General features: G+C 37.5%; 4 protein-coding genes and 1 pseudogene across 22 annotated transcripts in view; 2 read left to right on the plus strand and 3 right to left on the minus strand.

Moving 5' to 3' along the window:
• Positions 1-1,423: 1,423 nt before the first annotated feature.
• LOC126727684 (uncharacterized) lies at positions 1,424-1,888 on the minus strand. Its single transcript, XM_050433611.1, has one exon. It carries the CDS (start codon positions 1,886-1,888, stop codon positions 1,424-1,426), a length of 465 nt encoding a protein of 154 aa, XP_050289568.1.
• A 4,665-nt stretch (positions 1,889-6,553) lies between these two features.
• Positions 6,554-110,756, plus strand: LOC126724841 (peroxisomal (S)-2-hydroxyacid oxidase GLO4-like). 13 transcript variants are annotated; one of them, XM_050429255.1, is made up of 12 exons: positions 6,554-6,819; positions 34,879-35,025; positions 107,281-107,405; positions 107,489-107,535; positions 107,607-107,684; positions 107,837-107,961; positions 108,122-108,188; positions 108,354-108,416; positions 108,723-108,792; positions 109,235-109,335; positions 109,673-109,777; positions 110,299-110,756. In XM_050429255.1, exons 2-12 carry the CDS (start codon positions 34,883-34,885, stop codon positions 110,476-110,478), a joined length of 1,104 nt encoding a protein of 367 aa, XP_050285212.1. In that variant the 5' UTR covers positions 6,554-6,819; positions 34,879-34,882; the 3' UTR covers positions 110,479-110,756. The 13 variants fall into 13 exon arrangements, with proteins under 13 accessions (XP_050285212.1, XP_050285207.1, XP_050285203.1 ...); XM_050429250.1 differs by lacking the exons at positions 34,879-35,025; positions 107,281-107,405; positions 107,489-107,535; ... (6 more) ...; positions 109,673-109,777; positions 110,299-110,756 and adding exons at positions 7,464-7,610; positions 7,693-7,817; positions 7,901-7,947; ... (6 more) ...; positions 10,103-10,207; positions 10,729-11,155 and having other exon boundaries at positions 6,609-6,819; XM_050429246.1 differs by lacking the exons at positions 6,554-6,819; positions 34,879-35,025; positions 107,281-107,405; positions 107,489-107,535 and adding exons at positions 6,828-6,969; positions 7,464-7,610; positions 7,693-7,817; positions 35,311-35,357.
• Positions 40,505-47,419, plus strand: LOC126724845 (peroxisomal (S)-2-hydroxyacid oxidase GLO4-like; annotated as a pseudogene).
• Positions 110,757-119,961: 9,205 nt separating the features above from the next.
• On the minus strand, positions 119,962-131,269 carry LOC126724847 (protein PHYTOCHROME-DEPENDENT LATE-FLOWERING). 2 transcript variants are annotated; one of them, XM_050429261.1, is made up of 12 exons: positions 130,929-131,268; positions 129,306-129,387; positions 129,161-129,225; positions 128,954-129,037; positions 128,402-128,482; positions 125,703-125,864; positions 125,510-125,608; positions 124,039-125,426; positions 123,237-123,451; positions 123,007-123,146; positions 122,229-122,267; positions 119,962-122,116 (listed from the first exon to the last, which is right to left on the minus strand). In XM_050429261.1, exons 1-12 carry the CDS (start codon positions 131,055-131,057, stop codon positions 120,365-120,367), a joined length of 4,236 nt encoding a protein of 1,411 aa, XP_050285218.1. In that variant the 5' UTR covers positions 131,058-131,268; the 3' UTR covers positions 119,962-120,364. The 2 variants fall into 2 exon arrangements, with proteins under 2 accessions (XP_050285218.1, XP_050285220.1); XM_050429263.1 differs by lacking the exon at positions 128,402-128,482 and having other exon boundaries at positions 130,929-131,269.
• A 5,102-nt stretch (positions 131,270-136,371) lies between these two features.
• Positions 136,372-144,179, minus strand: part of LOC126724848 (nuclear pore complex protein NUP107) — a 22,818-nt gene continuing 15,010 nt past the window's right edge. For all 6 annotated transcript variants that reach the window (XM_050429265.1, XM_050429268.1, XM_050429264.1 and 3 more), the window contains 10 exons: positions 142,870-142,992; positions 140,686-140,784; positions 140,375-140,563; positions 139,800-139,974; positions 139,533-139,689; positions 139,171-139,373; positions 138,082-138,223; positions 137,578-137,738; positions 137,304-137,420; positions 136,372-136,589 (listed from right to left, as the gene is read on the minus strand). In XM_050429265.1, the coding sequence (XP_050285222.1) occupies positions 136,521-136,589; positions 137,304-137,420; positions 137,578-137,738; positions 138,082-138,223; positions 139,171-139,373; positions 139,533-139,689; positions 139,800-139,974; positions 140,375-140,563; positions 140,686-140,784; positions 142,870-142,992 (1,435 nt within the window). In that variant the 3' untranslated portion in view covers positions 136,372-136,520. The remainder of the gene's footprint in view (positions 136,590-137,303; positions 137,421-137,577; positions 137,739-138,081; positions 138,224-139,170; positions 139,374-139,532; positions 139,690-139,799; positions 139,975-140,374; positions 140,564-140,685; positions 140,785-142,869; positions 142,993-144,179) is intronic.

Below are 144,179 nucleotides of genomic sequence, written 5' to 3' on the forward strand. Positions count from 1 at the left end.
CTCCTTGCCTGGAAGCTACCTCGTTTTCTCCTACGGGCTCAGAGGCCGTAGGTGGCACATTAGTTCCTTTGCTGTTTCTTTGTCTTGGAGGCATTCTCTGTGAAGGGGTTGCTTCTTCCTTCTTCTTTGCCCAGTCCCCAGTGAAGTCGCCAAAATGTGAGAGTGCCCTTTTTTCGTGACACTCAGGCCCAAGGATCCTAGGCCTAAATGAAAAGGAGGATTTGGTGGACCGGGCCTTGACTCACCGCAGCTAACGAGCTGTTTAAGAATCAAGTGAAATGCAGAGAATACTCCTGACAATACAAACAAAATGACAAACAAGGATATCGTAGAATGCCAAAAATTAACAAGGTAAATTTAGGAGGAAAGAAACAGGATTAACTAAGCGATAAAAATTAGTGCTGTGGGGATCCTGGGAAATATGAAGCAAAGTTTCATTAATGCATTGTTTGTTTGATTACAAAAAGCTCACTAGGACGTGCTACAAGGTTCAATCAAGCTCAAAAATTGCAGTCTTGAATGACTATTTCAGCCTTCAAAACTTGCAAAGTTTGATTCTCGTTGAATCCGAGTATGTGCAATAGTGGCTTTTACAGGATACCGGGAAGCAATATTTTGTTTTCCCTTAATATTTTCTCTTCACTCTTGATTTTCTCTGATAGTTCTTTCTCTAGAGAATTTCTTCTTTCTTTCTCACTTTTTTCGCTGCCCCCTTCTTCGCAACCCATCCCCTCCTTTTATAATGGAGTTTTCTGGGCTTCCCGGGGAACCATTGGTTCCCCTGTTTTGTTCTTTTGCGAACAGAGTATGTCTTGTCCCTGTTGTCTCGGTAAGTCCCTTTTTCCGTTTCTTCTCATTCTTTCCTTCTCTCAGTTCTGATTCTTTTGAAAGCTTCTGGTTGGCCATCTTCTTTGGGAGTGCTGAGGTATGCCCTTCTCGGCATCCTCACTTCTAGCGCCTTCTATCTTTCCTATTTGGGCGGAATCCTGTTCTGCCTTTTTAAAAATCATTTGTTATCATTCTTCTTCCCTGTCTTGGTTCCCCGAGGCTTCTTCTGTCTGTGCCATGAGAGGTCGCTCGCGCTCTTTTTTACTTTTGTTTTCTTGTTTTCTTTTTTTCTGTCTTCTTTCTATCGAGCTGTCCCAGTCTTCCTTTTTTCTTTGTGCCTGAAGGGATCCGCGCCTATTGATGGTTCCTGAGGATCCTTGCTTCTTATACTTTGCCGTGGTCTTCTCTCTTTTTTTTCTTTGGATGCTTCTCTTTTCTGGGCTTCGGGATCCTCTGGGCCTTTCTTTTATTCCCTCATGGGTCTCCTGTATAATCCCTTTGGACTTAGCTTGAGTTTTCCTTCTGGGCTTAACTCACTCTTTTTGGGCTTAACTTATTCTTCTTGGGCTTATTTTACTATGATCTTTTTCAGACCTCAACAAGCATTATAGGCCGATTTCACAGAAAATTCACCTGAGGGATTCAAGCACCAAAAAACTTGATCATTGACTGATTGTTGAGAGAGGTGAATGTTGAGGATTCTATTGACTGTTGCTGGCTCAAAAAGATCTGAAAGTAAACCCCTATCCCATTGTCTTGAGTCCTGATCCACCAAATCAACCACTAAATAAGCTTCTCGGGTAGCACCATTTTGAACGTGAGGGGTTAAGCTAGGATCATTTGGAATCCATGGGTCTTCCCATATCCAAGTGTTCAAACCATTACCTATCCTGTGGCATAGTCCCTTTTTAATCACTTCTCTACCACCGAAAATACTTTGACAAGACCATGACGCTGCTTTTGGCACAGACATTCTCATAAACTTTTTACTTCTTACATATTTCTTATTGAACACTCTGACCCACATCTTATCAACATTGCTTGCAACCTCCCAAGTCATTTTAGCTACTAAGGCTTTGTTCATATCTTCTGTTTTCTTGATGCCAAGCCCACCAACACATTTTGGGGTGCAAAAAAAATCCTAACTCTTGAGGCAGCAACCCTTTTTATTTTCCTCTTTAAAACCCCACCAGAAATTTCTATTCATGGCATCCAATTTCTTACAAGCTTGTTTTGGAAGGAGTAGTGATGAAGCTTGATAGGATGGAACAGAGGAAGCCACAGAAGAAATTAGAGTAGTTCTACCTGCTTGAGATAGAGTCTTCATCTTCCAACCCTGCAACCTTTGCCTCACTTTATTAATAATCTCCTCAAAAGCAGCTCTCTTGTCTTTACCTGAAGCCATAGGAATGCCCAGGTATTTTTCTTTTCTATTGGACCACTGTATTCCAATATAATTTGCCAACTGAATTCTTACTCCTTGGTTCACATTTTTGTTGAAAATTATCACTGACTTCCAAAAATTCACCTTTTGACCAGACCAATCAGAATAAGTGCCTATACATGCTTTGATACTCCTCATGTTCTCCACATCTGCTTGAGCAAATATAAACAAATCATCTGCAAATTGGAGATGGGTAATTGGCATTAGATCAGGAGCTAATTTATATCCAATAATTTTGTTATTTACTGCTTCTCTCTCAATAAGTCTAGCAAGGAAATCACCTTGTCTCAACCCTCTCTTAGGCTTGAAGAAGCTAAAAGGGCTACCATTAAGAAGAATTGAAAATGATGTTGTAGTAACACACTGCATTACACACTGAATCCATATACTTGGAAACCCAAAACCATGAAGAACTTTCTCGAGGAAACACCACTCCAATCGATCATACGCTTTCTCCATATCAATTTTTAAACCCATCCAACCTTTATTCCCCCTTTTCTTCTTCATGTCATGGATAATTTCTTGAGCCAAAAAGGTATTCCCTTGAATTTTCCTTCCTGGAATAAAGGCTGTTTGCCATGGAGAAATTAGCTTAGGAAGAACCAGCTTTAATCTATTGGCCAACAACTTGGATATGATCTTATACAAAACATTACATAAACTTATTGGTCTGAATTGGGAAACCATTGCAGCATTATTCCCTTTAGGAATGAGAACAATGAAGGAATGGTTTATTTCTCTCAACATGTACCCCCTTTGAAAAAAGATAGAAATAGCTTCAATAACATCACCTCCTATTATATTCCAGTAAAACTTGTAGAAGTGGGCTGACATTCCATCTGGGCCTGGTGCCTTATTAGAATTCATGCTGAAGACAACATCTTTAATCTCCTTTGGAGTTGGGATTTTTGTAAGCATCTGAATATCCTCCTCAGATAAGCTTGGACATAGCAAATTTTCCATGTTATCAGGGATTGAGGGGTTAGACGTTTCAAATAGATTTCTAAAAACACTTTCAAAGCATCTTCCAATCTCCTCTCTCCCCGAGACCCAAGAACCTTGCTGGTTTTTGATAAAATCAATTGCATTCTTGCGCCTTTTGATTATGGTGGTGAGATGGAAGAATTTGGTATTTAGATCAGCTGCTGACAGCCACTTTATTCTAGCCTTTTGCCTCCATAAAGTTTCCTCCCTTTGGAGCCATTCTTGAAGCTCCATATTAATGCCCGCTTCTTTACTTAAATTTTCTTGAGTTGGATCTTCACCTTGAATACATCTCAGATTCTCCCAACATTTCTTAATGTTTTGATGAATATTCCCAAACCACTCCCTATTCCATATTCTGAATTCTTTTTTCGCCTCTTTGAGGTTTTGGCAAACTTTAAACAACGGGGAACCTTGAAAATAACATTCCAAGCTTTCTCAACTACAAACCAACTAGACTCATCCCTGGTCCACACCTCTTCAAATTTAAAAGGCCGTTTAACCGATCGCTGCTCTCCTTCAGTAAATAAAACTATGGGGGAATGATCAGAGCTTGAAGAAGGTAAATTAAGTATAACAGCTCTTGGAAAAATCAACCTCCATCTATCATTCGCAAATGCTCTATCCAACCTTTCTTTAATATTTGCTAATCCCTCCCTCCCATTAGACCAAGTATAAGGATTGCCCGAGAAATTAATGTCAATGAGCCCATTTTTTTCAATTACCTCATTTGGGCCACCACTAGATGAGCTAGCCACCGGTTTATCCCCTTTTTTATCCGTCTGGGAGAAAACATGATTGAAATCTCCAATACATAACCAACCTCCCCCAAAAGCCTCACCAACCTTTTCTATTGCTTTCCAAAAGGGACCTCTATTATTCCTATTTGGAGGGCCATACACAAAAGAAATAAGCCATGGCTCATTCAAAGGGTCTGAGAAAACCAAACCATTAATCATATTACAACATTTGAAAGTAATTTCTATATCAACACCATTTTTCCAACCCACCACAAGCCCACCTTTCTTTCCTCTAGGATCAACAGAATCTATATTATAGAAACCCAAAGACTTCAAAAAACTACTGCATTTACTAATGGGAATTTTTGTTTCAGATAAGAAAATCACATCAGACCCAATATCCCTTATTAAGGCTCGGAGAGTCCTTTTTGTCGTGGCCCGAGCCGAGCCAAGCCACGACAATTCCAAGATAGAGTAATCATGGCTACATTGGGGGCATGTGTAGGCCCGCCTCCTCAGCCATTTTGGATTTAAGGGATTCATCATCAATCACAGAAACAGGATCAACAAAATTTACCTCAAGGGAAGAATTACAGGGCACAAGAGCTGCATGTTCTCTGGCAAGTTCCTTAATCTTCTTCTTTCTGTGAGCCTTGAGAGCCTTGACCCTCCCCGTGGTTTTCATTTGGCTTATTTGATTAAAAACATTGGGCTGTGACTCTAATTTGAGAAGGCCGGAGCCCACTTTGGTCAGTTTAAGAGCTCTCAAATTAGCTGGACTCTCCTCTTCCTCCAATTTCCTTTTCCCACAATTAAATACCTCTATTTGACTTAACTCCATGTTACTTTGGGCCTTAGATGACTCCAGAACTGATTTCTCACCTTCATTGTAATATGTTGTCCATGACAGCACATTATTTTGGGCCTTAAAAAGCCCAATAAGCAAAGAAGGGTCACTAGGACCCGAATCACCCAATGGAGGTTGATATTATTTGGATGGGGATAATTCTTGTTGTATTCTAGAGCCTTTAGAATTTGTACTGGACATTGATTGAGTTGATAGGATTGGTTTTGTTACAACTGGACAGTCAGTTTCCATGGGGGAAAGTGGGATTTTATTTGTGGGTTCAGAGCTATTTGGATGAGTATCTGGTTGGGATGTGGTGGGATAGTTAGGGACGTTGCTTAGAAAGATGTGTTTTGAAGCGATAGAATCAGCCACATTTCCGAATCTTGCCAAATTGTACCTCGAACTCACTGCCTGAGATTCCTTGATTCCCACATCTTGCAGTGCGTGAACTCTACTCTCTTCTTGCTCTTGGGTACCTGCCTCCTTCCTTCTCACATCATCCTCTTCACTAGCTTGATTACTATCAGCTATGAACTCCACCCACCTTGAACCTCTATTACTAGCTGCTTTTGCCTTTAGCCATGGCCCAAATCCAAATGGTTCCTTGGAATTTGATTTCACCTCTGCATCTGCCCAAAGGCATCTTGCTTTTAAATGACCCAACCTTCCACATCTGAAACAAAATTCTGCAATTCTCTCATATTTAAACCGAATCCACAGATTCGGTTGTGTGTTTTTGTCCAGAAAAAAACCACTCAACAGAGGATCCTCCACCTTTAGCTCAACCTTCACCCTTAAAAATTTGCTCATACACACACCCCCACTACTAGTAAAATCCACCTCTAACACTTCTCCCACTAGAGCACCAATCTCCTCAGCATTTTCCTTCGACATATACTCAATGGGGAGACCGTGTATTTGAACCCATAAAAGGATACTTGAAAAATCCAAATCATCAACTGCCATATTTTGATGCCATTGTTTAAGGATAAGAGGAAACTCTTCAATATTCCAAGGCCCCAGCTCTAGGATCCTCTTCTTATCACCTTCACAAGCAAACTTGAACACAAAAATATTTTCCTTTAGATCTACAATCTGCACACCCTTGGAAGTCCTCCATACTTTCAAAATAATAGCCTTCACTGCATTTTTGTTGATGTTTCTGTCTGCGAGGAGCTTTCCTACCAGGCCTGTACTGAATAGTTCTTCAACAGCCTTTTCACTAGCTTTTAACTTCACAGCTTTAGCCGTGCATCTGAGTTTCTTTGTTTTATCTGTTAAAACTTCCACCGACATTGACTGGTCTTCCATAGAGATAATAAAGTGGTTAACGGGTGGAGCCCCTTGCCCACTAGCACAATAGACTTTTTGCAAGAAAAAGGGAATAAATTTAGGGATGGAAAAGGGTTTTGCCGATTAGGTAACGGTAATAACTATGGTCAGAAATTAGCACCAAGGACCTTGATGGTCAACGTAGTAGGTGGAGAAAGAAAAAAGGGGGATTGTTTGATAAGATATAATAAAGAAGAGAAGAAGCTAGTAGGAGATGATGAAAAAGGGGATGGCTACAGATGAAGAAAAGTAACAGATGAGAAAAGAGAACAGAAAACCTTAGTTGCCCTTGCAACTAGCCACTGCAGATAACCCCTACATAATAACATAAATAATTTAGAAATTATCATTGAGATTATTATTCAATACTCAAATATGGGATGAACAGAACTTGGCCGAGGTGGCCTAATTTCAGAGTCTGGTTTTAACACGACTTTGTTCATCACAATGACAATTATAACCTTGCCCATTTGTGCAAGTTACACCACTCCTAGTAGCTCTCTAGAGTCTGGCCCACTGACATATTTAACTCAATTGAGATTTTAACTCTTTTGAGTCGGAAGTCAAACTTAATACGCTTTTCCTTCAGTGGCTGCTCAGATTGTAAAAACTCTAGGGACTTTCAATCTCAGCTCTTGTAGGTATGTGCTGCTTATATTTTGATCATGATCTACTTTACCATCTTTTGAGTAGTAATGAATGTTAATACTTTAATGGGTCATCATGCTTTTTATTGGTGTTGATTGCTTTGAAGTGATTTCAGGCATTTACCTGGTTTTGATTCTGCTTATGTAAGTACCATGTTGAATCTTATGCTCTGCAGTACTTTGTAGACCATGAAATAAACACGGAAAAGAAGAAGAAAAAAAAAAAAGTTTTCTGGGATATCTTACCAATCCATATGAATATGTATATGTGAATATTTTCAATATTGTAGATTGACTTGCTTAAAATGGTGGTGACTGGTGAGGAATGGCCAATAGCCAGTACATAGTATGTGAATGGCTTTGATTATGATTCATCAAAGTCATACTACTTTGTGCAAGAAATTTAGAGTTGCTTGGGAACCCAACTTTGTCCCAAGCTGGCCTGTGGCTATATCATAATATAAGCAAGGCCAAGCAAAATTTTTAAGGCCTAAAACCGGAGTATCACGTTTTTTAAGAAATTCTTGCCATTGTTGATACTATCATAATCAATGTCTTTATACGGTGTAGTCTATTCAGAATGCATCTAGTATTAAATCACTGGAAAGTAATCCATCTATTAATGCTCATGTATCCAGGATAATGGAGGGTGAACCCGTTAATGTTAACGAGTTTCAAGAATTGGCTAGGCAAGCTCTTCCAAAAATGTATTATGACTTCTTTTCTGGGGGAGCTGAGGATCAATACACCCTAAAAGAGAATGTGGAAGCATTTCGCAGAATAACGTATGCTGCTGCTAATTCAGTTGGTGATTTTTGCTGTAAACTGGCTACAATAATTTCCTGATCACTTTCCACTGCTTCTCAGGTTCCGGCCTAGAATTCTTGTAGATGTAAGCAGAATAAATTTGTCAACTACTGTACTAGGTTACAAAATCTCAGCACCAATCATGGTAGCTCCAACTGGAATGCATAAGTTAGCACATCCAGAAGGTCCAAATCTTCTTGGAAGAGTTCTCAGTCTCAGTTGAAATTTGTTTGGATTCTTATTTACTTGCTCATTGTGATTATTCTAGGGGAGATCGCCACAGCCAGAGCAGCAGCTGCATCTAATACTATAATGGTATTAATTTTTAAATATGGAGCTAATTTTCTTGCTCAGTTTCATGAATTGTAAGTTATTTTTCATTGCAGGTTCTGTCCTCCGTGTCTTCCTGCACTATAGAGGAGGTTGCTTCCAGCTGCAATGCCATTCGGTTTTTTCAATTATATGTATTCAATCCTTCTTTAGCTCTTATAATTTCATTTATGAAATGTATATTTCTTTAGCAGCAACACTTTCTTTTGGTTGCTTTCTTTGTCTGTGTATTGGTGATCCTGTTGTTAGCAAGTCACACCGTAATCTGATATTCGTCTGGGAATAGGTACATAAGAACCGAGATGTAGCAGCTCAGCTAGTTCAGAGAGCTGAAAGAAATGGATACAAGGCTATTGTGCTGACAGTTGATGTTCCCATGCTTGGTCGAAGGGAGGCAGACATAAAGAACAAGTAGATATTATCTCCTTTTTTTTTTTTCCAACACTAATCATTTTATTCCCTTCACAGTTGGGTATAAAGTTCTCCATGAAATGGTATTTATGTTCATTTCATGCTAACAGAATAGGCTTGATCTTATATCTTATTTGAAATATGACTGTAATAAGTTCTGCAGGATGATTGTACCGCCGTTACCGCTGTTAAAGAATATTGAGGGCATTGTATCAACTGAAGTGGACAATGTGAGTGAAATTGTGTAACTCCCAATTGCCACATTGAAATGTGCCAGATGCATTGAATTTAAAAAAATGGACACATGTATGCATGTTAACTGAAGTTTTCATCTTATTTTTAAAATTTTAAACCTAAAGCTTTTATTGTTACTCACTGAATCAATTTTTCTGCAGGATGAAGGTTCAATTTTAGAAGGTTTTGTCAAAGGGGCCCTTGATGCTTCTTTGTGTTGGAGGGTATAAACAAGTAACCTATTCTGCTTACCTTTTAATGTGCTGTTGCAAAAATGTTTGAAAGATTTTACTTGGAAAATAGTTTCTTTTCCCCTTCTGCATAAATTTTCAAAACTAGTTGTTTTACTCATTATAACACTTATTTTAGCATTATGTGTTTTAGTTGGTGCTTTTATAATGTAAAGGTTGAGGCATAAGATACCATTGGAAGTGCCTATATGGTTTCACTTTTTATTTTGCTTGCTGAGGGTGTGTGCAAGGGCCATGGTTTCTTACATTCTTATGAGTTTAACTATAGCATCACAACATACACAGGACATAGGATGGTTAAGATCTATAACAAACTTGCCAATTCTAATCAAGGGAGTACTCACTCGGGAAGATGGTAGGATCTCTATCTTATGATATTTGCATCTCATCATTATTATACTGTCACTATTATTACTCATGAAGATGGCAAAGACAAGCTTTATTACTGATTTTCACATCTCTATTTTGCATCTTCCCTATTTTTTCCTTCCCTTAGTAACAGGAAGAACGTTCTCTGCCTTTGAAACTTTAAACTTTCAATGAAAATTTCAGTTAATCATCCTTTTTATCTTTGGAATTTCAAGTATAGGAGGCCTGTTAATCATCCCAATTGTGTATTTTTTTCTCACAATTACCTCCTCTATCTGCTCTGTCAAACATTTTTATGTAAATCACTTTAAATTCTGCATCTTTTCACGCTCTTGATAATTTACTCAAATCCTTAAATGTGATGGTTGCTTTACTTTCTGTTCAACATTCAAATATCCTAAACATTTGATGTACTGCCATGGGCAGCAATAAAGGCGACAGAAGTAGGTGTTGCTGGGATTGTTGTCTCTAATCATGGGGCTCGCCAGCTTGATTACACTCCTGCTACTATTACTGTTCTGGAAGAGGTGAGGTTTTATCTCTACGGCTTAGCATAAGAATATTATTCTCATTGGGTGTGTAGGCGTAAACACAGATTCTACATTTTGCATCTCTGTGCTCCTCCTTTAATATAGATGTTAATAGTATTAGGGTTTAGTGAAGTTTTGTACTTCTGTACGAGGTAATGTCGTAGCTAGACATCCTTAACATTCAAATTTGTATGAAATTTTAGCAATTTAATACAAGACACATACATGGCCATGCATTCCTGCACAGGACTTTTCTGTCTGGATTTGTGTAGAGTTACACTATGCTCTTTGGCATGCCAAAGTTCAATCATCAATTGTGGATATTTAGGCATCTTGTGGTTACAGGTGGTTCATGCTGTTGGAGGGAAAGTTCCTGTGTTCCTTGATGGAGGAGTGCGGCGAGGAACAGATGTCTTCAAGGCATTAGCCCTTGGTGCACGAGCCGTCCTTGTAAGCTCTCCACTCCAAACTATTGAATTCATGTAACTAACTTATGAATCTTCTCTTACACCATTTCTTCACATGCAATGTCCGCCATGTGGTTGCTATATAAAGAGAACAAGTAGTATTTTTTGGTCATGCGCTTTTGTAATTGTTTTTATGTGAGTTTCAACTGTCAATGAATGTCAGTGAATCCAACTGATGCCTTTTTGGGAAGTAGCTCTATCGTACTCTGCTTCTAGATTGCCATTTTTTTTTCAACTTATTGTCTAATTTCCATCTAACTTGCATGTGCAAATAAAAAACTTTTAAGTTGCTCAAGATAAATACCTAGATCATTGAAACACTTTGAGAGTGCTGGATATAATTGTAGGAGTGACACGCCTTGGCAGTGTTAATCCTCAACACTCAATTTTTGCTTCTCTCTCCATCCCAAAGTCAATGCTGATATTTAAAAACCTCTTAAAATATTATGATTCTTGGTCAAAGCTCTCTAAACTCTATTGTAATCTATATATTTATTATTGCAGATTGGAAGGCCTGTTGTCTATGGGTTGGCAGCAAAGGGGGAATATGGGGTGAGAAAAGTCATGCATATGCTGAAGGATGAGCTTGAGCTCACCATGGCACTGTCTGGCTGTCCTAGTGTGAAAGATATTACTAGAAGCCATGTGAGGACAGAGCATGAAAAAATCCATTCAATGCTCTAATAAAATATTTGTAGCATTAGGACAATGTCCTAATGAAAAATGATTCAGATCATCAATAATACCTTATACATTTGTAATTACATTGTTAACAATAAGTCACCGTGAATAGGTGTGGAATATGTTGAAATTTCCTCAATGATCAAGTTGGCATGTAGATAGTGGAATGGGACCATGACTACTATCTTCTGCCATATGTATGTCTTTTGTATAAATAAATGTGGTTCTATATGTGGAACCTTGAAGTCCATGTTAATGATATGGGTTCAGAACCCATTGTATTCTCCTACTCTTAAATTGTACTAGGAGTTTAAGGAACGATATTTTCTACTTTTCTATCAGTAGATCTTTGTAAGTTCTACAGAATAAAACAAAAAAAATGCAAGCTCAAGCTCATACCCTGAGAAATTTTTCCATAAACCCGGGTAGAAGGATATGAGTCTCAAAGTTATTGATTGAAAAATACATTTTGAAATGGGGGACTTTTTTTTTTCCTTAAATTCTAATAAGTGGTAAAGACAAATCATGGTAGATTGGTAGCATGGTAGTGAGAGAATTTCAGTGGCAATGCTGAATTCACTTCTGGCTTGGAGCTTTTAATGCTGTTTAATGTGATGGAGCCAAGCTTGATGAGAAGAGAGATGGGCTCATTGATGCATGAGTGTTGCCAAAAAATAGAGCAGGCATTAGAAAAAAGAAACCTCAAGTACCTGTTTATAACTATCAAATTATCAACAACAACAACAAAAACTGATTGAAAGTGGAGAATTATTGCCAAAGTCAGCAACTACTTCCACCACATATCTTTAACTTGGAAAGCCTTGAATTAGTATTGTTGTGATAAGTAAGATGGCCCACGGTTCTTTGTTTCCTTTTGCAGTCTTTTAGTCTTTACCAATAAATGTAAAATATAGAAACAATCCATAGCATGGATCAATAATAGTGACTGCTCCGGAAAGAGAGAATGATGAAACAAGGGGTTTCATGGAGGAGATCTTGCAACTTTTGAGTCTGGGATTCTATCTTCAACTCTCATCTGGTGTCAATTAATAAATGTTGAGGGTCCTTTTTTTCACGTTTTACGCCTAGCCATGTGTCTTGCATCTATTAGACATCTTTTAGTCTAGGCTTTTTCTAAGGAAGTCAGGTCTGACATCTTCGTGGCATAGGCTTTAGGGTCCCATTTTTCCATTGCCAGTATGTGCACAAGCATTAAATCTGGTCCAAGAAGCTCTGCTGCAAAATGAGCTTATTCTCCTCTTCTACTACCGCATAAGGGGCTGTTCTCCACTTTCGGCAGAAGGAACATTATTGTGCTGTTAAAGTGAACTTTTCACTGCTTTCTGCAAAGGGAATGTTACATTTTCTACTGAGGCTTTCTCCACTTTCTGCAAAAGGAACAGTACTCTGCTTTCCATTGAGGCTCTCCACTTTCTGCTTCTTTACTATTGCCAGTCTACACAAAAAGACACTATAGCCTAAAGAAAGTTCTCATCCAACAAATGTTAGTTCGCAACATGTTAGCATACATACTCATAAATATACAAATACATATATATTTATATATATACTTCGTAAAATGGGTTAGCACAAATATAAACATAATGCTTTCTTCAGAATGACAAAGGCCAAAAAGGTCTTAGCTCCAACTCCCATAACCTTATTGCTTAAGATTAGCTCAAAGCTTTGGAGTTTGGAACAGGAGTCAGATTGGCTGTGAAGCTCAAAAGAGGAGTGTCTTTTTTGGTAGAGAGGAAGTACTTTAGTGGTGCATGCAAAACTATTTTGCTAAGGGGTTTTTTCTACTATTTCAAAACTACTTTGCTGCTATTTTTCTCTACTAATGCCTATGACTTTCTTTGTTGTTGTTGTTGTTGTTTTCTTTGTTCTGAAGGGACCACGGCCGAATACCAAAAACCAAATACTCTCTTTCCAGTCCTGGGATGCGAAGGAGTAGGACTCATCATTTTCTTCACACTGCTCAATGTCCGAAATTACGGAATGGTTTTACTTACCTTTGTGTTCTGCGACTCTATTTGTTCTCCCTTCTTTTTTTCACAAGAGTGCTCAGAGCCTCCAATTCTCCTATATAAATAATTTGGGCTTCCTAGGCTTATTTCAATTTTTTGGGTTGTTCTGCAGCAAACCCTTTTTCTTTGGTTACTTAGCTAGCCTGGTTAGGATGTGGATCTAATAGCAAGTCCTTTAGGTCCTTTCTTCCTTGCTTTTCATGGGCTTTTCCCCAGTGGGCTTGGGGCTTTATTTGCTGACGCATGTTAAAAATGGGCACTAACAAAAAGAAACAAATAAAGAAAGAAATGCTTTTTCCATCATGATTGCATTGCCAGTTGCCACTAATTATAAGCAATCATGCTACGTGAATGAAAATGTACAGGCCACCACAAAGCTCTTGTTTTGAAAATATACAGGCCAAATAAGGCACTGTACTTTAACACAGGCTGTCCTGTGTTCCTTAATGGAGGAGTGCGGCGAGGAACAGATGTCTTCAAGGCATTAGCCCTTGGTGCACAAGCCGTCCTTGTAAGCTCTCCACCCCAAACTAACTTATGAATCTTCTCTTACATTATTTCTTCACATGAAATGTCAACCATGTATTTTCTATTTAAAGTGAACAAGTAGTATTTTTCAATCATGTACTTGTGTAATTGCTGTTATGTGAGTTTCAAATGTCAGTAGATGCATGGGCGGCTCCACATTAAGCCTAGGGGGTTCAAATGAACCCCCTGAGCTAGCCCAAAAAATATATATTATAATGTAATTTTTTTTTTTTTTACCTCTTAAATAAAAAGTTGAACACCTTAGCTCTAAAAATTTGTTAAACACAATTGAAATAAGTTTGAATATGATGCCCTTACCAATATCTTGCCTTTTTAAACACACAAAAAAGTCCAATAACAAACTAATTTGATCTTTTTTTTTTTCCTTTTTTCTTTTATCTTTTTGCAAAAAAAGCCCAACAGCGAAAGTATAAATTTGTTAATCTTAATTCTTAAACGTTATAAAAAGCTCATAGATCTTAAAAAATTTGAAATCAATCAATCAAATGGGAGATTAGTGGATGAATAATTGTTTGGATGTGTACATTAAAAAAAATGTAACTGATAGAATTTATAATGAAGATATAATGCAACGATTTCAAAATATAAAATCTCATAGAAGGTAATTGTAAAACTTCTTGTATTTGGGTTTTTTTTTTTTGTAATGCCAATATATTCAAGTTTGTTTTTGTTTTAGATTTTATATAATTTATGTTTCTCATTGAACCCCCTAAAAAATAATCCTATAGCCACCATTGAGTAGATGTCTGTGAAGCCAACTAATGCCATGCAGCTCTATCCTACTCAGAAACTAGATTGTCATTTATTTTTCAACTTATTGTTTGATTTGAGTGGCACCTCAACTAATTTCCGTCTAATTGCATGTGAGTATAAAAAACTTGTAAGTTGCTCTAGATATATACATAGATCTCCATAAAAAAAGCCCAAACTCATTCACCCTATGGGCAAAATCCAAAAAGCCCAACAAAACCCTCTAAAAGCCCGTTGCTACACGGCACTCTAAAGCCCGTTGCTGCTCGGCACTCTAAGAGCCTGTTGCTACATGACACCTTTAAAACCTGTTACTACACGGCACCTCTAAAGCATGTTGCTATATGACACCCTAAAGCCCGTTACTACACGACACTCTTACTAAGTTCGTTGCTACACGGCAATATTTTTACAAAATCTCAAAAAGCACAAATAATATTTTGGCACCTATTCATAAAGCCCAAATAATATTTTGGCACCTATTTATAAAGTCCAAATAACATTTTGGCACCTATTCATAAAGCCTAAATAATATTTTGGCACCTATTTATAAAGCCCAAGTAATATTTTGGCACCTATTTATAAAAAAGCCCAATACTCTTTTGGCAACTATTTACCAAAAGCCCAAGTACTATTTCAGCACCTATTTATAAAAGCCCAATATTATTTTGGCATCTTTTACAAAAATCCAAGACTATTGGGAAAATAATTATTCTATTAAAGCCCAAATATCATTTGGCAAAAACAATTACATTATGCTCAAAACCCAAAACTATTCCTTGACAAAAAAATATTTTCATATATTAAGTGTGTGTTTGGATAGGGATGAAAAATGAAAATTATTTCACTATTCAGCTTATTTTTGCTACTATTCGTGGGCTCCACTACACTTTTTGGCACTAATCATGGGCCCCACTGTACTATTTCAATTAACTTTTATCTTTATGTACAATACTTTCAGTAATAATTTTTCAGTTTCAGCAAAATAAGCAATATCCAATCCAAACACACCCTAAAGCCCCTAACTTATGCAAAGCATAAAACTACTTATGATACATTACTACTTCTTCTACAAAAACTATGGAACTATACTTATTTTTCCATAAAAAAACTCTAATTATGAAAGCCCATGTATGTCACCCATGGCAAAACTATTTATTTTGTAGGGATGAACAAGCCCAAGAGAGTTCAGCAACAAGGGCCAACTGAGACAGCCAAGCCCTTGTGCTAATCCCAACAACCAAAGTCCCCTTGACCAACAAAAATAGTTAGACTAACCACCAGCCAAGTTTCAGCACAACTGAATTGACAACTGGGGCCCATCACATCATTTTCAGCATGTCATATCGGGGTAGAAGAGGACATGTGTCCAACTAAGCCTACACCTTCCTAGGCAAGTTGATTTTCATAATTACTGATGTGACATAAGGCTGGGATGACTAGACACAAGACTGAGGAGCTGATGCCAGCCATTCTCTCCCTCTTCTCCAACACAAACAGTCAAGGAATAGGGGGCAGCCATGAAAGCTTCTGGAATAGCTTGAAAACAATTCACTATTATGCCAAAAACGTGTACTTTCTGGTTCATGGACCAAGCACATGAATCCAAGTGGGAAAACTTAGGAAAATGTGGTTTGGAGGGCACTAAAGGGATCTCTAGCAGAGTTCCCAGCAAAGGGCTCCAAGATTGACACCTGGCTTAGGGTAACACAATTTTCCCTAGGGAGCTTTGATTCTAGCAGCAGATAACCAAGATCATTAGCCTAATACATGCTCTAATCCCATTAGCTGAGGACAATTAGCATTTAATACTAAGCCGGAGCTCCAGCTACTATTACCCAAAATAGCAAAGGACATTCTAAAGCTGAACTTACCATTCTTGGCCAAATCCTATGAATGATTTTCCAAGGATTTTCTAAAGATTGAGGTTGATTTGGCAGAGATTATTTGCTAATCACCCCCTAAAACTCAACTATAAATAGAAGCTCTCCACCAACACTCCAACACACACCAATAGAGAAGAACCCTCTCATAAACTTCTCTGAAAAATTATTAGGTACTCTCGGAATATCATAAATCCGTACTCCCTCCTCTCACAAGAATGGTAGGTCCCACCATGAATTTAATTAGTGAGACTCACCATTCATGTGAGAGGAGGGAGTATGCATTTATGGTACTCCGGGAGTATACAATAATTTCCCAACTTCTCTATTTTCCTCTCCCTCTAATTTTCTTTAAGCTCTTAGTGAGGTTCTGAGCCTCTAAGTTCTTAGTTTCAAACTTAGAAACTAAGCTCTTCAGCCCCTAGCTCACAAATATCCCTCACACCTCTACTTATAAGCTCTTATCCATCCCCATCATAAAGCCCCAGCAGCTTTACTAAACACACACTCTCTCTCACTATTCATAATGACCTTCACTACTCACTACATATACTATACCCATGAGCATACCCTAGTATCATAATGATCTTGTTGCGCTAGCTAGAATTTCTCTCTCTCCCTTCATCTCACTCCAAGTTTTCTCCATTGCTTGTTATAATGGAACCCACAGTGTTTGTTTATTCATTTACTATTGAAGGTTATGATGTAATTGTTATTATAGAGTTTTCCCCTCATATTGTTGTATTAGAGGACTTTTTCTCATTGGAACCTATGGATGATGATTTTGGAGATGTAGACACTCTCCTTAATTTGTGAAATAGTTAACGGCTGGAGGTTTATTTGGTACTGTCTCATTTTACCGTTGGAATACTTTACCGCTGGAATAGTTTATCCCTGGAATATTTTACTACTGGGATATTTTAATACTAGGCTATTTCTCTAGTGCAATATGTTTTTCTGTTGTGTTGACGTGTCTGTTGTAGGAAATATTTTTGGGCCATCTCATAATCCTTATCAGTCCCAACCTAGGCTTAAGGCATAAAACAAGGTGAATTCTTTAAATCTTCACCGACAGCCTTTGGGCCATGCTTCAAGCCCATCGTCGAGTTTCAGTTTAGGCCCCTAACCCAACACAAATCTCATTTGTCGAAAGGAAGACTTTTTCACCCCTGACAATGCACTAATAAAATATTGGAGCATTAAGACAATGTCCTGAAGAAAATTGATTCAAATTATTGACCATGAATAGGTGTGGAATATGTTGAGATTTCTTCAATGATCAAGTTGGCATGTAGATAGTGAAATGGTACCATGAATACTATCTTTTGCCTTATCTATTTCTGTTTTATAAATAAGTGAGGTTGTTATATATGTGGAACCTTTTGGTCCATGTTAGAGATAAAGGTTCAGAGCACAACCCCATTGTATTATCCTACTCTTAATTTAAACTAAAAATGCAAATTTCATTTAAACTAGAAATTTAATTTCTCAATTCTCATAGTTTTGTGCATTTTATTTTTTCTTAACCAAACACAAAAATAAGCTGGAGCTTCCTAAATCTCAGATTAAATCAAATTCTCTTCTCCTCTCTCTCTCTCTGAGCTAGTCCACAGCTACCATAAGCCACCACCAGCTATGGTTTTTCTCCGAACCTCTATCCTCACGATCTCACTCTCTCTAATTCATCGTGTCGAATCGATTTCTCCAACTCTCTCTCAGCGTCCTTCTTCGCTCCACTACTCCGGTCACTAGAGGTCCGATCTTGTCACCTCAGGATCAACATCACCGCACGCGGAGCTCTGTCGTTTGATCGGGACATATAGGTCACAGATCGGTTGGTGTTGGTCACAATCTCTCTGACTTGGGTTTGTTTTTCCATGTGAGTGTTGGCTTGTTTTAAATTTCTAGGTTTGTTTTTTTATGTGGGTTTGATGATTTTTCTGGGTTTATGGGTTTGATTTGTTGGAGGTTTTGATGGAGGATGGTGTTTGGATGGAAAATGGGAACATCACCGATGGTGGCCGTGGCATGCATCAAGAAGAGAATCCATTGCCTATGAGTGGGTATCTAGGTTTGTTTGAAACTTGCATGAGTGGGTATCTGGGTTTGTTTGAGACTTGTGTGACTAAGTTGGTTCAAATTTGGGTATCCTTGCTCTTGTTTTGGGTTTGTTTGTGTTTTTGTTTTTTTGGAGAGATCGTGGAGTTGTTTGTTTTTATGGGATTTTTTGTTTCATGTTTCTGAAGAAAAATTTTAGGTTTATGGGTTTGCTAGAGATTGAATTGGTTACTGGTTTATGAGTTTATTTCTTCAATTTATTTATGGTTTGGTTTGGTTTTTTGGATTTATTTCTTGTTTTTCTAGATTTAATGGAGTAGATTTGGTTGCTGGATTCGGATTTGAGGTTTGCTAGAGATTGATTTATTTCATAGATTTAGGAAGAACATAAAAAACAACTTCAATTCTTATGAAAAAATAATGAAAGTATAAATAAAAAAATAAATAAAAAATTTTTGTTTTTTAATTTATTTTCTTTTCTGGTTTAAATTTTCTAAAATGGCTTTAAAAAAAAATTAAAATGTGATGTGACATATAAAAATGCCAAATAAAATTTTTTAATAATATTTTAATCGCCACATTAGCGCCACATCAGCTAGTAGGGTGTTCCATATGTCACCTAGGACTTTGCCGTTAGGGCACTAACGGTTGGGACAAAAACGAGATCGCTTTTTTTTTTTTTTTTTTTTTTTTAGGGACTAAAAGTGGTGATAAAAGATAGGGACCAAAGTTGAAATCATGTGAAAATGTAGGAATGAAAATGTGGTTTTCGCCTTTTTTATTTTCAAAAAATTTTACAAGCATAAAAAATATAAGAAGAAAATATAATTACATGGTAAAATTGTTAAAATTCACGTGTAATAAAAAGATATTGAGGGAGTTGTAGCCTTAGGCTACAACCAAATTTGTAGCCAAACTTTGCCCTATTTTTTTTTTATTTCTTACAATATTATTAATTCTTACTTTTTAATATAACTAATTCATCCCAAGTGTGCTAGTGATACTACAAATTTTACCATATAAGTTGATGTTGCAAGATATTAGTGGGCTAATTATTCAAACCAAGATGCAAAGGAAGACTTGAAAATATGGAAGAAAGATACTATTGGAGTGCACCGATATAGTGCAGGCCAAGGACCCTTTGATGGTTAAGTCAGAAATTCTCTAAAGATCTCCAAGAACTCTAAAGGTATCAGAGTTAAGATTTTTCACTTGTACCTTAAAATTGAGCAAGTTTTGGCCTTTATATAGGAGACCTTGAGTGGGTCTCCTTGTTTTATGCCACTCTCCTCATGGGAGACATATTGGCTGAGTGGAGGTAGTGGGAGAGAATTACGGGAAATTTGCTCCCACTTTCTAAAGTAGTGGAATTGCGAGATAAATTCTATTTGTGACATACATGTGATTAAATTTATCTAAGAGTGTGTTTGTTTGGAGATGAAACAGGGTGGATGAAAAACTTTAAAGAGGAAATGGGAAGAAAAACATTTTTTGAGTGTGTTAGGTTAGGTAAAGAGGAAGGAAAATAAATGGTGGGTCCCAGATGTTTTCTCCTTGGGCCCACCAAAATATTTCCCCCCCAAAATAGAGAGAAAACTGAGTAGGGATGAATTTTTTCTTAATTTACAAAAATGCCCATGTGCACATCCTTCAAGTTGCCTTTATTTTTTTTTCTTCTCCACTGGGCCATATGTTGTCCTTTTCTTTTCTTTTTTTCTTTTTTTCACTGGGCAATACTGTTACCCTTTTTTTTTCTGGGTTGTTGCCTAGGGCCTAGCATACCTCTTTCTTTTTCTTTTTTTCACTGGGCATTACCGTTACCCTTCTTCTTCTTCGTCTTCTTCTTCCTTTTTTTTTTTTTTTTCCTAAGTAGTAACATTGCCTCTTTTTTTTTTCTTTGAGACATTATTTTTATTTTTTAATAAATTTGGGTGATTGCTTTTTTTATTTTTTTTTTGGTGTGGTTATTTGTTACTTTTTTGTTTTAATTAAGCATCATTCTTTAAAAATGGTATATGAGTAAATTTGTTCAAATTCATTTTTTCTATCCTTCCACTTTTCCACTCCCAACGAAACAAAAAAGAGAAAAAATAAAATATTTTATATTCTCCTACTTTCCATCCTCCCACCATTTTCTATCCTCCCACTTTTTCACTCCTTCAACCAAACGGTCCCTAAGTGTTGAATGGCAATTCTTGTGGACGAGTACTATAGATGGACAACTAGAACACCTTGGACAGTTTGCTATGGTCTTATAGTGGAAGTAGGTGACGTTCTTCTAGTATGGACAGTCTGACAAACGTTGGCAACCCCATAGACAAGTCATTTTATTCCACATCATACGTTTTGTAAACTTATTATGTGTCACCAATAACAAATATTCAAACATTCATTTATTATATTGATTAAGTGGCATCAATCATAATCTTGTCATATCAGTTTGTAAGTTTTTTATTATAAAATTTGCAGTAACTTTATCATTTTTCATCCATATAATGGTGATTGGGTTGGATTTTGTAAAGTTGTAATTCAACTATTTTGTGTTGGCTTTAATTCCCTGCCAAATTTGATTGTAATTTATTCAATCTTACTTCCCTGTATTTATGTGGGTTTTTAATTGTAAGAGTCAAGTGTGAGAAAGTATGAAGACTCAAGCTTAAAATGATGAACAAGTGGATTTCGCAAGTGCCTCACGAAAAGCTATCCCACAAAAAAGCCACTTGTACAGCACATGACTAGAAGGCGAAAAGTCATGTCAGCCTGGAGGATTTCGCGAGTGTCTCACAAGTAAGGCCTTCTCGCGAAATACTCGCAAAACATTCTTGTCGAACCATGAGCTATGCCATTCCACCTCAAAACCAATTGATAATGAGGAAGACACTTAAATCTTTTATGGCATTCGATATCACACCACACGGGTTTATTTTTAGAGTGGTTGTTGGGAGTCAAATTGTGGTCCCCTCAACAATCCCTCTCTCACAATGACACTCCTGTGACTTGAACCCATGACCTTGGCTTTGATACCATTTGTCGGACCATGAGCTAAGTCATTCTACCTCAAAACTAATTGGTGATAAGGAAGACACACTCAAATCTTTTATGACATTCGACACAACGCCACGTGGGCCTGTTTTTAAAGTGGTTGTAGGGAGTCAAATTGTGGCCCCCCCAACAATCTGTTTGGCAAAATGTCACGTTTTGTTTTACCAAGTCTTTACCCACATTATATATATCCTCATTACTCACAAATTGTAATGAGTGCTTTTCAGAAAGAAAACCCTAGAAACACACTTGAGAGTTAAAGATTGTCATACCTACAATCATCTACACATTTCCTTGTAGTTTTCCTCTACTCCTACCTCTCCATCTCTAAATCCTTGAGAGGTTGATAACTCAAACACTTACCACACCTAATCTGAGTGTTAAGTGAGGTTTTGGTGCTGCTAAAAAGCATTGATTCATTGGCAAATGCAATCGGGCTGAATTGCGGGATCCGGGAAAGCTAGAGAAGACAAGGTTCCAAGAAGCCAGTTGATAGTAGGAGCTTGGAAGGCTCAAGTACATTGGGTAGACTAGGCTTGGAGGGTCTTTTGTTATTTGTGTACTCCAACTTTATTCTCTAGTGGATCGATTTCGACTTGAAGGGTCGCGGAGAGATTTTTCGCCAAGTTCTTCGGTTTTCTCTTCAATAACACAACTCGGTGTTATCTTGTGCTTGCATCTCTCTTCCCTACTCTTTAAGCTTATCTTTTATTGTTGATATTGGATGAATATGGCTTACGGTAGTTTTATCAGTTGTTTGCGCTCAATTACTCTTATTCAGCACTTAGTTTAAGTTAGAGTAAAATCAATCTAGCCTTTTTTTTTATTGGGGATCTAAAAAAGCTCTTGTGTTTTTCACACAAATCCGAGTTTTCAAATTTCTATTAATTCATAATTTTTTTTTGGATAAAATGTTAAATTATTTCAAATTTTAATGCAAAAACTTACAAACTGATGGGACAATAAGGTGTCACTTCAAAAAGGAATAAATGAGTATTAAATTACTTCTTATAATTTGTGAACATATCAATTTATAAAACCTATGAAATAAAACTTGTAATATATTAGTATAATTCTAATATTTTGGGCTTTCTTAATTAGAGCATTCACACCCGAGTGTCTAAATATATACTCATTTTACCATCTAAAAAAACTATTTTATTTACTTTACCAACTCATTTTACAATTTACACTACATCCCAATTCTTATTTTTCACATCCAAAAAAAACTATTTATTTTATTATTCATTTATCTCTCTCCTCCTCTCTGACTCCTTCTATCCATCTCTCTATTTTCCTCTAAAGCAACCCTGCCATATCAAACCACATTAAACCACCACCACAATCCCAATCGACCGCCACAAACACAAATCAAAATAACCAACCACCACTAGATCAAAACCCAAAATAAATATAGACCATAGGAACAAGCCACACCAAATCAACCCAACCCAAACCCAAATCAAACTATCACCACTACCACTAGAACCCATTGCAAACCTACAACCAAAGCCACCAGCCATCCCTGAACAAACCACTAGAACCCCTGATCTCCTTTGTGTTTTGAAATTGTTATATTTTTTCTTTTATTTGATTTTATAAATGTTATTATTTTGCATTATAAAAATAGTATATACGAATATAGTTTTTTTTCTTTTTGATAATCATATAAACAAATATAGTATTCTATTACAAAGCATGACTGTGATAATTTGGCATTTGATACTATATCTTTTAACATTCTCTTGAAAAAATGGATACTCTCTCTCTCTCTCTCTCTCTCTCTCTCTCTCTTGATTTTTTATTATTTCTTGCCTCTACTTTAGGTTGATGAAACATGTGTTTTTTTTTTTAAACTCTATTTTAGGTTAATACGTTTTGGTGTTGTATTTTTGAGTTTTGCAACACAATTAGTCTCTCTCCCTCTTATAACTTTGGTTTGATTTTTGTTTGAGTTAATACTTAACTATTTGGAAGTGAGAATTTGAATTTCTATAAAAACACAATATTAGTTGTAGAAAAAATAATTGGAAAATCGTAGCACACTATAACATAATTTCAAAGAATATAGACCATCTCATAAAAGAATAATATCAATAAAAAAAACTACACTAAAGATAATAGAATGATATATTGGTAGAGATAGAAAGATGAAAAATAATTTTAGAAATTTTTTAATTTTTAGGAAAAATAAATTATCTTCATGAAATTTTAGAGAACAAATTATACATTACACCACAATTATAAAATAATTACATGTTTGATCTATTTAGACCCCTTTTAAATCATATTAGTATATGAATTAGCTAAGTAGTTACTTAGGTTAATTATGAGATCTAGGTTAAACACATGCAAACATATTACTTAGTACAGAAAATTAAAGAAGATAGTAATATGATGACCTAGGAAAACCAATGAAACCAACTGTTTCAAAATAAAAATTAAAAATTAAAAAAAAATAATAACTTGGGAATGACTTAACTTAGCTGTCCTCAAGGTAAACAGATCCACTATGATAGAATGAAAGTTGACAATAGATTTAAACCTTAAGTCTAAAGCTACATCTTGTAAAACTTACTCACATGACCACGTGCAGCTCAGACTCCACAAACTCTTCTATCTTGAATTTGCTGAACATAAACTCACATGTTTGTGACTTTGAGATCCCACTCAAAGTTTTAGCAACACAAACTCTCCAGTTTGTGACTCCAAGACCACCCTTGAAAGTTTAAATCATCAGTTATGTATGATCTTGTATGCGACAACTTTAAATCTACCGATTCTAATGGTATGAGAATGATTTTTGGTAATGACTTTGAAAGGAGAAGGCACAGTACCTTTTAGATCTCAAAAGAGCACCTCCAAAGTCATTACAAAACGTGTCTTAAGATTTCCTTTAAATAAGTGTGAAATAGATCTGAAACCCTAATCACTTAATGGGCTTGTGGGTTATTGGACTTTAATTAGAGTCTGCAGAACCCGTCTTTCGATAGGTCAAACTTGTTCTCTCGATCAGTCGAACTTGTCATGTTTCGAATTCCTGAACCTGCAACTTCCTTTTTCTTGTATTCTAACTTGTAGTACCTTGAGCATTGTCTAATAAATCTTATAGACTCTATGATTTATACCTAAACAACTTTGTGCTCATGGTTTGTCAATTGTTTTTAACTTTTAGAACCTAACATTATCTATTCCCACACATCGCGTGAGCCTGCGATTAGTTCATTATAAAACTCATTAGGTAGTATTATATTTGAGAATCGGTTATATTTAAACATAATTAAAAAGAGGGCCAAAATATAAAAACACCCTATGATGTTTAGGTGAGTTGCAAACTAACCTCCTAAGATTTCAATTTTTTTTTTTTAATAATTCCTAGAGATTTTCATATTTATAAATTAACCCTATGTTAAAAATTAAAATTTTTATTTTAAATAAAAATTATATAAAATTCAACTCCAGATTATCGTAGACATACACCAATCTCCACCATATCCAACCGTCGCTCCTCTCTCCCCACTTTTCATTAGGTATACAGAGTGAAAAAGCCAAAAAAAAAAAAAAAAAAAAAAAAAAAAAAAAAAAAAAAAACCAAACAAACAATGAGAGACCAAAGATAAAGCAAAGAACTTGGGGGCTCTTGCTTCTTAGCCCTACCATTATCAAAAATCAAGGAGACTATTCATGAGTATAAACTCACCTTAGTCCTCATATTGATCTTGAGTATTAACAAAGAGTAGTCTTTGGTTTGATTTAATGATAAAGGAAAGTTCAATACTTCACAAAGGACACAATTATTTGTAGTATTGAGACTTTAAGGTAAGAAAAAACTTAAATAAATTATGTTCAGGATTAATCAAATGATTTTTAAAAATATTTACTAGCTTAAACTTCAAATAGTGATGCTTCTTTGAGAGAAAGTTAAAGACAAAACCAATGCTTAGATAAAACATGTGAATAGTGATCATTGATCTAGGCCAATGGCCATCCATTTACTTGACTATTTATTTAATAAATCCTTATGAGTTATGATTTAAGAACGCAAGATAGTAGGAATTTTTTTTAGAACCTTCTAAAATTCCTTTTAATACCTCATAGCCAAATTTGATAGATCAGATACTTTGGTGACACTCCATCATTTATCCACTTTAAGATAGACTCTCTTATGCCAAGAGAAATGTACATAATTCAAATCTCCCTTCTTAAATTATCGAATTAAAAAAAAAAAAAAAAAAACTCTCTTTAATACCAAACAAAAACTCCTAAAAAAAAAGTATAGGGTTTTCTTGCACTAAAAACAAATTTCCCAACTGAACCCCACTGTTCTCAATTCAATAGTTAATACCAATTGGGTCTGACTGGTACTTATTGCTGCTTCTTAATTCTTATAGCTTTGATGTTCATTAAGAAATATAAAAATTAGTCTTGGTTGAAGAATTGAAAACCCACTCACGGTTCAAAGACCAAGGATTTTGCACCAGGCAATTCAGGATTGGCAAGTAAGGGAGGCCTCGTCAAGAACCTTTCTGACCAATAGGTTTGTTGTTTTGCTCAGACCATATGTTTTTCAACCACTAACTAGGGAGCATGCAACATCTTTCATGATTGCAAATCAATATTGAGGGACTTTATTCCATTAAAAAAAAAAATATTGAGGGACTTTAGAATAGTTGTGACTTGTAGTGCACTGTCCTTTTACTTAAATAAAAATAAAATAATGAAAGAGAATATATTTTCAGAAGAAAAATAATAGAATACTAGTCGCTAACCTGTGCAATGCACGGGAAAACTACTAAAACTAAAATTTAAAGATATATTGTGTTTTCTTTTTTTGTTTGTTTGAAGAATGTTATATAATACAGGAGTATATATAGAAGTTCAAATCCCTGTAAAAAGTTTAGATCTCTTAAAACATTACACCAATATGAGAAATTAGGGTGCTTTGTTCAACCCAAGTACAAAGTTAAAACCAACCTCTAACTTCATACCTTTAGGGCCTTGAGCTTTATGCACTAAGGTTATATTGTTATATATATAAATCGTAAGCTAAAGCTGACTTGATATGATATTCCTTTTTGTTACAAAAAGAATCAACGGAATAAATATGACAAAGTAAGAACAAACCTCAAAGATTCCATGCCATTGATGAGTAGTATAATTCCTCCGGTTCATGGCCAATCAAAAGCCATTTTTCTCCTATAAATTCATAAGCTACAACAAAGGAGTTGTTATACATTCTCTAAACCTTGCATATTATACTCTATTGTAAATTGGAAGAGATATATCATCCTAGAGATTCAAGATATGATGAAAGGGCAAACTGCTATCAAATTAAAAGAAAAAGAATATCATATCATCCTTCAAGTGAGAGCTTGAGTTCAATATGCTATTCAACAACTTCATTTCTTTAATTATTGTCTATGATTATGTAATTTATTTTTTTTTGTTTTTTATTCGAATTTCATAAAATAGAGTAGTCATTGGGAGAAACCATAGTCTTGTAGAGACAATGCAAAAAAAGAAAAAAAAATATTAAAAAAGGGAGTATTATACCTTTTTTATGCAAGGCATAGGTAAGTTTGAGTAAACATTGAGTGTATATGCCCACTTATTAAACCTGAAAAAAGGCAGTGGCGGCTCTAAGATTATTTTTAGGGGTTTCAATGAGAAACATAAATTATATAAAATCTAAAACAAAAATGAACTTGAATATATTGGCATTACAAAAAAAAAAAAAAACCCAAATACAAGAAGTTTTACAATTACCTTCTATGAGATTTTATATTTTGAAATCGTTGCATTATATCTTCATTATCAATTCTATCAGTTACATTTTTTTTAATGTACACAGCTAAACAATTATTCATCCACTAATCTCCCATTTGATTGATTGATTTCAAATTTTTTAAGATCTATGAGCTTTTTATAAGGTTTAAGAATTAAGATTAACAAATTTATACTTTCGTTGTTGGGCTTTTTTTGCAAAAAAAAAAGATCAAATTAGTTTGTTATTGGACTTTTTTGTATGTTTAAAAAGGCAAGATATTGGTAAGAGCTTCATATTCAAACTTATTTCATTTGTGTTTAACAAAATTTTAGAGCTAAGGTGTTCAAATTTTTATTTATGAGGTAAAAAAAAAATTACATTATAATATATATTTTTTGGGCTAGTTCAGGGGGTTCATTTGAACCCCCTAGGCTTAATGTGGAGCCGCCCATGAAAAAAGGACATTGTACAAAATCAAATTGTGGAAAAAGAACAATACACTTATGTATTTTATCAAACAATTTGCGTGCATGTAACAAAAATATTTGTTAGTTACATCCACAACAAAATAATAAAGCAAAAAAATTTGAGAAGGTGATTTTGGCATAATATAGGGAAAAAAAAATCAACCGAAAAGATTATTTTATTTTGATTTACATATAGGGCATGAATCAACAACAAATACAAACAAATTCAAACAAAAGACCCTTGTAGATGATGGAGATAAAATTGAGAATAATAACTAAACTATATATATAACTAAGCTATCAAAATTCGAATTTACCACTGCAATTCAACTACAACCTAAAAACATAAAAGAAAAAAAGTAAAAAAGTTACCCACATAGACCAACACCAAGAGAGGCTACTTACACACATTTTATCAAACACTTGGTGCATATGTTTTTTGGAATGCCAAATGATAATATCAGGGACGGAACTAGGATCAAAATTTATGGGGGGCCAAAACCTCAATAAAAAAAATTCTTTAAAATACAAATTAGCATATATTTAATGTTAAGAAAATATCAACAAAAGAGATGAAAAAAAAAATAATTGTTTATTAATACATTTTAAATTAATAATTTAAAAATAGAATTCAACATTCTTTTAAATAACAAAAATCATCTATAGTTGATTTTGTACTAAACTTTGCAACAATCTCCCTTTCAATCCTAATTTCTTTTGATTAATGATACATGAATTTATAAAATTTATATAATAAAAATTGTAATACTAATGATTGTACACTACACATTAGCACCAATTTATTAACGCAACTATTCAGTTCTATAATACCCCACATAAAATTAAACTAATTTACTAATAAACAAGCAACTAAGTTAAAATAAATAAATAAATAAATAAATAATAAATATTTTAGTTAAAAATTAATAGCCAAACACACCTGCCATCCCACCCTACACATTGATTAATGGCCACCCACGCACCCCACTCTCACTCACTACAAGTACATTAACTTGGTTTGTAATTTGTATTCATCTATCTTTCTTCTTCTTTTTCTTTGCGCAATTTTTTTTTCTTTTCAGCAAAAATAGTCATATCTTTTTCACGAAAATTCAAATAGTCAATCTTAACACTTATTAAAAAAATAGCTTGGATCTAAGAAGAAAGAGTAAGAAACAGCCAACACAGTAACACAGATGTTGTAGTATAGTTGTTTGCCAGTTGGGTTGTATCATTTTCATGGGCCAATTTGTAACTTATTGGGAGCAGGGGGGGCCAAAAATAATTATTTTGGGCTCAATCGTTAAACTATTCATTAAATGTGTATACCATTACTAGTTAAAAATAAAAAAATTAAAAAAAAAAATTACGGAGGGGGGGGGGGGCAATGGCCCCCCTCTGCCCTTTACTAGTTTCGTCTCTAGATAATATAATAGCAATGGAAAGAGAGTGCTTTTGAAGAGAGTCCAATCCCGATTTGCAAAAACATTAAGTCAGTTAAAATGCAGCAATTGTGATACGTTATTTCTTGCAGATAGTGAATGAGCTGTTATTGCTTCCTGACACTAATGTGAATGCGCTAACATGAGACCATAAAACAACCTTTGACATAGCTGATGGAATGCCTTGTAAAGCAGGTCTACTTTTAGCTTATAGGATCTAATAAGTCTTAACCAATTCTTTGATGATGAAACAACCACAACGAATAGAATGCAACTAAAAAAACAAATCTTATGAAATTCGCAGGTTTAGCTATGAACGATTTAGGTTTAAAAAATAAAAATAAAAATAAAAAATCTCACCAAACTTTCTCTAATAAGAGAATAAAAAACTCACCTTGTGTTAAATACACTGCCTTTGGTTTTTCAGAAACGGTATGTAACGACCCCACCTCAACTGTGTAAATATTGTCCACTTTGGGGTCCATACCCCTCATGGTTTTGTTCTTCCCCAGATTACACTGGGGAAAAGGCCTCTACACATTAGAGGGAGGTCATTCCTTATAAACACATTTCCATGTGCTTCCCTAGGCAATGTGGGATTCCGTGGAATGTAAGACCCCCCCTTTTTGGGTCACTACAATCCACCCCCATTACAAGCACACGCGTTCTCGCGTGTGGGGCCCACACTTCCGGCTAGGGCATGGCTCTACTCCACAAAATGGGCCCTAACGAGGACGATAGGGATTTAGTGGGGGAGATTGTGATTCCCCAATTTGATTGATTGTATGATGTGTGATGAGTCCCACATTGGGTATTTACTAGGTAGATCTGGGCTTTATTAACAACTACAAGGAGCTTAATTGTGACTAGTTTTTTTGAGGTATAACGCAGATGTGGCTAGTGCTTTTTCCTTGGATTGTTACACGGCAGCAACTGAAAGGATCTAAAAATCGAAGATAGCAGAACACACAAAAAAAACCTGTGATGAAAAATAAAACTAAAACTGAATAAAACTTTCCCAAGAAACAAACAAAGGCCTACACAGAACAAAACCCACAATTAAAAAATCAAAGGTTTAGCAAAACTGAGCTACTTACGTAGCTAATAAGAGGGTTCACGCCACTGTTGTGTTTGGGTGTGAAAGCAAGGCCAGAGAGATTGAAGGTTTAGGTCCATTGGTCATTGTTGCTGTTAGGAAAATCAACAAAGAATTTGAAAGAAAAATAAATAAATAAAAAGAGGTGGAAAATTGTGATGGGGCTGCGTGAAGAAGAAGAAGAAGATGGAAGAAAAATAGAGTTGATCGGCGTTGAGAGATCTTAGAGAAAGACAACCTGCGTGCTGAGTTTGTGTTTGTGTCTATTGGGTTTTTTTTTTTTTTTTTTTTTTTTTAAAGATAAAGTATCAGGTTTTATTCAAAAGAAGAAGAGATAAGTATCAGGTTTTATTTTGGAGAGAAAAATGGTGCTTTTAATTAAATTTTTTTTTTTTAAATATTGTGTTGTGCTGATATGAAAAATTATGGTGTCAGCAAAGACTTCGGTTTTATATATGAGAAATGATATGTCTACAACATTTTTACAACAAATCCTAAGTGGCAGGTTGTTACTGGTTGTTATTGTTAGGGCAAAAATGTAATCTTAGTGTTAGTTTCAAATTTGAACCAATAACAACTAACCACCTGTGATTTGTTGTAAAAATGTTGTAGACGTAGCATCTCTCTTTATATATATAATAACTAGTCGCTAACCTGTGCTATGTACAGGAAAGTTTGGCAATTTTATTTTAATTATTATACATATTTATTTTCTTTATTAAGTACTAATAAATTAAAAAATGTCAATTAATTTCATATTAACATGATATAATATTATATATGTTATCTCTAGAGTATATATGAACAAATAAATCAAGATTAATAGTAATTTGAGGGTTATCTCATAGGTTCATATAACAATTTCCACATTAAAATTGCAATGATATAACAACAAAAACTCACATACAAATAAATATGAAAATAATTTGTTTATGCTTGTATGCTTCCACTTCTCATGGATGGAAATCTCCATAACTGTATACGGTCGTATCTCTATATTGTTGTACATTCTACAAAAAGATTGTACTTTTGTATGATGTAGTCTCATTTTTCACCTCAAGGTAAAGTTAAACATGGCCCCAAACAACAACAAAAAGTTGTTTTTAGGCCCTTAGCAATGTTCTTTCTTTTCCATGGTACCCTAGATACTCCTAAAAGTGCAGCTTATATGTCTTGAAAAAGAAAATAACTTATTAACTTCCTTGACAATAACAAACAGTAAAAAAGACCTCCCTATGAAAATGTCCATTTAACAAAATAATAATCATATCCTTTAGTTTCACTAATCCATAGTTGAAGAAAAGTGAGGTTTTAATATTAGAAAAAAATACACTTTCCACCAGTTTCTTCCTTCACCCTTTTAACAAAATCCTCCATCTTATAATTGATGCAAACATTAGCTCCACAATCCTTGCAAACAGCTAATTTTTCATCATTCCTTGCTAAACACAATCTAAAATATATTATACATGGAAACTAAACTTATGCATGCATTAGAAGAAAAGTGATATTGTACTGTCAACAACAATACTGAATTGCAAATGTACCAATACTCCCATGAAAATCAAGTTTTAATATTCATCCGTTATGCATTGAAGGTACCATATATCATACATAGTTGTTAATACTATCATCAATCACATATATTGTCTAACTTCTCTTATCATAAATATTTCAGATTTTATGGGGGGAAAATTAAAAGAGAAAATGTGTTTTTTTTTTTTTTTTTTTTTGTTTTTTGTTTTTTTTGTTTTAGAAAGAGCTACAATGGCAACCTTCTAGGCTGGACCATGTTGTCCTTTACTTTATGGTTGTAGTCAATAAAATCAACATTAAGCAAGCAAGAATTTTAGTTCAAGTTGATCAAATGATGCGTGTGAAGAGTGGCAAAAAAACATCTTTGAATGTAAAATATGATTCCACTCATCATATCATAACTTAAAGATTACTTCCAAACAGCTTTGTTATGTTAATGAAGTCAGCAACAGAAAGCATAGATGTGAAGGTTTATTGACATATTAGAGACTTGCAGTAGAATTTAACTTGCATTTTCTTTATGCCTAACATCATAAAGAGAAAAACATGACTTAATGTACAAAGAAAACAAAAACTTGGGAAGAGAGCAACTTTTTGATAAAGTAGTATTAAAATTACTACAACTTGAATCCACCCAATAAATTACACCCATGACAAACTAAACACTTTACAATTGAACAGATATAGGATAGCCTCCTCTAATAATACTTTGCCACTAAATAATCTTGCATTTTTCTAAATCCAAATATATATATATATATATATATATATATATATGCAACCCAAGCCAACTTGAATAATGAGGAATTACATTTAGGATGTAACCAACTGAGATTTGAGGACTAATTTGTACATGAGTTTTGACATTTGACATGATTTATATCAATTTATAAACCAATAACCCACAAATTGGAAAAAAAATCTTAAAAATTATTAATTTCAAGAAAATTTCTAAAATTAGAACGTAGCATAAAACCAAGAATGCACAATCCAAACATAAATCAAAAGGTGTGGGAATGAACACATTAGATAGTCCAAATAATTATATTTCCACTATTCAAAACCAAGATAGCATATCCCCAGTTTGCATAATGCAAAAATGCACACCTCAGGTACAATGTCTAAGATATTTATGATTATTGCGATAAATAAAAGTAAATAAACATAAAAACAGAACTTAGTGGGTCATCATCAAATAGTTTATGACAGTTCATCTATACTATAGTTCCAACACCTGTTCAGGCTTGTAAACTAACGTAAGTGCAAAAATGTCAAGTAAAACCAATTGCTCTTAGAGGCCTTTTGTCAAACACTTAGCATATATAACCAAGAAATAGAACTTGGTTAATCTAGAGGTGCTGTAATAGAGGGAAGCAATATTTCCAGTACCTAAAGAATATTTAGAATAATGGAATATACAAATTAGAAACATATTGATGCCTCCTATTAGAAGCAATAAGATTTTGATCTTCACTATTTACATCAAAAGAAGAATTGCTAAGCATGAAAAGCCATAAAATGTTGGCTTCAAGGAGAATTAAATGCTTATACAATAGTGGCGGTGAACAACAGAAAAGGCTAACTGTTATAATAGTGCTTTTTTTTTTTGCTTTGTTTTTGCTTCTCTATTTCAAGTAATTCAGCCTCAACATTGCAAGTGACGGCTGTGGCCAACCTTAGGAGTATATTTCTGCAAGGAGTAATGGAATCAATTAAGATAGCCCATTCAGTTGCACACTCTATTGTCTTTGCATCTTTGTACTACATCAACCCCTCTAATTCACAAAGCTTGAAATTATCTTTCAAAATTATATACCAAATGGCTAGGACCAAGTCCAGGTTCAATGTCAATCCCACAACCAATACTCAAGCAAATCATGAAAAATCTCCAAGGTACGACCTTATATTCACATACTCACAGTTCATTTCCAAATTTACGCTCAAGAACACCAAGCCACCTCTAAATTAGACCCAAATTCATTCTCAATGAAAAATTTTTAATTTGCAGAGAAATTCCCAAAATCTAAAGTTAATGCACAAACCCACCATAAATGAATCATAAAAAAATCATACCTATTTCTTATTTTTCCCTAAACTTTCAAATACACTTGAAATCCCTAATGGAACCCAAAAAAAAAAATTATTATCTAAAACTTCCTATCAAATTTTGAATTTATCTGTAAATCAAAGGCTCACAAATCAGTGCCTACATAGAAACCTTAAAAAAAAAAAAAGAATCCAAATTTACAAAGGGAAGGAAACCACATTAAAATTGCAATAATATATATAGATTAAAAACTCATTAACTTTAGGACACCCGTTTAAAAATCAATATATTTAAATAAGCTACTATTTAATTCCACATAATAACATAAATAATTTAGAAATTATCATTGAGATTATTATTCAATACTCAAATATGGGATGAACAGAACTTGGGTTGAATCCAGCTGAGGCTGCCTAATTTCAGAGTCTGGTTTTAACACGACTTTGTTCATCACAATGACAATTATAACCTTGCCCATTTGTGCAAATTACACCACTCCTAGTAGCTCTCTAGAGTCTGGCCCACTGACATATCTAACTCAATTGAGATTTTAACTCTTTTGAGTAGGAAGTCCAACTCAATACACTTTTCCTTCAGTGGCTGCTCAGATTGTAATAACTCTAGGGACTTTCAATCTCAGCTCTTGTAGGTAAGTGCTGCTTATATTTTGATCATGGTCTGCTTGACCATCTTTTGATTAGTAATTAATGTTAATACTTTGATGGGTCATCATGCTTTTTATTGGTATTGATTGCTTTGAAGTGATTTCAGGCATTTAAATGGTTTTGATTCTGCTTATGTAAGTACCATGTTGAATCTTTATGCTCTGCAGTACTTTGTAGACCATGAAATAAACACAGAAAAGAAGGAAAAAAACAAAAACAAAAAAAAAAATGTTTTCTGGGATATCTTACCAATCCATATGAATATGTATATGTGAATATTTTCAATATTGTAGATTGACTTGCTTAAAATGGTGGTGACTGGTGAGGAATGGCCAATAGCCAGTACATAGTATGTGAATGGCTTTGATTATGATTCATCAAAGTCATACTACTTTGTGCAAGAAATTTAGATTTGCTTGGGAACCCAACTTTGCCTCAAGCTGGCCTGTGGCTATATCATAATAAAAGCAAGGCCAAGATAAAATTTTAAGGCCCTAAACAGGAGTATCACGTGTTTTAAGAAATTCTTGCCATTGTTGATACTATCATAATCGATGTCTTTATATGGTGCAGTCTCTTCAGAATGCATCTAGTATTAAATCACTGGAAACTAATCCATCTATTAATGCTCACGTATCCAGGATAATGGAGGGTGAACCCGTTAATGTTAACGAGTTTCAAGAATTGGCTAGGCAAGCTCTTCCAAAAATGTATTATGACTACTATTCTGGGGGAGCCGAGGATCAATACACCCTAAAAGAGAATGTGGAAGCATTTCGCAGAATAACGTATGCTGCTGCTAAGTCGGTGATTTTTGCTGTAAACTGGCTACAATAATTTCCTGATCATTTCCACTGCTTCTCAGGTTCCGGCCTAGAATTCTTGTAGATGTAAGCAGAATAAATTTGTCAACTACTGTACTGGGTTACAAAATCTCAGCGCCAATCATGGTAGCTCCATCTGCTATGCATAAGTTGGCACATCCAGAAGGTCCAAATCTTCTTGGAAGAGTTCTCAGTCTCAGTTGAAATTTATTTGGATTCTTATTTACTTGCTCGTTGTGATTATTCTAGGAGAGACCGCCACAGCCAGAGCAGCAGCTGCGTCTAATACTATAATGGTATTGATTTTTAAATATGGAGCTATTTTTCTTACTAAGTTTCGTGAATTTTAAGTTATTTTTCATTGCAGGTTTTGTCCTCCATGTCTTCCTGCACTATCGAGGAGGTTGCTTCCAGCTGCAATGCCATTCGGTTTTTTCAATTATATGTATTCAATCCTTCTTTAGCTCTTATAATTTCATTAATGAAATGTATATTTCTTTAGCAGCAACACTTTCTTTTGGTTGCCTTCTTTGTCTTTGTATTGGTGATCCTGCTGTTAGCAAGTCACACTGTAATCTGATATTCGTCTGGGAATAGGTATATAAGAACCGAGATGTAGCAACTCAGCTAGTTCAGAGTGCTGAAAGAAATGGATACAAGGCTATTGTGCTGACAGTTGATGCTCCCATGCTTGGTCGAAGGGAGGCAGACATAAAGAACAAGTAGATATTATCTCCTTTTTTTTTCCAACACTAATCATTATATTCCCTTCACAGTTGGGTATAAAGTTCTCCATGTAATGGTATTTATGTTCCTTTCATGCTAACAGAATAGGCTTGATCTCAAATCTTATTTGAAATATGACTGTAATAAGTTCTGCAGAATGATTCTACCGCCGTTAAAGAATATTGAAGGCCTTGTATCAACTGAAGTGAACAATGTGAGTGAAATAGTGTAACTCCCAGTTGCCACATTGAAATGTGCCAGATGCATTGAATTTAAAAAAATGGACACATGTATGCATGTTAACCGAAGTTTTAATCTTATTTTTAAAATTTTAAAACTAAATCTTTTATTGTTACTCACTGAATCAAATTTTCTGCAGCGTGTAGGGGCCCTTGATGCTTCTTTGTGTTGGAGGGTATAAACGAGTAACCTATTCTGCTTACCTCATAATGTGCTGTTACAAAAATGTTTGGAAGATTTTACTTGGAAAATAGTTTTTTTTCCCCTTCTGCATAAATTTTCAAAACTAGTTGTTTTACTCATTATAACACTGATTTTAGTGTTCTGTGTTTGGTGCTTTTATAATGTAAAGGTTGAGACATAAGATACCATTGGAAGTGCTTATATGGTTTCACTTTTTATTTTTGCTTGCTGAGGGTGTGTGCAAGGGCCATGGTTTCTTACATTCTTATGAGTTTAACTAAAGTGTCACAACATACACAGGACATAGGATGGTTAAGATCTATAACAAACTTGCCAATTCTAATCAAGGGAATACTCACTCGGGAAGATGGTAGGATCTCTATCTTATGATATTTGCATCTTACCATTATTATACTATCACTATTATTACTCGTGAAGATGGTAAGGTCAAGCTTTATTACTGATTTTCACATCTCTATTTTGCATCTTCCCTATTTTTTCCTTCCCTTAGTAACAGGAAGAACATTCTCTGCCTTTGAAACTTTAAACTTTCAATGAAAATTTCAGTTAATCATCCTTTTTATCCTTGGAATTTCAAGTATAGGAGGCCTGTTAATCATCCTGATTGTGTGATTTTTTTCTCACAATTGCCTCCTCTATCTGCTCTGTCAAACATTTTTATGTAAATCACTTTAAATTCTGCATCTTTTCACTCTCTTGATAATTTACTCAGATCCTTAAATGTGATGGTTGCTTTACTTTATGTTCAACATTCAAATATCCTAAACATTTGATGTACTGTCATGGGCAGCAATAAAGGCGACAGAAGTAGGTGTTGCTGGGATTGTTGTCTCTAATCATGGGGCTCGCCAGCTTGATTACACTCCTTCTACTATTACTGTTCTGGAAGAGGTGAGGTTTTATCTCTACTGCTTAGCATAAGAATATTATTCTCATTGGGTGTGTAGGCGTAAACACAGATTCTACATTTTGCATCTCTGTGCTCCTTCTTTAATATAGATGTTAAAAGCATTAGGGTTTAGTGAAGTTTTGTTTAGAGTTACACCATGCTCTTTGGCATGCCAAAGTTCAATCAGCAATTGTGGATATTTAGGCATCTTGTGGTTGCAGGTGGTTCATGCTGTTGGAGGGAAAGTTCCTGTGTTCCTTGATGGAGGAGTGCGGCGAGGAACAGATGTCTTCAAGGCATTAGCCCTTGGTGCACAAGCCGTCCTTGTAAGCTCTCTACCCCAAACTATTTAATTCATGTAACTAACTTATGAATCTTCTCTTACACCATTTCTTCACATGCAATGTCCGCCATGTGGTTGCTATATAAAGAGAACAAGTAGTATTTTTTGTTCATGCGCTTGTGTAATTCCTTTTATGTGAGTTTCAACTGTCAATGAATGTCAGTGAATCCAACTGATGCCTTTTTGGGAAGCAGCTCTATCGTACTCTGCTTCTAGATTGCCATTTTTTTTTTTTTACAACTTACTGTCTAATTTCCGTCTAACTTGCATGTGCAAATAAAAAACTTTTAAGTTGCTCAAGATAAATACCAAGATCATTGAAACACTTTGAGAGTGCTGGATATAATTGTAGGAGTGACACGCCTTGGCAGTGTTAATCCTCAACACTCAATTTTTGCTTCTCTCTCCATCCCAAAGTCAATATGCTGATATTTAAAAACCTCTTAAAATTTTATGATTCTTGGTCAAAGCTCTCTAAACTCTATTGTAATCTATATATTTATTATTGCAGATTGGAAGGCCTGTTGTCTATGGGTTGGCAGCAAAGGGGGAATATGGGGTGAGAAAAGTCATCCATATGCTGAAGGATGAGCTTGAGCTCACCATGGCACTGTCTGGCTGTCCTAGTGTGAAAGATATTACTAGAAGCCATGTGAGGACAGAGCATGAAAAAATCCATTCAATGCTCTAATAAAATATTTGTAGCATTAGGACAATGTCCTAAAGAAAAATGATTCAGATCATCAATAATACCTCATACATTTGTAATTACATTGTTAACAATAAGTCACCGTGAATAGGTGTGGAATATGTTGAAATTTCCTCAATGATCAAGTTGGCATGTAGATAGTGGAATGGGACCTTGACTACTATCTTCTGCCATATGCATGTCTGTTGTACAAATAAATGTAGTTCTATATGTAGAACCTTGAAGTCCATGTTAAAGATATGGGTTCAGAACCCATTGTATTCTCCTACTCTTATATTGTACTAGGAGTTTAAGGATTGATATTTTCTACTTTTCTATCGGTAGATCTTTGTAAGTTCTACAGAATAGAACAAAAAAATGCAAGCTCAAGCTCATACCCTGAGAAATTATTCCCTAAACCCGGGTAGAAGGATATGCATCTCAAAGTTATTGATTGAAAAATACATTTTGAAATGGGGGACATTTTTTTTCCTTAAATTCTTATAAGTGGTAAAGATAAATCATGGTAGATTGGTAGCATGGTAGTGAGAGAATTTCACAGTGGCAATGCTGAATTCACTTCTGGCTTGGAGATTTTAAGGCTGATTAATGTGATGGAGCCAAGCTTGATGAGAAGAGAGATGGGCTCATTGATGCATGGGTGTTGCCAAAAAAAAGAGCAGGTATTAGAAAAAAGAAACCTCAAGTACCTGTAACCCGTTTAAAACTATCAAATTATCAACAACAACAACAACAACAACAACAACAACAAACTGATTGAAAGTGGAGAATTTTTGCCAAAGTCAGCAACTACTTCCACCACATATCTTTAACTTGGAAAGCCTTGAATTAGTATTGTTGTGATAAGTAAGATGGCCCAAGGTTCTTTGTTTCCTTTTGCAGTCTTAGTCTTTACGAATAAATGTAAAATATAGAAACGATCCATAGCATGGATCAATAATAGTGCCTGCTCCGGAAAGAGAGAATGATGAAACAAGGGGTTTCATGGAGGAAATCTTGCAACTTTTGAGTCTGGGATTCTATCTTCAACTCTCATCTGGTGTCAATTAAAAATTGTTGAGGGTCGTTTTTTTCACGTTTTACACCTAGCCATGTGTCTTGCATCTATTAGACATCTTTTAGTCTAGGCTTTTTCTAAGGAAGTCAGGTCTGACATCTTCGTGGCATAGGCTTTAGGGTCCCACAAAGCTCTGCTGCAAAATGAGCTTATTCTCCTCTTCTACTACCGCATAAGGGGCTGTTCTCCACTTTCTGCAGAAGGAACATTATTATGCTGTTAAAGTGAACTTTTCGCTGCTTTCTGCAAAGGGAATGTTACTCTATTTTCTACTGAGGCTTTCTCCACTTTCTGCAACAGGAACAGTACTCTGCTTTCCATTGAGGCTCTCCACTTTCTGCTTCTTTACTATTGCAAGTCTACACAAAAAGACACTGAAGCCCAAAGAAAGTTCTCATCAAGCAAATGTTAGTTCACAACATGTTAGCATACGTACTCATAAATATACAAATACATATAAATATATATTTATATATATAAATACTTCGTAAAATGGGTTAGCACAAATATAAACATAATGCTTTCTTCAGCATGACAAAGGCCAAAAAGGTCTTAGCCCCAACTCCCATAACCTTATTGCTTAAGATTAGCTCAAAGCTGTGGAGTTTGGAACATGAGTCAGATTGGCCGTGAAGCTCAAAAGAGGAATGTCTTTTTTGGGAGAGAGGAAGTACTAATGCCTATGACTTTCTTTGTTGCTGTTGTTGTTTTCTTTGTTCTATTCTTATTTATACACAAATTCTGGGACTTTCCCACCCCTTTTCCTGCTGACTCTCTTCCTCCCTCTTGGACAATTCTGGGACCACGGCGGAATACCAAAAACCAAAGACTCCCTCCCCTCCGCTAAGCCACAACTCCCGAGCTTCAATCAGCTGTAAGTCCTCCTCTCTTTCCACGTCTGGGATGCGAAGGAGTAGGACCCATCATTTTCTTCACACTGCTCGATGTCTGAAATTACGGAATGGTTTTACTTACCTTCGTGTTCTGCAGCTCTCTTATAAATAGTCTGGGCTTCCTGGGCTTATTTCAATTCTTTGGGTTGTTCTGCAGCAAACCCATTTTCTTTGGTTACTTAGCTAGCTTGGCTAGGATGTGGATCTAGTAGCAAGTCCTTTAGGTCCTTTCTTCCTTGCTTGTCATGGGCTTTTCTCTAGTGGGCTTGGGGCTTTATTTGCTAACCCACGTTAAAAATGGGCACAAACAAAAAGAAACAAATAAAGAAAGAAATGCTTTTTATCCTGCTACGTGAATGAAAATGTACAGGCCACCACAAAGCTCTTGTTTTGAAAATATACCGGCCGAGTAAGGCATTGTAGTTTACAAACGGTTGACGTGGTACTCAGCTTTTACAAATATTTTATGTACTTTAATAATGTCAGCTTTTTAACTTCTAAAACCTCTCTCTGCGCCTCCTCTCTGCCTCAAACGTACGGCAGATGACATGGAGACACCATGCATGCTCATGGTGGCACTGGCAGCGATGGCATTGCAACACCGTTCTCAGCCATGGTTCCGGCGAGTTTTGTGGCGGCGGCGTTAGTGTGGAGAAATTACGGCGAGTTGTGCAAGGATTTGGGGTTAGAGACCGAAGAGCCGTCGTTCCGTCGCGAGGCAGAGGAGAAGCAGCGCCGTGAGTTATTCCAGAATTCTGATTTGGGGTCGCGAGGCAGAGAAGCAGAGAAGTTTGAGGCGAGCTGCAGCGAAGTTCCGTCATGAGGCAGAGAGGTTTGAGGCCAGGGTTTTAGAACTCTTGGTTTTCTTTTAGATGGTGTCCGATACGTTTGTTTAGGATTAATTCAATCATGGGCTTTTTTTTTGTTATTATAATTTTCTTTGTTAATATCTGATGTGGTATTTTAGTTTTAAAAAAAAGGCTGAGTTGGAGCTTATTACTCTTGTACTTTAATACAAGCTGTCTTATCTGGTATCAAAAAATAGAAACCACGCTAGCCCACCGACATATTTAACTCGATATGGATTTATATTTAAATTAACAGTAGCCACACATTATTTTGAACTAGATTTATAAACAGTTTACTAGGTACAATCATACACATTTCTCCTACATTAACATTAGTCAATGTTCCCATAAAAAAAACCATTAGTCAATATCATTGCCTGAAACCTTCATTGGCTGTTAAGATTATATTAACTCTTTAAGAGTTTCACGTTTCTTATAGGCATGTGCTGTTTTACTTTGATCATTATCAACTTTCTTAACCATAAACCCAAGGGTTAGCCTAGTTATCTCTAAGACCTCATGAGATTTATGAGGTCTTGGATTAAAGATCTTTAGCTAGTATCTTGGACTCACCCTCCAAGGAATTTCTCTAGTGAGTTGGACTAGAGATTACACACATATGGGGAAATAATCAGGTGCTCGAAGAGCTCTAGATCCTTCCTCATTAGCCCAAAAAAAAAAAAAAAAAAAAATCCTTGAACATCGTTTGAGTTGCAATGAATGTTACTTCATCTTTACCAAAAAAAAAAAAAAAAAAAAAAAGAATGTTACTTCATGGGTCATCATACTTTTTATTGGTTTTAATGGCTTTGATGCACTTTTAGGCATTTAGCTGGTTTGATGCTAGTTATGTAAGTGCCATGATGAATCTTTTAGCTCTTCACTACTTTGTAGACCATGAACTCAACACAGAGAAGAAAAAAGGATTTTAATGTTTTTGGGATATCTTACCAACCTCTATGAATGTGCTTATGTAGATATTTAGAATATTATTTTGCTTAATTGGTCACTGATCTAGAAATTGACTTGTTTAAAATTTAGTGGTGAGGAATGGCCAATATATAATTTGTCAATGGTTCATCATGTTAGAGATATATATTAAACATATATTAGCTCAATATAATAGGCCCAAGCCCAGTCCTACTTGTACTAGTAGTCTAGGGTTTAGTCGCCTATATATACTCATGTTAGGGTTCATTGTAACACAGGAGGTTATTGTACTACACTCTCATACAATAAAGATGTAGCTCTTAAGGGATTCCTCCATGGATGTAGGCCGTCAAGGCTGAACCACGTAACCCTCGTGTTCCCAGTACACAACATGGTATAACACATCGCGTTGCTAATATTTAACATAGTATCAGAGCCAAATTTCGTTCTTGGCATCAAACAAACATCTCTACACAACAAAGAAGATTCACACGTGCATACCATCATCTGAAGTCACACATATTTCTCTGCTGGATCTAGACTCCACGGCATCTCGCAGCCACCATGGCTCTATGCTATGTCAAAATCCAATAAATTCAAGCAAACCCGTGACATCAATCTTAGATCTGTGTAAATCCAAGATTCGCCTGATGAAACCAACCACACAGACGTTCCCCACGGCCTCCCGTGAGAAAAACCTAGAAGTCCGGTCTCCACTGAACACTGCACACGCCACCACGCACTAGCGCAGTTTCTAGCGACTTCTCCACGCGCCGCTGCCGATTTCACAGGGTCAAATCCTTCTATGGTTACACGCGCCGCCATGACGGCCTCGTAGCTCGCCGATCTGCCAAACCACCAAAGTCCGAGCATTAATCTACCTCGCACGCGCTTCCACGCGCCTTCGGAAGTTCCGGACACGCGCCGAAGAGCTGTTGCTAATGACGTGTGACGTCACCGGATGACGTCACCTATCCACGTTAGCATGCCACGCACGCCTTAGTCCACGTCATCAGCGACACGTCATCAGCCACATCAGCAGTGTCGTCTCCTCAGCACCACGTCACCTAGCTGATCGTTGACCCGGACCACCCGGATCTGACCCATGAGCACTTTGACTGTTGACTTTGACTCTGGACCAGTTGACTTTGACTTTTTACGTTGACCTTTGACCAAAAGTCAAAATTTCCAAAATGACCTATCTTGCTCAATTTTTCGCGCAGATTCCAATTTTGGGCTCCGTTTCTGCATTTGAGACTCTGAAATTGGTCAATTGGCACATTCTTCATTGTGGTTTCTTCAAAGGCATTCTTCAAGGCATCTCTAAGTGATCTTCTAATACTTATCCAACCTCAAGCCTTCATCGAGCTTCCGCCTTGAGTTTGAGGGAGGGTGTTAGAGATATATATTAAACATATATTAGCTCAATATAATAGGTCCAAGCCCAATCCTACTTGTACTAGTAGTCTAGGGTTTAGTCGCCTATATATACTCATGTTAGGGTTCATTGTAACACAGAAGGTTATTGTACTACACTCTCATACAATAAATATGTAGTCCTTAAGGGATTCCTCCATGGATGTAGGCCGTCAAGGCTGAACCACGTAACCCTCATGTTCCCAGTGTTCCTCTTTTATGCTTCATCTTCCGCATCCACTCTAGCATATACAACATGGTATAACACATCGCGTTGCTAATATTTAACACATCAATGTAGCATTATTTTGGGCAAGAAATTTAGAGTTGCTAGGAAACCAAACTTTGCCTCAAGCTGGTCTGCGCTTCTGCGGATATATTATAATATAAACAGGGTCAAGCAAAACTTTTTTGTCACAAAACAAGGAGCATCACCTATTTTAGGAAATTATTGCTATTATGGAAACTATCATAATCAATGTCTTTAAATGGAGTAGTCACTTGAGACTGCATCTAGTACTAGATCACTGGAAAGTAGTAATACATCGTTAATTCTCATGCTTCCAGGGTAATGGAGGGTGAACCTGTTAACGTGAACGAGTTTCAAGAGTTGGCGAGGCAAGCTCTTCCGACAATGAATTATGACTATTATACTGGAGGAGCTGAGGATCAATACACATTAGAAGAGAATGTGGAAGCATTTCGTAGAATTACGTATGCTGCTGCTAATTCTGTTGGTGATTTTTGTTGCAAACTGGTTACAATGATTTCCTGATCAATTTCTATTGCTTCTCAGATTCCGGCCTAGAATGCTTGTGGATGTAAGCAGAATAGACTTTTCAACTACTGAATTGGGTTACAACATGTCAGCGCCAATTATGATCGCTCCATCTGGTCTACACAAGTTGGCACATCCAGAAGGTCCAAATCTCCTTGGAAGGGTTCTAACTCTCAGTTGACATTTGTTTGGATTCTAATTTACTTACTCATTGTGATTATTCCAGGAGAGATTGCCACAACCAGAGCAGCAGCTGCGTCTAATACTATAATGGCATTGATTTAACAAATATAGAGCCAATTATCTTGCTGAGGTGCATGAATTGTAAGTTATTTTTCATTGCAGGTTTTGTCCTCCATGTCTTCCTGCACTATGGAGGAGGTTGCTTCCAGCTGCAATGCCGTTCGGTTTTTCAATTATATGTATTAATCCTTCTTTGGCGTTTAAAAGTTCATTCAATAAATTTATCCTTTTGGTTGCTGTTTTGTCTTTGTTTTGGTGATCAAATTGTTAGCAACTCACACATATTCGTCTGGGAATAGGTATACAAGAGCCGAGATGTATCAGCTCAGCTAGTTCAGAGAGCTGAAAGAAATGGATGCAAGGCCTGAAGGCCATTGTCCTGACAGTTGATGTTCCCAGGCTTGGTCGAAGGGAAGCAGACATAAAGAGCAAGTAGATTTCTTTTTTCTTTTTTTCCCAACACTAATCATTTTATTTTCTTCACAGTTGAGTATAAATTTCTTCATTTAATGGTATTTATTTTCCTTTCATACTAACACAATAAGCTTTATCTTAAATCTGATTTGAAATATGACTGCAATAAGTTCTGCAGAATGATTTTACTGCAGATAAAGAATTTTGAAGGCCTCTCATCAACCAAAGTTGACAATGTGAGTAGAATTTTTCATCTCCCAATTTTCACATTTAAGTGTGCCAGATGCATGGAATTTTACGTGAATGGATGCATGTTAACTGAAGTTCAATATTTAAATAAATTTTTTTTTCCAGTTACTCAATGATTCAACTTTTCTGCAGGATGATGGTTCAAAATTAGAAGCTTTTGCCAAAAGGACCTTTGATGATTCTTTGTGTTGGAGGGTATAAACCGGTTAATTATTCTGATTACCTTGTAATATGCTGTTGATAAAATTTTGGGAACTAGGAAAGAAGTTGATTTCCAAGAACGGAAATTTTCAAAACTAGTTATTTATAATAATAGAACTGATTTTAGCATTACGTAGTTTCGTTGGTGCTTTTATAACTTTACGTTGAGGTTATGGCTTCGAGATACCATTGGAAGTGCCTATATTTTTTCACTCTCTAATTTTTCTTGCTGAGGGGGTGCTCAAGGACCATGGTTTCTTACATTCTTATGAGTTTAACCAGTGCCTTACAACATACGCAGGACATAGGATGGTTAAGATCTATAAAAAAAGTTGCCAATTCTGATCAAGGGGGTACTCACTCGTGAAGATGGTAGGGCCTCCATTTTATGGTATTTGCATCTCATCATTTTTGCAAAAGTCAGTTAGTCATCCTTTTGACCTTCAAACTTTCTAGTAGAGGATCCCTGTCAATCATCCTGATTATGTGATCTTTATTTCTGATTATTACCTCCTCTGTCCACTCTACCAAACATTTGAATGTAAATCCCTTTAAGTTCTGTGTCTTTACATACTCTTGATAATTTACTCAGATCCTTGAATGTCGTGGTATTGCTTTACTTTCTGTTCAACAGTCAGATATCCTTAACATTTGATAATACTACTATTGGCAGCAATAAAGGTTGTAGAAGTAGGTGTTGCTGGGATTGTTGTCTCAAATCATGGAGCTCGCCAGCTTCATTATACTCCTGCCACGATTACTGTTCTGGAAGAGGTAAAGCTTTATCTCTACTGCTTAGTATAAGACTTTTTTACTCATTAAACGCGTAGGTGTAAACACAGATACTAGGTTTTACCTGTAGATACATTGCATCTCTGTGCCATTTTATTGTATAGAAGTTAAAAGTATTAGGGGTTAGGGAAACTGTGTAGGTGGTAATGCGGTAGCTAGGCATCCTTAACATAACAATCTGTAGGAATTTTTATCATTTTAATACAGGAAATGTACATGCTCATTAATTCCTGCTGAGGAATTTTCTGTTTGGACTTGAGCGGACTAGTATGCTCTTTGGCATGCTAAGGACGACAGCAATTGTGAATACTTAGGTACCTTGTGGTTGCAGGTGGTTCATGCTGTTGGAGGGAAAGTTCCTGTGTTCCTTGATGGAGGAGTGCGGCGAGGAACAGATGTCTTCAAGGCATTAGCCCTTGGTGCACAAGCCGTCCTTGTAAGCTCTCCACCCCAAACTAACTTATGAATCTTCTCTTACACTATTTATTCACATGAAATGTCAGTCGTGTAGTTGCTATTTAAAGCGAACAAGTAGTAATTTTCAGTCATGCACTTGTGTAATTGCTGTTATGTGAGTTTCAAGTGTCAATAGATGTCTGTGAAACCAACTGATGCCATGCAGCTTTATCATACTCGGCTGCTAGATTGCCTTTTTTTTTCAACTTATTGTTTGATTTGAGTGGCACCTCAACTAATTTGTGTCTAACTTGCATGTAAAAATAAAAAACTTGTAAGTTACTCAAGATAAATTCCTAGATCATTGAAACATTTTGAGAGTAGCGTATATAGTTGTGGGAGTGACATGCCTAGGCAGTTTTAAGCCTCAACACTCACACTTGCAATCAACACTCAATTTTTTCTTCTCTCTATCTCAAAGTGGATGCTGATATATAAGAACCTCTGAGAATTTTATGATTCATAGTCATAGCTTTCTAAACCCTATTGTAATCTATATATATTATTGCAGATTGGAAGGCCTGCTATCTATGGGTTGGCAGTAAAGGGGGAGTATGGGGTGAGAAAAGTCATCCAAATGCTGAAGGATGAGCTTGAGCTCACCCTGGCACTATCTGGCTGTCCTAGTGTGAAAGATATTACTAGAAGCCATGTGAGGATACAGCATGAAAAATTCCATTCAATGCTCTAATAAAATATTGAAGCATTAAGACTAAAGAAAAATGTTTCAGATTATCAACCATGAATAGGTGTGGAATATGTTGAGATTTCTTAAATGATCAAGTTGGCATGTAGATAGTGAAATGGTACCATGAATACTATCTTCTGCCTTATCTATTTCTGTTTCATAAATAAGTGTGGTTGTTATATATGTGGAACCTTTTGGTCCATGTTAGAGATAAAGGTTCAGAGCACAACCCCATTGTATTATCCTACTCTTAATTGCGAGTTTAAGGATCGTTATTTTCTATTTTCCTATTGGTAGATTTTTGTAAAGTTATATAGAATAAAAAAAAAAAAAAAAAATGCAAGCTCAAGCTAGTGCCTGGAGAAATTATTCCATAAGCCTGGACATAAGGGTATGCGTCTTGAAGTTATTGACTGAAAAATACATTTTAAAATGGGGGGTGGGGGGGACTTTTTTTTTCCCCTTAAATTCTTGTAAGTGGTAATGGCTAATCATGGTGGATTGGTAGTGTGGTGGTGTGAGAATTTGACTGTGTCAATGCTGAATTCACTTAAGGCATAGAGCTTTTAAGGCTGTTTGAGAAGGAGCCAAGTTTGGAAGAGGTGGAAGAAGCCTTTCATGTACATATTATTTTACATTTTAAAATCAACTAATCATATGTGAATTTGTAAAACTTATATAATAAAATTTGTAGTATTTTTTTTTACATTTTTTAACTTATGGTCTAAATGACCTAAACTAACTATTGGGGGACCACAATTTGATTCCCTACAACCACTCTGGCGTGATGTCGAATGTGATAAAAGATTTGAGTGTATCTTACTCATTACCAATTAGTTTTGAGATGGAACGGCATAACTCACGGTCTGAAAAATGGTATCAAAGTCAAGGTCATGGGTTTGAGTCACGGGAGTGTCATTGTGAGGGAGGGATTGTTGGGGGAGACCACAATTTGACTCCCTACAACTACTCTAAAAATAGGTTTGTGTGGTGTGATGTTGAATACCATAAAAAATTTGAGTGTGTCTTACTCATCACCAATTGATTTTGAGGTGGAATGGCATAGCTCATGGTCCGACACTAACCGTACACAGCCACCATGCAACTATCAATAGGGCTGTAAATGAGCCGAACTTTGCTAAGTATTGAACGTTCAAGCTCAGCTCAACAACAAATAAAAAACAATCAAGCTTGGCTTGAGCTTAAACCAAGCTTTCAAACAATGTTTGAGCTTGAACTCAACTTGGCTTGACTTGATTCATTAGTCAAACCAAGCTCAAGCTCAATACCAAGTTCAAACTCAATATCAAGCTCTTGAGATTAAGATCCAATACAAGGACATTATCAAGCCCATACTAAGTATATTGTCTAGCCTATTTGGTTTAGATGAGTAGTCTCAACACTCAATTAATTTAAGGCTTAGTAAGATATGGATTAATTGTTTAAGCCCATGTCGAACTTATTACAAAGCACATAAACTAACCTAAGCTTGATTTGTTTTTTATCAAGCCTTATCATTCACGAGCCTATTCATGAACAATATTTTTTGCTTGGACTCTGTTTATTTACTAAACAAACCTAAAATTAAGGCTTAAGTATGGTTTATTTATAAACAAATAAACATGAACGAGTATTTTATTGAAACAAGCTCAAAATGTTTATAAACGGCTTAGTTCATTTATAATATTGTGTGGTCTCAATTTGTCATCAAATTTCAGTTTTAGGGCTAAGATAATGATCCCAATCAAGACCTATGCAATTAAAATAAATAAACCACACACAATGATAGCCCATGGCTCAACAACGGAGTTCCCGTTGTGATTGCAACAAACCCACCCAGAAACCCATTCCAAATATCTAATGCATCCCAAAGGCCCACTAGTAATCGTTGGCTGAAAAGGGTTCATAGCTTGTGTAGTAGAGACTCCAGCCTAATTACCTTAGTGGGCAGTATTAGAAAAACATATGCTCTGTAGTATTATTTTTTGTATTTTGCTATAGGTTTCACCAATTATAGCATGTTTCTTTATATCAAGTTTTTTTTTTTTTTTTTTTTTTTTTTTTTTTTTTTTTTTTTTTTTTTTAACTTTGGTTATTTTATAAGAAAGTTAATTGAATATATGATAAGTTGTGGTGGAACACAAAAAATAGGATAAAGAATTTGTATTTGTAACGTTAGAGCACTTGCATCAACTATGGTAAAATGGCATAAGAGCTAAATTTTTCCTAACAAACTCCAAAAATCACCCGCATCAACTTTATACTTCCATTGTGCAAAATACATATTGCTACCATATTTGTGCAAATATATACAACCAGTGTGGTTGTGCATTTCAATCTTTTATTCTTTCTTTGCATTTCTCGATAATAAATGAAGAAAGTGAATGATAGTTGTAGTGTATAAAGAGATAGAAATTTTTTTTTTTTTTTTAAAAATGATATTTTAATGAAATAGAATTTAGAATAAAGAAACTGGTGTTAATGTTTTGAAAATTGGTCAAGTTAAAAAAGAAAATAAATAGGTTTTCTTTTTCACTAAAAATATATACATAAATTTTTGCACAAGCTATTGAACCAATTGAATGGGGCCTATAGATTCAACCCAATCTATTTAAACTACAACAAAAATGTCTCTAGTACTACAGAAAGGGTTACATTATGGCCTCCCATTTCTATGGGCTTCCTAAACGCATCAAACTGGTCCACCCTTGGGCCTTCAATGAAACAGCCCCAAAGCCCAGCAATCCCAAAAGAAAGTGGATAGGCTCCAACCTTTTATTCTGCATATGTAACGGCCCATCTAAACCCTAACAAAACACTGCTGCCACACTTCAACCATGCATGCTAGGCATATCCCCTACAATTGTCATTGGCCACTAACATTATCTTACACATTTTAGAGCAATGCCTGTGTACACAAAAAAATTTCAAAATAGTAAGTTGGCAAGTTTTTATTGGCTCTTATTTAAATCTTCTACTAATATCACGTTTTTACCAGTTGGGTGTGAAATTTTTTATCAATTTTTTTGTTGCAAACTTTTATCCACATTTTATCTTTTTACTTCTACTATTCTTCCAACTAAATAAATAGTGGTCATGGAAAAGCAAATCCTTTCTCAAATCTTTTTAGCTAGTAAGATTTGTGAGAAGCATTTTAACTTAAAATAAATGAATTCCAAAACTTCTATATTCTTAGGTTTTCTCTTTGCGGCTGTTCTTCTCATCTGTTCAACTGTGGTGGTGGCAAAGATACCCAACAATGAGAACATACGTTAGTATATTTTCACCTCATAAAATTACTACTTCACTTCATCTTTGTAACAAATATTAGAGAGGTTTCTTTTTCCTTCCTTTATTGTTTAGTTAAAATTCAATTTAGACCAATTTTTACTTCAGTTGTTAAATGAGTCTTTAAATTTTAGTTTTTTTTCAATTAAGTCTTCACTTTGTTAAAAGAAGTCAATTTTGGTCTTTCATCCAAATTTATTAGCATATATATGAAGCTATGTAAATAATTTTTTTATAAATTACATAACCCTCCTTTGAGGTTTATCGTTACACAACCCTCAAAAGTTTTGAGTCCCCATTGAAGTTTGAATAAAAGCAACAATTAAGTTTTTACTAATGAAATATTAAATTTTTTAAAAGAGATTTTAATTAATACATACATACTTTGAATAAAAGCAACAATTAAGTTTTTACAAATGAAATATTAAAATTTTTAAAACATACATACTTCAAGGGAAGTACTATTGTTCTATTTATACAAACCCCAAGAGGAAGATGTCATTTGTACTTACATTGAGGGAAGTTCTGTTTTCATAAATCTCAAGGGAGGGTAATGTAAATTTTTTTTTTTTAAACTATATTCATCAAACAATAAGATATATTAAATGACAATTTCATGAAGGTTTTGCATATAATTTTTTTTAATAAAAAAGAATGTTTAAACAACATTGTCTATTACAATGGCGGCCCCAAGTGTTAATCAGGGTGGTCACAGGACCACCCTGAAATTATTTATTTATTTTTTAATATAACTTTAAAAAAAAAAATTTGAGTTTTAAATTAATATGAGTCTTTTGACCACTCTAGAACCAAAATAAAATAAAAAAAAATAAAAATTAAGGAACTTGAGGAAAAAAAATTAAGATGGCAGGAGACCCCATGAAGCGCAACCAAAACTTGTATTGCGAATACCACCAAGAATCGAGGCACACCACCGAGGACTGTAGGAACTTGAGGAACCACTTGGACCAGTTGGTCCGAGAGGGAAAATTAAGGTATCTCTTACATCATTCCAGTGGTCAATAAGGACAGGTGAATCCTGAGGCCCAGAGAAACACCTCCTTAAGACCTCCTATAGGCACGATAAATGTCATTCTTGCTGTCCCGGAAAGGACTGGCTCTTGTCCTTCCAGAGTAATGTCTGTGGCTTGGCTATCCACCAAGGAGGATGATCGGGAGTTCAAAAAGGCCAAGAAGGAAGCCTCACCAGTGCTGGGATTCTTGGACGAAGAAATATATGTCTGTACAAATTTTTTTTATTTTTTACATAGTTTAATTTGTTAAACCTCTTAAATTATATGATTTTAATATACAAATTTTTTTTATTTTTTACATAGTTTAATTTGTTAAACCTCTTAAATTATATGATTTTAATATAATTTCTCTTTCTTTTAAGAGTACCATTGAAATGACTCAAAATTTGGGAGGGCCAACTTCAATTTTTACATGCTACATCTTTTAAAATGTAAATAATATAAATACTATAAAATAATTTTTTTAAATTTGGCCCCCCAACCCTTGTGTGTGGTTCTGCCACTGAGCCACACAACAAAAACCTAGGTTGGTCAAATTTGCCAAATAGCAAAATTTTAGGTAAAAAGCTTTATAACAAAATTATTTAGTTATATAGCACATTTTGGCATATAAAGTAGTGGAGCCTATATTAATTGGAATTCGAGTATACCAAACTTGAGTTTGAGTTGGAATTCAAGTTTGTCAGACTCAAGTTTCAAAAAATGTGTTATATAAAATAATTTTGTCCGAGTGCTTCTTTCGTAAAACTTTGCTAAAACTGTGTTATTTGGCAAATTTGGCCTAGCTTATAGGCTTATAGCATCCTTGTGAAATATAATATACTCAGCTTTCTAAAAATAACAAGATTGCCTGTGTTGTTTATCATCAACACACCAGACAAGTCTTTGATTGGGATGCTTCGATTTGCAACCCAAACAACAGTCGTAACCGGGATATTCTTGTACCATATTCCCAAGTAACGGTTGGTGGAATTACCTGGACTGCAGAAACCCAATTCAAAGCTTCCACCTGCAGAAACCAATGTCCTGCCCTCATTGACTGTCTGGGATTGAGTAATGCTATCTGTTGCATTGGTGCAAGAAGAGAATAGAGGAAGTAAAATGGTACCCTGAAACATAAAAAAATTCATCTCCATTGCTCTCTCTTATCTTTGATGTTATTGATGTTAAGTTAAACTTAGCCAATCCAGACTCATGATGAGCAATTGGAATGGAGTTCAGTATACTATGAATCACTTTGATGCTGACAAAAAAGGCTTGTAGTAGTCCATGAGAATTCTACATTTTGTGAATAAGTTAATAGTATTTCATGTATCAATAGATTCAAGTCCAGATGTACCGTGTTTTATTTATGTTGTTGAACTTGGTCTCTACTTTCTACCAAATGGCGTAGGATTTGAAAAATGGTGAAAGAGAAATGAAAATCAAAATATGCTACTTGTTAAAATTATTATTATGTGGTTGTCTTTCTTAGTTGACAAGAAATTAAAAGCATTTTCTTTTGAAATAGTGAAAGAGATGTGCCTTGTCTCACATATTAATGTGACTCAAAAATTTGTCTTCTGTTCCTTTCCAGAAAGAATTTCTAATCTTTTCCTTTTACTTCTTGGGTAGGCGGAAAATTTGACTTGGTATACAGGTTAGGCCTGCATGGCAAGAGTTAAAAGGAAAATAACAAAGCTAATTGGACAAAATTTATGCGCAAAGACCTCATCTCAGTCTCAACGCTTGTGAGGCTGTTTTAACATAAGTGTCATTATGGGACCACAACGTTTTTCACCGCAACTTTATCATCATTTTGATGTGGTAGATTGTGGGCGGTTGTTTATTACTTTTACATAACCTAATCATTTTCTTTTTTCTACCACTCACAATTAGTCATATCACAATTATGGCAAAGTTGTGGTAAAAAGATTTGTGGTCTCAGATTTTCTCTTTAACAAAAACTTGAGAGAGTTTATTGAACATACTGGTTGGCATTTTCATCATTTCATCATCATGAGTTTGATAGAACATTATGTTATACATAGAGGAGAGAGAGAGTTATTTAAGTATAGAAGAGATTAGTTTTGAAACACCATGAAGCATGAACACTGACAATGACATGAACACAATATGACAAGACATGATAACACCACAATTCTTGAAAAATTAGAGGATATGATACTACAATTAATTAAATGTATTTTTAGGTATATTTTATTTACTTATAGGCATATTTTTGCTGAATACTTATAGGCATATTTTAGTTTATACTCTTTTTAGACTTTAATTTAGTGACTTCCTTGTGTTCAATACCCACAGAAAATGGGAATAATTACAAGACCAAGCAAAATGGGTCATTTTCTTCTTTGACATTTATAAAAGTGCAAATTCCACCACTAAAATTATATTTTGTTTCGATACAGTTGATACAAATGAGCTTTATAATGTAGTGATGAATGTTAAATGCTTTGAAGTAGACATCTTTGCTGACACTTTTGATCATTTGGTTAATGGTGAAAAGGCAAGAAGGGCTTTTATGGCTAAAAAGGATAGGTTGAGAAATCTTTGGTCGAAGAAATTTTTCAACAAAACCTTCTAACTTGAAGTTGTTGGATATGTTTTGTGAAACATGTTAGTGGTATTATGATAGTCTTTGGGATTATTAATTATGGAACAATCCCATATTTTGAAAGATTATGTATTAATGTTAGCTATATTGTCGTAGTCTTTGGGTTTTGTTATTTTAAATGTCCTTATGGATGGTTATGCAACACTGATAGACATGGTATGGTTACGAAACAATATTATATTTGGATGATGGTAATATTAATAATATATGTTAATTGCCCTTTTTTTTTTTGGTTATGAATGATGTTTCTTATTCAATATATGTATTATAGCATATTCCTTCAATATATATTCCTTGAAGAAATATATCTATGTTATATGGGTGATTCTTTATCAATTTATTTTTTGGTATGGAGGCTTTTTTCGTTATTTAGATTATATATTTACAGGTGCCTTAAATATATTCCTTGAAGAAATATATCCATGTTATGGATGGTTTACCTTTATTCAATACTAGTTATAGACTCGTGTTGCGCGATTTTATGAAAAAACTTATAAATAAATGTATAAATAATTATATATTTTAATAGATTCAATAAATATAAAAGAAAAAATTATCAAGTGTAAATAATTATCTCACTAAAATAAAGGGTAAGATTTCTTCCTAAAACAAAATTAAATTAATAATTCCAAATTAAATTTTAAATTGATAATTATTTTTTTAAAAATGTACTAAATAATTGATAAATCTAAAATTAATATAATCTTGATAATATTATAAATTAAAATTAAAGTTGATAATTCAAGAATACACATGTAGAACATCTTGATAATTTGATGTAACATAAAAATCAATTAAGAAAATTGTTAAAATTAATCTATTCATTATAACCATATTTAATCATTAATTGTAAGACCCTAACCCTAAGCATATAAATTAGATCAAAGCTAAGAAAATTACTTTAAACAAAAGGCAACCAATACACAAAACCTAATCAATTTAATAAAAACAAAATACAAAAACAGAGAAGGAGCCTTTAGAAACTTGACAATGTTTTTGAATGCTTTGAATTCATTAATTAAAATCACATGAAGACAAAAAACCAATAATAACACTAAAGAAAATAAACAAAATGAAATTAATAATAATAAAAGAAGAAAGAATGTATACCTGCATTGTCATGGGATTTAGGCATTCACATATTGAAATAAGTTTCACTCTAAAAAGGATATATAAGGTTATATATATTGGTAGAGTTCCATTTGAAATATAATTCATTTAAATCTTATTGAAATTAAAGATATCTAATCATTGTGTTTGTTTTTATCCCACAAAAATTGGAATTAAAAAAAGGTCATATGAATAGAATGAAAAAAAAAAAAAAGAGTTGATTGAGAGAAAGAGAACACGGTTGATAACTATAAGGGATTTTGATATATATATATATATATATATATACACGTAGAAATTATCAAATTAATGGAGATATATACTGTTTTTTGGAATAAATATAGATTATCAAATTATTGGAGATATATACTGTTTCTTGGGATAGATTTATATTAATCACCTTTTGAAGAATTTGGATTGTGCTTATCCCTTAATAATCAAGTTTTGTAGCTTGATATTCTGATAAAATAATATTAATTTAATAATATTAAAATTTAGATGATAAATATTATCTAAATTAAATTTTTGTATGTTAAATATTATCCCCTAATTTAAGAAATATATCCTAACAAATAAAAAAATAATGTTAATCTAATTTTACTTAATGATAAGAATGAATTAGAGTCCTGGTAGTATACTATTCATTTTTAGTTCTTTAAAAATCTAAAAATTTAATAAAATTTCTACAATTTAGTGAAGTCACGTGGCGCAACCACAACGTCTAAGCCCAACTTTTATTTAAGTATGATGAAAGACAACCTGCAAAAACGAAAAATGACAAATTTAACAAAAAGAAAAACGTTATCCCTTAATTTAAGAAATATATCCTGTAAGGGCTGAATTTGAATTGGACCCAGTATAGAATTGGGTTTTAGCCCAAACAATGAATTTGTAGAGCGTGGATGAAAGAACTAGATCTACTCTAGAAGAAAAACAATAAAATTTGCTGATTTAAGACCTTTAAGGACAGAATTTGAATTGGACCCAGTATAGGATTGGGTTTTAGCCCAACAAGCCCAAACAATGAATTTGTAAAGAGCGTAGATAAAAGAACTAGATCTACTCTAGAAGAAAAACAATAAAATTTGCTGATTTAAGACCATTAAACACAAGTAAGATAAGAAAATCTGTCCTCGGCGTGGCTTGAGGAGCTTATATTATAATGTCTTGTTGATGAACAAAGTTACAAGAGTTCACAGTATTATTACAAAAATTTCTTTATTTTTCTCCGATCCCTTTCTTTAGGCCATCTTCTCATGCTATATACTACAATCTTAGTATCATCCCTACCATACACGTTTAGGTTAGATTCTGGGAACTCTTTCTTGTCCCATCCAACACCTCCTAAAACCATCAACTAATAACTGTAAGGCTGCTTGACCATTGTTCAAGTATCACCTCCACATTAATGCAGCCAGTAAGTTAGTTGGGAGGCATTTAATGTGGAGGTAGCAGTTTTTTGAAGATATTTGTTGCCCCCCCTTTTCTTACCCTTTGTCCAACGTCCAACTCCTAGTTGTGATGTAACTTTGAAGAAAGTCTAGGGTGATATGGCACTCTTACTGACCTCGGACCCTTGTTCCAGAGATGGCTTTTCTCCTTGGACATTCGTTGGACTTATCTCGTACTATCTTTACTTTTCTCTTTATACCGTTCCCCTTATAACCTCATTTGGCCATCCTCGGATTAGCTAATGTCCTCGGATTAGGCCATAGGCCCAATTCGTACAACCTTAATAGTACCTCCTGACTAACTGGCCCCCACAATAGCCCCTCAAAATCTTGCTTTTCGACTCCTCGGGACGAAATGATGATTTTGACGTCCTCAGTCCATCTTGTTTATGGTCCTATTCTGTATTCCTGATCTCCTAAATGCCTTTTTACTTACTCAAGGCACGCTCTTGACGCTTCGGCGTCCAAAGCGTGCCATCATTAAATTTTGGCGGCACCCTTGTCCCCCACGTTCAATGGTAGGATGTAAATCTAACGGTGGAGGATTTTTCTTGTTTTACGAGCGGGAAATTTCCCGCTTGTAATTTCTGCACTGCTATAAATAGCTTTTCAAATCAATTCATTTTCCTACTTTCAACAATCACACAGTCCTAGAGCTCATACACTGAACTTGTCTCTTTCTCTCATCTCCTTGTGCGTCTACAAATAATAGAAATTTGTCCGAGGACCCCTTTTTTAAACCTGTAAGTTTTCTTAAACCCTCTTAGTTTTCATTTTAAACTTGTTAATTTTTCTTCAAAACCTCTTAGAAAAAATGGGTAAGTTTAAACATTTAGTTGAGTCCAAGGAGGGTATGGAGAGTATTAAGGCTAAGTATAAGATCCCACCAACAGTAGGCATGAGGTACACTGCTTAGGGGGAGTAGGTAGATGCTAGAAAAACAGGAGAGGTGGTCATTCCCATGATCGCCTTTATAGAGGGAGGGATGACCATTCCTATGGGTACCATCACTAGAAATTACCTTAGGTTCTTTAGACTATCTCCCACGCAGTGCGCCCTAAATATGTTTAGGGTCCTGGGGAGTATAGAAGCTTTAAACGAGAAAATGAACCTAAATTTGACCGGCCACGATGTGAATCGGGTATACAGCTTGCACGACCTGAAGGGACAGGGGTATTACCTTAAGTCGAGGCATCCCGAAGTAAGGTTAATCTAGTGTCTCCCCACTTCAAACAAAAACTTAAAGGAGGATTTCTTAATCTTTTCTGGGGAATGGCACGATGGCCTACACTGTCCGACTAAGGAGGGAGAACCAAGTGGGGGTATAGCTGTAGATTTATGTGTCTTGGTTTGCATTCCTCTTTTATTTCCCAACACCCCTGTCTCTGACGAAATTTTATTCTAATTTAATGATTTTGCAGATAAAAAATTCTACTAAACCAAAGCTTAGTTTAGTCAACAAAGAGAGCTTAGATAGGATTTTGCAGGCCGAGGTGTACATAAACGAAGCTAACGATCAACTTCGAGCGGCCCACCATACACACCCATTTCACTCACATTTCAAGCCCCCAAGTACGTAATAAAAGCCCACGATCCTCGACTCCACCGTATCAGTGTTGCCTACCAAGAGTTCGTTGTTCTAGAGGGTGTCCTAATTCTTGAAGGTACTCCCTGCACTCAACCACTCTTTGTGGCCACTCCTTCAATAGGAGATCCTCATCCCAGCTCATTCTTGAGGAAGAGGAAGAAGGAAAAGAAGAAAAGGAAGAAGAAGAAAAAGATTCGAAGGGGATTGTAGACCTAACAGACTCCTTGGACGAATTTGAAGTGTTCAACCAACCACCATCTCCCGAGAGTATATTAGACAAAATGGGCATCCAGAGGAAATCCCAAAGAAGTTTGATGGAACTGATAAAAGATCAACCCGGAAGAGGTGCACCGAGGAAGTCCACTCAACCTAAACTTCCTCCTCCTCCCAAATCTCCTCTCCCTCCTCCTCAGCCATCTCTGCCCTTTAGGCCTGAACTTGCTGATCCGAAGAGGAAGAGAGAGTAGAAGGGTAAAGATGTGGTGGAGACAAGGAGATCTCCTCCAACTTGTGAAGAAGAGGCTCAGTGAGCTGCGAAGTAGCAAAAATTTAGCTATATGTCACAACAAGGCATGGAGAGGGCAGACACTCAGCCTCCGAAGTCTCAGGCTTGGCTCCTAGCACCCATGGTCGGCGGTGAGCCCTTGAGAGATGATGCATCACTCAGGGACTTCAACGGGAAATGCCCCGTTGCTTTGGCCTTGGAGGAGGCTTTGTTACTTCCAAAAGATATGACCGAGTTGCGGAATATCAGGAAGAACGAGGTCTTCCTCAATTGTAAGAGATATTTGGGCATGGTATGATGTTAACCCCCCCCCCCCCTTTTTTACTTATAATTACTATATATATATATATATATATATATATATTTATACTTTTTATTTGTTATGTTACTGACCATTTTCTTTTAGGCTGTCCAAGCCACTTTCAGGCTTGAGGAGATAGCCAATTCCTGCTACCAGTAACTGGAAGATGAAAGAAAAAGGCGGGTAGCAGTTGTGCAAACACTCAACATTGCTGATCAAAGCAATGTTGAACTGAGGAAAAAGTTGACTGATGAAGAGCATGCCAGCAAGAGTGCTGACTCGGCTCTGGAGAGCGCATAAAGGCAAGCCAAGGATCAGAGGAAGCGCCTGCATGAGGCCAATGATTAGTTGGCTACTTCAAGGGAATAGATGGCAACCCTTAAGAAACAACTGGAAGAATCCCATAGGCTCAAAGATCAGGCCGAAAAAGCGAAGGCCAAGGCGGAGAAAGCAAAAGTAGAGGCCAAGAAGGTGAAAGAAGAGGCTGAACAGCATGGCTACGACATTGGCATAGCCGAGACCGAGGATACCCTCCGGGCAGAGGCCCCTGCTGTATGTCGTGCCTATTGTGCTCAGACTTGGGAAGAAGCTCTCAACCGAGTAGGTTGAGGCTTCTTCTGAGTTGAGAAGGCTAAAAAATGTCTATTTCCCCCCAGCCATATGAGCTTTGAACCTTCCTTCCAACCAAGAAGAGGCGGCCTCTATAGTTGCTGACCTCGCCAAGGAAGCCCAGACTCAGGATCCTCTTCCTCCCAGTCAGCAGGAGCAGTCCAAAGAGCCTGAAGCTCCTAAAGATACCTCTTCAGACAAGGCTGCGGAGGTTCCTCAAGATGGGGCAACTTCTCAAAGCTTCGAGCAGGCTTTAGCTTCAACTACTATACCTGCTGGAGAAGTCCCCAAAGAAAAAGAAAAAGTGGTTCCTCCTGAAGTAGCTGATAAAGCCCCCAAGACCAAGCTCCAGATAAAGTTAAAACCATAGCTCTTTATTTTCATAGGGTAGTTATAGTTAATGTAATGAAATTTCCCTTTTTTTTCTTTTTTTTTTTAGACAAGTTTTAATGAGATGTACACTTTGCCTTTCTAAATTTACATGGGTTATTATTACTTTATCTTTTATTTATGTAATTTTCATTTTGACTGTTCTCTGCTCATACATGCCATAAAAGAGCGAAGATGCTGATATGAGGGAAAACACAATTTTACATATTTCAACTGAGAATCCAAGTAGATTATGACTATTAAATTCACAGTACTATCAAGACATACTTTTAATCTATCAATTCTAATAAGTTTTCAACTCTGAGAAAATATCCAACCGTTTAAATAAGAGGAAAGTCCAGGGTACCTTAAAATGCTTTAAGTGTTGCTCATGTATTTTACCTTGGCTTATAAATTTGGTCATAACTCAGTTCAAGGGGTATTAATTTCCACTAAGTTTATGGTCCAAGGAACCTGACATAATTTAGTTTCTGTTTAATACTTCAATAGATGTCAAAGGGTACTAATTTCCACTAAGTTTGTGGTCCGAGGAACCTGACATAACTTAGTTTCTGTTTAATACTTCAATAGATGGGGAAACACATGATATATGATCGGAATAAATTAAAGAGAAACTAAATATGACTATTTTTATTAATTATAATACCTCTTTAGATTTTTTACATTCCAAGGATGGAGTACAGTTTTTCCATCTAGATCCTCCAAATAGTATGCACCCATTCCTGCCACCAAAGTTATTCAATACGGTCCTTCCCAATTAGGCCCCAATTTTCCCCAGGCTGGATTCTTGGTGGTTCCCAAAACTTTCCTCAATACCAGATCTCTTATGGCCAACGGCCTCAGCTTTACATTAGTATCGTAACCTTGCTTGAGCTTATGCTGGTAGTAAGCCAGTTTGACCATTGCATTCTCCCTTCACTCTTCGATCAAGTCCAGGCTTTTTTCCAACAACCCATCATTACCGTCTGGGGTAAACGCATTTGTTCGCAATTTCGGGAAACCTATTTCCAGAGGGATTACAGCCTCGGCTCCATATGTCATTGAGAAAGGGGTCTCTCTTGTTGACCGTCGAGGCGTTGTTTGATACGTCCAAAGGACATGTGGTAATTCCTCCACCCATTTTCCCTTTGCCTTGTCTAACCTCTTTTTAAGTCCATTCACTATAACCTTATTGACAGCTTCAGCTTGCCCATTTCCTTGCGGATAGGCTGGAGTGGAATATCTATTCTTTATCCCCAGATTAGAACAGTATTGCCTAAAGGCTTTACTATCAAATTGAAGGCCATTATCTGAGATGAGGGTATGGGGAACCCCAAATCGAGTGATAATATTCTTCCAGATAAATCTTTTGACATCTACATCTCTGATATTAGCCAAAGGTTCAGCTTCAACCCACTTGGTAAAATAATCTGTGCCGACCAGCAAATACTTTTTATTTCCTAGTGCTTTAGGGAAATGACCTACAATATCCAAACCCCATTGAACAAAAGGCCAAGGACTGGAAAGAGGATTAAGAACTCCTCCAGGCTGTTGAATGTTTGGCACGAATCTCTAACACTGATCACATTTTCTAACATATTCTTGTGCTTCTTTCTGCATGCCTGACCACCAGTATCCTTGAGTAATGGCCCAGTGAGATAGGGATCTTCCCCCCGTGTGACTTCCGCAAATTCCTTCATGTAGTTCCTCTAGGAGTGACTCTGATATCTCGGGATGTACACAAAGCAGATATGGCCTAGAAAAAGAACGTTTATACAACTTTTTGTCCTCAGACAACCAAAACCGAGGAGCTTTCCTTCGTATTTTCTCAGCTTTTGCTTTCTCCTCAGGCAATATATCCCTTTCAAGGAACAGCAATATAGGATCCATCCAGCTTAATCCCAATTTGACTTGATGGACCTGGAGCAAATCTTTCTTTGCTGGGGTAGGGGTGCACAAGTCTTCGACAAGTATCACACGGGGCAAATCCTGTGCCGAGGAAGTGGCAAGGGTAGCCAAAGAGTTTGCATGAGTATTTCCACGTCTGGAGATATGCGATAAGTCAAAGAATTCAAATTTCATTTGTATACGCCTAACTTGGCCCAAGTATTCTTGCATTCTTATATCCCGGGCTTCCAGTTCCCCTTGTACTTGGCCTAAGACCAGTCTGGAATCTGAGAACATTTCCACTGCCTTTCCACCCATTTTCTGGACCATCACCATTCCCATCAACAAAGCTACATATTCTGCTTCGTTATTTGTAGCTGAGAATCCCAACCTCAAGGACTTTTCAATGGTGACATTTTCGGGGGATACAAGAACTAGCCCCACTCTTGATCCCCACTAGTTTACTGCTCCATCCACATATACTTTCCAGGGTGAGGGGTATTAGGCGAAGATTAAGCCAACTGACTTTTCATCCATGCCATGCTGCTTCGCATCTATTTCTTTAGGAAATTCAGCAAACTTGGCCACTAGATCGGCAAGGACTTGGCCTTTTACAGAGGTACGAGGCATGTACTTGATGTCAAAAGCTCCTAAAATCATGCCCCATTTAGCAATCCTCCTGGTATAATCTGTGCTCCGAAGTATTGATTTGAGCGGTAATTGAGTTAGAACAACCACGGTGTGCGCCTACAAATAGTGGGGGAGTTTTCATGTAGCATGCATTACTGCCAAAATGGACTTCTCCAGTGATAAATACCAAACCTCGGCTTCGTGAAGCGACTTACTTAAGTAATAGACTAGTCTTTGGATACCACCGTCTACTCGTATCAAAACAAAACTTACCGCATGAGAGGCTACCGCCAGGTAAGCAAACAGAACCTCGTCCACCTCAGGACTGGACATGATAGGTGGCCAAGATAGGTGCTCTTTAAGCTATTGAAAGGCTAGAGCACACTCCTCGATCCATTCAAATCCTTTCCACTTATGCAGTAAAAAGAAGAAGGGTCTGCACCTATCTGCTGACTTGGATATAAATCGATTCAAAGCAACAGTCATCCCGGTTAGTTTCTGGACCTCCTTGGGATTCTGAGGTGCTCGTAAGCCATTAATGGCCTTAATCTGATCTGGGTTTACCTCAATTCCCCTATGAATAACCATGTAACCCAAGAACTTTCCATAGCCTACTCCAAACGAACACTTAGAAGCATTCAGGCGCAACTTATGCTTTCTCAGAATTTCAAAAATGTTTACAAGATCGCCACATGCTCAGACACCACCCTGCTCTTTACAACCATGTCATCAATATAGACCTCAATGCTCCTGCCCAATTGTGGTTCAAACATTTTAGTCATCATTCGTTGATAAGTAGACCCTGCATTTTTCAAACCAAAGGGCATCACTTCATAATGATAGTTCCCAATGGAAGTGACAAAAACTGTTTTTTCCTGATCATCCGACGCTAATGGTATTTGGTGATATTCTTGAAAGGCATCTAGAAAACTCATCCGAGGATGCCCTACCGTTGCATCCACCAACTGATCTATCCAAGGCATAAGGAAAGAATCTTTGGGACAGGCCTTATTAAGGTCTGTGAAATCCACACACACACGCCATTTCCCAGTTTTCTTCCTCACCACCATTGTGTTAGCTAACCATTGAGGATAGAAAACTTTCTTGATAGTCCCTCCCTGTTTGAGCTTGGTTACCTCATTCCTGACAGCTTCGGCATGCTCTTTTGAGGGACACCGAGGTGGCTATCTCTTCGGGGTGATAGAAGGGTTAACATTCAGGTGGTGACAAATGAAACTTGGATCTATATCCGGGGCTTCATACGCGTTCCATGCGAACACATCAACATTTTTTCGAAGGAATTCGACCAATTGTTCCCTCTCCGGTTGAGGCAATTGAGCTCTAACCTAAAAGAACTTCTCCGGATCATCGCCAACAATTACCCTCTCTAGATCTTCACATTTCGCCTCATCGGCTGGTCTGCTGAAGGGCAATGCTGGGGTTTCTGATTGCTATAAGCCATTATCAGCGGTGGCCAAGGTCTCCGCCTCAGGCCGATGTTGAATAGCCGCTACTAGGCATTGTCTGGTTGCAGACTGATTTCCTAGTATCTCCAAAACCTAGTCTCCGGATGGGTACTTCATCTTCTGGTGAAGAGTAGAGGAGACGGCCCCTAGGGTATGAAGCCAGGATTTGCCCATAATGGCCGTGTAGGGAGAGAAAACATCTACAACAATGAAGTCTACTTCCACCACATCCGTGCCGGTCTGCACAGGTAATCTGATCTGACCTTTCGGGACGACCATTTTACCCTCAAAACTCACCAAAGGAGAATTGTAGGCCGTCAAGTTTTCAGGTTTCAAATTTAGCCCCCTATACAAGTCAGGGTACATTATGTCAGCAACGCTACCTTGGTCGATCATCACTCTTTTCACATTGTACCCACCAATTCTAAGCGTAACCACTAGAGCATCATCATGGGGCTGTATGGCTCCAACTTTTTCCTCATCTGAAAAATCTAACACTAACGGGATGCCCATCTTGGCTCTCTTAGGCATTGAACTAGACTCTTAGGCTAGATAATGGGATATCGACATCACCCTAGAAGGACAAGATCCAGTCCTCCTCGGGGCAGTAAAAATAACGTTTATTATGCCAAGGGGGAGTCTTGAAGAAGCATCTCCCCGAAGCTTCGAACCCGTTTGGCTTCCCCGACCACTGGAATGATGCAAGAGTTGTTTCAACTTCCCCTCTCGGACTAACTGGTCCAAATGGTCCCACAAGTTTCTGCAATCCTCAGTAGTGTGTCCATGATCCTGATGATAGTGGCAATAAAGGTTCTGGTTACGTCTCAATGGTGTCAATTCGAGTTAGTGTGTCGAGTTCGTGTCGTGTCGAGATATGAGTATTCGACTAAATGGCTCAACCCTAACTCGACCCATTTAATAATCGTGTCATGATCCTTTAACCCTAACCCGACCTATTAATAAGGCGGACTGACCTGACCCAACCCATTTGACACACTTAATAAACGAGTCATGTTTGGTTGATATGAATGTAACACAACTCATTTCAACATGTATAATATTAAATGTAACATCCATCTAGAAATAATTTAGGGTTTGTAGGGTTAAGAGATCTAGGGTTTGTAAAGTTTTAATTTTCAATTATATCCCTTGTAAGTTTTTGTAATTACTCACTTTTCTTTTTAAATATAAAATATATGTTGGATATAAAAGGTATTTGACAAATTTAAAATAAAATAAATATTTATTTGTTATACGAGTTAAACGGGTTGTGTTAAGTAAGTCATTTCGAGTTGACACAAATAAATTGAAGTGTCAAATGTGTCTATTGCAGGTTACGTAGGTTGACCTGCTTATGACAGGTTTCTTATCGTGTCACTTTCAAGTCAACCCATTTATGACCCAAACCCATTAAGGCCCAAACCTAACCCGGAAAAACTCGTGTTGGGTTCGTGTCATGTTCGCAGGTTGGGTCGAACATTGACACCCCTACGTCTCATAGGATCTCCTGCCATCTTATTTGGCCATTTGAAGAACGGCTCATTCTTAATCTTCTCCAGTACCTGTTGCACTAGCTCTAGAAACACAGCATTAACCACCTGTGTGTTGGCAGATCCTGGCTGCCCAACAAAGTCTTTCCGAGGTTGGTTATTATTGTACCGGTCCGACCTGAAATCCCTCCTCTCTTGAGGGATCACCTTAGCCTTTTCTTTCCCCTGCAATTGGTCTTCTTCTACCCTTCTGTACTTGTCAATCCAATCCATCAATTGACGTACACTAGTAACAGGTTTACCAGTTAGAGATTTCTTCAAATTATGCTCGATTGGAAGACCAGCCTTAAAAGTGCTAATGGCCACATTATCGTAATCTCCTTCTATTTCATTAAACATCTCTTAGTATCTGTCTGAATAAGCCTTCAGAGTCTCACCCTCCCGCATGGACATAAATAATAAGGATCCCAAAGGCCGAGGAACTCTGCTATAAGTAATAAAGCGAGCACCAAAGGCCCGGGTGAGTTTCTTAATGGAGTCAATAGAGTTCGCCTTTAAACCGTTAAACCACCTCATCGCCACTAGGCCTAAGCTAGATGGAAAGACCTTACACATCAAGGTCTCATCTTTGGAGTGAACGACCAGCCTTTGACTAAAAATGGCTGACATGTTCTACCGGATCTGTTCGACCATTATAAATGGTGAACGTGGGTTGATGGAATCGTCGAGAAAGATTCGCACTTTCTATGTTTCATGTGAAGGGTGATTTAGAAACTTGACTCAGCATCTTGTTCATGGCATCATTCCTCAAGCCTTTGCAAGGCGGGCTTTTGTATCTACGTCTATGGTGGTACCCCTCGTCATAGGAAAAGGTCTCGCTGGGCGGAGTTCTATATCTCTGTCTATAACTAGCATCATCTGTCTCTTCAGAGGACGGCTCGGAGCTGGGCGATGAACGTCTTCGCCGAGCGTGATGCAACTCCCTCTTCAATTCATCAATTTCACGTTGCATGTCTTTGTCATCCTTTGCATGGGAAACATGGCTCTTCCCTCGAGATTGACTTTACTGGTATGAGTTGTGTGCACACTTCCCTCACGGCCTTCTCTCCATTCAAGGCTCCTACACGAATTGCTATGTTGAGAACCCCTTTACTCTGCTTGATGTAGATTAGCATCTACCTGGTGTGGTCCTGCTTCCTCTATCGTGAACGTTGTACCCAAATCTCCTTCAGAATAGATCAAGCTCTCCCCACAAATGGCGCCAATTGTAAGGATTGAATTTGAATTGGACCCAGTATAGGATTGGATTTTAGCCCAAACAATGAATTTGTAGAGCGTGGATGAAAGAACTAGATCTACTCCAGAAGAAAAACAATAAAATTTGCTGATTTAAGACCATTAAACACAAGTAAGATAAGAAAATCTGTCATCGGCGTGGCCTGAGGAGCTTATATTATAATGTCTTGTTGATGAACAAAATTACAAGAGTTCACAGTATTATTACAAAAATTTCTTTATTTTTCTCCGATCCCTTTCTTTAGGCCATCTTCTCATGCTATATACTACAATCTTAGTATCATCCATACCATACACGTGTAGGTTAGATTCTGGGAACTCCTTCTTGTCTCATCCAACACCTCCTAAAACCATCAATTAGTAGTTGTAAGGCTGCTTGACCACTGTTTAGGTATCACCTTCACATTAATGCGGCCAGTGAGTTAGTTGGGAGGCATTTAATGTGGAGGTAGCAATTTTTTGAAGAGATTTGTTGCCCCCCTTTTCTTACCCCTTGTCCAACATCCAACTCCTAGTTGTGATGTAACTCTGAAGAAAGTCTAGGGTGATATGGCACTCTTACTGACCTCGGACCCTTATTCCCGAGATGGCTTTTCTCCTCGAACATTCATTGGACTTATCTCGTACTATCTTTACTTTTCTCTTTATACCGTTCCCCTTATAACCTCATTTGGCCATCCTCGGATTAGTTAATGTCCTCGGATTGGGCCATAGGCCCAATTCGTACAACCTTAATAGTACCTCCTGACTAACTGACCCCCACATATCCTAACAAATAAAAAAATAATATTAATATAATTTTAATTAATGATAAGAAAATAGAATTAAAAAGATAAATAAATTAAAATATAAAGAAATCATATCAACCTAAAGTAAATTTAAATATAAAAATTCATCAATCTAAAGAATTAAACATCCACCAAAAGAAAGAATATATATATATACATAGAGAGAGAGAGAGAGAGAGAGAGAGAGAGAGAGAGAGAGAGTATTACCTTTTTGTGTGAGCAAACTATGGATTGAATGGAGTAGAAAATAACAAATTTTTATAGTAAAAAAATTGGGAGAAGAAGAGTCAAAATAAAAGGAAGATGAAGGGATGGAGAAATTGTAAGGTTAAAATATAGAATAGTAGGGAGACAAAAAGGTAAAAGTAAGTAAATGTTAGAAAATGTGTATTTCTAAAGTGGCAAATTAATAAGGAGAAAAATAATTTAAAAAGAGAGAGAAAATATTAAAAATAAGTTAATAATGTAGCACTGATGTGACTTAATAGGATTACTTAATAGGAGCACAGCAATGTTAAACTCTATACATATAGATATAGATAATGATATTCTTATATGTATATTAATTATTTAATTGAAGTCCCTCCAATTTCATCTTATCTTTCTTCTTCTAAAAAAAATTCATCTTATCTCAACCTTTTAGCTCTTTTATGTTAGGTGAGAACTCCAAGTTGCGGCAACCAACAAGTTTTTTTCTTGTTATGTGCTTATGTCAAAGGGAACTCTTTAGACGTATTTGGGATTTTGATTTTGAGAGATGTTTTGTTGAGATAGCCGATTGTTCCAAAAGCTTCTAAATCTATATAATTATGTAGCTATTTGGTTGACTAGGGAATGTCCCATTTAATGCGCAAATATATTATAACTTCATAAAAAACAATTTAAATGATTTTTATAGTTCATTATTGAAAGCTCGAAATGTGTGAAAACACAATAGCTTGTTTAGACCCCCAATTCAAATTACGGCTTGGTTGATTTTACACTAACTTAATACTAAGTGCAAAATGGTGTAAACGCAAGCAAACATGCAAGAGAGCTACTCTAATTCATATTTAAAGCAACACAGCAGTAAAATGAAATGAACAAGAGTAGGGAAGAAAGATGCAAACACAGATAACACTGAGACGTGTTATCGAAGAGGAAACCGAAGAACTCGGCGAAAAACCTCTCCGCCGTCCTCCAAGCGGTAATCGATCAACTAGACAATTAGTTGGGATACATGGGTAAGCAAGAGACCCTCCAAGCCTAATCTACCCTCTGTACCTAAGCCCTCCAAGCTCCTACTCTAACAAGGCTTCTCGGAACCGTGTCTTGTCTAGCTCTCCGGATCCCGCAATCAACCCGATTGCATCCGCCAAGCCTCACCAGCTTCTTTTGGCAATTCCCCAAAGCTTCCCAAGCTCCAAAACACTCTCTATAGTCTGAATAGGTGTGGGTTGTGTTTGGGTACAAATCCCCTCTCAAGGTATGACAATGGGAGAGGGATGGAGAAGAGTCTACTATGATTTCTCACTAAGGATGAGTAGCTTTCTCTCAAAAAGATGGGTGTTTGTATTGTAGAAAACCTATCTAGGGTTTTTCTCTCTGAATCGCCTCACTTACATTTGTGGGTAATGAGGGTATATATAGTATGGGTGAAGGGTAAGGAATTCACACATAAAAATCCTCCAAGCAGAATGTTTCGCGGCTGTCTCGCGGGAAGGCCTTACCCGTGAGACACTCGTGAAAATGACAACCTGGCACGACTCTTCAGCTTTCAGTCATGTGCTCCTCACATGCTCTTTCGCGGCTTAGCTTATCGCAAGCTTCTCCCGAAATACACTGATTTTTCATTTAAGCTTGAGTTTTCACCAACTTAATACTAAACCCAATACAATAAAATCCCACAAAATACAAGGAACAAAATTAGAACAATTACAACACTTTTTATCATGGAATAAAGCCAACATAAAACATAGTTGTAAATCCCAACTTTACAATCTCCCCATTTGGCTATTCCGTGACAAAACACCCTATAACAGACTCCAGACTTAAACGTGAGTTTGGGAACAATGGCAAAACTCACTCACACCTAAATCTAGAAGCTGTGTAGCACTTGGAATGTATATACCTATAACCTGAAACACTTGCACAAAACACATTAAACCCTCAAGGTAAATCAAGTGATAAAAGGACAAGTATAATGTAAAAAGTAAAATGCGATCAAGTAAACATGTTGTGAAACATATGAACAACTTGATCAAACACATGACAGTCATATGGAAATGACCACAATGATCATATAGCAAAGCAAATGATCATCCGAACATACAATCAATAAAGCACAATAGCATAAGGATAAAAGCATGTCCAACACTCAACCAATGCAAAATATATGAAGTATATGCATCTAGGAACAAGATCCTACTAGGGCACAAAAGTAATATAAACCAAACCAAAACAAGGAAAATGTCTTCTCCCCCTTAGTATATGCATCTCCCCTATAGCTTTCTCTCCCTACGAATGTGCACGAGGTAGAATTACTCCTCCTAGGAGTGTGCACATAAGTCATATAGAAATGACGATACAAACTTGTATACTCTCCAGTATACTCTCCCCCTTTTTGTCACGAATAGAAAAAACAATCAAGGGGAATGAGGGAAAGAAAAGAAGATATGAGCAAGGGTATGATGCATGAGGGGTGCAAGATGAATGAGAAAATGAAGCTCAAACATAAGACCAAAAAAAATGCTACAAAGCATAAAGAACATGACATGCTAAGGATGATGGAACATGATGTAAACCTAGGCATGACAAAAACACAAGAACATGTTAAGTGCTAAAAGGTCTAAAAAGACTTGACTAGCATGAGAAAAGTGCAAAACATGTCAAGTGTTAGAGTGTGTGTAGCAAAGGTGCATTTAGTGTGCATGTGAGATGCATGAATAAGCACTCACGGGGCAAAGTGCATAAAACACACCACCAATGATCAAAACATGATAAACATGAATATTTATGGTGATCCCCAAAGTTTGATACTCATCGGAATCCAAAACAACGAGAAAATGCCATTTGGGCATTTTATCAAACACTTAAAGTGTACACACTACACATGTATATTAAAAAATGCAAGAACATATGAAAATTTTGCTTAAATACATGTTGTTTTTGCCACAAGGAGCCAACATCCAAAGCAAATCATTATTTAAAACAAAGAACAATCAAAAACATTGACAAAAATTAAGTTTTCCAACTCCCATTTGAGAAAATCTCAACTATGAACATAAAACCCCAAAAAGTATAATCTAATGATCAAAATAGATGAAAAGAGTTAAAGATTACCTTAGATATGTTTATGAAATGTAAAACACTTGAAATTAGTTGGGTTTTGATGTTAAAGTATTAAAATAGGGGTTTGGGATAAGATGGGAGAAGTTTAAAACAAATGTCCCACGAAATGCCCTATAAAAAGTTGATCTGGGAATTTTTGTGGGAAGCTGACTTGCGAAAGTACTTGCAAAATTTTTCGCGGGTAAGCCTTACTCGCGAGCTACTCTCGAAACAGTCGTAAAACTCTCTATACAAAGTTGAAAAACATGAGAATCGGACCATTTAACTCCCAGTTGAGCTTACATATGAAATGGGTCACAAAAACACCCAGAAAACATGTTTTTCACATAAAAACAACTTGAAAAACTTTGAAAAATATAGGTGATACAAATCACTTCCAAAAGCAAACAAAAAGAACAAAAAAATCTTTTTGGTTTAATCCACATATGGTTGAGCACACACACATCACATTTGAACATGTACAACCACATAAATGAAATAGGCATTCATTGAACATTAAACTTGTGTGTTGTGTGTGTGGATCAAGTGTGGAATAGTCATTAGACTAAAGTAAAGTTTCAATGATCAATTCAATCAAGTTATACACAACTGATATGAAATCAAGTAGTCTATCTCAATTATAGAAATGAGCATATATGACCTCCCACAAGAGAATGATTAGAAAATTTAGAAGCTTTTCATTTGGCTTCTGCATAATTCATGACATTTGATCCTTTTTGGATAATACATCTCTTTTTGAGATCGGTACTTGAAATTTTTTATATTTCAACATTATGATTTAGCCTTTGGCTTTTTGAGCAACATACATATCAATTCAAAAGTCGCTTTTCCTTTTTCCTAGTCAAATACTAGTATGTGCGACAACTTTTTGCAACTCATAATCTCTTTTTCATTGTGAGATTTACATTTGGTGAGCTCTATAGCAAAAACATAAAAATAAAGGTGGGAAGATATATAGGCACAAGTCTATGCAAGTATCAAGACAAATAAGACTATTGACCAATCACTTATGACAAGCTTGAAGATCTATTTACAACAATCACCAATAGTTTTCAAGATTTCTCCCACAAAGATATATGTGCATACATAACAAGCTAAGCTCGTAAATGCATTACGTCATTAGTACGAAGGTACTAGGCCAAACTCACACGTGAAAAGTGCTCAAACATATACGATCAAACTTTTTGAATTTTTCACTTTTTATGTGGTTTTGGATTTTTACACACACCAAAACAAAGCAGTAAAAGTAAGATCAAATGCAAAAACAATGCAAATAAAGAAATGCAAGATGCACAAATGCATGATAAGGAAGCATCTAATGCATGAAGAGTCCTACAAAGATCAAAAAAATTAGATCAAGGACCAAAGGAGCAAAAGCTCAACCATAGGAACCCTTTCTCATCCAAACAAAACAATTGTTTGGAATGAGTGTCTCATGAGAAGTGGGACAAGGGTTGGAAGAATGAGAACCGGAGATGCACATAGTCGAGGAGTTAAGAGCATTAAACATTTTCTTTAACAACATGCTATTTTCACTCAAAACCGGTTTACTCTTTTTAGCACAATTTCCAAAAAGCTCAAGTTTTTCTTTTCTTTTGATTCTTTTAAAAGCATGAAACTTAGAGCATTGAGGTCTTAGATGACCAAAGGCACCACAATGGTAACAAACAATGTGTTTAGGTCCACTAGGCTTTTTGGGAAGGGACCTACCAACATGGTTTTGTTCCCTCTTCAACTTATGACATTGAGATCTTATATGACCAATCACACTACAATGGTGGCAAGTTGGAACAAACTTAGATCCATCCAAAGCCTTAGGTTAGGTTGAGACCTAAACGGAGGCTTTGACTTAATAGTCTTTCTCTCCACCTTTTGATTTCTTTTATGTGGAGGAATGTACACCGATTTGTCCTTTGAAGTAGAACCCACAATAGGCACGAAATCGGGTACCACAACATGATTGCAACATATATTATCATCCTTTTTAGCAATAGGTTCAGCAATCAAACACTTGGCATGCATCTTAAGAGATTCATTTTCACATGTTAGCTCATCAACAAGTTTGCTAGACAAAACAAGTTTAGCATCCCAAGTCCATATTCAAACATTCAAACTCTTTCAGTTTTTCAAGAGAATTTTTAGCAAGTTTCTTATATTTCTCAACCACTTTGTTGGATTCATTGAGCTTAGCAATCAAATCATCATTTTCACAAAATAACTTGCTCAAATCCTTATTAAACTTCTTAGCCTTTTTCTTCAAGAATTTGATGTTAGGAATATCAACAACATCCAAAGAATCATGTAACATAGCATCACAATCATGAGAATTATCACTTATAGAGGCATTTTCACAATCACATGGCATGTTACATTTTTCACCAACCAAATCATACAAAGAGGCATACAAAGCACTATCCATGGCAAACAAACACAAGGGGTCAAGGATCACACTTAGGTATTTAAACCATAACAAGTGTACCCGCTCTGATACCAATTGAAAGCTCGAAATGTGTGAAAACACAATAGCTTGTTTAGACCCCCAATTCAAATTACGGCTTGGTTGATTTTACACTAACTTAATACTAAGTGCGAAATAGTGTAAACGCAAGCAAACATGCAAGAGAGCTACTCTAATTCATATTTAAAGCAACACAGCAGTAAAATGAAATGAACAAGAATAGGGAAAAGAGATGCAAACACAGATAACACCGAGACGTGTTATCGAAGAGGAAATTGAAGAACTCGGCGAAAAACCTCTCCGCCGCCCTCCAAGCGGTAATCGATCCACTAGACAATCAGTTGGGATACATGGGTAAGCAAGAGACCCTCCAAGCCTAATCTACCCTCTGTACCTAAGCCCTCCAAGCTCCTACTCCAACAAGGCTTCTCGGAACCGTGTCTTGTCTAGCTCTCCGGATCCCGCAATCAACCTGATTGCATCCGCCAAGCCTCACCGGCTTCTTTTGGCAATTCCCCAAAGCTTCCCAAACTCCAAAACACTCTCTACACTCTGAATAGGTGTGAGTTGTGTTTGAGTACAAATCTCCTTTCAAGGTATGACAATGGGAGGGGATGGAGAAGAGGCTACAATGATTTCTCACTAAGGATGAGTAGCTTTCTCTCAAAAAGATGGGTGTGTGTGTTGTAGAAAACCTATTTAGGGTTTTTCTCTCTGAATAGCCTCACTTACATTTGTGGGTAATGAAGGTATATATAGTATGGGTGAAGGGTAAGGAATTCACACATAAAAATCCTCCAGGCAGAATGTTTCGCAACTGTCTCGCGGGAAGGCCTTACCCACGAGACACTTACGAAAATAACAGCCTGGCACGACTCTTCAGCTTCCAATCATGTGCTCCTCACATGCTCTTTTGCGGCTTAGCTTCTCGCGAAATCCACTAATTCTTCATTTAAGTTTGAGTCTTCACCAACTTAATACTAAACCCAATGCAATAAAATCCCACAAAATACAAGGAACAAAATTAGAGTAATTAAAGCACTTTTTGTCATGGAATAAAGCCAACATAAAACATAGTTGTAAATCATAACTTTACAATTATAAAACTCGTTAGGTAGTACTACTATTATATTTGAGAATCGGTTATATAATCATAATTAAATAGTGGGCCAAAATATAAAAACACCCTATGATGTTTAGGTGAGTTGCAAGCTAACCTCCTATGATTTCAATTTTTTTTTTTTTTTTTAATAATTCCTTGAGATTTTCATATTTATAAATTGACCCTATGTTAAAAATTAAAATTTTCATTTTAAATTAAAATTATATAAAATTCATCTCCAGATTAGTGTAAACATACACCAATTTCCTCCAAATCTACCATCGTTCCTTTCTCCCAATATTTCATTAGGTATACAAAGTGAAAACACAACAAAACAGAGAAAGAGAGAGAGAGACCAAAGATGAAGCAGAGAACTTGGCGGCTCTTGCTTCTTAGCACTTTCATTATCGAAAATCAAGCAGAATATTCAGGAGTATAAACTAACCTTAGTCCTCATATTGAGTCTTGAGTATTAACAAAGAGTAGTCTTTGCCTCCTCTTGCTAGGCCGGCTTGGTTTGATTTCATGGTAAAGGAAAGTTCAATACTTCACAAAGGACACAATTATTTGTAGTATTGAGACTTTAAGGGCCGAGGTTCAAGTCTCCAGGAGAGAACTTTACACACATATACACTTAGATTAGGGTAGAGTATAATTCTATCTTGTAAAAAAAAAAAAAAAAAAAAAAAAAAAAGAGGAAATAAAAACTTAAATAAATTATGTACAAGGTTAATCAAAAGATATTAAAAAATATTTACTAGTTTAAACTTTGAATAGTGATGCTTCTTTGAGGGAACGTTAAAGACAAAACCAATGCTTAGATTAAAAAAATGTGAATAGTGATTATTGATCTAGGCCAATGGCCATCCATTTACTTGACTATTTATTTAATAAAGCACTTATAAGTTATGATTTAAGAACACAATATAGTAGGAATATTTTCAGAATCTTCTAAAAATCCTTTTAATTCCTAATTACCAGACTAATCGGATACTTTGGTGACACCCAATCATTTGCCTACTTTGAGAAAGACTCTCTCATGCCAAGAGTCTTGACTCTTGAACCTTTTCAAGGGAAATGTACGTAATTCAAATCTCCCTCCTTCGATTATTGAATTAAAAAAATAAAAATAAAAACTCTCTTTAATACCAAACAAAATGTTGAAAATAATATAACAATTTACTTTTGTGATAAAGCAAAAGGAACAATGCACAAATCTAACAATAAGCAATAACACAGATAGATGTGAAAGGCAAATACAATTAATAAATACTGATTATATATAAATAGAAATCTGCAAATAATTAAAGACTCACAGACCAAATGCGTGAAAGGATGAACAATTGAAATCAAGTCTTGTGTTTGACACAATCTCCTTAAAGCAAATTTCGCCCCTCACACTTTCACTGTGGTGCTTTGAGACTCATGGACGTCTGCCTCTCAGGATAAAATGATCTTCAACACAAAAAAGAAGTACATAAGGTCGTGCTCTGCGAACTACTCAATGCCTCTTTCTCTCTCTTTGACACAATATGAATGAACAAAAATCTCACTGGAAGAGTTTTCTCCGAAAAAGTTCTTTTTTTCATGAATGAGGGACAATGGAACTATACATAACTTAAAACTGAAAACATTGTTTCAGAGATAACCGCTGTATACAAACTTACTGACTCAAAAATAAAATAATAAAATATTATTATTAATTGGATAAGTGGGCCTAGTCCACACATGCCTAAAGCCCAACCCAATATCCAACCCAAACTCATATTCTCTATCATTTCCAATGTGGAACTCAAGGATTTTTACCACTTATAATAACATCTTCAAGTGAACATAGAAAACATCAATTTCTTATTCACTCCATACTATTTTTCCAACAATCCCCCACATGAATAGAAATTGATAAAGCACAATGCAAATAATGATACAGACACACAGAGAGTGGAAGAAAAGTTACTGTATCGGGTGAGGTGGCTTTTGGCTTTGAACCTTCCTTTGTGAAAGACTATCGGATATACTAGCTAATCAGTGATCATAATGTTTTTGAACTGTCAGCCGTTTGTGTATACCAAGCCAATAGAATTCACATAGCTCCTTTTCAGACATTTTTCAATTCTTATAATTGTGTTCATTTTGGCCCTGAACATATCCTAGTAAATTCATGAAGTGCTTTAGAGAATTTAGCCTTAAAACTCTCATGGAAGCGGCCCACTTCACACTCATATAGGTGATTCTTATTGAGAGTATCCTGCTATACTCCACTTGAAATTCTAAGATATAAGAATCATTAAAATCAAAGCTTACCCTAAACATCGCTTACAAGCATCACTATTTCATCATAGGAATGGGTGGGAGATGTAATCTCCATAGTGATAAAAACTAGTCTCCACAATTTTGTTGTCCCTTTGAAAACCTAGATCTTGGAATCTCCAGTCAACTAGGTGGGGTTACTGTCATGGAAACTTTAGGTTATAGGCTTTAACCCCATTCCCCTCGATGAGTAATTTACTTGCTCTCTGTGAGAGTGTCTTTTTTCGGGATACTCAGGCCCAAGGATCCCCAGCCTGAATGAAAAAGAGAGGATTTGGTGGACTGGGCCTTGACTCACCGCAGCTAAATGGCTGTTTAAGAATCAAGTGAATGCAGAGAATACTCCTGACAACATACAAAAAAATGACAAACAAGGATATCGAGGAGTGCCAAAAATTAACAACGTAAGCTCAGAAAGAAAAGAAAAGCAGGATTAGCAAGATGATAAAAAAAAGTACTGTGGGGATCCTGGGAGTTATGAAACAGTATTTCATTAAGGCATTATCTGTTTGATTACAGAAAGCTCACTAGGACGTGATACAAGGTCCAATCGAGCTCAAAAATTGCAGCCTTGAATGGCTATTTCAGCCTTCAAAACTTGCGAAGTTTGATTCTAGTTGAATCCGAGTATGTACCATAGTTGCTTTTACAGGATATCGGGAAGCAGTATTCGTTTTTCCCTTAGTAATTTTCTTTCTGCACAGATTTTCTGATAGTTTTTCCTAGAGAATCTCTTCTTTTCTTACGTTTCTTTCTTTTTTTCTCGCTGCTTTCTTCACAACCCATCCCCTCCTTTTATAATGGAGTTTTCTGGGCGTCCCGGGGAACCATTGGTTCCCCTGTTTTGCTTTCCTGCGAACAGAGCACGTCTTGTCCCTGTTGTCTTGGTAAGTCCCTTTTCCGCTTCTTCTTATTCTTTCCTTTTCTTGGTTCTGATTCTTTTGAAAGCTTCTTGTTGGCTATCTTCTTTGGGAGTGCTGAGGTATGCCCTTCTCGGCATCCCCACTTCTGGTGCCTTCAGCTTTTCTTTTTCTTTCCTATTTGGGCGGAATCCCATCCTGCCTTTTTTAAAGATCGTTTGTTGTCATCCTTCTTCCCTGTCTTGGTTCCCCGAGGACTCTTCTGTCTGTGCCGTGAGAAGTCGCTCGCGTTTTTTGTTTTTCTTGTTTTTCTCTTTCTTTTTTCTTTCTCTGTCTTCTTTCTATCGAGCTGTCCCGATCTTCCTTCTTCTTTGTGCCTGAAAGGATCCGCGTCTATTGATGGTGCCTGAGGATCCTTGCTTCTTATATTTTGCCGTGATCTTTTTGGATGCTTTTCTTTTCTGGGCTTCGGGATCCTCTGGACCTTTCGTATAATTCCTTTGGACTTGGCTTTTTCTTTTTTTTTTTTTCTTCTGGGCTTAACTCATTCTTTTTGGGCTTAGCTTATTCTTTCTTGGGCTTATTTTACTATGATTTTTTTAGACCTCAACATTTAGCCCCCCGAGCTCGTGGGTTGCCTGAAGCCCACGCGTGAGTGATTTAGGTTTCCTAAGATTTTCGTGGGATCCCAGCTTACTTCTGCTGCTTTTGGTCGCCTCCTTTTTTTGCGTGTTATGTTCTCTTATAATTATTACTTTTCGCAGCTTCCTCTTTACACGGGACGTGGCAGTTAAGTATTTGAGGTAAAACTCTCCTACCCACTTATCTCGTTTCCCATTGCTTCTCATTAATAACTGCTGATTAATCTCCTCTTCAAAATTAAATTTTTTGCAACTGGCGTGTCTTTTCATAAACTGTTTTTCCCAACTGCTACTTGCGCCTTTATTGTAGCCATTTCATCTCATCATTTTGCTTCTCTGAACTTTTTTCATTCCTTGAGTTTTTCTTCTTCTCTGTTACTCTGGTCTTCCCTTTTTCGCACTTTCAATCTCTTTTCTTCTCATAGTGTGTGCTGTTTCCATGGCTTCTTCTTCTTCTCGAAAGAGGAGAGAGCGTACTCCCAGTCCTTCTAAGGGGGAAGGTTCTTCTGGTTCTGCTCCGAGCGATTCTCGCGAGGTTGCTGAACGTCCGGCCTTCCCTTTACGGGATCCTTGGTATTCTCTCAGTTTATTTTTTCCTCATATATCTCATGGTGAGGCTCCTCCATCCCCTCACGTTTGGCTATTTTCTGGCCAAGCGGGTTTCGCTGGTTCCGCCCAGGTTCCTGACCCTAGAGAGATTTTCGATCTCCAGATCAGACAAGGAATTCGAGAGGCGGTTCCTATTTTCTTTGATTTTGTTCCGGGAAAGATTCAGGGTTGGCCTATATGGGTAGACAAGGAACTGTCTGATGCTGAGTTTGTGGGTCGTTTGGAGCGCGCTGGCATCCTAAAGGCAGTGGCTATTTCCAGAAACCTTGAGGGTTTCAGAGACGCCAAAGGGCTCAGGCATCTGGTACGTCGTTGGTGTCCTTCCCTTCATACTTTTTTCTTTTCTACTGGTGAATTGACAATCACCTTGGAGGATGTGGTTAATAACTTCCTCCTCCCGGTGTTTGGTGAAGAAAATCCTTTTGATATTGATCTTTCTGGTGAGGATCTCGTGGTAGAAGAGAAATTATTTGGTCATTTTGGTGGTCGCTCCGCCTCTCCTGGTGGTAAGCCGGCTAGGATGGGGAGATGGGTGATGACCCTCTCTCGTGAAAAGGATAAAGAAGTGAGGTAGGCCGGTTTCCTGGCCTTTTGGCTTAGTAAATTTTTGTTTAGTGAATTCCCTGGGTACAGAGTTAAGTCTTCGTTTTTTTCGTTGGCAATCAAGTTGGCTCGAGGTACCCAATATCCTTTGGCCCCTTTGTTTTTGGGTCATGTTTATTCTCAACTGGACCAGCTTCATGGAGATAAGGCTGAGGGTGACTCTTGCTATGTGATCACTTCTTCTCTTCACTGTGCCATTCTTCAGATTTTCATATGGGACCGTTCTGCAGCTACTTTGGCTAAGTGTAGAAATTTGAATTTTGTGAAGGACAAGTTCCAAGGATCCCCCGACATAGTGAAGGGTCTTTGTGGCAATTCTACTGATGCCTTTCCCATTATTTTTCATTGGATTAGCTTGAAAGGTGGTGGCCTCAATCTTGTGGAGTTGTTTGACCAAGCAGGGAGCTTGTATTGGAGATCCCCTCGTGAGTTTGGTCCTGGTTTTGCGTGTGATTCTGTGTTGTCTTCTTTTTTATCTTCAACAGGTAATACCTTTGACTTGCGCCGTGGTGATGAGGGCAGTCTGGCTTATCTTGCCTGCATTAGCCCCTCCTGGCTTCCTGTGCCTTCTTCAAGTGGCCCAAAATATACTCATTATTCAGCACACCGGGTGCTCCGACAGTTTGGTTTTGATCAGGACATTCCGCCAGTTTTTAAGGATGTGGTGCCATCCCTTCCTTCCTTGGATCCTTTCTTGAGGCTGCAGGCCTTTTCTTATTGGTCGCGGAGGAGCCCCCAGTTTGTAGTGCCTAACTCCCAGAGAGGAGTCTTTGCTTCCAGTGGCTATACCAGTTATTGGAGAAGAGTACAAAAATCTTTTGTTGACTATGTTGGCACTGGTACAGTTCGGGAAGCCCCGAATTCTAGCATTGTCTCTGCTCCGACAGCCAATAGACGTTTATCCCTTCCTACTGCTGGGATTGTTTCTGCTACTGCAAGCAATAAAACTGGGTTTGCAGAGTGGCATGCCTCCAGGGGAGGCTGGGTAGCTTATGGACAGGATTTTCCTGAGGCCTGGCTGGGTGATAGTCTCATCATTGGTGCTTCCTCTGGGGTGCCCATCAAAAAGGGTGCAACAGAGACAATTAGTGCTGCTACTGCTAAAGGTAAAGATGTCAAGTTGATAAAAATGAAAGCTGCTGATGTTGGTGAAAGTACAGGGGGTGTGGAGATAGGCTCTGAGGCGAAAAGAAGGAAAACGGGGAAATCTCAAGCACACTTGGCATCACAGGAAGGCAAGGATGTCAGGGAACCTTTAGTTTCAAGGACCCGGAAGAAGACCAAGGTAGAGTCTTCTTTTCCCCAGGTTCCTGTGACTGCTTCAGTTCATGGTTCTTTAGGATCCTCTGGTTTGGTATCCCAGCCTCCTTTAGGACCCTCTGGGCGTACTCGTAGTAAGCAAAAGACTTCCAGAGAATCTGTAGAGAGAGAGAGAGAAGGGCAAGACTTCTTTCCTTCTTCTCTCTTTTTTTTTTTTTTTTGTTGCACTCACTTTCTATTTTGCTGATGAGTGGTGATTTCCTTTGCAGTCCAAGCGCAAGTCTGATTACAAGAAGGGTAAGAGCCAATCTTCTGGAGACGACGTGGTACGTGTGTTCCCCCTTCTCCTATTCTTTCCCTTTTGCTCTGACATTGTGTTGTTAGCATTCCCTGCTGTTGTGTTTTTTTTTTTTTACTTAGTATTGCCTTCTCTGCTTCTTCTTCCTTTAGGTGGAGGTATCCCCTCCTGTGACTGGCAAGGCTCTGGGGGAGGAAACTGTCACAGCTCTTTCTGTCGTTTTTCCTGTTATGGGGGAGGAGCCCCCTACTGATGATCCCGCTGAGGAAACCGGGCAACCGATGCAAGGTTCCCAGGATTCTCAGGATCCCAAAACTTCTAGGATCCCATCATCTCAAAGTCCCCATCTTGAACGCACTCCTAGTCCTATCAGGACTATGTTTCCTCAATCCTTGTCAGATAAAGGTGCTTTGGGAGACACTCCTCTATCCAAACAAACAGGTAAACCTTGCTTCCTTGAAATAGCCTTATATTTTTTTTACTTTCTTTTTCAGTTTTTCTTGAATTCCCCTTTTTTTTTTTAGGTCAAACCAGTGAGAAATCTGCTCCCAGTATTGCCTCTTCTTTAGAATCAGAGAGCTCAGAAGGTGAGTGCAAGCTGCTCCCATCGTGTTTCTTTTTTCTTTCCCCCCCCCCTTTTTTTATGGCGAAGCCCCCTGCATCTATCCCTTCCTTTAGCCACTTTGCCATTGGTCCTTCACCTTTTCTTCAACTTGCTTTATGTTCCTTCCCAGAATCTTCGGGGAAGTCAGGAGATCAGGAAGAAGAGGTTCTGCCTCAAGAAACTGGAACCGGTTTGTTCTTCTAAATCTGTTCTTCCTTTTCTTTTTCTTCTTTCTTCCTTTTTTTTGAATACTGATACAGGCTTTGCAGGTTCTGAGCCTGTTATCCCTGAAGGAATTGTGAGACCTGTTGAAGTTGCTGACCTTCATCCAGAGCAAAAGGCTGCAAGTCCTCCGGTCTCTGCAAGTGGTGACACGGCGATGGGGGATGCCTCGAAGATGGCTACCTCAGATCTTGATTCAAAGCTTTCCTCTTTCCTGGCTCGCTTTGATCTTTTGGAATTCAACAGTCTTCCTGCCAGCCACTTTCATGTTTTTGGGTCTTCTTATGGCAGCTTCCTGCGCTTTTCTGTTCCTGTGGAAGGCTTGCCGTTGCTAGAGAACCTGCTCAAGAGTCACGGGGATTTTACCAGCGGCTTCAGGGGAGGCGTTTTTCTAGGCAATATTTTAATGGAGTTGCTGTGTGCTGTGTTGATTTCCCTAAGGAATTCCTCTGTAGATTCGTTGTCTGAAGAAAAGCTTCTGGAGTGGAGAGGGGTGGTGCAGGACCTTCTGGAGGCCAAGTTTAATTTGTCTTTTCTGCTGGATCACTTGCGTCTGCTGGCTCATATGCTGTTTCAAAGGCAATCATTCAAGAGTATAGACACTGAGATAGCTGTTGCTAAGGAAGCTTTGGCTCATGCTCACAAAGTTTTACAAGATTTGAAAGTCAAGCGGCAGAGGATCCTTTCTACTTTGGCTGTTCCTGCTATTTCTCCAGATGCTTCTTTGTTGGCCGGCCTCATTCCTTAGCTTTTTTTTTTTTCATTTACATGAACAATTTGGGGTTGTATAAGTTTTTTTTTTGAACATTGCTCTGCTCTTTGCTTTCTCAAAACTGCTTCTTATTTCTTAGTATGTGAATCTGCCTTTTTCCTTGGATATATATATTGTCTTTACTTTCTCGTGACCCTTTTCTTTTCTGAGTCCTGGACCATGGTTCCCACAGGCTTCACTGTAAGTTCTGGTCCAGGTACCTGGTGATTTATTGTGCAAGTACTGAACTGGGTACACTAGTATCCTTCTCTATGTATGTTTTTTTTTTTTTTTCTTTTTGAGATACGGTCCCAGTTCATGAACTTTGACAGGTTCCCCCTTTGCCAAGTGCTAGGCTAGGTATCCTAGATATTTTCTTTTATTCTGTGATCCTAGACCTATGCACTTGGGACTGTTTGTGGGATATCTGAAATTATTTGTGAGGTGGATCCTGGGCCATATGTAAAAGGGTATTACATATTCTCCCCCTTTTTTTTTTACTCAGGTATCCTTCCTTAAATTTATCCACATTTGGTCTTTGCAGTAAAGAAAAACTTAAATGTTGAAGAAACAGGAATTCCATTAAAGCATGATCATCTTTTTTTTAGGAACAAAGAAAAAGTCTTTTGGTGCAGCATTGACCACAAAGTGTCAATCTATCACATGTTCCTGAACAAAATTATCTTAGACCAGAATTCTTGATAAAGGCTGAAAAATAAAAAGACAAAAAATAAAAAGGAACTTAGCAGATAGTGAAGCTGGTGAAAGGACCTTGAGGTACTGGGGATCCCCTTGTCCTTATGCATAATATTGCTTCAGCCATTTCCCGTTTATGGGTTTTGTTAGGACTGTTCCATCTTCTTTGGCAAGGTAATAATATCCACTTTCATGAGCTGCATTGATGATGTAGGGTCCTTCCCATTTTGGGGTGAACTTGGAAGGCCCTGGCAGGTTCCTCCTCACATGCTCCGCCATCCTTAGCACTAATTGCCCTTTGGTGAACACTCTTGAGCGTACTGCTTGTACATATGCTCTGGTCATTCTTTGCTGGTATCTTTGGCTCCTTTTCTTGGCCAGTTCCCTTTCTTCTTCTACTCCTTCCAGATCTACTAATCTCTTTTCATTGCTTGCGTCTTCACTTTCTCCCTGATTTTCCTCAAGAACTACCCTTGGTGTAGGAATGATTAACTCCACAGGGCTGATGGCCTCTGTTCCATAAACCAGGGAGAATGGGGAGAATCCTGTGGCTGTCTTTACAGAGCTCCTACATGCCCAAAGCACATCTGCCAGATGGTCACTCCATTTTCCTCCATACTCATGCTTCATTTTCCTAAGGATTTTTAATATTACCCTATTAGTAGCTTCAGCTTGGCCGTTTCCTTGTGGGTAGTATGGGGTAGATCTTCCATGCTTGATGTGGTATGCTTCAGTTAATCCCTTCACATCTTTGTTTATGAATGGAGTTCCATTGTCGCTGATCAATCTTCTGGGGATCCCGAATCTTGTAATGATGTGGTCTCGAATGAAATTTGCTACAGCTGCTCCAGTAGCTTTTTTCAAAGGGATGGCCTCTACCCATTTTGTAAAGTACTCCGTGGCTGCCAGGATCCATATATAACCATTGGATGGAGGATTTATGGGCCCTATGAGATCGAGCCCCCAAGTATGAAAAGGCCATGGCGTCGTCATATCCTGTAGGACATTTGGGTGAGTGTGAATTGCATCTCCTAGGACTTGGCAAGCATGACATGTTTTGACCAGCTCCTCAGAGTCTCTTTTCATCGTTGGCCAGTAATACCCCAATAACAGTAACTGCTTATACAGACTTCTCTTCCCTGGGTGACTTCCACAATCTCCAGAGTGCACCTCTCTGACTAGTTCTCTAGCTTCCTTTGGTCCCAGGCACCTGAGGGGATCCCCATGGTATCCCTTTTTGAACAAAATTTCGTTCTGCAAGAAATACCTGCACGCTAGTTTTTTGAGCTTGTGGGCCAGTTCCTTGTCAGTTGGCAGGATCCCCTGAGCCAGGTATCCTATGAAAGGAACCCGCCAATCTTCTGCAATAAACACCGCGTAGCTTTCTTCTTTATCGATTGCCAAACGACATTCCTTGCATTTCCCCTGTATGATTGCTGCTTCCTTGTCCATATCTGGCCAGTAATACCCCATGCGTTGCATCCTTCTGTATAGGCTGACTTTTTCTGCAACTCCACATGCTTGGGCGTGTAATTCTTCTAGTTTCAACTTTCCTTCCTTCTCGGTGATACATCTGGACAGTATTCCTCCTGGCAGTCTTCTATACAATTCTCCTTCTATCTGAGTGTAATCCATTAGTTCTTTGATGTTCCCTCTAGGGCTCGCCTCTTTCATCCTTTCTTTGACTTCGTCCCTCCAGTCCCACTGTTTGGATTCCCCGGGGTACATTCCTTGGAGGATCCTTACAATAGAATGTTCCTGCCTTCCTATTTTTATCAGCGTATCCCTCCCATTAAATGGTATTTGGGATCCCAGGGTGGCGAGAGCATCTGCAAACCTGTTTTCACTTCTTTGAGTGTATTCTATGCTGAAGGTTTGAAATTCCATCTCCAGCCTCTGTGCCCAAGTCCTGTAGGCTGCTAAACTTTGCTCCCGTAGTGCAAAGTCACCTTTCACTTGGGAGACTACCAGATTAGAATCTCCCAGCACTCTCATATGTTTCACTCCTATGCTGAGTGCTATAGCCAACCCAGTTAAGTATGCCTCATACTCAGCTGCATTATTAGAGCATGAGAAACCAAGTTTGAAAGACAGGGGCATGATATCCCCATTTTCGCAGCTCAGTACAATTCCTACCCCATTTGAAGTTGCTGTAGCTGACCCGTCAAACCTCATGGTCCATTTCTTCCCTGGGATCTCCATCACTGCTACCTCACCAGGAATTTCTTCGCTCAGTGGGCCTTCTTCCTTTCCTGGGAATTGAGCTAGCAAATCTGCTATGGCCTGGCTCTTGACTGCCTTGGGGGTTCTTATACCTATATCATATTGTGAGAGCAACACTAGCCATTGTGCTATTCTTCCCGTGAGAAGGGGCTGGTGCAGGAGTGCTTTTATGGGGTGGGACTTGGTTACCAAGAGGATTTGGTGAGCTGAGAAGTACCTCTTCAACCTTTGGGATGCATAAACGATTACTAGGCAGGCTTTCTCTATTCTGGGGTACCTGGTTTCGGTATCCTTGAGTGTTCTGCTTACATAATATATGGGTTGCTCATTTCCTTGGTCATCTTCTTGTGCCAGCAAAGCTCTTATTGCCTGAGAGTTTGATGCTAAGTATAGCAATAGAGGTCGCCCACGTACTGGTGCCTGGAGGGTGGGCAGATGGTTCATAATGCCCTGAATTCTTTGAAAAGCTTCCTGCTGCTCTGTTCCCCAGGTAAATTCATTTCCCTTTTTCAATAGTTTGGATAGGCCTGCTGTAGCTGAGGCTAAACCAGGCACAAACCTCCTGATATAGGAGACCCTTCCTAGGAAGCTTTTGAGTTCCCTAACAGTAGTTGGTCTTCTTATCGTGGCAATAGCTGTGGCCTTGGCTGGGTCCACGCTTATGCCTTTGTGATGTACCAGGAACCCAAGGAACTTTCCAGCAGACACTCCAAAGGCGCACTTCATGGGGTTCGTACGTAACTTGTATTTCCTGCATCTTTCAAAGACTTGCTCAAGTACTTGGAAATGTCCTGTTCTGGTTTTTGACTTGACCACAATATCGTCTACATAATCTTCCATCTCCTCATGCATCATGTCATGGAAAATGGCTGTCATGGTCCGTTGATACGTAGCCCCCGCATTTTTGAGGCCAAAGGGCATTACAGTGTAGTAAAAGTTCCCAATCGGAGTTCTGAATGCCGTCTTCTCTGCATCTTTGGCTGCCATGCGAATTTGATTGTATCCACTGTACCCATCCATAAACGAGAACATTGAGTTTCCTGCAGCTGAATCTACAAGGAGATCGATGTTGGGCAAGGGGAACTCATCTTTAGGACATGCCTTGTTCAAGTTGCGAAAGTCTACACAGCAGCGGATTTGACCATTTTTCTTCTTCACAGGTACAATGTTGGAAAGCCATTTTGGGTGTTGGATGGGTTTGATAAAACCAGCCGTTAGTAATTTCTTGACCTCTTGGACTATTTGAGCTTCTACCTCAGTGTGAAAGACCCTGGCTGGTTGGACTACTGGCCTCACCCCTGGTTCCACATTAAGAGAATGGACTACCAACTCCGGGTCTAGACCAGGCATCTCATCATAGGTCCATGCAAACACATCTCTGTATTTTTGAAGTAAGGTTACCAGTTGTTCTCTTTCTTGAGCCACCAATCGACTGCTAATGAAAACAGGTCTTCGGGATCCTGGTTCTGTTCCCAGGTCTACTTCCTTTAGTTCTTCCTCAGGCTGAATCTGGGCCTCCTTAACTGGTTCTTCTGGGATTTCTGCTTGGGCCATCATGCAACTTGGTGGTCCGGGACCTTCCTGCACAATGCATTCGGGTCCCGCGCACCTTCACAAACGATAAATTAACCTTCCCCCAGGTTCCCGCACCACCACACATTCTCAGGATCCTGAAGAGCTGGGCTCCCTCTTTTGTCTTTTTCTTTCTAAGAGATTTCTCAGGTCACGGGTGCCCCTTCCTCCTTCTTCTTCTTCCAGGATAGGTGCCCCCGGGGTCCCCGGGATGGGGTTCTCATCATCTGGCTCCAACTCATCATAAAACATCGTTTCTGCAAAGTTCACTTCTCCCTGGCTGAAAGGATTATGATTAGCAGGGATCCTTATGGGCCTCCCATTCAGTCTCCCTTTAATGCATTGATGGAACGTGGATGGAATAAGGCGATGTTTATGAAGCCACGGGCGTCCCAGCAGCACGTGATAAGAAACTTCTGCATTAATCACATGAAACCTTGTCAAAGCTACTATTGGCCCTACCCTTAAGGCTAGCTGCACGTATCCTTCTGTTGATTCCACCGATCCTCCAAATCCTGTTATCTCCATGGGGGTCCCCAGGATCCTTCTGTCGACTAACCCAACAGCTTTCAGGGTACTTAAGGTAATGAGGTTGAGTGATGCCCCCGTATCCACCAGTGCTCTTCTGACTTGAACACCGTTTATGGTGGCCATGAGATAAAGGGGTCTACGGTGGTCTGGGTGCTCAATTTCCATGTCTTCATCAGTGAAGGTTATTGCATTGGTTGTTTCCAGGAAAGCTCGACTAGCATGTGACTCAGCTGTAAAGAATTCCATCCCTGAATCTGCTGCTATGCTCATGAGAGACTCTGTGGCCACCCTCCTTGCTTCTGGTCCGAATCCTAATTGATTGAATAATGACCTGAACTTAGGATTCTTCTGGAGGGTTCTGACTGTGCTCGGGTGGAAGGATCCTTCGGATTCTGCTGCTTCTGCTGGGTTCCCGTGTATTACTACTGCTACCACCCCTTTCCCTTTGTGGTTAGGCAAGGGGTTCCTCTGCACTTCTGGCTCCTTTTGAGTGAGTTCCAAGGTTCCTTCCCTCAACTTTTTGTGGAAGAGCCTGCGAAGGGTCCAACAGTCCTTAGTGGAGTGCTTCACATAATTATGAATTCTGCAAAATAAAGGATTCTTCCTTTCTTCCTCGGTTGGTGGCCTGGACACAGTGAATGGCCTGACAACCCCATCTCCAATCCATTTGTCTAGGACATGGCTTAACTCCTCAGCTGTGCATGGGATCACTGGTGGTTCCTCAAACACCTTCCCATCTGGTCTCTTCCTTTTCTCTCCTGTTGATGCTGTCATAGCTTGGGACGCGGGCAGCCTTTTTGTTCTCATGGTTTGCGCTGTCCTTCTGGTTCTCTGTAGCAGGTCAGCAAACTGTGTGATACATAAATTTTCAAGGTTGAGCCTGTAATCAAAAAGCATGTTGGCTATACAGGTCTCTACGAGCTCCTTTTCTTCATGGTCTCCATAGCAGTCTAGAGACACATCTTCGAATCTTTTAATAAACTGAACAGGATCTTCTCCAGGTCTCTGCCTCACCATCTACAGGTTCTGGAAAGTGATTTTGTCTTCACCAGGGTAATATTTGGCGCAGAATTTTTCCATCATCTCATCCCAGGTCTTGATGGACCCGGGTCTCAGCGTGGTGTACCAGGTGTATGCCCTATCCACCAAAGATTTGGCAAATTCCCTTAGACATAATTCTTTGTCTCCTGCATAGGGGCCCATAGTGTGGACAAACCTGCTCACATGTTCCATGGCACTTCCATTCCTCCCATCGAAAGGATGGAACTTTGGGGGTTCGTATCCCTTAGGATATGGTTTGCCAAGAAGTTCTGGAGGGAACGGGGGATCCCGAGAGAATTGCTTGGGGATCCCTGAGAGTTTTTCCCTTTCTTGCTCCAGGAGGGCATTGACGTCTGCCAGTGTCAAATACTGAGGGTTGGTTCTTCCTCCCACTGCTGACCCTCCTTCTGGCTGGGTCCCATCTTGGTGGCCAGTAGGGGGAATGTTGTCTCTGACTTCCTGTGTCCTGCCTTCTTTGAGAAGACGAACTTCTTGCTCCAGATCCTTTAACATTGCTGTCATCCTGGCCATTAGGTCTGGTTCCTGTCTTGCGTGTCTTTGTTCCGATACAACCTCCTGTTCCACCAAGGGTATCCCACCTCCTTGCCTGGAGACTTCCTCGTTTTCTCCTACAGGCTCAGAGGCCGTAGGTGGCACATTAGTTCTTTTGCTGTTTCTTTGTCTTGGAGGCATTCTCTGTGAAGGGATTGTTTCTTCCTTCTTCTTTGCCCAGTCCCCAGTGGAGTCGCCAAAATGTGAGAGTGTCTTTTTTCGGGATACTCAGGCCCAAGGATCCCGAGCCTGAATGAAAAAGAGAGGATTTAGTGGACTGGGCCTTGACTCACCGCAGCTAAATGGCTGTTTAAGAATCAAGTGAATGCAGAGAATACTGGGCGTCCCGGGGAACCATTGGTTCCCTTGTTTTGCTTTCCTGCGAACAGAGCACGTCTTGTCCCTGTTGTCTTGGTAAGTCCCTTTTCCGCTTCTTCTTATTCTTTCCTTTTCTTGGTTCTGATTCTTTTGAAAGCTTCTTGTTGGCTATCTTCTTTGGGAGTGCTGAGGTATGCCCTTCTCGGCATCCCCACTTCTGGTGCCTTCAGCTTTTCTTTTTCTTTCCTATTTGTGCGGAATCCCATCCTGCCTTTTTTAAAGATCGTTTGTTGTCATCCTTCTTCCCTGTCTTGGTTCCCCGAGGACTCTTCTGTTTGTGCCGTGAGAAGTCGCTCGCGTTTTTTGTTTTTCTTGTTTTTCTCTTTCTTTTTTCTTTCTCTGTCTTCTTTCTATCGAGCTGTCCCGATCTTCCTTCTTCTTTGTGCCTGAAAGGATCCGCGTCTATTGATGGTGCCTGAGGATCCTTGCTTCTTATATTTTGCCGTGATCTTTTTGGATGCTTTTCTTTTCTGGGCTTCGGGATCCTCTGGACCTTTCGTATAATTCCTTTGGACTTGGCTTTTTTTTTTTTTTTTTCTTCTGGGCTTAACTCATTCTTTTTGGGCTTAGCTTATTCTTTCTTGGGCTTATTTTACTATGATTTTTTTAGACCTCAACACTCTCTACTCAAACCTTTAGTTAGATCCATTATATTCTATTTCGACTTTATGAAGTCAATGGAAATAATTCCATTAAAGAGCAAATGCCTCACGGTATTATGTCTTCGATGTATATGTCGAGACTTACCGTTGTACATATGACTTTGTACCCTACCAATAGCTAATTTGCTATCACAATGTATACAAATAGAAGGCACAGGTTTCATCCACATTGGCATATCCTCCAAGAAATGATGAAGCCACACTGCTTCTTCTCCAGCTTTGTCCAATGCGATAAATTCTGATTCCATTATGGATCTGGCAATGCATGTTTGTTTAGATGACTTCCAAGATACCGCTTCACCACCAAGTGTGAAGACATATCCACTTGTGGATTTGGTATCTTTTGTGTTGGATATCCAATTAGCATCACTATACCCTTCTAGTACAGTTGGATACCAAGTGTAGTGCAACCCATAGTTTAGGGTTTATTTCAAATACCTCAAAACCCTAACTAATGCCTTCCAGTGGTCTTCTCCTGGATTACTAGTGTATCTACTCAACTTGCTAACAACATATGCTAAGTTCGGTCTAGTACAGTTCATTATATACATAAGACTGCCTATTATTCTTGAATACTCCAATTGATATATGCCTTGCCCTTTATTCTTAGTTAGATGTAAATTTACATCTATAGGTGTTCTCATTGAACTGTCATCATATTCCTTGAATTTCTCAAGAACTTTCTTAATATATTGTGATTGAGATAAAACAAGTCCATCTGATTTTCTAGAAATTTTCATTCCTAGTATCACATCTGCAACACCTAAATCTTTCATGTCAAACTCACTAGTCAACATTCTCTTAGAAGCTTTAATGATATCATTATTGTTACCTATAATAAGCATATCATCAACATAGAGACACACAATGACATAGCCATTTGCAGTATCTTTAATATACACACATTTGTCACACTCATTGATTCTAAACCCATTTGACATCATTGCATTGTCAAATTTCTCATGTCATTGCTTTGGAGCTTGCTTTAATCCATAAAGAGATTTAACAAGCCTGCACACTTTCTTTTCTTGACCAGGAACAATGAACCCCTCTGGTTGTTCCATATAAATCTCCTCATTTAATTCACCATTCAAGAATGTTGTTTTTACATCCATTTGATGTATCTATAGGTTATGCAACACTACAATAGCCATCAACATCCGAATGGACGATATTCTTGTAACAGGTGAATATGTGTCAAAATAATCCACACCTTCCTTTTGTTTGTAACCCTTTACAACAAGTCTTGCCTTGTACTTGTTAATAGATCCATCAGCCTTTAATTTCCTCTTGAATATCCATTTATATCCTAGAGGTTTACAACCTAGTGGAAGATCCACTAGTTCCCATGTATGATTTTGTAAGATGAATTCAATCTCACTATTGACAGCTTCTTTCCAGAAAGGCGCCTCAGGTGTAAAGATAGCTTCCTTGAAGCTTTGAGGTTCATCTTCCAACATATAAGTTAGAAATTCCGGACCAAACGATTTTGACGTTTTAGCCCTCTTACTACGTCTAAGCTCAACCTCATTCCTCTCTTCCATCAACTCTTGATCATGAGAGGTATTAGACGTAGACTCAAAGTTTCTCTTAAGAGAACTTGATTCTTGTGTGGATTTGTAAGGAAATATTTCTTCAAAGAATGACGCATTCCTAGATTCAATAACAATATTGACATGCAAGTCAGGAATGTCAAACTCGTAAATTAGAAACTGATATGCAATACTGTTATGAGCATAACCAATGAAAACACAATCAACGGTTTTTGGTCCTATCTTTGTCCTTTTAGGAATAGGAACCACCACTTTTGCCAAACACCCCCACACCTTTACGAATTTATAGGAAGGTACTCTACCTTTCCATAATTCATAGGATGTCTTATTGGTTTTCTTTTTAGGCAATTTATTAAGAATATAATTGGCAGAAAGAATAGCTTCCCCCCACAAGTTCTGTGGTAAATCGAAACTTATGAACATTGCATTCATCATTTCTTTTAAGGTTCTATTTTTCCTTTCAGCAACTCCATTTTGCTGAGGTGAATAAGGTGCAGTGGTTTGATGAACAATACCATACTGTAAACAGAACTCACTAAAAGGTGATTCATATTCCCCACCTCTATCACTCCTTAGACCTTAATCTTTTTGTTGATTTGATTCTTATTGAGGTCCGAAAAATCACAGCACCCAGGCCCAAAGAAATAAACACAAAGGGCCATAGCAAATGAAAACAGGCGGTAAGCCCAAAAGGCTTGAAGCCTAAAAACCATAAAAAAGACAAGCTTGAAAGCCTATGAGAAAAAGAAAGAAGAAAAAGAAAAGAAGCCCAGATCAGAAGATTGGAGAAGAATCAGCGTAAAAAAGAAAGTTGAGTCGGGATCCCCAAAGGCTGCCAAAGGCTCGGGATCCCCGAGACGTGTAGCACAGCCAAGAGAGGATTAAGACAGCTCAAAGGAAAAGCCAAAGGAACACAAGAAACAGAGGGTAGATACGTCCTTCTCAGATACCAGAGATCCAACAAGAAAAAGAAGAAAGCCTGGAGTGACCTCTCACAGCACAAATGGACGGTACCTCGGGGAACCGGAATGAAGGACTATAAAAAGGGGAGTAGCAACAAAGAACTTTTGAACCGGCAGAGTGGGATTTTGCCCATTTGAGAAAAAAGATAAAGAGGAAGGACGGCCAAAAGCTGAACCATGAGGAACGTGACATCAAAAATCAGTGCACTCCGAAATAGATAGTCAGTCATGGGCTTTCAAGGAAACAGCACCAAAAGGAAGAAAAAAATAAGAAACAGAGAAAACTCAACCTTCTAGGCAATGGGCACAAAATGGGCTATGGTACCCAGGGGGCAAAACAGGGGAATCAATATTTCCCTGGGACCTTAAAAATAACACTATAAAAAAGGGGGAAGGATCGTGAAGAAAGGGGAGGAGATTACAACGGAATCATTGAGAAAGTTCTGTCGAGAAAAACTCAAAGAAATTAGTAAACCATCTCCCGGTATCCAGAAACAGACACTATAGCACATACTCGGATTAAAAAAGATTCAAACTTTGCAAGTCTTAGAGGCTTGAATAGCCATCTAAGTCTGAATTTTTGAGCTTACTTGAACCTTGTATCACGTCTTAGTGAGCACACTATAATCATAATAAAGAAAATTTAATAAAGTATTTCTTATTAATTTGAGGATCCCTAACCATTACTTTGTATATTTACTGATTGCTTTGCATTACTTTTGCTGTTTTGATTGTTGCTCAATACAAATGTCCTCGTTTGCTAGCTTGTGTGTATTGTAAGAAGTATGCCATGTGCACCACTTGGTTCTTAAACAGCCTTTTAGCTGTGGTGAACCAAAACCTAGTCCACCTAACTATAATCATTTGGCCCAGGATCCTTGGGCCTGTGTGCTAAAGAAAAAGCACTCTCACATTTTGGCGACTTCACTGGGGACTGGGTAAAGAAGAGGGAAGAAGCAATCCCTTCGTAGAGCATGCCTCCAAGACAAAGGAACAACAAAGGTACTAATATGCCACCTGTGGCCTCTGAGCCTGTGGGAGAAAACAAGGTAGCTTCTAAACAGAGGGGCGAGGTACCCCTGGTAGAGTAGGAGGTCATGTCAGAACAAAGGCACGCAAGGCAGGAACCAGACCTCATGGCTCGGATGACAGTGATGTTGAAGGATTTGGAGCAAGAAGTTCGCATATTCAAAGAAGGCAGGACACAGAAAATCAGAGACAATGTTCCCCCTGTTGGTAACCAAGACAGAACTCAACCAGAAGGAGGGTCAGTAGTGGGAAAGAGAACCAACCCTCAGTACCTAACACTGGCAGATGTCAGTGCCCTCCTGGAGCAAGAAAGGGAAAAACTTTCAGGGATCCATAAGCAATTCTCTCGGGATCCCCCATTTCCTCCAAAACTTCTTGGCAAGCCATACCCTAAAGGGTATGAACCCCAAAGTTCCATCATTTTGACGGAAGAGATGGAAACGCTGTGGAACACGTGAGTAGGCTCATTCACACAATGGGCCCCTACGCAGAAGACAAAGAACTATGTCTAAGAGAATTTGCTAAATCCTTAGTGGATAAAGCATATACTTGGTACACCATGCTGAAACCTGGGTCCATTAAAACCTGGGATGAAATGATGGAGAGATTCTGTGCTAAGTATTACCCCGGTGAAGATAAGATCACTTTCTAAAACCTTCAGATGGTAAGGCAGAGGCTTGGGGAGGATCCCGTCCAGTTCATTAAATGGTTTGAAGATGTGTCCCTAGATTGCTATGGGGACCACGAAGAAAAAGAACTCGTAGAAACTTGTATATCCAACATGCTTTTCGATTACAGACACAACTTCGAAAATCTATGCATCGCATAGTTTGCTGACCTGTTACAAAGAACTAGAAGGACAACACAAACTATGAGGACAAAAAGGATGCCAGTATCCCAAGCCATGATAGCATCAGTAGGAGAGAAAAGGAAGAGGCTTGACGGGAAGGTGTTCAAGGAACTATCGGTGATCCCATGTACAGCTGAGGAGTTAAACTATGTCCTGGACAAATGGATCGAAGATGGAGTTATTAGGCCATTTAGTGTGTCCAGGCTACCAACTGAGGAAGAAAGGAAGAACCCTTTGTTTTGCAGGATCTATAATTATGTCAAGCATTCCACCAAGGATTGTTGGACCCTTCATAGACTCTTCCACAAGAAGCTAAGCGAAGGAACCCTGGAGCTTACTCAGAAGGAGCCAAAAGTGCAAAGGAACCCCTTGCCCAACCACAAAGGAAAAGGGATGGTAGCTGTAGTAATCCATGGGAACCCGGTAGAAGTGGGAGAATCTGAAGGATCCTTCCATCCAACCACAGTCAAGACCCTCTAGAAGAATCCCAAGTTCAGGTCACTATTCAACCAACTGGGATTTGGACCAAAAGCAAGAAGGGTGGTCACAGAGTCTTTCATGAGTATAGTAGCAGATTCGGGAATGGAATGTTTTACAGCAGAGTCACATGCTAGTCGAGCTTTCTTGGAGACAACCAATGCAAGAACTTTCACCAATGAGGACATGGAGGTTGAGCATCTAGACCACCGTAGACCCCTTTATCTAATGGCCACCATAAAAGGTGTCCAAGTCAGAAGAGCATTGGTGGACACAAGGGCATCACTCAACCTCATAGCCTTGAGTACCCTGGAAGCCGTGGGCTTGGTTGACAAGAGGATCCTGGGGGCTCCCATGGAAAAAACAGGATTTGGAAGGTTGGTGGAATCAACTGAAGGGTATGTGCAGCTAGCCTTGAGAGTGGGGCCAATAGTGGTCTTGACAAGATTTCATGTAATTAATGCAGAGGTATCCTACCATGTACTGTTGGGACGCCCGTGGCTCCACAAACACCACCTTATTTCGTCTACATACCATCAATGTATTAAAGGGAGACTGAACGGGAGGCCCGTGAGGATCCCTGCCAACCGTAACCCTTTCAGCCAAGGAGAAGTGAACTTTGTAGAAATAATGTTTTACAACGAGCTAGAGCCAGATGATGAGAGCCCCACGTCAGGTACTCCAGGAGCACCTATCCTAGAAGAAGAAGAAGAAGGAGGAGGAAAGGGTACCTGTGACCTAAGAAACCTTCTAGAAAGAAAGAGGCAAAAGAGGGAGTTCAGCTCTTCAGATCCCGAGAATGTGTGGTGGTGCGAGAACCCGGGGGAAGGTTGATTTATTGCTTGTGAAGGTGCGTGAGACCTGAATGCATGACGCAGAAAGGTCCCGGACCACCAAATTGCATGATGGCCCAAGAAGAAATCCCAGAGGAACCAGTCAAGGAAGCCCAGATTTAGCCTGAGGAAGAATTAAGGGAAATAAATTTGGGAGCCGAGCTGGGATCACAGAAGCCTGTCTTTATTAGCAGTCAGCTGATGGCACAAGAAAGGGAGCAATTGGTGGCCTTACTCCAAAAGTACAGGGACGTGTTCGCATGGACCTATGATGAAATGTCTGGTCTAGACCCAGGATTGGTAGTTCATTCTCTTAACGTGGACCCAAGAATCAGACCAGTAGTTCAGTCGGTTAGGGTCTTTCACACCAAGGTAGAAACTTAGATAATTCAAGAAGTCAAAAAGTTGCTAACAGCTAGTTTTATCAAACCCATCCAACACCCCAAATGGCTTTCTAACATAGTACCTGTGAAAAAGAAAAATGGTCAGATTCGTTGCTGTGTGGACTTTCGCAATCTGAATAAAGCATGCCCAAAAAATGAGTTCCCTTTACCCAATATCGACCTCCTTGTAGATTCAGCTGCAGGAAGTTCTATGTTCTCGTTTATGGATGGGTACAGTAGGTACAACCAAATTCGCATGGCTGCCAAGGATGCAGAGAAAACGGCATTCAGAACTCCAATCGGAAATTTTTATTACACTGTAATGCCTTTTGGCCTAAAAAATGTAGGGGCTACGTACAAGCGAACCATAACAGCTATCTTTCATGATATGATGCATAAGGAGATGGAAGATTACGTAGATGATATTGTGGTCAAATCAAAAACTAGGACAGGACACCTTCGGGTACTTGAGCAAGTTTTCGAAAGATGCAGGAAATACAAACTACGCATGAACCCCATGAAATGTGCCTTCGGGGTGTTTGTTGGAAAGTTCCTTGGGTTTCTGGTACATCACAAGAACATAAGTGTAAATCCAGCCAAAGCTACAACCATTGCCACAATGAAAAGACCGACAACGGTGAGGGAGCTCAAAAGCTTCCTAGGAAGGGTCTCCTATATTAGGAGATTTATACCTGGGCTAGCTTCAGTTATGACGGGTTTATCCAAACTGTTGAAAAATGGAACTGAGTTCACCTAGGGAATGAAACAACAGGAGGCCTTCCAAAGGATTCAATAGATCATGAATCATTTGCCCACTCTCCAAGCACCAGTGCGTGGGCGACCTCTGTTGCTGTACTTAGCATCAAACTCCCAGGTAATAGAAGCCTTGCTAGCACAGGAAGATGACTATGGGAACGAGCAACCTATTTACTACGTAAGCAGGACACTCAAAGACGCCGAGACCAGGTACCCCAAAATAGAGAAAGCCTGCCTAGTAATTATCTACGTGTCCCAGAGGCTGAAAAGGTATTTCTTAGCTCACCAGATCCTTTTGGTGACTAAGTTCCACCCCATAAAGGCACTCCTGCACCAGCCCCTTCTCAGGGGAAGGATAGTACAATGGCTGGTCCTGCTCCCTCAATATGACATAGGCATTACGATCCCCAAGGCTGTCAAAAGCCAAGCCATAGTAGATCTGCTAGCTCAGTTCCCAGGAAAGGAAGAAAGCTCACTAAGTGAAGAAATCCCGGGTGAGGTGGCAATGGCAGAGATCCTAGGAAAGAAATGGACAATGAGATTCGATGGGTCAGCTACAACAACTTCAAATGGGGTAGGAGTTGTACTAAGCTATGAGAATGGGGGCACCATAACCTTGTCTTTCAAGCTTGGGTTCTCCTGCTCTAATAATGCAGCTGAATATGAGGCGTACTTGACCGGGCTAACTATAGCACTCAGTATAATAGTAAAGCATATGAGAGTATCGAGAGACTCCAATCTTGTAGTTTCCTAGGTGAAAGGTGACTTTGCGCTAAGAGAATAAAGTTTAGCAGCCTACACGACTTGGGCGCAAAGGTTGGAGCTAGAATTCCAAACCTTTAGCATAGAGTACACTCAAAGAAGTGAAAACAGGTTTGTTGATGCGCTCGCCACCTTGGGATCCCAAATACCATTCAAAGGAAGGGACACGCTGGTAAGGATAGGAAAGCAGAAACATTCTATCATAAGGATCCTCCAAAAGATGTACCCCGGAGAGTCCAAGCAGTGGGATTGGAGGAGTGAAGTCAAAGAAAAAATGAAAAAGGCGGGACCCGGAAGGAATATCAAATAGTTGAAGGATTACACTCTGATAGAAGGGGAATTGTACAAAAGGCTGCCTAAAGGAATCCTATCCAGATGTATCAACGAGAAGGAAGGAAAATTGAGGTTAGAAGAATTACATACCCAAGCCTACAGGATCACAGAAAAGATCAGCCTATATAAACGAATGCAATGCATGGGATACTACTGGCCGAATATGAACAAAGAGGCAGCAACTATACAGGAAAAATGTCAAGAGTGTCAGCTTGCGATAGACAAGGAAGAAAGCTATGCTGTGTTTGTTACAAAAGATTAAATAATTTCCTTCATAGAATACTTGGCTCAAGGGATCCTACCAACTGACAGGACACTAGCCCACCAGCTCAAGAAACTTGCAGACAGGTACTTCTTGCAGAACGGGATCCTATTCAAAAGGGGATACAATGGGGATCCCCTAAGATGCTTGGGGCCAAGGGAAGCTAGAGAAGTAGTCAGGGAAGTCCATTCCGATGATTGTGGGAGTCACCCGAGAAAAAGAAGGCTCTATAAATAGTTACTACTGTTGGGATACTACTGGCCAACAATGAAAAGGGACTCCTAGGAACTAGTCAAAACCTGCCACGCCTGTCAAGTCCTTGGAGATGCGATCCATACTCACCCAAATGTGTTGCAGGATATGACGACACCATGGCCTTTTCACACTTGGGGGCTCGATCTCATAGGGCCTATAAACCCTCCATCCAATGGTTACATATGGATCTTAGTGGCCACAGAGTACTTTACAAAATGGGTAGAGGCCATCCCTTTGAAAAAAGCCACTGGAGCAGCTATAGCAAACTTCATTCGAGAACATATCATTACAAAGTTCAGGATCCCCAAGAGATTGATCAGTGATAACGGGACCCCATTCATAAACAAAGACATGAAGGGGTTGACTGAGGCATATTACATCAAGCATGGAAGGTCTACCCCATACTACCACAAGGAAACGGCCAGGCTGAGGCCACTAATAGGGTGATGCTGAAGATCCTTAAAAAGATGAAGCATGAGTATGGAGGGAAATGGAGTAATCATTTGGCAAATGTACTTTAGGCATGCAGGAGCTCTCTAAAAATAGCCACGAGATTTTCGTCATTTTCCCTAGTCTATGGAACAGAAGCTATCAGCCCTATGGAATTAGTTGTTCCTACACCAAGAGTGGTCCTTGAAGAAAGTTAAGAAAAAACCAAGGACACGAACAATGAAAGGAGATTGGCAGATCTGGAAGGAGTAGAAGAAGAAAGAGAACTAGCTGGGAAGAGATGAAGTGATTACATAACAAGAGTCACCTTCGGCTTCATCTCCGTGAAGCTGATCTAGTTGGGAATAGACATGGCCCAAGAACAAGGGGGCTAAAGGGTACTGAGCGCCTCGGGCCAACTTAATTGCCAACGGAAAGAAAGTAGACTTGACCCCGTACCCCGAGAACTCACTAAACAGGAACTTACTAAGTCAGAATGCCAGGAAACCAACTTGCCTGACTTCCTTATCTTTCTCACGAGAAAGGATCATAACCCATCTCCCCATCCTGGCTAGCTTACCACCAGGAGAAGCGGTACGACCACCAAAATGGCTAAATAATTTATTTTCTACCTCAAGATCTTTTTCAGAAGGACTAATATCAAAAGGATTCTCATCCCTAAACACCGGGAGAAGGAAGTTGTTGACCACATCCTCCAAGGTAATTGTCAACTCACCAACAGAAAAGAAAAAGGTGTGAAGAGAAGGGCACCAACGGCGTACCAGATGCCTGAGACCCTTAGCGTTTCTGAAACCCTCAAGCTTCCTGGAAATTGCCACCGCTTTCAGGATCCCAACGCACTCCAGGCGGCCCACGAACTCCTTATCAAATAGTTCCCTATCCACCCAGATGGGCCAACCTTGGATTTTCCCAGGATTGAAATCAAAGAAGATAGGCACCGCCTCTCGAAGTCCCCGCTTGATCTGAAGATCAAAAATTTCTCTAAGGTCTGGAACCTGAACAGAACTAGCGAAACCCGCCTGACCAAAAAATACCTAAGCATGAGGGGGTGGAGGGGCCTCACCATGAGACACTTGAGGGAAAGATAGATTAAGAGAGTACTAAGGGTCCCGTAGGGGAAAAGTCGAGCGCTCAGTGACCTCATAAGACTTGCTCTGAGCAGAACCAGAAGAGCCTTCACCCTCAGAAGGGCTGGGAGTACGCTCTCTTCTTTTTCGAGAAGAAGAAGAAGCCATTAAAGTAATGGGTATGATGAGAGGTAAGGAGGATTGGAAGAATGGAAAAAGGAAACGGGAGTAGCAGACTGATTGAAAGAGAGAAAAGAGACCTAAGAATAAAAGACTCGGGGAAGCAAAGAGATAATGTGAAGCACCCGCAATAAAGGCACAAAGAGCAGTTAGAGAAGACAATGTATAGAAAGACACACAAGTTGCCAAAATATTTAATTTTGAAGGAGAGATTAATTAGCAGTTATTAATGGAAGTTATGGGGAACGTAAAAATTGGGTGAAGGAAGTTGTACTCCAAAAACTCAACTGCCCCGTCCCGTTCAAAGGGGAAATTACAAAATAAAGAAACACGACACGCAGAAAAGACCAAGATATCCAAAAGGCAGCAGGAAAGGCCCGGATCCTAAAAAAGGAAGAAGGGAACCCAGGGATAATTAAAAGGAAATCCTACGAAAGCTAAGAAACCCTGAATTACTCACGCGTGGGTTTCAAGCAACCCACAAGCTCGGGGGGCTAAATGTTGAGGTCCAAAAAATCACAGCACCCAGGCCCAAAGAAATAAACACAATGGGCCATAGAAAATGAAAAGAGATGGTAAGCCCAAAAGGCTTAAAGCCCAAAAATCATAAAAAAGACAAGCCCGAAAGCCTATGAGAAAAAGAAAGAAGAAAAAAAAAAAAGCCCAGATCAGAAGATTGGAGAAGAATCAGCATAAAAAAGAAAGCTTAGTCGAGATCCCCAGAGGCTCGGGATCCCCAAGGCGTGTAGCACAGCCAAGAGAGGATTAAGACAGCTTAAAGGAAAAGCCAAAAGAACATAAGAAACAGAGGGTAGATACATCCTTCTCAGGTACCAGAGATCCAGCAAGAAAAAGAAGAAAGCCTGGAGTGACCTCTCACAGTGCAAGTGGACGGTACCTCGGGGAACTGGAATGAAGGACTATAAAAAGGGGAGTAGTAGCAAAGAACTTTTGAACCAACAGAGTAGGATTCTGCCCATTTAAGAAAAAAGATAAAGAGGAAAGACGGCTAAAAGCTAAACCATGAGGAACGTGACGTTAGAAACCAGTGCACTCTGAAATAGATAGTCAACCATGGGCTTTCAAGGAAACAGCACCAAAAGGAAGAAAAAAATGAGAAACAGGGAAAACTCAACCTTCTGGACGATGGGCACAAAACGGGCTCTGGTACCCAAGGGGCAAAATAGGGGAATCAATATTTCCCTAGGACCTTAAAAATAACACTATAAAAAGGGGGGGAAAGATCGTGAAGAAAGGGGAGGAGATTACAACGGAATCATTGAGAAAGTTCTATCAAGAAAAACTTAGAGAAATTAGTAAACCATCTCCCGGTATCCTAGAAACAGCCACTATAGCACATACTAGGATTCAAAAAGATTCAAACTTTACAAGTCTTAGAGGCTTGAATAGCCATCTAAGTCTGTAATTTTTGAGCTTACTTGAACCTTATATCACGTCTTAGTGAGCACATTGTAATCTTAATAAAGAAAATTTAATGAAGTATTTCTTATTAATTTGAGAATCCCTAACCATTACTTTGTATATTTATTGATTGCTTTGCATTACTTTTGCTGTTTTGATTGTTGCTCAATACAAATATTCTCGTTTGCTAGCTTATGTGTATTGTAGGAAGTATGCCCTGTGCACCACTTGATTCTTAAACAGCCCTTTAGCTGCAGTGAACCAAAACCAGTCCACCAAACTATAATCATTTGGCCCAGGATCCTTGGGCCTATGTGCTAAAGAAAAAGCACTCTCACAATTCTCAACCTCATTCTTAGATTGTATGAATGCCTCAATTGCCTCATTTTTGCTCCTTAGCAAATACACATAACAGTATCTAGTGCAATCATCTATGAAAGTGATGAAATATTTCTTACCACCTCTAGTTTGTACAGATTTCATATCACATACATCACTATGTATTAAATCTAGAGGTTCAGTGCTTCTTTCAACTGATTTAAAAGATGCTCTTGCCATCTTAGCTTCCACACAAATTTCACATTTATGATTAAAATCAATTTTAAATTTAGGCAATAAATTTAAATTTATCAATCTATCTAGAGTATAATAATTAACATGACCCAATCTACCATGCCAAACATTAGATGACTCAAGCATGTAAACAGAAGATGCACCCTTATTATTATCAATAATAGTCATTACATTCATCTTAAACAGGCCATTACTCAAATATCCTTTACCCACATACATTCCACTCTTAAAGAGTGAAAATTTATCAAACTCAAAAACCAACTTGAAACCATTCTTGCTCAACAATGAGCCGGATACAAGGTTCTTTTGAATTTTTGGCACATGCAGTACATCTTTCAAAGTAAGAAACCTGTCTGTAGTCATTTTGAGCACAACCTTTCCAATTCCTTCAATCTTTGAGGTTGAGGAATTTCCCATGAAAATTTTTCTTTTCTGAACATACATGGCGAGTAGCCCCAGTGTCCACCCACCATTCCTTGGTATACAAACTAAACAACTGAGTCTGAACAATCACATATGTAGAATAGACAATACATAGCCAACACAGAAAAGGAGATTATAGAGCCACGTGAATCACTATATGGTCATGAGCATATATAATATTGTATCCAACCAATAGATAGACCAATGCTCAATCAAACAAAGTTTCAAAGAAGATCAAAAAAATAATAATAATAATTAATATAATTGTGAGAGTGCCTTTTTCGTGACACTCAGGCCCAAGGATCCCGAGCCTAAATGAAAATGAGGATTTGGTGAACCGGACCTTGACTCACCGCAGCTAACGAGCTGTTTAAGAATCAAGTGGGATGCAAAGAATACACCTGACAATATAAAGAAAATGACAAGCAAGGATATCGAAGAGTGCCAAAGATTAACAAGATAAATTCGAAAGGAAAGAAACAGGATTAGCAAAACGATAAGAAATTAATGCTGAGGAGATCCTGGGAAATATGAAGCATGTTTCATTAATATATATTATCTGTTGGATTACAGAAAGCTCACTAGGACGTGATACAAGGTTCAATCAAGCTCAAAAATTACAGCCTTGAATGGCTATTTCAGCCTTCAAAACTTGCAAAATTTGATTCTCGTTGAATCCGAGTATGTGCAATAGTGGTTTTTACAGAATACCGGGAAGTAATGTTTGTTTTTCCCTTAGTATTTTCTCTTCACTCTAGATTTTTCTGATAGTTTTTCTAGAGAATCTCTTCTTTCTTATGTTTCTCTCTTTTTTCGCTGCTCTTTCTTCACAACCCATCCCCTCCTTTTATAATGGAGTTTTTTGGTCTTCCCGGGGAACCGTTGGTTCCCCTGTTTTGCTTTTTTGCAAACAGAGCATGTCCTGTTCCCATCGTCTCGGTAAGTCCCTTTTCCGTTTTTCTCATTCTTTCCTTCTTTCAGCTCTGATTCTTTTGAAAGTTCCTGGTTGGCTATCTTCTTTGGGACGTGCTGAGGTATGCCCTTCTCGACATCCCCATTTCTGGCGTCTTCCACTTTTCCCTTTTCTTTCCTATTTGGGCGGAATCCTGTTCTGTCATTTTGAAAGTCGTTTGTTATCATTCTTCTTCCCTGTCCTGGTTCCCCGAGGCCTTTTCTGTCTGTGCCATGAGAGGTCGCTCGCGCTCTTTTTGTTTTTTTGTTTCTTGTTTTCTTCTTCTGTCTTTTTCTATCGAGCTGTCCCAGTCTTCCTTTTTTCTTTGTGCCTGAAGGGATCCGCGCCTATTGATGGTTCCTAAGGATCCTTGCTTCTTATCCTTTTCCGTGGTCTTTTTTTTCTTTTGGATGCTTCTTTTTTTGGGCTTCAGGATCCTCTGGGCCTTTCTTTTATTCCCTCATGGGTCTCCTGTATCTACTACTTTGGGCTTAGCTTGAATTTTCCTTTTGGGCTTGACTTATTCTTCTTTTGGGCTTATTTCACTATGATCCTTTTCAGACCTCAACAATAATCAAGAAGAAGAAAAGATCAACTAACAACAATGTATAAACCAAACTCAGTCAAGCACGGGATTCAACGATTGCAAAATATTAAAGTTCACAATTTTAACTTTATAAAATAAACAAGTATATAGATATATACGAAAACCAATAAACACAAACCCAGTTTTACCAGTTTCAACGTAGTGAAAAATAAATGTTGATTTAGTTTTTTTCAACCAACACAAAATTCCTTTCACCGTCAATCACAAATGTAAATTAAAATATACGATTCTGCTTTAAGATTGTTAAAAATAATACAACAATTTACTTTTGTGATAAAGCAAAAGGAACAATGCACAAATCTAACAATAAGCAATAATATAAATAGATGTAAAAGGCAAATACAATTAATAAATACTGAATATATATAAATAGAAATTTGTAAATAATTAAAGACTCACAAACCAAATGCGTGAAAGGATGAACAATTGAGATCAAGTCTTGTGTTTAACACAATCTTCTTAAACCAGATTTTGCCCCTCACACTTTCACTGTGGTGCTTTGAGACTCATGGACATTTGCCTCCCAGGATAAAATGATCATCAGCACAAAAAAGAAGCATATAAGGTCGTGCTCTACGAACTACTCAATGCCTCTTTCTCTCTCTTTGACACATAATGAATGAACAAAAATCTCACTGGGAGAGTTTTCTCTGAAAAAGTTCTTTTTTTCATGAATGAGGGACAATAAAACTATACGTAACTTAAAACTGAAAACACTGTTTCAGAGATAACTGCTGTATACAGACTTACTGGCTCAAAAATAAAATAATAAAATATTATTATTAATTGGATAAGTGGGCCTAGTCCACACATGCTTAAAGCCCAATCCAATATTCAACCCAAACTCATATTCTCTATCATTTCCAATGTGGGACTCAAGGATTTTTACCATTTATAATAGCATCTTCAAGTGAACATAGAAAACATCAATTTCTTATTCACTCCATACTATTTTTCCAACACAAAAACTCATATATATATATATATATATATATATATAAGTAGAGAGTTTTCATGCACTAAAACAAATTTCCCAACTGGACCCCACTGTTCTCAATTCAATAGTTAACCAATTGGGTCTGGCTAGTAATTATTGCTGGTTCTTAATTTTTTTATAGCTTTGATGTTCATTAAGAAATAAAATTTAGTCTTGGTAGATAAATTGAGATCAAATTGAAAACCCACTCATGGTTCAAAGTTCAAACTCAACCAGTCAACCATTAAAACCAAGGATTTTGCACCAGGCAATTCAGGATTGGCAAGGGAGGCCTCATCAAGAACTTTACTAACCAATAGGTTTGTTGTTTTGCTCAGACCATATGTTTTACAACCAGCATGGCCTTGGAACTTTGAACTTTATTGGATGGTCTTAAACTGGCCACCAACTACGGAGTATGCAACATCTTTCATGATTGCAAAATAATATTGAGGGACTTTATTCCATCAAAAAAAAAAAAAAAATTATTGAGGGACTTTAGAATAGTTGTGACTTGTAGTGCACTGTCCTTTTACTTATATACAAATTAAAAAAAAAAAAAAAAAAAAAATCAAAGATAATATATTTTCAAAGACTATATTTTCAAAAGCAAAATAATAGAATATTAAATCCTCATTAACTTTAGGACACTCGACATTCGTTTAAAAATCAATATATTTAAATAAGCTATTATTTAATTCTACATAATAACATAAATAATTTAGAAATTATCATTGAGATTATTATTCAATACTCAAATATGGGATGAACAGAACTTGGCCGAGGTGGCCTAATTTCAGAGTCTGGTATTAACACGACTTTGTTCATCACAATGACAATTATAACCTTGCCCATTTGTGCAAGTTACACCACTCCTAGTAGCTCTCTAGAGTCTGGCCCACTGACATATTTAACTCAATTGAGATGTTAACTCTTTTGAATAGGAAGTCAAACTTAATACGCTTTTCCTTCAGTGGCTGCTCAGATTGTAGAAACTCTAGGGACTTTCAATCTCAGCTCTTGTAGGTATGTGCTGCTTATATTTTGATCATGATCTACTTGACCATCTTTTGAGTAGTAATGAATGTTAATACTTTAATGGGTCATCATGCTTTTTATTGGTGTTGATTGCTTTGAAGTGATTTCAGGCATTTACCTGGTTTTGATTCTGCTTATGTAAGTACCATGTTGAATCTTTATGCTCTGCAGTACTTTGTAGACCATGAAATAAAGACGGAAAAGAAGAAGAAAAAAAACAAAAACAAAAATGTTTTCTGGGATATCTTACCAATCCATATGAATATGTATATGTGAATATTTTCAATATTGTAGATTGACTTGCTTAAAATGGTGGTGACTGGTGAGGAATGGCCAATAGCCAGTACATAGTATGTGAATGGCTTTGATTATGATTCATCAAAGTCATACTACTTTGTGCAATAAATTTAGAGTTGCTTGGGAACCCAACTTTGTCTCAAGCTGGCCTGTGGCTATATCATAATATAAGCAAGGCCAAGCAAAATTTTTAAGGCCTTAAACAGGAGTATCACGTATTTTAAGAAATTCTTGCCATTGTTAATACTATCATAATCAATGTCTTTATACGGTGTAGTCTATTCAGAATGCATCTAGTATTAAATCACTGGAAAGTAATCCATCTATTGAAGCTCATGTATCCAGGATAATGGAGGGTGAACCCGTTAATGTTAACGAGTTTCAAGAATTGGCTAGGCAAGCTCTTCCAAAAATGTATTATGACTTCTTTTCTGGGGGAGCTGAGGATCAATACACCCTAAAAGAGAATGTGGAAGCATTTCGCAGAATAACGTATGCTGCTGCTAATTCAGTTGGTGATTTTTGCTGTAAACTGGCTACAATAATTTCCTGATCACTTTCCACTGCTTCTCAGGTTCCGGCCTAGAATTCTTGTAGATGTAAGCAGAATAAATTTGTCAACTACTGTACTAGGTTACAAAATCTCAGCACCAATCATGGTAGCTCCAACTGGAATGCATAAGTTGGCACATCCAGAAGGTCCAAATCTTCTTGGAAGAGTTCTCAGTCTCAGTTGAAATTTGTTTGGATTCTTATTTACTTGCTCATTGTGATTATTCTAGGGGAGATCGCCACAGCCAGAGCAGCAGCTGCATCTAATACTATAATGGTATTTATTTTTAAATATGGAGCTAATTTTCTTGCTAAGTTTCATGAATTGTAAGTTATTTTTCATTGCAGGTTCTGTCCTCCGTGTCTTCCTGCACTATAGAGGAGGTTGCTTCCAGCTGCAATGCCATTCGGTTTTTTCAATTATATGTATTCAATCCTTCTTTAGCTCTTATAATTTCATTAATGAAATGTATATTTCTTTAGCAGCAACACTTTCTTTTGGTTGCTTTCTTTGTCTTTGTATTGGTGATCCTGTTGTTAGCAAGTCACACCGTAATCTGATATTCGTCTGGGAATAGGTACATAAGAACCGAGATGTAGCAGCTCAGCTAGTTCAGAGAGCTGAAAGAAATGGATACAAGGCTATTGTGCTGACAGTTGATGCTCCCATGCTTGGTCGAAGGGAGGCAGACATAAAGAACAAGTAGATATTATCTCCTTTTTTTTTCCAACACTAATCATTTTATTCCCTTCACAGTTGGGTATAAAGTTCTCCATGAAATGGTATTTATGTTCATTTCATGCTAACAGAATAGGCTCGATCTTATATCTTATTTGAAATATGACTGTAATAAGTTCTGCAGGATGATTGTACCACCGTTACCGCCATTAAAGAATATTGAGGGCATTGTATCAACTGAAGTGGACAATGTGAGTGAAATTGTGTAACTCCCAATTGCCACATTGAAATGTGCCAGATGCATTGAATTTAAAAAAATGGACACATGTATGCATGTTAACTGAAGTTTTAATCTTATTTTTAAAATTTTAAAACTAAAGCTTTTATTGTTACTCACTGAATCAAATTTTCTGCAGGATGAAGGTTCAATTTTAGAAGGTTTTGCCAAAGGGGCCCTTGATGCTTCTTTGTGTTGGAGGGTATAAACAAGTAACCTATTCTGCTTACCTTTTAATGTGCTGTAGCAAAAATGTTTGAAAGATTTTACTTGGAAAATAGTTTCTTTTCCCCTTCTGCATAAATTTTCAAAACTAGTTGTTTTACTCATTATAACACTTATTTTAGCGTTATGTGTTTTAGTTGGTGCTTTTATAATGTAAAGGTTGAGGCATAAGATACCATTGGAAGTGCCTATATGGTTTCACTTTTTATTTTTCTTGCTGAGGGTGTGTGCAAGGACCATGGTTTCTTACATTCTTATGAGTTTAACTATAGCATCACAACAGGACATAGGATGGTTAAGATCTATAACAAACTTGCCAATTCTAATCAAGGGAGTACTCACTCGGGAAGATGGTAGGTTCTCCATCTTATGATATTTGCATCTCATCATTATTTTACTATCACTATTATTACTCATGAACATGGTAAGATCAAGCTTTATTACTGATATTCACATCTCTATCTTGCATCTTCCCTATTTTTTCCTTCCATTAGTAACAGGAAGAACATTCTCTGCCTTTGAAACTTTAAACTTTCAATGAAAATTTCAGTTAATCATCCTTTTTATCTTTGGAATTTCAAGTATAGGAGGCCTGTTAATCATCCTGATTGTGTGATTTTTTTTCTCACAATTACCTCCTCTATCTGCTCTGTCAAACATTTTTATGTAAATCACCTTAAATTCTGCATCTTTTCATGCTCTTGATAATTTACTCAGATCCTTGAATGTCATGGTTGCTTTACTTTCTGTTCAACATTCAAATATCCTAAACATTTGATGTACTGTCATGGGCAGCAATAAAAGCGACAGAAGTAGGTGTTGCTGGGATTGTTGTCTCTAATCATGGGGCTCGCCAGCTTGATTACACTCCTGCTACTATTACTGTTCTGGAAGAGGTGAAGTTTTATCTCTACTGCTTAGCATAAGAATATTATTCTCATTAGGTGTGTAGGTGTAAACACAGATTCTACATTTTGCATCTCTGTGCTCCTTTAATATAGATGTTAACAGTATAAGGGTTTAGGGACGTTTTGTATGAGGTAATGCCATAGCTAGACATCCTTAACATTCAAATTTGTATGAAATTTTAGCAATTTAATACAAGACACGTATGTGGCCATGCATTCCTGCACAGGACTTTTCTGTCTGGATTTGTGTAGAGTTACACTATGCTCTTTGGCATGCCAAAGTTCAATCAGCGATTGTGGATATTTAGGCATCTTGTGGTTGCAGGTGGTTCATGCTGTTGGAGGGAAAGTTCCTGTGTTCCTTGATGGAGGAGTGCGGCGAGGAACAGATGTCTTCAAGGCATTAGCCCTTGGTGCACAAGCTATCCTTGTAAGCTCTCCACCCCAAACTATTTAATTCATGTAACTAACTTATGAATCTTCTCTTACACCATTTCTTCACATTCAATGTCCACCTTGTGGTTGCTATATAAAGAGAACAAGTAGTATTTTTGGTCATGCGCTTGTGTAATTGCTTTTACGTGAGTTTCAACTGTCAATGAATGTCAGTGAATCCAACTGATGCCTTTTTGGGAAGCAGCTCTATCGTACTCTGCTTCTAGATTGCCATTTTTTTTTTCAACTTATTGTCTAATTTCCGTCTAACTTGCATGTGCAAATAAAAAACTTTTAAGTTGCTCAAGATAAATACCTAGATCATTGAAACACTTTGAGAGTGCAGGATATAATTGTAGGAGTGACACGTCTTGGCAGTGTTAATCCTCAACACTTAATTTTTGCTTCTCTCTCCATCCCAAAGTCAATGCTGATATTTAAAAACCTATTAAAATTTTATGATTCTTGGTCAAAGCTCTCTAAACTCTACTGTAATCTATATATTTATTATTGCAGATTGGAAGGCCTGTTGTCTATGGGTTGGCAGCAAAGGGGGAATATGGGGTGAGAAAAGTCATCCATATGCTGAAGGATGAGCTTGAGCTCACCATGGCACTGTCTGGCTGTCCTAGTGTGAAAGATATTACTAGAAGCCATGTGAGGACAGAGCATAAAAAAATCCACTCAATGCTCTAATAAAATATTTGAAGCATTAGGACAATGTCCTAAAGAAAAATGATTCAGATCATCAACAATATCTATACATTTGTAATTACATTGTTAACAATAAGTAACTGTGAATAGGTGTGGAATATTCTTCAATAATCAAGATGGCATGTAGATAGTGGAATGGGACCATGAATACTATCTTCTGCCATATCTATGTCTGTTTTATAAATAAATGTGGTTCTATGTGTGGAACCTTGAAGTCCATGTTAAAGATATGGGTTCAGAGCAGAACCCCATTTCTTCTACTCTTAAATTGTACTAGAAGTTTAAGGATTGATATTTTCTACTTTTCTATCGGTAGATCTTTGTAAAGTTCTACAGAATAAAACAAAAAAATGCAAGCTCAAGCTCATACCCTGAGAAATTATTCCATAAACCCGGGTAGAAGGATATGCGTCTCAAAGTTATTGATTGAAAAATACATTTTGAAATGGGGGACTCTTTTTTTTTCCTTAAATTCTTATAAGTGGTAAAGACAAATCATGGTAGATTTGTAGCATGGTAGTGAGAATTTCAGTGGCAATGCTGAATTCACTTCTGGCTTGGAGCTTTTAAGGCTGATTAATGTGATGGAGCCAAGCTTGATGAGAAGAGAGATGGGCTCATTGATGCATGGGTGTCGCCAAAAAAAAGAGCAGGTATTAGAAAAAAGAAACCTCAAGTACCTGTAACCCGTTTAAAACTATCAAATTATGAACATCAACAACAACAACAACAAAAAACTGATTGAAAGTGGAGAATTATTGCCAAAGTCAGCAACTACTTCCACCACATATCTTTTACTTGGAAAGCCTTGAATTACTTATCAAGGTTCTTTGTTTCCTTTTGCAGTCTTTAGTCTTTACCAATAAATGTAAAATATAGAAACAATCCATAGCATGGATCAATAATAGTGACTGCTCCGGAAAGAGAGAATGATGAAACAAGGGGTTTCATGAGGGGATTCTATCTTCAACTCTCATCTGGTGTCAATTAATAAATGTTGAGGGTCCTTTTTTTCACGTTTTATGCCTAGCCATGTGTCTTGCATCTATTAGACATCTTTTAGTCTAGGCTTTTTCTAAGGAAGTCAGGTCTGACATCTTCGTGGCATAGGCTTTAGGGTCCCATTTTTCCATTGCCAGTATGTGCACAAGCATTAAATCTGGTCCAAGAAGCTCTGCTGCAAAATGAGCTTATTCTCCTCTTCTACTACCGCATAAGGGGCTGTTCTCCACTTTCTGCAGAAGGAACATTATTATGCTGTTGAAGTGAACTTTTCACTGCTTTCTGCAAAGGGAATGTTACTCTATTTTCTACTGAGGCTTTCTCCACTTTCTGCAAAAGGAACAGTACTCTGCTTTCCATTGAGGCTCTCCACTTTCTGCTTCTTTACTATTGCAAGTCTACACAAAAAGACACTAAAGCCCAAAGAAAGTTCTCATCAAGCAAATGTTAGTTCACAACATGTTAGCATACATACTCATAAATATACAAATACATATAAATATATATTTATATATACTTCGTAAAATGGATTAGCACAAATATAAACATAATGCTTTTCATGTACATATTATTATACATTTTAAAATCTACTAATCTATGTGAATTTGTAAAACTTATATAATAAAATTTGTAGTATTTTTTTTACATTTTTTTTAACTTATGGCCTAAATAACCTAAACTAACTGTTGGGGGACCACAATTTGACTCCCTACAACTACCCTAAAAACAGGTCCGCGTGGCGTGACGTCGAATGCCATAAAAGATTTGAGTGTGTCTTACTCATCACAATTGGTTTTGAGATAGAACAGCATAGCTCACAGTTCAACAAATGATATTAGAGCCAAGGTCATGGGTTCAAGTCATGGGAGTGTCATTGTGAGGGAGGGATTGTTGGGGGGACCACAATTTGACTCCCTACAACCACTCTAAAAACAGGTCTGTATGGCGTAATGTCAAATGTCATAAAAGATTTGAGTGTGCCTTACTCATCACCATTTGGTTTTGAGGTGGAATGACATAGATCATGGTCCGACACTAACCGTACATAGCCACCATGCAACTATCAGTAGGGCTGTAAATGAGTCGAACTTTGCCAAGTATTGAATGTTCAAGGGCGACTTGACAACAAATAAAAAACAATCAAGCTTGGCCTGAGCTTAAACCAAGCCTACAAACAATGTTTGAGCTTGAACTCAACTTCGCTTAACTTGATTCATTAGTCAAGTCAAACTCGAGCTCAATATCAAGCTTAAACTCAGTATCAAGCTCTTGAGATTGAGATCCAATACAAGTACATTATCAAGTCCATATTAAGTATATTGTCTAGCCTATTTGGTTTAGATGAGTAGTCCCAACACTCAATTAATTTAAGGCTTAGTAAGATATGGATTAATTGTTCAAGCCCATGTCGAACTTATTACAAAGCACATAAGCCAACCTAAGCTTGATTTGGTTTTTTATCAAGCCTTATCATTCACAAGCCTATTCATGAACAATATTTTTTGCTTGGACTCTGCTTATTTACTAATCAAACTTAAAATTAAGGCTCAAGTTTGGTTTATTTATAAACAAACAAATATGAACGAACTTTTTATCAAGCCAAGCTCGAAATATTTATGAACAGCTTAGTTCATTTATAATATTCTGTGGTCTCAAATTTGTCATCAAATTTCAGTTTTAGGGCTAAGATAATGATCCCAATCAAGACCTATGCAATTAAAATAAATAAACCACACACAATGGCAGCCCATGGCTCAACAACGGAGTACCCATTGTAATTGCAACAAACCCACCTAGTAGCCCAGTCCAAACATCTAATGCATCCCAAAGGCCCACTAGTAATCATCGGCTGAAAAGGGTTCATAGCTTGTGTAGTAGAGACTCCAGCCTACCTTAGTAGGCAGTATTAGAAAAACATATGTGGGCAGTATTAGAAAAACATATGTTCGGTAGTATTATTTTTTGTATTTTACTTTATTTTTCACCAATTATAGCATGTTTCTTTATATCGAGTTCGTTCACGAGCCTATTCATGAACAATATTTTTTGCTTGGACTCTGCTTATTTACTAAACAAACCTAAAATTAAGGCTCAAGTTTGGTTTATTTATAAACAAACAAACATGAACGAGTTTTTTATCAAGCCAAGCTCGAAATATTTATGAACAGTTTAGTTCATTTATAATATTGTGTGGTCTCAAATTTGTCATCAAATTTCAGTTTTAGGGCTAAGATAATGATCCCAATCAAGACCTATGCATTTAAAATAAATAAACCACACACAATGGCAGCCCATGGCTCAACAACGGAGTACCTGTTGTAATTGCAACAAACCCACCTAGCAACCCAGTCCAAACATCTAATGCATCCCAAAGGCCCACTAGTAATCGTCAGTTGAAAAGGGTTCATAGCTTGTGTAGTAGAGACTCCAGCCTAATTACCTTAGTGGGCAGTATTAGAAAAACATATGCTCTGTAGTATTATTTTTTGTATTTTACTTTATGTTTCACCAATTATAGCATGTTTCTTTATATCAAGTGGCTTTTTTGTTTTTTTTTTTCATTCTAAAAAAATGTTTTTTTTTTTTTTTTTCATTTTAAACTTTGGTTATTTTATAAGAAAGTTAATTGAATATATGACAAGTTGTGGTGGAACACAAAAAATAGGATAAGGAATTTGTATTCGTAATGTTAGAGGCTTAGAGCACTTGCATCAACTATGGTAAAATGGCATAAGAGCTAAATTTTGCCTAACAAACCCCAAAAATCACCCGCATCAACTTTATACCTCCATTGTGCAAAATTCATTTTGCTACCATATTTGTGCAAATATATACAACAACTGTAGTTGTGCATTTCAATCTTTTATTCTTTCTTTGCGTTTCTCGAGAATAAATGAAGAAAGTGAATGATAGTTGTAGTGTATGAAGAGATAGAAAATTTAAAAAAAAAAAAAAATTTTGATTTTTTAATGAAATAGAATTTAGAATAAATAAACTGATGTTAATGTTTTGAAAATTGGTCAAGTCAAAATAGAAAATAAATAGGTTTTCTTTTTCACTAAAAATATATACATAAATTTTTGCACAAGCTATTGAACCAATTGAATGGGGCCTATAGATTCAACCCAAGCTATTTAAACTACAACAAAAATGTCTCTAGTACTACAACTAGGGTTATATTGTGGTCTCCCATTTCTATGGGCTTCCTAATTGCATCAAACTGGTCCACCATTGGGCCTTCAATGTAACCGCCCCAAAGCCCAGCAATCCAAAAGAAAATTCCAACCTTTTATTCAACATGTAACGGCACGTTTGAAGTAGGGATGGCAATTTTGCCCCACCCCGCTTAACTTGCCCCTCCCCGCTTCGCCCCGCGCAGGTTTTCCCCGCCCCGCAAAGGTAGTGGGGCGGGGATGGGGCAAGATTTTAGCCCTACACCACGAGGCGGGGCAGGGATGAGTTTAGACTTTTTATACCCACTCCGCCCCACCCCTCCCCATCCCCACCCAGCCCCGTGTTGCTAAGGGGTTATAATTGTAAATTTTCCGTACCCTAAAACCCTACTATTTAAACAAATATATTAATATTAGCTTATTTTATTCTATCTAATGTAGTTCTCGCTTATATTTTGTTGTGTTATACTATGAGTTTTTTTTTTTTTCTTTTTTGGTGATTGTCTTGTTAAATACTTGGATATATTATTAAATTTTTTTCTAAAAATTGATTTGATTTGATGGGTGTAGTGGGCCTTTTTTGGTTAAATCAGGCCGGGCTGCCTCCTGCGGTACTGGGCCCAAATATTCTGAATAAGAAAGTTGAGACTAATCCAACTGCAACTCAATTTGGTCCGGCTTGTGCGCAAACTATGCCTTGTCTGCCAGGAGCACGCTTACGGTGGACAGAACTATTTCAGATGAATTGTGGCAGGTAGATATGATAATAATAAGATAAAATAAAGTACTTTAACATCTTTATTAAGGTAAACAGATAATCCCTACTTAGGAAAAGATAATCACAGTTTAACAACAATTATTTTATAAGAAAAGTAAGAGAAACAAGTAGGTAGTATATGGGTTGATTGAAAGAGGAAAGAAATCAGATTAAATCTGATCTGCAGGACCAAAACCAAGGAGGGAAGAACGCATCTTCTCAAAGTGAATAATCTCCTAGGGAGATCTTGCCGTGAAAATTAATCACTTTGAGGGAAGCGAACCTGAATGGTTGGTGCACAAGAGAACCCTTTGTTTCCGGCATAGAGCAGGACTTTGAGAGAGAGAGAGGGAATCAACCTATTGGTGCATGTCTGCCGCTCTAACTCTCTATCTTTTTCTTTCCTTCTCTTCTAAAATTCCCCTTTCTTACCTTTTTTCTTACTGCTTCTTTTTCTTAATACTTGTTTTCTATTTCCTAGTTTTCAAATTCCTAATACCATAGTGCTTGTGTTGTCCTTCCTGTACACAGCAAGGACCCCTTTATAGTACCTGTCGTGATCGGATTTTACTATTTTGGCCTTCAACAACCTTTGTCTAGTCTAGGTGTACTTGCTGATCACCACTGGTCCGTCAGTGTGCCACTCCCCATCGCCAGACAAAAGAAAACTATTTTGTTTGTTTGTCTGCCATGGCACCCTTTTCTGCTATGGTCTGGGTATCTTCTCTCTTCCTATCCCTCATGGCATGCACCTAGTGGTTCCAACTTAGTTTTGCTTCTTTTGGGTGATATGTCATCCCAGCAGGACACTTCCCCCAAAAGAGCCTGAGCAGGAACCTTAAAATAGGTCTTTCCCCTCTCCCCACCACCAAACCATGCCCTCTTACCTCTGACCCATGTCCTCACCGTGTCCTGTATTGGCTGGGTACAGGCTGGTGAGGTCTGGGCCTTGCGCGTGCCTCTCTTCCATGTATGTCCAAAATCTGCCTACTGCTCATGCGTTTGCCGTGGTTGGCCTATACAGTCTGCCGTCCGTTTTTTACTATTTTCTGGTTCTCATTTCCTTTATGGCTTGCCCTACTTAGGGACTAGGCCTTGCTTAACGGTGGGCTTTGCTTTTCTTCAGCCCATCCTTTTTCCTGCTACCATCTCCTGTCATAACACTCTATCATTCCTGCTGCAAAATTGTTTGTCTCAATCCTGCTGGGCCTCTTTGGGCCTGCTGTTTATTCTTCTCCCAATGGCCCAGTACGGCCATTGGTTCTTTTATTACATCACTAGCGGGCTCCTGTGTCCCATTTGTTTTCCCTTGGGCGTCCCGGGCCCGTTTACTTTCCTTGGGCTTCATCGACCATTTTCTTAACTTTGCATTCCCATGGGCTTTTACTGAATTCTTTGGGCTTCCCCGACCCAATTACATTATCCCTCATCCTTAAGGTTCATAGGCTTGCCATCAACCCCTTACTTTATTTACTTTCATTATTTTGGGCCTGTCGTGGCCCATTCTCATTTTTCCACATCATAACTGCCCATGGTTTGCTTTTTCTCTCTTTCCGGGCTCCTTTAAGCCCATTTACCTCCTCAAGGCCCATTTTTTTATCTCACGAGCCTGTGATCCATTATTCCTGTCACTTGGTCTTAATGGGTTTTCTATCTATTTACCAACTCTTTTCTGTCCATGTTGCTAGGCTTCTCCTTTCCACTTAGGCTTCCAAAATGGCCATCAACAATGAGATAAATTTAATTGTAATTTCAAATATATTTTTATTAATGAAATAGGTTTTGATTAAAAAAAAAAATTGTACTAGTTGTAAGGCAAATTAACAAAAATAGAGTTTTACAGTGTGGGGTGGGGTTTCATGGGGCCCCAAGGGGTGGGGATGGGGTGAGAAAGTTTTCCCCATTATGCGGGGCAAAGTGGGGATGGGGCAAGATAAAGCCATGCAGGGCGGGGATGAAAACCCCATCCTTCGGCCCCACACCGCCCCATTGCTTTAGGGATGGCAATTTTGCCCCGCCCCGCCCCGCTTAACCCGCCCTTCCCCGCTTTGCCCCGTGTGGATTTTCCTCGCCCCGCAAAGTTGGTGGGGCAGAAATGGGACAAGATTTTAGCCCCGCACCACAGGGCGGGGATGGGTTTAGAATTTTTAGACCCACCCCGTCCCGTCCCTCCCCAACCCCATCCCGCCCCATGTTGCTAAGAGGTTATAATTGTAAATTGTTCATACCTAAAACTCTACTATTTAAATAAATATATCAATATTAGCTTATTTTATTCTGCCTAATGTGGTTCTCGCCTTTATTTTGTTGTGTTATACTATGAGTTTTTTTTTTTTTTTTTGTTAAACACTTGGATATATTATTCAATTTTTTTTTTCTAAAAATTGATTTGATTTTATGGGATAAATTTAGTTGTAATTTCAAGTATATTTTTATTAATGAAATAGGTTTTGATTAAAAAAAATTGTACTGGTTGTAAGGCAAATTAACAAAAATAAAGTTTTACGGGGTGGGGCGGGGCTTCGCGGGGCCCCAAGGAATGGGGATGGGGTGAGAAAATTTTCCCCATCATGCGGGTAGGGCAGGGATGGGATAAGATAAAGCCATGTGGGACAGGGACGAAAACCCTATCCTTCAGCCCCGCCCCGCCCCATTGTCATCCCTAGACTTGTAAGCTTTGATCTTAGAGTCCATAGGCTCAATTGATGTAAGTCATATACTTGTTGTAGCCTCTTATTTGTATGGCCTTCTATGAAACAGCCCCAAAGCCCGCAATCCCACCAACGAAATGCGCAACCCCACTCCAGTCCCAGCAAAGTCAATTGCACCTGAGCTGGATCTTAATAACAACTCCATGATCGACCACAGTATATGGAAACAAATTTAAGATTGAAAAATGAGATTATAAAGTAATGTTTATAATAATAATAAAAATGTAATTAAACCAATCTTATATATTATATATAGATTGTAAGTAACATTGTTAAGAATATACTATCACAATTTACATTATTAGCAGTACAAGTACTACTTATTCATCGTTTTCCCTCAATATTTTAATTTTTTTTTTTTTTTAAAGAAATTAGACAAGTTAAACAAAATCTCAATGTAAACTGATTAACTCACTAGTGATGGAAAATACAAGGTAAAAATACAATTTACTATCTATAAGTTTGGTGTTGTCATTTTAGTTCACTAAGTTTCAATTTTGTCATTTTAGTCTGTTAATTTTGATACTTCTTTTCATTTTAGTCTTTCCATTTATTAAAATTTGAAGAAAAAAAAATTGTTAAAACTCTAAAAACATTGCCATTTTAAATCATTTTTAAATGTTACAAACGTGAAACGATATCCTTTAAGAGAACTAACAACATTTTGTTAAATGGCAATGAACAGAAGAACTAAAAATGACAATGTTTGTCAAAATTAATAGACTAGAATGGCAAAATTTAAACTTAATAGACTAAAATGATAATTCACCAAATTTATAGGTGTAAATTGTACTTTTGTCAAAATATAACTAATTAGACCCACATGGGAAAAAAATAAAAATAAAAATTTTATTTTATTTAAAATCTTTGCTCTTACCACCGTATGATTCCAAGTAATCACTAATCACATTCCTCAATTTTGAAGTTTGTATTTCTCCTTACCATTATTCAAGTAATCTTCAATTGGGATACTAAAAGTAGTAGCTTGTACCAATTAGCAAGTACCTGGGTTGGGATGACATGATTGAAATTGAAGTGACTCCACGCAATTTAACTAGTGCCAGATTTTAGTAATCCATATTAGGGTTATGACAATATATAATATAAAGTTCCAAAATAATCAAGCTTTCATATTATACAATTTTCATTCTTCATCATGCCCACTTTTGCTTAGGTCCTTATTTTTTTTATTGAAAGATTGTTGATGACCAAGATCATTGACTTATAGGCTATAAATCCATATGATTAATCAAACCAAAGTCCACCCCTTTTGGGTTCAACACTAGAATGGTACTTGTTATGCCTGTGGATCAAGAAACAGTGTCGTTGGGAATAAATCCTTAGAATGTTTGTATTTTTACATGTCTAAATTGTTCAATTTAATTCAAAGCTGATACACATTATGGAGAAAAGATGCATGTTTTTCTTTTCTTTGAAACTTGTAATTCTAACCTTTTGGATGGTTTTTGGGTTCTTTTTGTCTACTGTTTGTACATTTTACTCAGGCTTACAAGCTTGCATCATGCAAACTTTTTTTTATTTCTTTATTTTTAGAATGACATGCAATCTATCTTAATTTGTCAGTAAAATATTATACACAGCGTTATACTATAAGTTATAACAACTTGTACTCCAACAATATAACAACTTAAAATCCAACCAAAAATAAAATGAATAAAAAGAAACTGGCATTAATTCTAGGTGTTGATTATGTTCTGATTCATTAAGATGCTTTAAATATGAGATAGCCCAATTGACAATGTGAGTGAGTCGCAATTAAAATGGCATCAATCACTAAAATAACAGGTTACAATACCATCAATTCGACTCAACTAAGCTTTAAGATTAAGACCCTATCCAAGGCCATATGCCCAGGTGTTCCTTCATCTCTGTAAAAATCATGTCTTTCCTTACAATGTATACTCGCAACAAAAACATCTAAATAATCAAGTTTTGTCATTCTAATTCATGACTTATTTTTAATATAAACTTATACTATAAATATTTCAAATGTCACATAATATAACATTCACAAAAATGAACCCCTTGCACTGCAACGCCTACAAGCTAGTTTATACACTTTGTAAAGCACAGGGCATTTTGAAATCAGATTTATTACTTTCTAGGTACTGGTTTTTCTGACTAAAATCAAGAACTAAAAATGACCTTCCCAACAAAGGCTTTGAACCAGCACTTGAAGCAAACCCTGATACTTTTGTGCTTCACTATGCATTACTTACAGAATTGCCTTTATTCACACCTTGTAGGTCCATAGGAGAGTGGGCAATACTACTAACTGAACCGAGGGTCTGAGAGCTCAACTGTGGACTAGCTGGACAGGCATCTGGATTACCAGCACTCAAGGCATGGATTGCCCCAGAGCTCAGTTGAGGGCTCATTGGTGTTCGTTGACTCATTTGCTGAGGACTAGCTTGCTGTTGTTGCATTTGTTGGTTCAGTTGTGGTATTACCATGGTCGATGGTGAGCCCACCTGCGAAGGTGAGACGACAGCCTGTAGTGGTGAGGTGGTTTCTTGCTGCTGCTGTAGCTGTTGTTGCTGCAACTGCTGCTGAAATTGCTGTTGCTGCTGCTGTTGCAATTGCTGTTGCTGCAATTGCTGCTGCTGCAACTGCTGCTGCTGTTGCTGTTGTAACTGTTGCTGCTGTAACTGTGGTTGCTGCTGTTGTTGTTGCTGTTGGTTCATGTACATACCCATCCCTGCCATCCCCGCCATCAACTTCGGTGGACCCATAGGCCCCATGGCTGCCCGGTGCATTGGGTTGATGGTAGTCCGGTTTAAAGTCTGACCAATCATTGAAAGACTAGAAGGGCCTGGATGTCTGGCTGCTGAAATCCCAGTTAGGCTTGACGAAGGACTCCCTAACACTCGATTCTCTAACACTCGATTCTGTGCCATTCTTGCCACGAGAGCAGCTTGTGTTGGATTCAATCCAGATCGAAGTTGCTGGCTTATTGCGTTGGTAATATTTGAAGCCTGGCTAAGATTCATTGGTTTCTGGCCAACATTCCCTATACCAGAAATAGGTGCCATTGGTGCCGACATTCCAGTTCCTATTCCCCTAGCAGCTCCCATGCCCATGGCATTGCCAAGGCCCCCAAGACCAACCATGTTATTGCCCATGTTTCCCACACCCACAGCTGTTCCAAGTCCCATCATCATTTTCCTTTGCATTTGTGGCTGCTGTTGCTGTTGCTGTTGCTGTTGCTGCTGTAACGCCTGAAGTTGGGAAGCCCTGCTGTTGCTCAACTGTATGCTGGGATTCTGCCCGAAGTGTGAAAGTGTAGTTTGTCCAAGCATCATAGGTGACCTCTGGAACTGGGTATGCTGCTGTGGAATCATAGGATGTTGGCTTTGTTGTTGTTGTTGTTGTTGCTGCTGCTGCTGCTGCTGCTGTTGTTGCTGCTGCTGCTGCTGTTGTAGTTGTAGTTGTTGTTGTTGTTGTTGTTGCTGCTGTTGTTGTTGTTGTTGTTGCAGTTGGTGTTGTTGTTGTTGTTGTTGCAGTTGTTGTTGTTGTTGTTGCAGTTGTTGTTGTTGCTGATGTTGTTGTTGTTGCTGTTGCTGTTGCTGTTGCTGTAGTTGTTGCTGCTGCTGTTGCTGCTGCTGATGATGATGACGATGAAGTGATGATTGTGGGTCCAGCTGTTGTGACCTCTGGGGCATTGAAACCCCAGACAAGAGTCCTTGAGACATCTGTAAGGCCTGGGGGTTTCCTGGAGGCAGCATCCTTGCATTTGCTAAAGGATTCTGGGATGAGTTTAGAGAGGCATTACCACTGCTAGTTGGCTTTGCAACTTCATTTGATGGTTGACCAGAAACTGCTTCTGGGTATTGCTGCATCTCAGCAACTGAATTGTGCAGGACTCCAGCAGCATTTGATTGGCTGCCTGAGGCAAGATTCATTCGGATTGGTTTTGTTCGGATTTGATCATCCACATGATATCCTTCACGTATCATCTGCATGAGCAGATACCATTATGCACATTAGATAAAAAGAAGAGGAAAACAAAACACAGTAATTTGTAATTTTTTTTTTTTCTGAGCTTCAACACCATATCTTATAACATACCAGTGAACAAAGCTGCGTTGCAAGCAAATCGGCCAAATGCTGTCACAAGAATTAGATATCTAAATCAGAACGACAGAAGACACATTCTTGCAAGGGGATAAGGGGGAAAATAAAAGAGAGTCTAAATATCAGGAAAACATAAAACTAACACTGTTGAAAAACTTCTTAGCCTATCAATCCATATCAAGCCATTGACTGCCAATCAATCAATAAGCCATCTCCTATCACTAGCTAATGGATGCTGGGAATATAACCAGACAAGATAGACTTTTCTAAATAAATGATGCAACATATCAATGAATTTCCATAAGGATTGGATAACATCATCACTGCAAAAATGCTTTAGAAGACAGAACATAGGCAATTAAAGGACAACTTCGATATCACAACAAGTGTGGTGGAGATGAAAATGCATTGATCAATGGCATAAAAAGAAAAGATTCAGTCAGAACTGTAATGGAAGAAAATTCGCAGGAGAAGTATTGGTAGGCTGATTTGGAGGACCACCAAAAGGGTATCAAAGAAGACTATGGGAAAGTTAAAGGTATTCAAAAGGGTAAATACAAAAAGCAGAATAGAAAAAAATATAATTAGTAGGAAACACATTGAAATATTCCAGAGTCTAACTGAGGAGATGACTTTTTAACATGACTAAAAAAAAGGACCAAATACTGAAGAATCATTTGTGTTGATGACCCTAACTGAAAATGGCCACCATGACCAATTCAATAGGCAGATCCTTCTTAGACAGCAAAAATAGAAATTGTGCAGAACTCACTGTATTCGGCAATGTAGGAAGGTAATCCTCCACAGCCAAATAATCAACATCTTCTATTTCTCCATAATGCATTGCTACAGTACCACATGGCTTCTCTGACATGATCATCCTAGCTCTTACCCTCTGTGAAGCAGTATTATCTGCAGAAGCAAAATGGAACATGAGGATAAGGTGAAAAACATCAAGACATAAGTAAGATTAAATAACTTGCAACCAATAGTACAACAAACCTGGCTCCAGAATTTTTATTATTCTTATTTTGCAGATATTCATGCTGCCACCTGCTAGTGACTTAGACAATGACCTTGCATCTGCATCATCTTTGGAATCCTCATTAGTGGAAATATCAGAGAGAAACTCTGCCAAACGTTGAGTGGGATATGCATTTGGCTTCCTGATGGGGTGTTGATCATCGACCTTACTCTTTTTGCGATTGAGTTGATGCCTGAAACAGTAATCCATAGAACAAGCATAAGAACAGGATAGAGTTTATTTTTTTTTTTTTTTTTTTTTTTTGCTCTGTAAGTTCCACAACCAGTGGGCTCTAAACCCAGGACCTCACCATCCACCCATTCTTATGTGAGGAGGAAGCGCGATGTGAGCTAGACATCATTGGCAGAATGAACTTAAAAAAACTACCACTTACTAAATGTATGTGAAAAAACAATAGGATGTCAACAGTTTATACACCCTGAAACTTCCAAATAATAAAACATGCAGGGTGCAATCCAAAAAAATTTAATTAAAAAATAAAAAGAGACAAGGAAGCAAGCAGTGAAAAATTTTTCTCTCAAATATCTCAGCAAGGTAAAAAAGTCCCCAGGGCAGGGGGTATTAGAGAGACCTGATCCAAAAATCCTTTTTATGTAATCCTTAATGTGCTATTTTAGGGTCAAGTCAAAAGAAAAACAAAATAAAGAGCATTAATATGTTCAACTGATAGGTTGGAGCAACGAATAGAAAAACAACTACACAAACAAAACAAAGCAGCACATAAAATTTTAGGTGATTACAGGTTGATGAACAGAATACCTCATTGTCACCATTTCTATCTTTGAGAACCTTTCCAGCATGGTCTGATCAGCCAAAGGTGGTGTTCCAACTGAAGGACTGTTTGCATTTAATGGGACACTCATATTACTAACACTAGCTGGGGATGCAACTCCACTCATTGCTGGGGTCTTGGGGAGGGAATTTGATCTCCGCTTCGCGGCAACTTGAGCCTGGTGTTGCCGTTGTATGGAATCATTAGCACTGGAAGTCATAGATGGGTTCCCACCAACAGTAGGAGCTGAGGTGTTTGCTGACTTCTCCTTTTGTGTTGCTCCAAGTGCAACAGTAGTCGAAACTGCCCCAAAATAAGTTCCAAGTGAACCACTAGAAAACTCCCCTGATTTTGATGATAATGGAGATTGAGCCAAAGCTCCAGCAGAAATCCGAGGACTTTGCACTGATTTCCTTTTCTGGAGCTGGTCCTCCTTTCTTGCATCTTTCTCTACATGCGGACCTAGACTATTCCAAGCCGTTTGAGGGATATTAGATCTCATCAATGCATACTGTAATCGCTGCTGTGATTGCTGTGATTCCAGATGGCTTGTTTCTGTTTCCACCATCGGCATATCATTTTTATTGCGGTTGAACTCTGACCCATCAAATTTATCAATCTCAAACGGTTCTTCCTTAGCAGCATGTCGCATGCCCCTCTGTCCTGCAGCAAATGGCATTGTTCCAGCATCCTGATTCAGAGCCCCTTCAAACACCTGATGTGTAAACTTTTGAATAGGCATATTTGCATACATTCCTCTTGCAATTACTTGTGGCTGTAACAATGAATTCTTCCAGTTTATATCAGAACCAGTGAGGCCATCTATATGTGGCCCTATTTGCTGCTGCTGCATTCCATCAAGACCCACTGGTGTAGGCCTTCCTTTTTTGTTAAAGTTGGGCAAGGGTGACATTTGCGCATCTTGATTCTCCCTCTTTCCAAGAACAGAGACACTTGAATTCACATTGTCGGCATATGACATCATGTCCTGCCCAGCAGGGGAAGCCCCTGATGAATTGATAACAGGCCCTGAACCAGGATCCTGCATACCTCTGGGGGTCCCAATCCCCATCTGATACCTCTGTTGATGAGAAGCCGGAGGTAGGGCTGGAACAGAGGCATCTGATATAAAGCTCCTGGGTCTTAGGGCTACCATGTTTGTTGGGTTAAGATTTTGTGCAGCTAGATTCTCATGTATATGCTGAGGCATTGCATTGCCTGAAATGATTCCTGAATCTCCCACCCTGCCATTAGAGCTTTCTGGTACTCTATCTACACAAACTTTCTTCCCATTTGTCTTATTACAAGGTGAGAGAGTAGCTTCAGCCATCTGCCTCATTCTCTTTCTCCGGACACTGGACAGAGCCAAATTGAGCTGCAAATGAAGTTTTAAATAGTTAAAGACACAACCAATCATCTCAAGCCAGGGAACAAGGACTCGATCTGAAAAGGCACTACCTTTGTGGGAACTGGGTTATTACAAAGCCTATCCAACTTAGGAGTAGGATCTAAAAGAAGCCGTGGTTGCAAGGCTTTCAATATACGGGACTCTACCTCCTGCAGTCATGTGAACATAAATATGTGACTCCAATACCCCAATTATATAATAGAAATTTAATGGCCAAGGTTCAGAGGAATTGATTATAGTTACCATCAGATCGCCATAAGTCCAAGAATTATCAGATATCAATGGAATGTCCTTTATTACATTCTCCAATGACATCTTAAGGCGTACTTTATTAACAACAGGGGATCCATTAGTTGATGGATCACCAGACCCTTGGTCAACAGCACATTTCCGATAATCCCGTACCTGCAAAAAATTCAGCAATGGCAATTTTAAAAATCCTAAATATTAATGGTACCAATCATAACCTGAATTCTAAGAAATGTTAATAGAACAAACTTCAAATAGCTACAACAGTAGACATCAGATGTATATAAACAGTTGCCTGGCTTCTCTACCCCAGATTGAAACTTTTACAAAGTTAAACCTAATCATAGACATCATTTATAAAGATAGAATCTTTAAAAATGTATCCAAGTTTGATCCTCTCTTTCTCTCTGAGGCATACCAAAGAGATTTGTCTGTAAAACACTAGGCTGGAATTAAAACGGAGGCAGTAGTCTTCTCATGATAGGCAAACTCGAAGTGACCAAAATAATGATAGTTAAAACAGTGCAAGCAGAGTAGTGCGGTCTGGTAATGCTGGAAGGAATTTTACAGTAACAGTAATGAGAAACGTCACTGCTGGTCAAATGGTATGGGAAGTACATGAATGGACCACCTAAAAACAACAGGATTCACTATCTCCAATGCTGTTTTTTGTTATGATGGAGGTTTTGAGTAGGATGTTGAAAAGAGTAGAAGGTGCTGGCTTGATCAAAGGTTTCCAAGCCGTTGGTAGTCGGGGTGTAGGGGAATGTGTCTCGCATCTTCTGTTTGCGGACGATACTATTCTATTCTGTGATGCGGATGTGGAGCAGATCCTTCATGTGCGGATGCTTCTCCTTTGTTTCCAGGCTGTGACTGGTTTGAAGGTTAATGTCTCGAAGAGCGAGTTGGTTCCTATAGGGGAGGTTAATAACGTTCATGCCTTGGCAGAGATTCTGGGTTGTCGGATTGGGTCTTTGCCTATGACCTATCTTGGTATGCCGCTGGGGGCTTCCCATAAGTCCCCTTCTATATGGAATCCTATCTTGGAGAAATTTCAGAGGAAATTGGCCGGATGGAAGAAGTTGTATTTATCTAAAGGTGGTAGGTTGACGCTGCTTAAGAGTACGCTTTCTAGCCTTCCTACTTACTTTTTATCCCTTTTTACCATTCCCTCGCATGTGGCTAATAAGATTGAGAAGATTCAGAGGGACTTTTTGTGGGGGGATTCGAAGATTCATTTGGTGGGGTGGGATAAGGTGTGTGCTCCTAAGGTTAACGGCGGTTTGGGTATTAGGAAGTTAACTACGTTTAATAAAGCGTTACTAGGAAAATGGCTATGGCGGTTTGGGGTTGAGGAGACTCGTCTTTGGCGGAGGGTTATAGCTTTGAAGTTTGGGGAAGAGTGGGGGGGTTGGTCGTCCAAGTTAGGCAGGGGTGTTCATGGGTGTGGTTTATGGAGAAGTATCCGGAAAGGTTGGGAGGTGTTTTCCAAACACATCCGATTCGAGGTAGGGGTGGGGGATAGGGTGAAGTTTTGGACGGATCATTGGTGTGGGGACTTACCTCTCCATCTATCCTTCCCGGTAGTGTATGGGATTGCTGTTAATAAGGAGGCTTCTGTAGCCTCGTCTCTCGAGCGTCTGGGAATCGAGGCCCGGAGAAGTTGGAAGGTTCTCCTTCTTAGAAATCCGAATGATTGGGAGTCGGGTGTTGTGGATGATTTCCTTCATTCCCTGGATTCTAATTTACCTCTTTCTGAGCAAAGAGACCGTATGATTTGGAATCTGTCAAAGAAGGGGGTTTTTGATGTTCGATCGTTCTATGATAAGCTTCGATGTCCCTTGCCTATTATGTTTCCTTGGAAAGGTGTTTGGAAGGTTAAGGCTCCTATGCATGTCTCCTTCTTTGTATGGTCTGCAGCTTGGGAAAAGATTCTTACAGGGGACATTCTGCGGTGTAGAGGCTTCGATTTTGTTGATTGGTGTATTTTGTGCCGTAGTAATGGGGAGACGGCGAATCACTTGCTTCTTCATTGTGGAAAAGCTTTTCAGTTGTGGAGCCTGGTGTATAGATCTTTTGGGATTTCTTGGGTCTTGCCAAAATCGATTGCAGATACGCTTTTCGGCTGGTGGAACTGGCTCGGAAAGCACTCTTCTAGAGTTTGGAATCTAGCTCCGTTGTGCCTAATGTGGTGCATTTGGAGGGAGCGAAACTGGCGTACTTTTGAGGACAGGGACAAGACTGATGACCAACTGCTCGCTTACTTTAGTAGCTCGCTTTTTGATTGGTCTAGGGCTTGGGGACTCACCTCTAGTGATTCTATCCCTATGTTTCTTAGTTCTCTTCTTTGTAATTAGTTCTTTGTTGGCTTTGCTTGTTTTCTTGTTTTCTACTTTTCTTTTCTTTTGTTTCCTCCTCTGTATTCTCTGTTTGTCCTTTTGTTTCCCTGAGGTTTTAATATAATTCTCTTACTTATCAAAAAAAAAAAAATTATCAAAAATAAACTTAGCTGGCTTCAACAAGTTCTTGGTTCATACACATTGACATGCACGTTTACTTTTACATGCACACATGGAGATTAGTATTCATACAATTCGTTTAAGTTTTCTATTTAATTATCATTTATTTTGACAAGCCAAAAAGTTTATGATGCAAGTGTGATAAAAGTAAATTTCAGTAGTTAAATGACTCACCTCACACACAAGTGTCCCGTCAACAAACTTGCAATGTATATCATCTAGAATATCTCCAGGCAACAGGCCAGATTCAATGGCCTTTAAATGCATTCACAAATAGAAAGAAACTAATTAGAGTAAGAGATATGTATAGCAAACAGAGACATAGGGAAATCTAGACAGTGATGATGCAGAGGGTAAAAAATAGTGAGCAATGCAAAGATACTGCAACATTTTACAAGTTCAATGAAAAAAATATATATATGAAGCAATTCTTGGAAACCCCATTTTTTTCTTGAAATACACCATGTGTGACAAATGATCTGCACATGCAAATCCATCAGTGTTATCTAGATTATTAAACACTAAGAATCAACCTCCTTACATTAATAAGACCAACAAAAGGGAAAATGCCACATTCCTAATATTCATGCAAAACAAATGTCTACCAAAGAAGTCATGGACAAGATGTTCCATTCAAAAGCACATCAGTCACTTTACAAACAACAATCAAGATAATTATCTCTGAACAAAATTGAAGGAAAAGCAGGGAAACAACCAGACATTTACCGAGAAGAGATTTTCAGACGCCCTATCATATGGATGTAACAACTTTGGAGTATCTTGAAGTGTAGCCTGATGCGCAGTCTCATTCTGAAAAATCATAAATTATACATACTTAGAATGCTATGTATGAGATTGTACAAGGAGTCTCTTTCTGCATTCAATTTACTTTCTTCAATTGGTATCATCCAGTTAATGTTCATTTCAACAAACCTCTAAGGGTTTTCCAATAGAATATCCATCTGGGAAGAGGTTCAATGTGAAGGAAACTTCATCCTCTATCAAAACAAGGGAAAACCAACACAGTGAGGATCCAAACATAACTCGCATATGGCTAACAAAAACAACTATATCTAACCTGCAGTTGGAGGATGTCCTTCACGAAACATAAATGATGCAGACACCCCAACAACATCTTCACCTCCTCCAAGAAGATCACCCTATATCATAAGAAAATCCAAACTATCATGACAGAAAATAAAGTATAAATAATTAAATATCAATGTAATTCGGCTTCTCATTCTACTGATTCAAGGGCTTGCAATCAAGTAAAAAATAAAAGCCTTGCTGATTGCAATATGGGGAGTATAATCATGTTCTCTGAATAATACAATATATCAAATTATCTATTTCAATTGCTGGAAGAAAAAAGGGAAACTTTAGGTTTTGAATTTTAAATTTCCTCTGCATCTCATTTCTGAAGAAGGAAAACTTAAATCGAAAGAGCTGAATGGTTGTATTAACCAAGTAGGCTCCATTCAAAATTTTGGGTTTTCAAGCTCAAAAAACATGCAACGTATGTCTTCTTCTTTTTTCTTTTTTTAAAGATATTTTTCAGCAACAAAATGTAGCATAAACGGAACATCACACTGCCAAGATGAAGAAACTACAATTTTCACAAGGCTCCAACTTTATATATATATTTTTCTTGCAATAAGTAAGGAAGGGGGAATTCAAATTCAAGTTCTCCTCATTGGGGAGATCAGGCCACAAAGCTCTTGGCTTCACAAGCTTCCAACAGTTAATTTAACATGGCATCTGCTAAAACACCTTGGTAGGTCATCAACAATATTTTAAAAACAAAAAAGATTACGAAAGGTGATTATCAGTTTGGAGCTTCTGCCTTTATAGCATCCCCTCCCCTACCAAAAAATACGAGTGAATTTTCCATCTATTGTCAGTTACAGTACAAAAAAAAAAAAAAAAACACCAAACCACCAAGTTTAGCATCTGGGCAAAATCCTATTTAAAAAAATTACCCATTTACAGTACAAAAGAAAACACCAAACCACTAGGTTTAGCATCTGGGAAAAATCCTATTTAAATAAATTACCCATTTACTGAAAATATATCTTGATTTAGTGCTTCCTGAGAAACCTGATGAAAGAAATAAAAAGCCTTAAATTTCATGTCTTTACATCATCTGCTTTGAATTCCCCAAAAAAAGGTGAAAATCTCACTTCAATTAAGGAAATTAGCACTAAAAAGAAACCCAATTAGTTGCACTAAGCTCAACTGAAATTCGAAGCCTTTACTTCCAGGAAAAACCCAAAAGATCTAAAAACTGCAAAATTGAGATCACTAATACTTTTTATTTTCTCAGTATCAAAACAGACTCCCAATTAATTACACAAACTTCAATTGTTCACCCAAGAAAATGACAGCAATCAAAAGACAACAAATTCATATCCCAAATCTCAGTCTCCACCATCCCCATTAATATATAAAAAATGAACACTCAGCTGAGCTTAAAACAACTAATTCTATATACACATACAAGTACACACATCAAAACCAAAAATCTCAGCTTTTTCACACAAAACCCAGCTGAAATCCAATACCCAGAATTCCCAAGTCCCACTTCTCCAATTTCCCTCACGTTTTCCCGGGAACCAATCAAGAGCAACCAATTAAATGAATTCAATTCAATTCAATTCACTTCACATAACTTTTTTGTTTTTTTTTTTTTTTTTTTGGTTACCTGTTGCTTTCTCGAGCTCTCCTTGGAGTTGCTCTCCGGCTCGTCGTCGGCGACAACAGCGCCGTCGTTGGCCGGAGGTTTGGGGCGGTATCTCGCGCCAGTTTTCGAGACCTTGAATGAGACACCCATCTAAGAATGCTGCGGGTCTTAGAGTGGTGTTTGGATCATAAGAAAGTGAGAGAAAATTAAGAGAGAAAGAGAGGTAATTCAAATAAAAATAAACAAAACCAGGTTGTCGGGCAAAACCAAAAACCCAGAAAGAAAGGAAAAAAAAAAAAAAAGGTTTTTTTGTTTTTGTTGTTATTAGCAGAAAACAAGAAAGAGTAAAAAAAAAAAAGTACACAGAGAGAGAGAGAGAGAGAGAGCGAGCGAGGGAGAGACAGAGACAGAGAAACACGCGAGGAGAGGTGAAAATGTGTAGGTGTTCTTTTATAGCTCTGTTTTGTTTGGTGTTTGACTTTCACTCTTTCAAGAGGTTTTTATTAATTATTTGTTACCTTAACAAATCTAGAAGGAAAAAAAAATTAATAAACAATACTTATCTCATAGTAGAATTTATCACCTTAAGAAATCTAGAAAAATTATATAAATTTTGGTAAACTATATATTTTTTTTATTGTCAAAAAAATGCGTCTAAAGGTTGCTAGGACCAATCAAATCATATTATTAGAATTTTTTATTTTCTCTTTTTATCTTTTTTTTTTTTTTTTTTTTGTAAATGGGAAAGTTATGATATAATGTAAATCACATATATCATAGTTTTTTTACAAGCAATACTAAAAAAAGTAAACATGTAAATTTTAGAATGAGTGAATTCAGATGAATATTCATATATAATTTTAGGAAAGTGAGACGACATATCGAATATGAGATTTGTTTAAGTGAATTAACAATTTCTTCTAAGCAAAATACTAATGTCATTTATGAAGAATCCCATGATTAGTTGACTAATAGAGAAAATTTTGAGAAAAAATAAAGACTGAAGTAATGTTATTCAAGAATGATATGATATACGAGAGGCTCTGTTGTTTATATGCAAAACAAAGTAAGACTATAGTTATAACGGATTAACGGTAACTAGCCACCTTAACAAACTTCACAGACTATACTAACTAAGTTAATGCGCTAACTGTCGTATAACCCATTGTTGGTTATGACATGTAATACTAGTAGGAGGTTAGTGTAATATAACTTATGTATTATTGGAGAGGACGACTTGTCATGGGAGAAGAATTTTTCTAGACATGTCAAATTGTTTAATACTTACCAATTTAAACATTCATATTGTGGTAATAAATTGGAAGAGATCCCTCTAACCCAATTTCGACAGAAAAAAAATTTGTGTACATTTAGAATTATCATTTTGTGGGTTTTCCACGAATGTTGATGATGCCACTTATCTAGACTCATAGTATTCTTGCACTTTATATATGTTTTTATGGCATAATGAATTGTATTGGGTTTTTTTTTTTTTTAATTATTATTTGATAATTATGGGGGAATTCAAATCTTGAACATCTTTGTTAAAAACACCAAGAAATGCTAATTGAATTACAAGATTCTTGGTTACTGAATTGTTTATCTTTTGGAAACATTTTGGTTTTGTAATAGTATAAATAAGAATAATGATTAATTTATTTGTTTAAATTTATGTTTGAATTCTTTCAAACACATACTATGGTAGGATAATACCTAAGGTTAGTTCGATATACCATTTTTTCTTCAACAACAAAAGAATGAATAGAAAAAAAAAAAAAAAAAAAAAAAAAAAAAAAAAAAAAACATAAACTCCTCCGATATTTTTTTTATTGATTTTTTTAATAATATCTAATTGGACTTTTTGTCCACTCCGCTCCTTATTTATAATTTATCTACAAATTATAAAAATGAAGCAGTTTAATTTTTAGTTAACTTTGAAATCTTTTGCCACATAAATTTTAAGACCTCATAGTTTTACACATTATCTATATATTTATATATATATAATTAAAGCCAAAGCAAAGAGAAAATCCATTTAGATTCTAAATTGAATTCCAATTGTTGTCTAATTTTGCATCACGTCTTTTTTTTTTTTAATTTTTGTTCTATGTGAGTTAATGTTGTGTAAAAGACGAAGAATCTAATATAAATAAATCATAAAAAAAACCAATAAACAAAAAAAAAAAAAAAGTAAACTCAAATGTATATGAAAAAAAAAAAACTAAAAAAAAATAAGAGAGAGAGAGAGAGAGAGAAAGAGTAAAACTCATTTATGACTTAAAAATGTGTATTTCCATAATTCTACCATAGCAACGGTAACCCATCCAAAACGCGCACTGCGCGTTTTCATTTATGGACCCTCAGAGGTCCATAAAAATTTTCGCGTTTGTCCGCGTTTTTGCTCTATGCCCAAAACGCAACTTTTATCAAAAAGTTGCGTTTTGGGCTTAACCAAACGCAAATTTAGGACTGGCTTTTTTCAAAAAGCGCTTTTTGAGCTCAAAATGTGGAACCAAACGGGCACTAACTCTTACACTAAGTAAATTTTCTTTTTTTCTTTTTTTTTTGAGAATAACACTAGGTATAATTTGAACCCAAATATATGTGGAATTGTGATTGTTTTTTAGTGTACAATGCATATGTACAAATTATGCACAAGTTATTTTAATACACACATATTAATTGAACTTAAATACTCCATTAAATTCTTGCCATATTATACTTTTCTTTAAATGATAGAATATATAATTTTAAATACAAGCATCATCGTAATAAATACCTATAAAATTCCATCAAAATAAATAAGGACAAAACTTAAGTACAGTACTTTATGTGTTATTTTTTAGGTTCCCCTTTTAAGATTCAGTCATTTGGCTACTTAACTAAAAAATACACTTCTATTCTATGAGAAAAAATCCACATAGCAGAATTTTAAAAGGGAAATTTAAAAAACAACAACTAAGTACTGTACCTAAATCTTGCCCAATAAATAAATACCTATTAAATGCCTATTAATAGTTAAAGAAGCGAAATAATAATATTGTGGGGCCCGAAATCTGAGGTCCCAGCCCACTTGGTGTTAAGGGCCCAAAGCCCAGTCCAATAAGCCTTGCAGCTGAGGACGCTCAATGAAAGCTCCTTGAAGGCCCAAGGATGTGGCTGAGGACGACCTCACGTCCAACATCTCACAAAGACGCCTAAAGAAAAGGACAAATTCGGTACAAGAGCAGTACAAGGGAGAAAGCTGCCAACACCCTAACGCAGAGCCCAGCGCCTGACAAGCCCATACTCATACCATACTATCCAGTTTTTCCCAACCACTCTGACGTATGGATTGATAAGACGAGTAACTGCCCCAAACAAGGAAAAACGGACACGTAGGTGAAGAACGAGAGGGGAATACTAGTATAAAAGAGAAAGAAAGCTGAGACAAAAGGGGGGCTCCTGAGACCAGATCCAAGGAACCAGACCCTTAAAGTTATATCAATGTAAAGCCTAGCTATTCCGGCCAAACCCACTTTTGTATGAGTTCCCATACAATCAGGACCAGACCGCTGCCCGGCAACTAAGGGCTAGCCTTTCAAACCCATTCTCTACAAATCATATTGTTCGGGCCCTTTACATACGAGCCCAACATCATCTGTGGGTCGTTAAAAATCGTGTCCCTACAAATATAATCTTAAACTTTCCAATTACTGATTAGTTTAAATAACTTAGAAAACAAAAAAGGTAAATATATTATTTTGGTCTTTAAACTTAAATAATTTTTTTTTAATCCCTAAACTTTAAAAAATGACTTCTTCATCCCTAAACTTTGAAGAAGAGTATTTTTATTAGTTTATAGAAAAAAAAAAAGGAGTAGAATTTAAGAACAAAAGGTAAAATATTTTCCTTAGTTTAGAAACTAAAAATAAAATCTTCAGTAGTTTAAGAGTGAAAAGTAAATTTTTTAAAGTTTGAGAATGCAAAACAAACTTTTAATAAAGTTTAAGGATCAAAATAGTATTTTATCCAAACAAAAAAGCACAAAGAGGTGGCAAGTGATGGGTTAATTTGATAACTAATATTATTTTAATAGTTATTAACTTTTTGAAGTTGTTTAAGATTTGTTTTTATAAATTGTGTTAATTTAAATCATCATTATTAAAATAAGTTTATTTTACAAATTTTGCCAATATGGCTAACACAGTTAAAGATGACAATTTCGCCCTGTCCCGCTTGACCCGTCCCTTCCTGCTTCGCCCCACGTGGGTTTTCTTTCTCCTGCAAAGGTGATGGGGCGAGAATGGGGCAAGATTTTAATTCTGCACCACGAGGCAAGACGGGGATGGATTTAGACTTTTTAGATGCAACCTGCCTTGCCCCACATTAATAAGGATTAAATGGTAAATTTTTTATACTCTAAAACCCTTCTATTAAAACAAACATATCATTATCTTATTTTATTCTACCCAACAAGACTTTTTGTCTCTTTTTTTCTTTATCAAGGTTGGAAATAAGGTACAAATTTTAACATTTTTTTTTTGTCTTTATTATAAACAAATTTATATACTATTAAATCATTGATTTTGTATTATGAGATTTTTTTTTTTTTTTGTGATATAGTTTTGTTAAACACTTTAATAAAATTATTCAATTTTTGCTAAAGATTAGTTTGATTTGATGTGATAAATTTATTTGTAATTTCAAGTATATTTTTATTAATGAAATAGGTTTTATTAAAAAAAAATTGTAATAGTTGCGGGCAAATTAACAAAAAGTAGAGTTTTACAATGGGAGTGAGGATTCGTAGGGCCCCAAGGAGACGGATGAGGCAAGAAAATTTTCCTCATTATGCGGGATGAGACTAGGATAGGATAAGACAAAAATCTTATTTTGATTTCAAACTGATATTATGGACCCCCCCCCCCCCCCCCCAAAACAAAAAATATATATATATATATATCTGATTTAAAAAATGATAAAAAAAAAAAGAAAAAAAATCTACCATCATATAGACTAATTTTAAACCCAACAATGAAAAAAAAAAAAACACACTTGACACACATGCAACTCTCTTCGTATAATCTATCATCCCTAGAATATGCACAAGATATGCCTTTTTCATCTATCAAATAACATCCTTAACTTTGATAAAGAATCAAAATACCATCCGATTTGCAAATGCAACACATTTTTGTTCTATGCCAAAAATTAATTCATCTAGGCACCAAAAATTTCTTGTACTTTGCCTGCTGCATCCTGCAACTGAGAGTAACTATTTCCAGTTGCACCAACGCAACACATTCAACACTGAAGACTGCAGTTCTCTTCAAGATGTATACAGAAAATTATTCTTGTTTTTGCTTTATATAACTGAACTGTCTTCCACTACCTTGCTAAAATAGGCATATCTTGTACATATTCTAGGGCTGAAATAATGAAAAAGGCCAAACACAATAAACATGCAGGGGCACGATACCCATAATGAAGCTCGCCTTGATATTGACAGCATTGAACACGTTTTACAACAAAATTAATCCTTTCATAACTGGAGAAAGGCATTAACTCATCAATTTTACAATCCTATCAAGCCCTGTACTAAGACCTTGATTTTTACATTCATAGCAATGATCAACAAGAAAGTTCTTCCTGAAGCTCCATTTTAAATATTGAGTACTCCCTCTCAAACAATAAAAATTCCTGAACATGGTAAAATAATCAAATAATGTCAGCCGAATCAATTTGACATGGACAAGGGGGAAAAAAAATGGTAAAATGAGGAAGCTTAGCAGTCCCTAATAGTCATAGATAAAATAACAGTTCAATAAAATAACATTTTGTGGATACTATGTTTGGATGAGTACAATAATTAGATTAAGAAAAGAAACTCAAATACGCGGGATATACAAGAGAATCCCCTAAAAAAAATTACACCTAAGTATGCATAAAATTTCTGAAGCCAAAAAAAGAAGAAAGAGGGAGCTCCCCAATAGAAGTAGACCACTAGTTAGAAGTTCGCAGAATTAAATACTCTTGAGAACTGTAAACTTATATAACTTAGATGACATGAAAGTGGCAAACTTATTATTTGCAAATGGAATTGCTAGTCCATGCCATTTTAGTAGTAAAGTTAGATCCTATATCTTTATTAAGTTTTTATTTTTATTATTATTATTTTTTTAATCTGCCTTGAAGACAAATATGCACTTGCTGATTAGGAAAAAAAAGAAAAAGAAAAACCCCCTCCAAGTGTTATGCTCCCTTAGAGGGAACAATCTATCCCAAGAGTTAGTGGGAGAAAAGGTTTAATAACTAGTAAGTGACCCACAGACAATGCTCATCATGATTAAAGGCTCAAGCATGCGGCAAACAATTTTTCTGTGCACAAGTACGCAAAACTATTTATTAGCTTACCTGCAATTGTTGCTGGCTAAACAAATGAAGAAACCCAGTTTCAGGGCAAGCAACCAGTTCAATCAATTCATCATGGCTTTCAGGTGGATTGCCAGACTCCATAAGTGAAACTGAGACCTGCAAATGAGAGAAAAATCACCACTAAAAGTTGCTAATACATGGGAATTTGAAAGAGAAGCCTACATGAACAAAGATAGTGCAAGGAATCCATTGTATTAAGATTAAATAATTTAAACGACAGACAGTAAGAAATTATTCTGTGGGAGAGGCTTACCTGCATGCACCGAAGAATGACTTCAGGAAGACAGCACCTACGACAAAGACCACGCACAATGTATGTAGCAGGGCCTTCTATAGAACCATCTTTGCTTGAATACCAAGCGTCTAAACGGGAGATCTCCATTGTAACCCCTGCTTGAAATCGAAGAAGCTCACCTGCATTAAGTAATAATCAATTCAATCAGTACTGCATCAATTAATGCCACTTTGGAGAACTGTTTCACTTCTCTTACGCCTGATTCAGTAATTGAAAAGGTGAAGTTAAGGATGAAACTATAAAAGTTATCCCCTTCAAACATCTCAGATTAGAATTTCTTAAATTTTAATGTGCGATTATATACCAACATTCTCTTAATTTGCACACATGAAATTTGAGAATTGGCAACAAAACCACACAAGATTAATCAAATACTATGTTTCATCATTACAATGCAATCCAACCAAACTGCAACCCGTGTATGTGCTTTACTAAAACTGTAGCTATGATTATGTCACTTACCTTTGAAGCCAGCAGCCATAATAGTACCAAGTATACCACCATCATTCAGCTCATGTGGCCCAATTCCATCACCTGCAACTGCCAAGCAGCGAAGTACAACCTCAATGCAGTAATTGTCCCTTGCTGATACAGACACATTCACCTGTCCAAAAATTTCAGAATATGACAAAAGGCAAATATGTCAAAGAGGGGAATTAAATAAGGATTTTGATGCATGAAAAACTAATTTCCGAAGTCCAATATGGATTTTGTGACATGTAAGTTTATATGGATTACAAATTCTAAGTTGAGATATACTGGGTCCAGGACCAGATTCTTGGGTTTAATTTCTGTAAATATCAGGTGAAGTGTAGCATTAATCAAGTTACTAAATTTCATTTGTGATATACGACAAGATAAGGATCGCATCTTTTTTTTTTCAATGAACCACGACTACTGCAATCCTTAAGAGTATAATTGGTGAGTAATTCAGCATTACTCCAGATTTAACATCTTTCAAAGGGCAGAATGAGATTAAGAACAACTTGGACCACAATTAAGCCTATACTAGGGCTCCAGTGTTCATTTTGGTCATTGGTACACCCCCTTGCCATCTTTTAAAGGTTTAACTTGGTAAAGTAATTGATTCAATAAAAAATAAAAAGAAATCAAAATTAAGTTATTCTTATATCTTAATTAATTTAATATCTAAAGCCAGAATGGACTTCACATTCAAGGCTGATCTTTTTCCTCGGTCATTTTCTTTTTGATAATGCAGGGAACCTTTCTAAATAAGAGCCCTTTGGACTTGCCTTTGGCCAGTAAAACCTATGGGCAACTAACCCCACCCACCAAAACCAGTTGCCGGGTAATCCAGGGCATTCACCCCTGACTATTAACACAGACCTATTAACACTCTTATCTTTCAACTTTGTATTATTAACACAGACCTCTACATGAAGACTGAAGGAAAAGAAAAGATAATCTTAGTAGTTGATTCATTTGGCAAAATAAGCCTCTGCATGAAGACTGAAGGAAGCATGCTTGTACCAATACGGCCTTAATTATTAAAAAAATAATAATCAGAAAACTAAGGCTCAATAAGCATACCATTAGCTGCCGATTTAGCACAACATCCTCAGTCACTGAAGAGTAAAGGGCACTCGTTAAAGTAGTGCACACTGTAGCATCTGGAGACATACATTCACCAGAGGGAAGGCAGAGCATCGCTGTGGCATGCAGTTCTAGAAATAAAGGTTCCTCTGACGTATAAATAGAATCTTCAGATGCAGCCAACCAAGGATTCTCTTTTCCTAGAGAAAGTAGATGAGTCCATTATAATCCAGAGTAATATGACGAGCCTAAATCCACCATTCTCAATGAAAATTATACCATAAGAAACATACTAGATAATCCCAACATGGTCAGTCTCTGCTTTTTGCATATGTAAAATGATAGTCAACGCAACTTACTTAGTAGCAGTAATAGAGAAGAATCCAGTGTCTCTTTGGCTGCTGAAATGGCTCTTTGTTTTTCTTCCAATGAGAGTTCAATGGAAGAAACCTCTGCATTCTCCAACTCAATTTTGAGCCAATTGCGATATGTCGCATCACAGGAGTAATACTCACTCTATTTAATGAAAATATTTATTAATACGGGAAGTATAAATATCAAGCTGGAAATAACACAAAAGCAAGTTGGAAAAAGTAACCAAATAGGTATGCAAGAATGAGGCATACCCAGTCTTGGAACTCTCTTAGATTATCAGAAACATTAAAAGCCTCAAAGTTATCTTGATGTTCTGAAAGCTGCTTCAAAGGTTCAGCAAGAAAACCAAGTAATTTGTGTGCACCTATGGGCATTGCTGGCACTCTCCACATAGAAATCAGAGCAAACTCCCTAAATAATATATTACTGTAGAAAAAGCAAAGGTTAGATTTCAGAAGAACGAACAACACAGACAACAACAAAAGTGGAAATAAAATTTAACAATCATGCATGAGAGAGAGACTTGTGAAATTTGGATGTGAAAAATTAGACATCATAAGAAGAGTTAAATTATAAAGCTATAATGTCAAACCAGCAAGAACTAGATGAAGAATAGAAAGGAAAACCTGTCTTCTAGAATAAGAAAAGAAAAGTACATGGTTCATGAGGACTCAGCTGTGTGCAGAACAAATGTTGATTATCTATGGAATCCTATCTTATAGCTATTATTTGCTGTTTGTTACATGTGTACTGGGGCCTTACCCTTTCACTCATCAGAAAAAAGAGAAAATTATAAAACAGTACAGCTATATTCGTAAAAATTTACCTATGTATCAGTGCTCGCAGAAGAAGTTTTGTGCTAACATCCTTAACATCAGTGATTGTCGAGGGGGGTGTAAAGCAAAGCCATTGGATAACCATAGCTTTTTGAAGACTCTGAAGCCGGTGCTGCTCTAGTACATCCGATAACTTATCGTATTTACCAACTTTAAGCTCCCGGTATCTTGACAAAATCCTGTGCTTAAAACAGATAATTACAAAGCCGACAAACTTTATATGAAAATAACATAATTTGATTAATTTCCATTCTTTCTGCCTGAGATATATAAGAAAATATTGAAGAATAGATACACATACCTCTCAATAATTTCCTCAAAACTTCCTTTTGAATCATCCCCGGAAGAAAATGGTAAGTACTCCATAGCAGAAAGGAAGATCTTATATTTGACATGAACACTGTTGGCAGGCCAAAAACCATAATATAACACATCAACACCAAAAAAAATATAAACAGCAAAAAATTAAGATTGCAACTATAGACATGGTAATAAGATGATAATCGTAGTCATTGCAAAATGGATATCTTTTATTCGTGCAGCAATATCTTCAGTTAATTCATTAATATCTGTTCTACTTTGATATGCACCATATATGATCTCTTAAAAAATATATAACAGTTATTGCCAAGTAAATTTATTTTAGTGTAATTTCAATACTAACTGAACAGAGGAAACAGTCATTCGTTCTTAGACCACTCAATCATTTGCATATTCAACAAGAACAACATTAGTAAGAGCATCTCCAATAGGCTCTCTAAACACAAAATCCTCTCTATTGTAGAGAGTAAACCCACAAAATAGGTCTCCAACAGACTCTCTATACCTGAAAATTTTTTTGGCTCATGAACAGTAGCTCATCAAGTCTGATGGGCTACTGTTCATTCTTCAAATATTTTTTTTCTATTATAATAATAAGGTATTAAATAAAAAAAATGTTGGAAGATGTGTAGTTTTTAAAAAAAGAATAAATAATGAATGAAGAAATAATATTTGAATGAGATAAAGAATCTGTTGGAAAGTGTATTTGAAAAAGTGGGTAACTAAAAGGTAAAAGTCACTGTTCATTCTTCAAACAATACAAAAATTTGCCTAATCTGCTGAAGATGCTCTAAAGAATTGTGCATAGTGACACCTGGAGATGATCCCTCCCTCCTCTCACATGGCGAGGGTGTTGGTTAGTTTGTATTAGCTACAAATTTATGATTTAGCCACGAATAAACCAAATCAACTTTTTAAACCCTCCCCCCCTCCCCCCCCCCTCTCCCCTTTCTCTCTTTCTCCCAAAAGAGAAAAGAGAAAATAAAAAAGAACTGGCATCCAGACCCACTGCCCTTACACTGGTTGGCAATTTGCAATCCAGTCAGCTAAGGTCTTTAGTAGAGAAAACCGGTTAACACCAAATCTTATTATTAATTTGTACTCGCCATAATTCTTTATTTTCTATGGAAGAGAACAATATTTTTCACAAAAAATAAAAACATATGAATTGAAAGTGACATAAAACTAAACCAGCTTTCCACATGCATTTCCTCTCACAGCTTGTGATTATACAGAATGGCAATCACAGGAATTATTTCTTAGTTTATAATTATACAGATAAATGGGCACTAAATTTCTGCAGACATAACAGAATATGGGAAGAAAATATATTATTGATTGCTGTAATTTTCTTTAATTTTGCTGCACTACTAGTACAGTTCCTGTGTACTGACCACTGCTGTTATTTTTGTTTTCCATATCAATAAAGATTTCTTATCGCAAAAGTACACGCAATCACACACACACACACACATATATATAAAACTAACAGCTCATAGACTGCATTATGCCCAACTGTCAAAGACTCAAAGGAGTCATGTCGGAACATTATCTATGGAAGACAATCTTGATTCATTCATTTTATACATATAGCTTATTTCCTCCAAAATTGAGATGAATAGACAATATGAAATCTTCCCTTAAGGTTTGTTGACATTAATGTGTTTTAAATCTATTGTTTTCATATCTAAAAATCAGAAGGAAAAAAAATCTTATTTTGAGAAGTAAAGAAAAGGAGTACATAGTGAACAACAGTTGCAATTCCAAAGAAATTGTTCACAGGAATAAGAGAGACTAGCTATTCCACTATCACCCAGCCCCACGGGGAAAAAAGAATCCAGATAGAATACATTCTTGACAGGCATCAGCAGCATTTGATATCTCTAATCTTATGCTTAACCGTTAATGTAGGGTTGTGAAGATTCCCTAGGAATACACAAGTAGTGACTTGAAGAGGAAACTAAAACTGCACATCCCCACCCTTTAGAAACAAACATATGACACAATTCAAAATAATATCCTTGAATCTAGAATATCTCATCACAAAGATATAATGCATCTGCAAATTCTAATCCCCATGCCATGATCATATACTTCAAAACCAATAAACTGAGTAGTAGAACAAAGACATGAGAAACATAACCTGAATAAGAAGTTGTTTTACCTGCTGTTCAGCCTTAGTTCCATCATGTGCACGAACAGGTCAACACAACGGTGACGTGCAAGCTGAGAAGCATATATACCCACTAACTCCTCATGTTGCTTTGAAAACAGAAACATCGCATACCTTAAACCATATTAGCCAATTGTATCAATGAACAATAGAGCAAAATTGTGCATCGCTGTAAACATAATAAGTAATAACCATTCATCCTTCACTGTTTAGGATACAACACTCTGATCAAAGAACAAGTAAAGCTGAGAGATGTACAGCCAATGAAAAAGAACTAAGCCTAGAAGCTGCAACCCCAGAATGATTACATGGTCAACTTGATTTTTTTGCCAACAAAAGGTGGGAAGGGAAGTTATATTCTGTATGATATTGGTGATGGGTTGAGGGTGAAGTTTTGGCAAGACCGATGGTGTGGGGAGACATCTCTTGCTGTTAGCTATGTTGAATTGTTTAGAATTTTCCGAGATAAGGAGGCAAGTGTGGCTGAGCTTATGAAGTTCACAAATGGGTTCCTTTATTGAAATGTAAGTTTCTTTAGGGGTGTTCATGATCGGGAATTGGAGGCTATGTCAAACTTCATGGATACCATATATGGCTCTTCTATAAGGGGGTTTGGGGAGGATAAAATGAGCTGGAAACCAGATAGAAATAAGGGGTTTATGGTTAATGACTATTACATTCTTCTAGTGGGCTCTAATGATTTTTGTTTCCCTTGGAAAAGCATTTGGAAGCAGAAGATCCCTTCTCGAGTGGCTTTCTTTGTCTGGACTGTTGCTTTGGGGAAATGTTTGACGATTGACAATTTACAAAAAAGAAAGGTTTGGATATTGGATTGGTGTTATATGTGCAAGTGTAACGGTTAATCGGTTGACCATCTTTTCCTTCATTGTCTGGTTGCTATGGATTTGTGGTCTATGGTTTTGGGTATATGGAGTAAGTTGGGTTATGCCAAAGTCAGTTGTGGGGCTCCTTGCTTGCTAGCAAGGCCGGTTTGGTCGTCATCGAAATGGTCATATATGGATAATTGTTCCCCATTTTTTAATGTGGTGTCTTTGGAGGGAAAGAAATAGTAGGTATTTTGAAGATAATGAGAGATCCATGCCAGACCTCAAGTTATCTTTCTTTAGAACTTTATTGGATTGGTTGTCTACTTTGCGAAACCAATCATTCTCTTCTATTCTTGATTTTATTTATTCTTGTAATTTTTTTACTTGATTTGTTGACCCCTGTACACTTCCTGTGTACTAGGGTGTCCCTTTTTTTATATCAATGAAACTTATTATTTATCAAAAAAAAAAAAG

The sequence above is a fragment of the Quercus robur genome, chromosome 5, assembly GCF_932294415.1.
Source record: "Quercus robur chromosome 5, dhQueRobu3.1, whole genome shotgun sequence".
Classification (NCBI taxonomy): Eukaryota; Viridiplantae; Streptophyta; class Magnoliopsida; order Fagales; family Fagaceae; genus Quercus; species Quercus robur.

Excerpts from the sequence above, each read along its gene's own strand:
- LOC126727684 (XM_050433611.1), bottom strand. The coding sequence starts at position 1,888 with ATGACTTGGGAGGTTGCAAGCAATGTTGATAAGATGTGGGTCAGAGTG.
- LOC126724847 (XM_050429261.1), bottom strand. The coding sequence starts at position 131,057 with ATGGGTGTCTCATTCAAGGTCTCGAAAACTGGCGCGAGATACCGCCCC. Across the intron at positions 129,388-130,928 it reads AGAGCTCGAGAAAGCAACAG|GGTGATCTTCTTGGAGGAGG; the intron begins GTAACCAAAAAA and ends CTTATGATATAG. Across the intron at positions 125,427-125,509 it reads ATAACCCAGTTCCCACAAAG|CTCAATTTGGCTCTGTCCAG; the intron begins GTAGTGCCTTTT and ends CTTCATTTGCAG.
- LOC126724841 (XM_050429246.1), top strand. The coding sequence starts at position 6,902 with ATGCTTTTTATTGGTGTTGATTGCTTTGAAGTGATTTCAGGCATTTAC. Across the intron at positions 6,970-7,463 it reads CTGGTTTTGATTCTGCTTAT|GATAATGGAGGGTGAACCCG; the intron begins GTAAGTACCATG and ends TCATGTATCCAG. Across the intron at positions 35,358-107,606 it reads CTGCGTCTAATACTATAATG|GTTCTGTCCTCCGTGTCTTC; the intron begins GTATTGATTTTT and ends TTTTCATTGCAG.